This window comes from Rhinolophus sinicus, linkage group LG01 (genome assembly GCF_036562045.2).
Source record: "Rhinolophus sinicus isolate RSC01 linkage group LG01, ASM3656204v1, whole genome shotgun sequence".
Classification (NCBI taxonomy): Eukaryota; Metazoa; Chordata; class Mammalia; order Chiroptera; family Rhinolophidae; genus Rhinolophus; species Rhinolophus sinicus.
This window is the reverse complement of record NC_133751.1, coordinates 70,108,516-70,252,694: the sequence shown is the minus strand read 5'-3', so window position 1 is coordinate 70,252,694 and position 144,179 is coordinate 70,108,516. Positions and strand designations below refer to the sequence as shown.

General features: G+C 37.3%; 2 protein-coding genes and 1 pseudogene across 4 annotated transcripts; 2 read left to right on the top strand and 1 right to left on the bottom strand.

Moving 5' to 3' along the window:
- The first annotated feature begins 44,931 nt into the window (after positions 1-44,931).
- CD96 (CD96 molecule) lies at positions 44,932-135,120 on the top strand. Of its 2 annotated transcripts, XM_019715190.2 has the most exons (14): positions 44,941-45,114; positions 47,056-47,412; positions 65,073-65,197; positions 75,141-75,348; positions 77,295-77,350; positions 88,521-88,611; positions 90,512-90,700; positions 98,950-99,042; positions 113,246-113,314; positions 113,832-113,903; positions 128,540-128,602; positions 129,418-129,507; positions 132,580-132,700; positions 134,725-135,120. In XM_019715190.2, exons 1-14 carry the CDS (start codon positions 45,051-45,053, stop codon positions 134,831-134,833), a joined length of 1,707 nt encoding a protein of 568 aa, XP_019570749.2. In that variant the 5' UTR covers positions 44,941-45,050; the 3' UTR covers positions 134,834-135,120. The 2 variants fall into 2 exon arrangements, with proteins under 2 accessions (XP_074188271.1, XP_019570749.2); XM_074332170.1 differs by lacking the exons at positions 75,141-75,348; positions 77,295-77,350 and having other exon boundaries at positions 44,932-45,114; positions 134,725-134,982.
- On the bottom strand, positions 81,896-84,399 carry ZBED2 (zinc finger BED-type containing 2). 2 transcript variants are annotated; one of them, XM_074332154.1, is made up of 2 exons: positions 84,266-84,399; positions 81,896-84,029 (listed from the first exon to the last, which is right to left on the bottom strand). In XM_074332154.1, the coding sequence occupies exon 2, from the start codon at positions 83,187-83,189 to the stop codon at positions 82,536-82,538; it is 654 nt and encodes a 217-aa protein (XP_074188255.1). In that variant the 5' UTR covers positions 83,190-84,029; positions 84,266-84,399; the 3' UTR covers positions 81,896-82,535. The 2 variants fall into 2 exon arrangements, with proteins under 2 accessions (XP_074188255.1, XP_019570750.2); XM_019715191.2 differs by having other exon boundaries at positions 84,156-84,395.
- On the top strand, positions 119,863-120,967 carry LOC109436552 (cytosolic 5'-nucleotidase 3A; annotated as a pseudogene).
- Positions 135,121-144,179: the final 9,059 nt, after the last annotated feature.

Below are 144,179 nucleotides of genomic sequence, written 5' to 3'. Positions count from 1 at the left end.
GGAGAGAGTGAATGGCACGTCCAAAATCATACCTATGATAAATGGCAGAGCTAGAAATTCAAATTCAGGTCCTCTGACTCTAAATTCCATACACTGTCTTTAAAGGATGCTTCTAGATTGGGCCTTACAACACTTTTCTGTGCCTAGTAGTCATTGTAAAAGGGAAAAAAAGAAAAGATAGCCCTTGTCTTAGATAGTTATGATATAAGTGAAGGCCAACTTACAATCTAGGTATAGCATCTGATGATATTACAGAATGTGTATGGTGGTCTACAACAGACTCTCTAATGTTACCTGTCATCATGACTCTAAGAAGCAAAGATACTGATAGGCTGGTGTAAGCTGTTTATTAACTCATCTATGTCTCTTGACAATAGAGGAAATTTTGTAATTAACTGACTAATAATATGACCAAGCTGAATATTTTGCCATATGCTGTGAGCAATTTGGTAGGCTGAACTAACGGAAACTTTATTTGTAGTTAACAAGAGCACAATTTCCAAGTCTTTTAAAAGTTCCATTTATTTACAAGTCAGATTTTCATTTTATAAAAAGGAAATTTCAACTACAGTATGATTTGTACAAGTTAACAAATATCTGAAATATAAATGTATATTTAACATGAATTTTATCACTTTCAGGTACTCATAGTATCCAGTACTAGGATAATATAAACTTCATAATTAACATATTAAAGTAAAAACCAAGGACAACTTAACTTTGGTTTTATTCACTTTGAAATCAAAACATGTTTATTGGGCACTTATTCAATAAGGAGCCCTCTGGATGATATATGAGTTCCTGCTCTCAAGGCACTTAAGGTGTGGTTTCATTGTGTGAATGTGGAAATTACTATGGTGGCAGGCTTGACATGTTTATAACATCTCTCCAAACCTCCCACTAAAAGACCCAGGAAAATACAGAAATTAAAAAAAAAAAAAAAAAAAAAAGCTGGTGACATCATTGTAAACTCAAGATAAGACAAGACCATATACCAAATTTGAGTATAATCTCAACTAATTACCTCATCCATGAGATAAATTCAAGAAATACATTTTTGAACTGTACAATACATGCTCTAATCTCTGAACCAGAATAGGCCAGATGAACCTAGGTTAAAAAAGACAGATTCACCTTCTCTGTATGGGCTTAATCCTAAAACAATGGAGATGAACTGATGAGACAAACAGGTGGCCATTCTCCAACCCAGAGGAATTAATTTTCTAGCTTCCTTAATAGAGCCAAGGTCTTACCCCCTCTACATTTATCCCTATTATATTTTTTATTATCATCATTTCAAAATGGTAATTCCCAAAACACAGCACAGAAGGAAATAAATAGAGATAAACAGAGACTTGATAAAACATAGGATGTTTTGCCCCCAAACCTGGGCAGAGATAAGAAGAATGTTAAAAGTGCACACTGGAAACTGTGGTCTTTCATGTAATTCCACAGTACAAAATGTTATAAATTGCATCATACCCCATTGTTTAATGAGACAACCTGACAGAGCAAGAAAAGATCCAGGAAACTTGCACAAAATTTTGCCTTCCAACAATGATAAATTGAGATAGGACAAAACTTAAAGTTTATATTTAAGAGAAACAATTTTACAGATCCCCAGGAGATGGTGGTGGAGACCTCAAACATACTAACAATCCTTTCTGATATCAAATCCTAAAACTTCATGTATGTGTCCATTGTAGGCAACACAGAAAAAAGACCAACATTAGGCAGTAGTAAAGAGAGCACTGTTGTGAATATTCACAAGGAAATAATTCTTAATATTATTTTCTATAATAAACCAATAAAAGTTTTAGAAACCTCTACTTTAAATCCTCAAAATATTGTGAAAGGAAAGTACTTTCCATTTTAAAATGGCTGTAAAAGATAGTGGCTTCTCCTTTTACTCTTAGATGCCACACAAAGAAAATAAGCAACAAAACCAGAAAACAGCTATAACTTATCAAAATGTCTGAGAAAGAACTACTTAATATAATAAAGGTCTAACAGCATTACAGAAGAAATCTAGGACATATGCTCGTATCTGTAAATGTCAGACAAAGACGTCAGAGCATAGCTCTCCAAAGTAATTGGCACCCCTAACTAATGAGCTCTGATTTGGAATAATGAAAATCGAAATATTGTCTTCTAATAATCACTTCTCTGGCTTTACTTTGCCACAATATCTCAAGCAACAGGGAAATCAAGGTTAAGTAAGAAATCACAAAGTGAAGCCATATTTGCCGGAAGATGACTGTCAGTAAGGCAAGGTATAAAGAGACTGTGTATTTTGTGAACTACCCTCCAGGTTGATTCCAGTGGGTTAGGGAAAGAAAAATAAAATATCACACACACACACACACACACACACACACACACACACACACACACTCACACTCACATACTTCTGTGTCATAAGGAGAATTTCTACAAGTTGAACATAACCTTGGTTATTAACCCACAGGAAGCTTCAAAGTGAATAGCAGGTCCAGGACACCCTAACTTCTTTCAAATATGAATAGTAATAAAATCAAAAGAACTAACATAGGATTATTATAAAGCTATTGCATATAAACATATGAAAGGAATATGGAAAAAACTTATACATAAAATATCCTAATTCTAAAAATGTTTGATAGAACAAATAACTATGGGCAAATGTACTCCCATAAAAATGAAAAATCAGAACCATAATTGTCTTTAAATTGCCTTTAAATCATTTCTCTAAAAGAAGTGAGAAGATAGGGAAAGATAGCAACAGAAGAAAATAAAATTAGCTTTAACCAGGCAAGAAGGAAACAAAAAATATTTAAAATCATAATATTCTGCTTCTAACTGACACATTAGAAGGAGAATATTAGAAATTGCTAAAAACACAATAAAGGAGACAAATTATAGATTTGAGGAAAATGAACAAAATGAAATAAAAACAAATTTTAAAAAGTACTAGAAAAATTACATGGAAAACATATACAAAGGAAATCCAATAGTATAAGTAAAATTTGTATCTTCCTCTGTGCTCCCCACTCATAAAAAAGAGATGTGAAATAATGAGACAAAAATATTTAAAGGTATTTGTCATATTGCCAAAAAAACTTTTAAAAACGTTAATCTGTAGATTGTATGGGTACACCATGCCATGGGAAAAATGTTTACACAATCATCAAATCTAAGAAATACGAGGTCGGACAATTAAGTTTGCGAACTCATATTAGACAAAGTGCTACATACCTTATTGCTGAATGGCACTGTGGTCACCTTCGAAGTACTCCCCTTGGGAACCTGTGCACCACCGCCAGTGCCTAGTCCACCCTTCAAAGCAAGTTTTGAACTCTTTTTCTGGATTGGCCATCAGAGCTGTCGTCGTATTACACTTGATGTCCTGAATGTCATCAAAATGTCTTCCTTTCAATATTTCCTTTATCTTTGAGTAAAGAAAGAAGTCATTGACGGCCAGATTAGGTGAGTAGGGAAGGTGTTGCAATACAATTATTTGATTACTGGCTAAAACTTTCCTCGTAGACAGTGCCATGTGATCTGGTGCATTGTTGTGATGCAAGAACCATGAACTGTTGGTGAAAAGTTCAGGTCGTCTAACTTTGTCATGCAGCCTTTTCAGCACTTCCAAATAGTATATTTGGTTAACTGTTAGTCCAGTTGATACAAATTCATAATGAATAATCCCTCTGATATCAAAAAAAGTTAGCAACATCATTGAAATGAGTTCACGAACTTAATTGTCAGACCCTGTATATCCTGGTAAAATTATGATCTTAGAAGAGGGGAAGAATTTGATCACTGAAAGCTAGGAGTCTGTTATGGGGGGAAAATAAGATTCATTTTAGACTTTTTCACATTAACTTTTAACTTTAAAAGTGCTATAAAATCCTCAAGGTAAGAACGTGTAAACCAAGGATTTCATACCTAACTAATCTATCATTAAGATATAAGGGTAGAAGACAAATTATTTGGAATGTGCTAAGTCTAAGATTCCTTGAACCTGCCTTGAAGACACTTGAAGGCACAATAAAAATTTGAGCTAACCAATATATAAATGCAGACCCTACATAAAGAGGTCTGTCAGTTAGCATTTGATTCCTTTAGCTATAAATCTGAAACTAATGCAAATATGGGAATAATGCTTACAGACCATAATATAGTCATGCACCACATAACAACATTTTGAATATGCAGTGGTGGTCCCATACTATTATAATGGCATGGAAAAAATCCTATCACCTAGTGACATCATAGCAGTTGTAATGTCATAGCACAATGTATTATGTGTTTGTGATCATGCTAGTATAAACAAACCTACTGTGCTGACAAGTCATATAAAATCATAGCACATATAACTACCGTATTTCCCCCAAAATAAGACAGACTTATATTAATTTTTGCTCCAAAAGACGCATTAGGGCTTGTTTTCCAGGGATGTCTTATTTTTTCTTGTACAACAATCTACATTCATTCATTTATTCATGTACATAAATCTACATTTATTCAAATACAATCATGTCATCTTCTTCTGGAACATAGTCATAACTCTCCAAACTCCAAATTCTGGCTTGAATTTTTTGCAACTCCATTTCTTGTAGAACCATTGGCCCCAATCTCTCATGTCCAGCAATAGAGCTCTCCTTAAATGAGCATTTCTTGTCCATGTAGCCTGCTCATAGTTCATTGGCAACACATCTATCAGTTATTTTATCCCATGAATTCTTTACACAAGTAAGAATTCTTGCAGACTAGGCTTCACAAAGTTTCCATGCTGATTTCTCTCCCTTCTATTTTCAGTGTAGTCATTGATTTCCATGTGCAAATCGTCCTTGAATGGCTTGTTTATTGCAATATCAAGAGTCTGGAGATAGGCAGTCATTCCTGGGGGAATCATTATTTGATCTATTCTTCTCTCTGAAAGGACATTCTTCATATCTTTAGCACGGTGAGTGCTAGCTGAATTCCAGACTAGCAGACCTCTTTGGCCACCTCGCAAAACAAGTGGCAGCATTAAATCAACCCACTTCCTTATAATAGCTTGTGCTCACCAAGCTTTTTCAGTTTCAAGAACATAAATGCCTGAAACATGTTCAACCTTATCTTTCTTGCCCTTAGTGATGATTAGAGGTGGGGCTTTCTTTGCATCCAGACGAATTGCCAAAATACAGGTAACAGGTGCACTTTCATAATCAGTGGAGGGAATGTAGATTGACAAGGCACCCCTCTGATCAATTGCTATTTGTTATCCTTGGCCCATAAACACTAGTTTCATCCATAGCAATCATGTTGGAGAGGTGGTATTTAGAAAAGTCGATCCCATCAACAAAGGACTTGAATGCAAGTGCATGTTTAATAACTTCAATATCTTCCAGCTTGAAGAGTGTTGTCGATCTTAGAGACAGTTCATATCTCTGAAGGAAGCCATCCAGCCAGTGTTGTGATGCTTTGATTTTCTTCTAGGGTATTTCTAACTGTGGTGCCATTGCAAGGGCAAATGCTTGAATATCAGCCCTGCGCACAACCAAAGCCTTTGCTCTCCTGTCAGCAATCCATTCACAGATGATGTCTTTGAGATCATGAAATAATGGTTGCTGACCTGATCCATACTTGTGCTTCTTAGCATTTCCATCGTCCACCTATTGACTGAGGTTATTGTACTCTGCTCACCATTTTCAGACCATTCGGAGTTCCAACTTCTTCTCTTTGAAGAAAGTAAGATTCTTCCCCCAGGAGTCCTCCATGATTCCTTTCTTGTACTCGATGAAATAGCTCTTTCTTTTTGCACTCATCTGGGGATCAAAATATTATTCCCTTTAAATCTACCATTAAATCAAGTGTTAATTGAAGACTTACGAGAGAGGAGTGGCAACAAAAATGATGACAGTTAAGAGTGATGGTCCACACAAAACTGACAAAAAATTGCAGGCACCAAAATTCAGAAAACATTTCTTTATTTCACACAAGTGCATTAAGTATGTCTGTTACAACACACGATGTATTGAATTATGAAGATTCATATTAGACACAACCAAGTCCATTCATTATCAAGTGTGCACGTTATTCATGCATTTCTGTACTCCGATTGGTCATTCAGAAATAAATCTGGAGTTCATCTGTTTACAGGTGCCTCGTCCAAAGTCACCTGCTTGGGTATTTATAAATACTTAATTATTATTTACATTATCATTTATTTTAAGTATTAATGTCAATAATATTATTTATATTTAATTATATATTAATATTATTATTTTATAATTCAATATGTCTATCATGTGTTGCAACGGACGTACTAAATGCATCCATCTCTCTGACAATATTAACTGGGGCTTATTTTTGGTGTAGGGCTTATATTACAAGCATCCTGAATAATCATGCTAGGGCTTATTTTCCGGTTAGGTCTCATTTTGGGGGAAACATGGTATGTACAGCACATAATACTTGATAATAAATGACTATGTTATTGGTTTATGTATTTAGTATACTATACTTTTTATTGTTATTTTACAGTGTATTCTTTCTACATAGTAAAAAATAAAAAGAAAGAAATTGCCATGAAACAGTATTCCATGTTATGCCAGCAACAGCCTCAGACATCTGTCTCATGACTGCATCACTTTATTTTGTGCTTGATTTACCCTCATGTTGTTTTGTTCATTATGGGCCCTAAGCATACAAAATCCACTGCTAATGTTGCCAGTTAGAGGTCACATTGAGTAATCAACCTGGAAACAAAATTAAAAGTAACAAAGGACTGTAAAAGTGGAAAACCATTGATGGTTATTGCTCACAAGTCAGGTATGTTCATCCCACCATAGCTATGATCTTGAAAAACAAGAACAAAGTGATGGAAGCTATTAAAGGATCTGATTCATTGAAGACAACAAAACTAATGAAAATTCAAGAAGGGCCTATGTCAGACATGGAGAAACTTCTAATGAACTGGATGGAAGACCAGACAGAGAAGCATATCCCTCTTAGCACCATAAGAATCACAGCCAAAGCGAAAAGTTTGTTTGCAATGTTGAAAGAAAAGGCTGGACCTGCCTATGATGTTGAATTGACTGCTAGCCCTAGGTGGCTTTAATGATTCAAGAATCATTATTCATTACATAATGTAAAAGAGAGTGGTGAGTCTGTGAGGGCTGATGTGAAAGGATCTGAAGAATTTTTTTTATTAGTTTCAGGTGCACAAAACACAGTAATACTTAGACGTTTATCATTTATATCCCTCACACTGTGTCAACCCCCCTCCCCCATCCACTATCCCTCTGACATCGCACACAGCCATTACATTTCCACTGTCTCTGTTCCTAATGCTGTACTCCGCTTCTTGTAAGTACATACATACATACACACACACACACACACACACACACACACACACATATATAAACTTGTAGTTGACATTCATTATTGTTCAGCTTCAGCTTCAGGTGTACAGTGCAGTGATCAGGCATCGACATCATCCCTGAGGTGATCTCCCTAATGAGAAAAGTGTCCATCGGATACAACGCTATTGATTACATTCCCCAAATTAACTTTCGTAACCCCATGGCAATCTTGTGGTTACTGACTGTTTTCTAATCCCCTCACCTTCTCCTTTATCCCCACCCCGCCCCCCATCTAGCAACCCTCAGTTTTTCCTCTATGTCTCCAAAACTGTTTTAGATTAGTTTATTCACTTATTCTCTTCTTTAGATTCCACATATAAGTGAGATCATATGGTATTTGTCTTTCTCTGTCTGACTTATTTCACTTAACATAATGTTTTCTAGGTCCATCCACGTTGTTGCAAATGGTTAAAATTTCGTTCTTCTTTATAGCTGCGTAATACTCCATTGTATAAATGTAGCACAGTTTCTTAATCCAGTCGTCTACCAATGGGCATTTCGGTTGTTTCCATGTCTTGGCTATTGTGTATGGTGCTGCAATAAACATAGGAGTGCATAAAGGTTTTTGAATTAGAGTTTTAGATTTCTCCGGATAGATACCTAGGAGTGGAATTGCTGGATCATAAGGTAGTTCCATTTTCAGATTTTTGAGATACCTCCATACTGTTTTCCATAGTGGCTGCACCAATCTGCATTCCCACCAACAGTGCACAAGCGTTCCCTTTTCTCCACATCCGCGCCAGCACTTGTTGTTTGTTGATTTATTGATGATAGCCATTTTGACTGGGGTGAGGTAGTATCACATTGTGGTTTTTATTTGCATTTCTCTGATGGTGAGGTTGAGCTTTTTTGCATATGTCTGATTGCAATTTATATGTCCTTTTTAGAAAAATGTCTCTTCATGTCCTCTGCCCATTTGTTAATTGGGTTGTTTGTTTTTTTGGAGTTGAATTGAGTGAGTTTTTTATAAATTTGTGATATTAACCCCTTATCGGATATGTCATTGGCAAATATCTTTTCCCATTCAGTAGGATCCCTTTTTGTTTTATTGATGATTTCCTTCGCTGTGAAAAAACTTTTTAGTTTGATGTAATCCCACATGTTTATTTTTTCTCTTACTTCCCTTACGTGAGGGGATATATCAGTAAAAATCTTACTCCAGGTAATGTCTGTGAAGTTTCTTCCTATATTTTCTTCTAGGAATTTTATGGTTTCAGATCTTACACTTAAGTCTTTAAGCCATTTTGAATTTATTTTTGTATATGGTGTAAGGAGGTGGTCCAGCTTCATTTTTTTCCGTGTGTCTGTCCAGGTTTCCGAGTACCATTTATTGAATAGACTATCTTTACCCCACCATAAATTCTTGCTTCCATTGTCGCAGATTAAATGGCCATATAGGCATAGATTTATTTCTGGGCTCTCTATTCTGTTCCATTGATCTATGTGTCTGTTTTTATGCCAGTACCATGCTGTTTTGATTACTGTAGCCTTGTAATATATTTTGATATCAGGTATCGTTATACCTCCCACTTTGTTTTTATTTCTCAAGATTGCTGAGGCTATCCGGGGTCTTTTATGGTTCCATGTAAATTTTAGGATTATATGTTCTATTTCTGTGAAAACTGTCATTGGTAGTTTGATAGGAATTGTGTTGAATATGTATATTGCCTTAGGCAGTATGGACATTTTAACTATATTAATTCTTCCTATCCATGAACATGGGATGTGTTTCCATCTATTTGTATCTTCTTTCATTTCTTTCTTCAGTGTCTTATAATTTTCTGAGTACAGATCTTTTAATTCTTTGGTTAAATTTATTCCCAAGTATTTTATAGTCTTTGAAGCAATTGTAAATGGGATTTTTTTTTTAATTTCTCCTTCTGATGTTTTATTGGTATATACAAATGCAACTGATTTCTGAATATTAATTTTGTATCCTGCTACTTTACTAAATTCATCTTTCAGCTCTAATTGTTTCTTGGTGGAAACTTTAGGGTTCTCTATATATAGTATCATATCATCTGCATATAATGACAATTTTACTTCCTCTGTACCGATTTGGATGCCTTTTATTTCTTTTTCTTGTCTGATTGCTGTGGCTAGAACTTCCAGCACTATGTTGAATATAGGTGGAGAAAGTGGGCAACCTTGCCTTGTTCCTGATCTTAAGGGGAATGGTTTTATCTTTTCCCCATTGACTATGATGTTAGCTATGGCTTTATCATATATGGCCTTTATTATGTTGAGATATGATCCCTCTATTCCCACTTTCTTAAGGGTTTTTATCATAAATGGCTGCTGGATTTTGTCAAATGCTTTTTCTGCATCTATTGATATAACCGTGTGATTTTTATTTTTCATTTTGTTAATGTGATGTATCACATTAATTGATTTGCGAATGTTGAACACCCTTGCATACCATGGATGAATCCCACTTGATCATGGTGTATGATCTTTTTAATGTATTGCTGAATTCTATTCGCTAATATTTTGTTGAGGATTTTTGCATCTATGTTCATTAGCAATATCGGCCTGTAGTTTTCTTTTTTTGTGGTGTCTTTATCCGATTTTGGGATCAGGGTGATAGTGGCCTCGTAAAAAGTGTTTGGGAGCCTTCCCTCCTTCTGGGTTTTTTGGAACAGCTTGAGGAGAATAGGTGATAATTCTTTTTTTAATATTTTGTAAAATTCACTTGTAAAGCCATCTGGTCCAGGGCTTTTGTTTGTTGGGAGATTGTTGATTACTGATTCAATTTCCCTGGTGGTAATCAGTCTATTCAGGTTTTCTGTTTCTTCTTGAGTTAGCCTTGGAAGGTTGTATGCTTCTAGAAAATTGTCCATGTCTTCCAGATTGTCAAATTTGTTGGCATATAGTTGCTCATAGTAATTTCTTAAAATTTTTTTGTATTTCTGTGGTATCTGTTGTCACTTCTCTTTCATTTCTGATTTTATTGATTTGGGTCCTCTCTCTCTTTTTTTTAATGAGTCTGGCTAAAGGTGTGTCAATTTTGTTTATCTTCTCTAAAAACTATCTCTTGGATTCATTGATCTTTTGTATTGTTTTTCTGATTTCTGTTTCATTTATTTCCGCTCTGATCTTTATTATCTCCCTCCTTGTACTCCCTTTGGGCTTATTTTGCTGTTCTTTTTCCAGATCCCTTAAGTGTGAAGATAAACTGTTGATTAGTGATTTTTCTTGTTTCTTTATGTAGGTCTGCAATGCTATGAATTTCCCTCTTAGGACTGCTTTTGTGGTATCCCATAAATTTTGGGTCCTCGTGTCCTCATTTTTGTTTGTCTCGAGATATCTTTTGATTTCTTCCTTGATCTCCTGGTTGACTCATTCATTATTTAGTAACATGTTATTCAGCCTCCATGAATTATTTCTTATTTTATAGCACTGTGGTCAGAGAAGACAATGGTATGATTTCAATTTTCTTAAATTTATCAAGACTTGTTTTGTGGCCTAACATGTGGTCTATGTTGGAAAGTATTCCATGTGCGCTTGAGAAGAACAGCTTTGGGGTGAAATGCTCTGAAAATATCGATTAAATCCAAGTGGTCCGATGTGTCATTTAAGGCCGTTGTTTCCATATTGATTTTCTGTCTGGAAGACCTGTCCCTTATTGTCAGAGGTGTGTTGAAGCCCCCTATTTTGATAGTGTTACTGTTGATCTCTGTCTTTATGTCAGTCAATACCTGTTTTATGTATTAGGTGCTCCTATGTTGGGTGCATAGATATTTACTAGGGTTATGTCCTCTTGTCGGTTCGATCCCTTTATTATTATATAGTGCCCATCTTTGTCTTTTAATGTGTTCTTCATTTTAAAGTCTATTTTGTCAGAAATAAGTATTGCAACTCCAGCTTTTTTCTCATTTCCATTTGCATGAAATATTTTACTACAACCCTTCACTTTCAGCCTGTGTGTTTCTTTTGATCTGAGGTGAGTCTCTTGTATACAGCATATACAAGGGTCTTGCTTTCTTATCCACTCGTCCACACTGTCTCTTGATTGGAGCATTTAATTTGTTTACATTTAAAGTGATTATTGATAGGTACGTAGTTATTGCCATTTTTTAAATTTATAGTAAGATTGTTTTCATCTTTCTTCTGTTACAGAAGTCCTTTTAATATTTCTTGCAATGCTGGCTTGGTGGTAGTAAATTCCTTTAGCTTATTCTTTGCTGTGAAGCTCTTTATCTCTCCTTCAATTTTAAATGATAGCCTTGCTGGATAAAGCAATCTAGGCTGTAGGCCTTTGTTTTCCATCACTTTGAGTATCTCCTGCCACTCCCTCCTGGCCTTCAATGTTTCTGTAGCAAAGTCATTTGATAGTCTTACGGGAGTTCCCTTGTATGTAACCCTCTGTCTTTCTCTTGCTGCTTTTAGGATTCTCTCTTTGTCTTTATTTAACCTTTGCCATTTTAACTATAATGTGTCTTGGTGTGGGCCTGTTTGGGTTTATCCTGGTTGGAACTCTCTGCACTTCCTGGGCTTGATGTCCGTAGCCTTCACCAGGTTAGGGAAGTTTTCAGACATTATTACTTCAAATATGTTTTCAATCCCTTGCTTCCTCTCTTCACCTTCTGGTATTCCTATGATGCACATGTTGTTGCGCTTGATGTTATCCCAGAGGTCTCTTAAACCATCTTCATTGTTTTTTATTCTTTTTTCTTTCTGTTGTTCTGTTTGGGTGATCTCTGCTAACTTGTTTTCTAAGTCTCTGATTCGATCCTCTGCTTCATCTAAACTGCTGTTAATTCCTTCAAGTGAGTTCTTTATTTCAGTAATTGTGTTCTTTATTTCTAACTGGTCGTTCATTATGATTTCTCTGTCCTTCTTTATGTCGTCACTAAGCTCCTTAAACATTCTTATCATCAATGTTCTGAACTCTGTCTCTGATAGGTTGGTTACCTCTGTTTCATTTGCTTCCAATTCTGGAGGTTTCTTCTGTTCCTTTATTTGGGACTTGTTCCTTTGTTTCCCCATTCTGGCTGACTGTCTGAGTTTGCTTCAATGTATTAGGTAAATCCCCTAGGATTCTTAGTTCTTGCTGTGTTATCTTATGTAGTATGTGTCCTTTGTATTTGACTTGCACCACTTCCTTCTTCTCCTCTGCGTGTGCTCCAAAGGTGACTCTTATGTTGTGTATATTGTCCCGTTGATCTTTAATTGCTTTTCGCTTGTGAGTAGGTGGGGTTAACTCCTAGGCTGACTAGTTGTGAGACTTGGCTCTGCCCACCACAGGGTGTTCTGCTGTGTGAGAGTTGACCACTTAAATGAGGTTTGGCCTCTATGGGCTCTTGTGCCTGTAGGAATTCCCTCTGGGTGTGTCACTTGTAGATCAAACCCGGTAGTACTCTGGTTTGGTCTGGAGTTGGCCTCTCGGTGTGTTGAATCTTGTGTCTCTTAAGCTGGGCCCTGGTGTAGGCAATTTCAGAACAAAGCAAATCACCAAGCACAACAGCAACAACAACAAAGAAAAAATCAAATACTTCACATGTAAAAACAACCGATAACCCACATTCAACACAGCCCAAGATTTCAAAGACATAAAAACAAAACAAAACAGAAAAAGCAGCTCTAGTCTTGGCTTAAGCCCACCAAGTAATCTCCAGGTTGTCCTCTGCTGTACCAAAGAGTCCTCTGTGTATTGTGCAGGCAGAGACGGTCATCTGGTGCCCACAGTGACCTTGGGACTACAGATTTAGATAGTGGGGCTGAGGGGTCTGGATGGTAGTTTCTACAAAGTCAGTGCAGTTTCTGCTCTTGCCTGCACATATGCACACTGAGAGTAGCACCACGAGCCCTGTGCCCAGTTCTCCTGAGTCTTAGGGCACTTCTTCCGTGTCTGTGTGTGTGTGTGTGTGTGTGTGTGTGTGTGTGTGTGTGGCGAGCGGGAGATTTCTGAGCTGCTGAAGGCCCAGAGCTGTGTCTGCCCCTTACTGCTGATCCCTGGGAGTGCCTCTGCAGTTGTAATTGCCCTGCCCTAGTAGCAGGGTATTGGGAATGGAGGGGTCTTCTCTCTCCCAGCCCAGCCGTGTCACACTCTTTCCACAGGCCAGAAAAGGTGGGGACTGGGAGAGGAAGAGTGTCTTCTCTCCTATCTAAGCAAAAATCACACTCTTGCCAGCCTCTTCCCTGGGTCAGAGCTGCATCCCGGTCTTCCCAGAGCCTGAGCACTACAACTCCTCTGTAATCTGACACTACTCCTCAGTTCAGAGGCCAGTTTAAGTCTCTGGAAGGGTGGGGGGGGGATAGGGTTGGGAGAGTGGGGGGAGGGGCCAAGGTATGGAGTTTGTGTCCTTTGTCCAGTCTAGGGCCCAGCTGGAGGTCTCAGTTGAGGTTACTCAAATGCTGGCTATGCTGCCCCCTTGGTGGGAGAGATCAGCTGTGGGACGCAGGGAAAGAGCCCACCTTCTGGCTGTTGTGTTCTCTGTTCTGTCCTGGGATCCCCTGTGTCTCTGCAGCCGCAGATGCCAGCCACGTCTCCACAGCCGCGGATGTGGCTGTGTCTCCATTCTGCTCCCTTCCCTCTTCCTCTGTTCACCCAATTTGCCCACCTTCAAGTAATGCTTGCAGGAGTCTCTTAGCTGTTCTGTGTGATGAGCAGAGAGTCCTTTGATGGGTTGTAGATGTCCCGTTTGTGATAAGATCTAGAGGAGAACTCAAAAAGTACGTCCCGCAGCCACCATTCCTATGACATCACTCTGAAGAATTTTTAGGAACTCTAGGTAAACTGATGATAGAGGAAAATTACTTTCAAGAGCAAATATTCAATATGGATGAAACCTCCCTATTCTGGAAACAGATGCCTGGAAGGACTGTCATCCATAAGGAGGCTAAATTAATGCCAGGTTTCAAAGCTTTTAAGGATAGGATAACAATCTTGCTTGGGGCACTGTTGCAGGCTACACATTGAAACCATTTGTCATCTGGCACAGTGAGAACTCTAGGGCCTTCAAGCATATCAGTAAGCATACAATGCCCGGGTACTACAGGAGCAATAAGAAGGCATGGATGACTCAGCTCCTCTTCCAAAATGCCTTCCTGAATTGCTGAGCCAGTGAAATGGAGCAGTACTGTTTGGAGAATAGCATACCTTTCAAGACTTTGCTTATTTTTAATAATGCTCCCAGACATCCTCCTTTTATTGGTGGTCCTGTTCCCAATATCAACACGGTATTTCCCCTCCAAACACCACCTCTTTGATCCAACCAATGACTCAAGGAGTTAGAGCAAGTTTAAAGTTTACTACCTGAGGAAGACCATCGCCCTGGCTATTGCTGCAAGTGAGGAAATCACTGAGGAGACACTGATGAAATTCTGAAAGGATTACAAAATCAATAACTTGCTTGGGCCTAGGGTGATGTCACCAAAGAGTGTATAAATGATATCAAGAAGAAGACACTTAAGAGTTTCTTCCATGACTTCAAGGGATTTGCCAAGGATGAAGAGGTTGCAAAACTCAGTCAGGCTGAGGTTGCCATGGCAAACAGCTTTAACCTGGGTGTGGAGGAGGACGACATGAGGAGCTCCTAGAGATGGTTTCTGAGGAACTGACTAATGAGGAGTTGGGAACTGGAACAGGAATGCATCGCAGAAGAAGAGGCGAGAGAAAAGGGAACTGCAGGAAAAGGAAAAGAAGATAAACCCCACCCCCAAAAAGTTCTCAGTGAAGTGTTTAGCAGAAGCTTTTTCAGACTTCAACAAGCTACTTAAATAGTCTGAAAACATGGACTGCAACACCAAAAGGTTTTCATTCATGGAGAGGAATGTCAGGGTGTATTATCTGCTTACAATAAAATCTATGCTTGGAAAAAAAAAAGAAAAAGAAAAAAGAAACAAAGCAAACCACCATGGACATATTTCTGAAAAGAGTGACACCTTCTCATAAAGAGCCTCAGGCAGGTCCTGAGGAGGTCTTCCAGAAGAAGGCCCTGTGATCACAGGAGCTGACAGCTCTTTGCGTGTCATTGCCCCTGAAGACCTTCCAGAGGGACAAGATGAGAAGGTGGAGGCAGTGATGCTGATGCTCCTGACCTCGTGTCTAGGCCTAGGCTAATGTGTGTGCTTGTCTTTTAGTTTTTACAAAAATGTTTAAAAAGTAAAACTAAAAATGTTAAAAATTTTGAAAATAGAAAAAAACTCATAAAATAAAGAAATACTGAAAGATAATATTTTTGTACAGCTGTAAATGTTTTAAACTAAATGTTATTACAGAGTCATAAAGTAAAAAATAAAAAGTTTATTAAGTAAAAAGTTACTGTAAGCTAAGGTTAATTTACTATTGAAGAAAAATATTTTTTTTTAATTTAGTGTGGCCTAAGTTTACAGTTTTTATAAAGCCTACAGCAGTGTACAGTCATGTCCCGGGCCTGCACATTCACTCTCCATTCACTCACTGACTCACCCAGAGCAACTTCCAGTCCTGCAAGCTCATTCATGACAAGTGCCCTATACAGGTATACCACTTTTATCTTTTATACCATGTTTTTACTGTACCTTTTCTATGTTTAATATGTTTAAATACACAAACACCATTGTTTTACAGTTGCCTACAGTATTCAGTACTGTCACATGCTGTACAGATTTGTAGCAGTGGAGCAGCTAGCCTAGGTGTTTAGTAGGCTATACCATCTAGGTTTGTATAAGCACACTCTATAATATTAGCACAATGACAAAATCACCAAATGATGCATTTCTCAGAACATATCCTTATCATTTAGTGATGCGTGACTGAGTGGGACTTGTAAGCCCAGACAATGTAGAAATTAAGAGTCTAATTAATAAATCAGAAAAAAGAATTGCAAATAATAAAAAAAAAACTACCCTAAGTAAATGAGTAGGAATTAATGATCTAGAAATCAGAGATTGGTAGAACTAATAAACCTAAAGTCTAATTCTTTGATAACAAAAACTAAAATAATAGATAGACTGATAGAAAACTAAATTGAGTAAAATGTTGATAGCACAAATTTACAAAATAATTGTAATAAGTATAAGAATTATTTTATCAGACTATGTTTTACGAACTGGATGAAATGGGTGATTTTCCTGGCAGTCATAAATACCCAACATTGACCTAAAAAAGAGAAAATCTGAACAGATCAATTACCATAGAGGAAATAGAGAAAGATATCAAACAGCTAATCTTTTAAAAATGCTCTGGTCCCTGATGGTATCACAAGGGAATTCTATTAAAACTCTAATGAAAGGATAACTTCAATAACGCTTAAAATGTTTACTAAGATAGAATAAAAAGGAAATCTAAATTCTTTTAACAAGTGAGTATAACATTGGTAGTTAAACTCAAGGCAACAAAATGAAAACAAAAGACAAGTTAGTTACAAAGGAAAAGTACCAGACACACCTTAAACTACTTTGACACTGAACACCAGACAACCACAAAACAATGGAAAATGTTGTGACCGAACAACTTGAGTCAGAAAATGTGGTCATTATGTGTGAAGGCAACAGAAAAAAAAACAAACTTTTAGGTATGCAGTTGCTCATAAAATATACCATTATCTATTGTGCCTGAGAAATCTATTTAAATATATTTTAAATAACTGAGGTAAATGAAATAAAGAATTAAAGAATGAGGAAAATCACGGTATAAGAAGATTATCATTAACACTGAAACATAGATAGATAGATAGATAGATAGATAGATAGATAGATAGATAGATAGAATTTAAGTTTGATGTCAAATATCCATCTGTGAATTTATTTAAAACTATCTTATGGCAATAAATAAAATTTTAAATGAAGAAACACTTTCTATGAACTGGAAATGAAAAAAAACAATCTTTAAAACCACTGGATCAAAGAGGAAATCAAAGATACAATTACATACTTTTGGGTTCCTGTAGGTCAGTTGTAGTTTCCTCATCCAAATATCTCCATACATTGTCAAAAAACATACAGATCCACATGGAGAGGAAATAAATCCCCCCACTGCTAATTCTTACATCATAACTAGGAGATAGAGTGCAATGCATCAAATTATATGTGTAAATGGGGAATAAATATTCCAAAATACTCCAAAGCCAGCTCTAGTTATGCCATAATGGAGATGTATGGGAAAAACAATATAATGAGAAACTAGAATGGCAGAACACAGATGAAATCACCTCTATAAAAGAGAGACCCCATCTGAATGTGGAAATACTTAGAAGAGGGCTGAGTCCAAGTGGAGCAGAGCACAGCTACTGAGGAATCAAAAGGAAATGGCTTAAAGGGTAAAGGATAAATTTTGGCAATCTTAATAAGATGTAATTTCTAGGGGATCAGAGGCATTGTGGACAGGAGAGACATTCCTTGGAAGCTTGGAGATATAAGGTAAAAAGGAAGCAAGCAATAGAGATTAAGACTCACATAGAAATAAGAGAATCCCCAAATTAGAAAACACATCAGCCTATCGTCGACCTCCAAACTATGCCATTAATTCAAAAAAAGTTTTTCATCACTGTACCAACAGAAGAAAGCCATCTTGGAGCCAGAAAACTAGGAAAACTCCAAACACTTCAGTCCCTCACTTTATGACTGGTAAGAAAAGAAATGAAAAACATTTCACAATGAATAAAAACGTCTAACAGTATCCACACAAAACTGCTACAAGGAAAAATAAGAAGAAAAACATTTATCCTGGTGAAAATTCTCCCCCAAAAGCTATGTAAAACATTTCCCCCACCCTGAATTAAATATCTTTAAGTATTTTACAGAAAGAAAAAAAAATTAAATCAGAAAAGCAGAATTAAATAAAGTAAGATATAATGAAGAATAACTAAAACCTAGGAGAAAAATTGAAGAAAAGGGCAAAATCATCTTACATAGAAAGAATAATGTCAAAGCCATCAAGAAAAAAAAATGGATTTCCCTGAAAATATAAGGAGAATTAAGAAAATAGAAAATTTAAAGAACAGGATAAAAAATAACATAGAGAAAGTAATATGGAAACTATGCAAGAAGATTAGACATATGTATATGATGAGTAATTCAACTTCTGAAAAACAGAAACAGAAAAATTTATGAGAGAATTCACATTTAATCTGTAATTCAAGAAAATTTTTGTAAATAATAATTTGGATCTCTGATTGTAAGGACTCATTGTGTACATGGGGAAAATGATCCACAATGGTCAACTATTAAGACTAGTCTAATAAACATATTAACTACATGGAAGTAATCTGGGCATCCACACAAAAAGTCCCAAGTCACTTACAATGGAAATAAAATCACAAAGCAAGAAAACACTGGGAGAACAATTTTAAGAAACTCAAGAAAAGAAAATGTGAGCGAAGAGTTTATATATAGGCAACCTGCCTATTAAGTATTAAACCTGTATAAAAATAGTTTGATACAGAGAAAAACTCAGTAAATAATCTATTCATAAACTTTTCCTTAAAAAAAAGCTGATATACATTTAAAGCAATGATCAGAAGAAAATGCATAGTTCTACACACTTATAATACATAAATAAAAAATTTAAGCTGAAAATAAATGAATTGAGTTTCCAACTCAGGTGAACTGGAAATCAACTAAATAGGAAGCAGAAAAATGGTAAAAATAATAAGTAAATCAAATGCTGATTCTTGGGGAAAATTAACAAAATAGACATGCCGCTAGCTAATCTAACACAGAAAAAAAGAGACAACACAGATACACAAAATAAGAAATGATGTAGGCAAAATAAGTTTTGAAACAGCAAATTTTAAAAGTTATGAGAGACTGATCTGTGCATCTCTATGCAAATATATTTGAAAAATTAAATGAAATGGACAGCTTCCTATGAAAATACAATATACCAAAATTGACTTCAGCTGAGATAAAGGCTTAAGCAGAAATTTTTTCACAGGAAAAATCAATGAGCTATGATAGAATCCTCTACAAGAAGTACCAGATCCAGACATTTTCTTAAGGGTATTCTAACGTCCTTGCTTCTGAGCATAGAAAAACAAGGGGAACGTTCAAATTTCTTTAATGAAGCAAGTATAACATTGATGCCTAAGTCACAGAAAACACAAAAAGAAAATTTAAAAACTAGTTCCATTTTTGAATATTGATGCCAAAATTCTAGATAAGGCACCAGCAAACAGATTCCAATGGTATGTTAATAAAATATACCATGATTAAGTGATTTATTCCAAGATGTTTTAATATTAGGAAACCTATTAATATAATTCACTACCATTAATAACTAAGGAGAAATAATAAAGTATTATTTCTGTAGATACTAAAAAGGCTTTTGACAAAATTCAACACCCATTACTGATTTTAAAAATGTATACTCAATAAAATAAAAATAGATTCTTTTTTAACACAAATTATGTGTAACTCACTTCTAAAACCATATTTTTACTTAATAGGGAAACTAGAAGTAGTTCCACTAGGATCTGGAAAAGGTTAAAGACGCCCACCATCTCTTCTGTTGTTTAAAACCATATTATAGGTATTAACTGGTAAAATTAGACAAGAGACAATTATTTGAGACACGAAAATTGGAAAAGAAGAAACAAAACTACGTGTTTTTTGAGAGACTATGATAAAATACATATAAAATTCAAAGGAATCAATGATAAAACTAACACAAATAATAAAATAACAATGTAGGAAGACAGAAAATTAATACATACAAATAGCCTTCAGATATATAAATAATAGCCAGTTAGAAGACTGGTATAACGATAAGTAAGTGAGCTATAATAGAAAACTAAGAATTAGCTGATAGTTCTCTCCCTGTGTTCCTCCTATTCGTCCCAACTTACTTTGGTTTTACTTTAAGCGTCCTGTTAAGGACCATATATTCTGTTTAGACTTCTCTGTCTACACCCAGGCTATGATTTCAATACAGAAAAATAAAACCATGAGTTTCTTGAGGGGAAGAATCCTTTCTAACTCATTTTTTTTTCTCTCCAGCATTTAATAATCCTTAGTATATAGGAACCCCATAAATTCTTAATGTTTGGATAAATAAATAGAAAAATATATTGTGAAAAATTATGCAGCTAAATCTTTAATTTTTTATTTTTTGCTAAGGAGACATTTATGCCCCAAATCTAAATTAATACCTTCTTACTCTATTTAAACAAAGCTGAAGATGAGATGAAATAAATGAAGGATAGATGAGGGATGAAGGGATGAAGGGATGGCATTTGCAGGAAATGCCGTCATTCTGGAGAAGTTTTGTTTTTTCTATTCTCTGTCCTTTACTTTCAATGACTATTTCAACAAGTTTTCCTGCAGAGTCCCTGATGATACAGTCAGTTACAGCCTTGAGCTGTGCTAAATAAAGGAACAATTATACATTTCTTAGTGAAGGTCTCTCTGATGTACCGTTCTGTTGTGGAGCGGTAGATGAGAGAGGAAGGTGGGGAAAACATCATGATTACTTTTTCTCATTGCCTTCTTTTCCTCTTGTCCATTGTGTGCTTTACCACCATCCATCAGAGTTATGTCAAGAACAGGCTTTACCTAAAATAGCTGCAAACTACCATAGTCTATCACTTAGGCCGTCAGCGAGTCAATTTGAAACTCACTGTCTTTTACTAGGTCAAAAGGAATGGCTAATATTTTTAGAGCACATGATGGATTGCAGTTAGGAGTCTAACAAAAGATGACCAAAATAAAGCATCAACATAATTTTCATTTCTGAATTGGGTGGAAGAAGAATGGGAAAAGCATAGATGACATTTCTCATTCAACCTTATTTGCCATTTATTTTGAAAAGGAGGGTGGAGGGCAGTGGGGATGAATTCTAAGCCATCATTTAAAAATGTGGCCACAGGCACTTGTTATTGATGTGTCATTGCATCAGGTTACTCGATAAATTTTAAAATGCATTTTTCTTCCCCTGAGTCTGATGTAAAGTTGTCTGCCCAAAGCTCCTCCAGGGATGCTCCCCTCTTTGTGTCTTCATTTTTCAAGGAATGTGACGTTTACACAAAACTTTCAAAGAATTTGGCCTTGAAATCATAGAGGACAGAACATTGGTGTTTTGTGGACTCAGTTCCCTTTCCTATAGGGCTTCTGTCTGAAACTCTGATGCTCTTCCTAGATAACTCCTGAACTAGCCAGACCCACTAGCACTCAAATCTCTGGCTGCATTCAATTTGGCTTTTAATGCACCACTTCAAATGCACCTACTTTGTTTCTAGTGCTTTAGTGCCCACTTCCCTAGCGCAATGGTTTATAAATTGGTCTCTATGGAACATTTGAGGGGCCAGCATAAAGGTTGAGGAGAGTGCCAAGGAACTATAAAATCTGCCTTCCACCCACAATTCATCAACAGGACTTGTGCCTATATTTGTTTTATAGATTAAGGTTAATCCATATCCCATATTGATTAAAGACACCACTGGTTTAAAAAGTTGGAAAACCATTGCTCTGCCTAATTTAGAACAACAGAGGAAATGCAGAATCATAGAAATTTAGAGCTAAAAGGGATTTAAGCGACAATTTAATCCAATTTTCTGACTACATAAATGAGGAATTTAGGATGAGGAGAAGTGAAGGGACATGTCTGAAGTCTCATGGTGATTCTACTCCACTATTTTCCTTTATGTAGTGTCAGTGATGCTTAAAGAATGAAAAGTAAGGAAACGCCTTTTCAATGACCAAAGAAACACCATGATGTTCTTAGCTATATTATAGATCTTATAGAGTATTAAAACAAATTAGTCCCTATTTGAACATCCTGCCATCCATCCATCCATCCATCCATCCATCCATCCATCCATCCATCTATCTTTAGCCAAGGAAATGTAGGTTAATACTAGAAGCCTATTCCTGATTATACTTCTTACAATACAAACACTATAATGATTCCATCTATTTCCCAAACACTCAAAGTCTGAAGACTACAAGCATATGTTCATGGATCTACAAGTATATCAAGGGCATACATCCCAGATCATACATTTAAAAGAACAGTGAACCAGAAGTGCGCATACATGTAATATAGGGCTTCTGATCACAGATTCCTGTGGACTTCCAAAAATAATATTAAAAAGAGGAACTTCCTGCCTAGATTTTTCTTTGAAAACCTAGATAGCAGTATGTCAGTTTGAATTACATACTGTTGCCATTTTTTGTCATAGTAATCTAGGTGTCTTCAGGTCATACATCCTCACTCTTGGATTTGTGTTACTCTTTCGAAGAACATAAAACAAGGGAATTACAGTGACATTAACAGCCTGTTTTTCACCAGCTCTTGCTGCTACCAGCTATTACAGTATCATCAGCAACCATACAATCCCCCAGTTTGTAAGTGGTATCTCACATGTGCTTCAGATAAGTCCTTCATTGACTAGAAGGCATGTACCCTTTTCTTCTGCTCCAGACTCACTCAGGGATGTCTGCTGCCAACATCTCCAGTGCATGTGGACCCTTGTGAAGGTGCTCTGTATCAGCTAGGAGAGCAGTGATTCTCTCACAGGGTACTGCTGCTTTCATGAGTGTCAGCATGGCCTCCAAGGGGCCCTGGTGCTGCCACTGGGCATGGCCCTGGCCTCACCCTGGTACTGCTTCTTTTAAAGGGTGCTGTTAGATGCTACTGCCACAATATGCCACTGGCGTCTCAGTACACTGCCACCACTTCCTCTGGCTACCATCACCTGTACTGGGCCTGCTCTTGCATATGAACTGTCAAGGAATCCTGGCCTAAAGCTGTGTGGGGCTCTGTGGCAAGCTGTAAATATCCCGTCTCCCTACCTTGTGTTTTTTCCTTTATGAGCTATAAGAAAAGGGCTGTTTGGGTCACAAGCTCTACAGAGTTTTGATTGAAACAGCTGTGATGAGATAAAATTAACATGCAGATGTTCGCAGCTTTTTTCCTTTCTTTTTATTTCCACTTAACTTCTTTGCCTCCCTCCTCTCTGAAGAGATAAAGGACAAAATCTAAGTGCATTGTTTGAGCAAAGCAATCAGGAAAAAAACCATATCTCCAGGTTGAGGGTAGGGGGCCTATGGTAGAGGGATATGCCATACCAGTTGCATACTATGAATGCTGCATGCAGAGGAGAGAGGATGGACCAGGACGGAGGGGACGAGACTGTGTAGAGGGGAGAGTTCTGTTAGGATGCAAGAATGAAAGCCTTACAGGAATTTGGGGATGCTCAAAACTTTGAAGAGGATAGCTTTTCATTACAGTAGCTGTGAACTAAGTTTCTCTCCTTACATGACGCTGGAAAGATAAAAAGGTAACATATTAAATTTCAGCCTGGACTAGGTACAGCTTTATACACACTCTGTAGTTATTTCCATACGTATGAACTGCACATTACTGTATCCCCACCCTATTCCTCTCCCCTCCATAGACTAAGTTATGAGTTCATAAGGTCTAAGTAAGGAGACAAATGTGAAGTGGAGACACGAATATGTATACAGAATTCCCACTGTCTCTTGAGCCTGGTGCTTCACTGCAAAGCCAAGCCTGTCTCTCTCCTGTCCTGAGATGAATTCTCACCAAGATTACTCTTAGTCCTACAAACTACTGGTAGATCCACTTCTGAGTTGGCCAGAGTTGGCCAGCCTAGCCTGAGCCACAGCCAAAAGGAAGAGATATTAAGCTCAGCTGAAACCCCCACTATTCTTACTTTCAATAAAAAGCAGAATTGTCTCTTGGATCATGGCAAGTAACTCTTGCCCATGCACTTGAGTTCTTTGGGTGCCAGCATAAGCTGACACTTTAATTGTTTTCTCATTCCTACACTCCAACTTTATAAATCCCAAAATTAATTCAGAGCAGATGAAGATGAATTTGCTTCAGAAGACGACACGCTTCCCAAAGTATCCCCATTGATTTAAGGGCTGATTTATTGTAGACTGTGGTCTCACCAGCTTTTAACCTCATTTTGCTTCCCAGATCAGCATGTGTGTTTGTTTAAAAGCCACTGGCTGAATCACTCTTAGAATGATAGAAGCCATGTGGAAGGCCCAGGGGCCACATGGCTCATCTCCTGAAGTGACACAGTGGGTGTTTACATCACTTGTCAGGTTAGGATTTGTCTCATAGAAATTGATTTTGCTTAAGGATTGAGTCTGCTAGTTCCCTGGAAAAATAAATCACAGATTTCTCAGTGACATGAGGTTTTTCCCAAGCATGTCAACATCCTTTTTTCCTAAAGCCAAAGCTGAGATGATGCCATTTCCTGATAGCAAGGAGGTTGTATTTAATTCATGTTTTCAACATTTACTGCATCCCTACTATGTGCCAGCAGTAGCACTAGGTACACAGGTCACTGAAGGATACACATAGTGTCCATTCTCAACTCAAGGAACTCACTACTGTCTACGAAGGGAGCAGACCGATAGCCCCACAAAGCAGAGTGAAGTAGTAAGTACAAGTATATTGAAGTTTGTGCCTGGATTCTGGTGGGTGGGAGATTAGATTTGGCTGTGGAGGGAGGAGTAGTTTCTGGTAGGCAGAGTAAGTGAGGATACTTAGCCATCATCTTTTACATCACTTCAGGAAGGGAGGCACTTGCTTTAGAAACCTTCACACCTGCCTTTTATACAAGTCCCTGGTATCTCCTCCCAAATTCTCCTACCCTGAGTTTGTGTAATAGTTGCATATCAAAGCACTTAAGGCTCTTCTGAAAACTAGAGATGCCCAAGTTCTACCACAGACTGACTGTAAGTGGATCTCCAGGGTGTCTGGGGGGCTGTATTTCTTAACGCTTTCTCTCCAGAGGATTCCCTAGAATTTCAGGCAGCCAGCCTGGCACAGGTCTTTAGACTGGCCTCTGAAAACCATTGCTCTAAAAGTTCTCCACAGATGGCCTCAATCAAAATCCTGTACAGCCCACCAGGAGAGCTGGGTGGGCATGTTCTGAGGCATGCCACATTATCTGCCTTTACACATTTGGCTGTGAGCCCAATCTGAAGAAGAGATGCCTGGGGGAAAGATGGCGTAGGCTAACCTTGGAAGTCCCCAAGTCTATTTTGATGCCATCCTTCATGTCTAGACTGTCATTTGCCTCCACAGGGTAGAGCTATTTAGGACACAGGCAGCCAGACCACTGTGGGCCATGGGGTAGGTGTGAGAGGCCAGCTCTAGAGTAGCTTCCATGTTAGCTCTCAGCCCCTGCACAAATTCCTGGAAGTATTAATCTGTCAGTCAGATTGACTGCTCCTTTTTCTCTTGCGATTTGAGGACATGCCAGGTTGGACCACTTGCTAAGACCAGTGAGCTGACTGAAAACTTGCAAATATCCCTGAACCTCAGATGTCCCAGGCACCCTGACCACATGCACTTCTTCTGCCCAGTATCACAATGGTAACAGAGTCAGGAGACCTGGCTTCCAGTCCTGACTGTGCTACCAGGTACCTGTTTGACCTTGGCTGTATTACTTAACCTCTCTGGGTCAATTTCCTTGTCTATAAAAGGAGGGAATTGGACAAGAAGATTGCCAAGGTCAGACCCCTTTTCACTGGGGTAGTATAGGATTGATAGTGCTTTGAAAATGGTTATGAAGTGATTTACATAGATATTGTCCCTGCCAGTGCTCTAAGCAGTTAGAAATGTGACTGCCAGAAACAATTTCTCAAAAGCCATCCTTTATTAATTAACATGGGAAAGAAGAAAATAGCCTAATATTTATTCAGTGTCTACCATGTACCAGGCATTGTCTTTACCAGGCTGCTTTTGTGAGTTCATCTGACCCCTCCAAAAATCTAGGAAAATTCCTGTTCTAGTTAGAAGACACTGGAAAATTCTCATTCCAGATGAGAAAGCAGACTCAGAGGGCGAGATAACTTGCCTAAGTTTACAGAGTTAGTAAACGACAGAAATAAGGTCAAGTTCAGGTTTTGTGATTCTAAATCCAGTGTTGTTGATAGCTTAACGTCTGCTATAATCCTGCAGGGGGAAGAGGCTCTTGCCTGTAAATTAACCAGACCGCCTACTTCAGTGGAGAATGACTGTGGGTAACAATATGTGCCAGCCCTGCTATCTATCGGCCCTTCATTTCATGCTTTCCTTCAGAGTCCTCCATGAAGCTTACAGAGCACCTCAGTCTCTGATAGAGTTAGATGAATGTCCCTGTCCCCTTTCTGCTCTCACTAACTCATCTTTGTTAAAGAGGAAAAATAAAAATAAAGCATACCTAAGTATTAAGGCAAAATTAATGTTGTGTTTTTAATCATGTAAGTGCCAGCAAAAATTCCAAGTTTAAAATCCCAAGGCAAACATAGCTGAGCCCATTGTACTAGCAGAGAAAGAAATTACCATACACACTAATGAAAAATTTTAAGTATTTAGTGGGACATTGGATTGTAGTAGCACAGGGAGTCATGACTTTGCATTTTCTGCCTTTCTGTATGACAAAAATACTGCTTTTGAGACCGCATTAATTTTAACCATAATTCTCTCCTATTTTATGAAATATTCTTTAAAAATGAAACATCACTATAAAGACCTAAAATATTAAAAAGAAATACATAAAGGTGTTATTAACTTAATCAATATTCATAAAAGATGAGAAAACAGCTTGAAATGACTCTGAGGTCACACAGTAAGGACTTTAGGTTGTCAAACTCCAGTTCACACTTCGCACCTGCCAAATATTTAAACAAGACATCTGTGAACCACTTGACCATTCTTTTGAGGAACAGAAATGCCTCATGGGGAATTTACTCTGGCAGAGGAGCCAGCTGTGCAGATGTGCCGTTTGCCACGTTCACCACGACACTAAAGCTGAGCATTTTTATGTGTGAGGGAGGCACCAGTATTTCCAGGCTCAGCTGACTCCTGGCCCCGACATTCTATCATTTACTTAGTGTTCAATTTTCTATCATCTCCCACCCTTACCACCATTGTTTCCATTTCTTCTAGCCCAGAAAGTGTTGCTTTAATATGTATTTAATATTTAGATTGGTCAATTCCAGAAGCTAATAATCCTCACTAGTCCTGATCCGAGATAAACATCCATCTATCTATCTGTCTAGCTGTCTATTTACCTATCTTTGTTGACTGTAGTCAGAGTCCTTCCGATGTGGGGCTGTGAGATTTTTCAGATATTTTACTTCCTGTTCTGTTCTCTTAATTTCTCTGGTTTGGTTTTAGTATAGATTCAGGTATGGCCAATAGATAAAGTAGATAGAGTATCACTGGCTTGTGAGAGTAATTGCATTAATGAGAGGTCTGACAAGTTTCTGTTGGTCCCCGGGAAGCATGGCAGAGGGGACTGTGTTTATAATAGACTCTAATCCCCTCTAATCTTCCACCTTAACCTCACCAAGAATTAAGTGATTGATTTTTGATCTCTTAAAAGAAAATAAAGACCTCCTGGGATGAAACTTGGCAGGTGCCCAAAGACAGAAACAATCAAGGTCTGCCACAATTTGTTTTTGGACGTGAACAGTCTTGATCTAATCAGACAGTTTCCCTCCCCCTTCTCCACAGAATCCCAGTTTTTGGTTCCTAATTGAGCACTAGCATGATCCTGGGTCAGAGGTTAGAATTTTGTAACAATTTTTTTACCTCAATGCCAGGTACCTATAAGACATAACACGGCCAAGTGTAGGTAAAGGTTATTCTGTGGCATTCTGCTTCATCTAAGGAGCATCCTTCATTCCCTGGCCCCCAGGTCATGTGGTTCCCAGTTTGCTGGTCTTCGACTGAAGGCATAAGATCGCCTCACCCCACTCAATACAGCATGTAGTCTCCCTCTAACAAAGTTCATTTTCCCATATATACTGATGTTAGCTTGTACAATGATGAGCTGTTCACATAAGGATTAGCTAAGTTTTAAATTGGATATTATTCATTTCCTCATTTTGTTTTTTGTTGTATTTTGTTTTTTCTCTCTACTAGTGAAATGGGGCCCAAATTATAAACCAGTAGGAATGGTAAACGATATACAAGCACTGAGGGAAAATTGACCTTCTCCTTCCTTCCTTCTTTTCTCCCCTCCAACCCTCATGTTCTACCCATTCTTCAGGTAGTTTTTCAGTTTCCATTTCTGCCTATATACCCTATAGTCTGCAAATTTAATTGTCTTCCCTCTTCGTTTTATACTTGGGCCTCTGAACCTCCTGACGTCACCACCTTGCCAAGCTTCAACTGCCTGTCACACATTCTCCTCTCCTGCTCCCTGGCACAAAATATTGTTGATTCCAGTCCAAAGTCAACCTGTCACCTTGAGCCACATTCTCATTTCTTCTCAGGAATCCTTTTGACCTGTTACCATGCACTCCATTCATAACCCAAAACTTTCTGCTTCACTTTCCTCAGGGCTCCTCTCACTGATTTTCAACAAATGACCCATCTTCTATTTATATCCAAGGTTGATGGCTCAGAACTGAAGTTTTGCTTTTTTTGTTTTTGTTTGTTGTTTTTTTAGTTATCTTACTCTCCACGTACAAATTTTACAATAATTTCTTACCACAATACATTTCCACTGTCAGAACAGAATCACCTTGCTTTTCCTTTTCAGTCTATCGGTCCACCCGTGCTCTGGATCTCGGCCTTCATAATCCCAATGCTTTCCTGTAAATTTTCCCCTCTTTCTTGAATTATTAGTCTCTTCCTCTTTACTTTATGCTTCCCCCTCAGCCTCAAATAAATGCAACATTACCAAAAATCCTATCCTAAATCCTTACCTGCTTCCCTCTCCTGCTACCTCCAACTCTGTTTTTTTTCCCCTCAAAAGAATCTTCTACTCCCTCTACTTCCCACGGTGAAGTTCAGCCACTGCACACTGGTCCTCTGCCACTGCCTATTTGAACTTAATACTGAGAAACAGAGCAAGAGGGGTAGACAGAGAAGAAAAGAAGAAAGGCAACAGAACTTTAGGGAGACTAATATTATGGAACAGAAAGTTGAATGACCTGCGAAGAATGTGGAGAAGGGATGGCCACACGAATATGTATGGGAGTAGGGGATGGGAGCAGAAAAGTACTGCCCTGGACTTGCCCACAGAAGCCGGAACAAGTTTCCAGGAGCCCCACCTTCTGAGCAAGGGGAGTTGGCATAGAAAAAGCCAATGCTCCATTCCAGCCAGGTGAACCCTGGAACCAGTCAGTTCAGTGATGTGTTGCTGAGACAGCAATGGAGGTACAAGACTGACTTTGGTCTTCTTACAAGGCACTGCTGGCCAGAGAGATCAGTCAGTTGCTTGGGACAGGGAGTCCAGCACTCTTGGATGGAGCTAATAGAAGATGAAGACATCTTCTGAGTAGGTGGTGTTGTGCCCCCTCACCTCTCCCCACCTGCCTATCCACCCACACCTTCTAGCCCAGGTACTTCCATTTTAATAAAGTACTACTAATTTTCAGGTTTTGTTCTGATTTAAGTTTTTCTACTCTTTTTCTATGACTGTGTCAGGTGAGGTTCTTTTTTTTTTTTTTTTTAATTAATAGAAAATATGCTTGGTCTTCAATCTATCAGCAAACTTCAGAACCTATCATCAAACTTACATTTTTGAGAAGAAAAGCCAGATCAAGGATCAAGTGTAACTCAAAGAGAAGAGGGTGTTTTCTTATTTTGTCTCACTGAGGCCTTGAGCCAGACAGATCAAGTTTATGTCAGAAAATATTAAAGAACCAACTCTGCAACATGTGGATTTGGGGACATATGTCACATTTGATGTAGGAAAGACGACTATCCCACAATTGTGTATAAAGGCAATATCAGAGGCAAGGATAGTCAATAAAAACCTAAAAGGACAGGAAATTAGCACAAAAAGAACCCTTGAGTCTTTCTCAACCAAAAGAAAGCAAGCTTCTCATTCAGATAGACAGTTCTAAACCTGAGTAACTATCATCAATAGGAGTATTCATCTTTGTGTTCCCAGTTTTTTTTACAGTATCGTTATTCTAGGGAAGCAGCTTTCCTGTCTGGTTTCCATTGAGCCCCCAACTATTACCGACACATAGACACTAACTTGCTTAGGGAACTCCACTGGCAGCAGAGCCCAGGAAAATTGTGTCATCCATTTAAGATGTCTCACATCCTAGACATACTTTTATCCCAGGCCATTGCTGGCTCCCTTGCAAGCAATAAGAGGACAATACTGGAAGCTATCAGGAAATCCAATATCTAAACCCAATATTAGATTGTGGCCCCAATCTAATAAAAATAGATTCATTTTGCTTTATTCCCATTTTGTCACCTGCTTTGTGGGGAAAGTAAAACATGATAAATCAGAACATTATGGCCACCTCTGAGTACATATTGACTCATCATTCCCTGAACCTTTATGCCCAATGTTTTGAACCATGTAAGTTCATGGAGACTGAGTTTCTTAGCTATCTCCTCCTTTCCATCAAGGTGTTACAAACTTCCTCTGCTCAGGAAGCTTAAAAAACTTGAATAATCTGGGGCTAATTTAAACTCACAAATTAATTTGATGGAAATGTAGACATTCATCTGCTTGAGGATAAATAACCTAGAATCTATACCATTCCAGGAAGCATTTGGGGTAGGTACATTGGCTAACTTGCCTATGACTTCCATGGAATCTACAGTTTTAATAAAACTTAAATTTGATTTAAGCAAAATTACTAAGGAGGCAAAAGGATGGAGAATCTCAGATCCCAGCCTCTTCCATTTTAGTCATTTTTTTAAAAAGTAGATTTATTAATTGAATTTTAAATGTTTTTTGGGGTTTTTTAAATAGTATCTCTATACCCTAACCAGTACATCTGTATATTGGGTGGCTGTTTACTTTAGGCTTTTATGTAAGCCCTAGAAAGATCTTCCCATTAATCCAGTCACTGTAGCAGGCTATGATTAATTTACTGTAGCATTGATTTTTAAGGATCAGAGAAAAAGCTTCCTTAGTGGTGGTGGTGCGGGAGTGGGAGCATTAAAGGCTTATAGGCTACATCTGCCAGAGCTAAGGTATTCTTCCATATAATTTATTGTCATTTTCTATGTTTTATATGGCCTATCATCTTCTGTATATTTCATGAATATCTTATACTTTATAACTCTATGGCAGGCCAAGCATACTAATGTTGAGATCTCTAAAAGTCTTTTACTAATGACCATTAAACTTGTCTTGAGTCAATGAACTAGAAGACCATTTTCATTTGTGTAATCTTTAGCAGTTTACTATTTTCCTAATGAGGAAATGCAAGCCCAGAAAAGTTAAATGGCTTATCTGTTCAACCTCACTGAGTTGGGGAAAAGCTATATCTAGAAAGTCTTCCTTCTCTTGTCTCCCCTCCTTTGCATCTTCTTTTTAAGAACAGTGTTGTGGCTTCCTTAGCTGTGCTGTGATCCAGACGCCATACCAAGTGCTGTCACATGTGCTATCTCAGTGAATTCTCAGAACAGCCTTGCAGGATAGGTACTGTCTCTATCCTCATTTTACGTGTAAGAAAACTGAGGCTAAAGAAATTAAGTTACTTGGCCAAGGTCATTTAAATAATAGCTAGTGAATCCCAGATTTTAAACTAAAGTTTGTTTCAATTCTAACCCTAAGTTCCTGACTGTATCTTATCCATGAAATTGCTTAGAAAGATGACCTTGTGATGTTCTCTCTCACTTTTCTCATTTCCCCAATGTCTCTTCTTAAGGCAAAATGTGATTTTCTAAATTGTTCATGCTATGAGCTCAAACCTTGTCTGAAAAATTACTTTTTGACCACCTTCTGCTCCATACATCACTGCCTGTGTTAGGGATTCAAAACATAGCTGGGAATTTCAGTTAATGATGGATGGCATGGACCAGAGCACAGGTCACTTTTCTCCAGCTCTTTTGAATCTGTGGTTGACACAAGTACAGAAAAATAAATTCAAATTGTTTTCATCAAGGAAAGAATTAGGCAATAAATGCAAACGAATATTTTGGCAAAAGGTTATTGTTATAATTAGAAAAAAACAATAAAAAGAGTACTGTGCATTTTGTGTTAATAATAGGTAATTTTGCAGTGGGTTTATTTGGTGTCAGGCACTTTATATATCATCAATCTTCACACCAATCTGTTTTACAGATGACAGGACATAGCGGCTCAGAGAGGTTGAGCATCTTGTTTAAGGTCACAATGCCAGGAAATGGCAGAGCCAAGAACTGAAGCAGATCTAACCACAGAGCCCATGTTCTACACTCAACTGCTCCAAATTAATACAGATATTTTCTCTATAGCTGTGTGAAGTTTCCAGTGTGATTGTCAGATTCTAACCTGGCAAATCAATCCCCAGTGGAAAGATTTCTGATACATTTCTACCAAATCCTTTCACTGGGAGTGTAGATAAGAAGTTTCTGGAGGCCCGACTGGATGCTACTTCCTCTCCCCCCACAGTAGTCATTATTAACAAACCACATCCTTTGGAAGGTTGTGTGGTGGTGGTATGAACCACTTGGAGAAAGACTCTACTCTGCAGGGCTCCACTGTCACAACCGAGGACCCAAAACTTACAGCCTGTTCCAGTCCGATATTGTAATGGGCCCAGGTTACTTCTTAACTGTGAGCTCATTCTCCTTTTTCTCGTTCCATAGTTAGATTTTTTTTTAACCTCTGTTCTCAACATCCAGGACCTTTTGCTTTCATTTTCTGTTAAAAATCACATTCTCTAATCTTTTCTAATATAAGATTTTGGTTTAATTTCTCTTACTAATACTCAGTACCTGCTTAGCCTTCTAACTAAATTTTTAAAAATATTGCTTCTGCTTAAAAATTTTTTTTTATCCTTCTCATGTTTGTGTGTTAAACTTCTTACCCCATGTTTCTAATCACAGGGATTATAATAAAGTATAGAGCTCACATAGTGGAGGGTAAGGACTTCTTTCACCCAAATGCTCCTTTGATAATCCATATGGTTCTCCTAGCTCATTGGGAAAAATGGTTCTCCAAAGACTCCCTCTGAGCTACTTAGAATATCTGTGGTTTAGCTCATGTCAGAATGTATGTTGGGGCAGGGTCTCTGGGAAACACACTGTGGTGAGATTTTCCTGTAGGAGGCTTATTGGGGACTGCTCTTGGGAACAACCTTTCCAAGGGTGTGAGGGAAGCAAGATGGGAAAGAAGGAGAAGTTGACATGTTACAAATTTGCAACAGAGGCCTCAGCCCATTCCACAGGGGAGTTCTGGAGCTAGGGTGACCCTTCAGAGTTGACCAGAATTGAGGCAAGGGGCCAGGCTTTTGTAACCCCCCAACCCCCTTATTAGCCTCTCATTACATGTGGGCTATTCCCAGGAAGGAGGCATAAACATGGGAAGGCGGCTCTCTTTAGATGAAGGAAATGCTTGGAGAGTGACTCTGCTGTAGGCCATTAGCAGGTTACACCCCCAGCAGCAGGGAAAATGAGTGCTTCAGTCCTGAAGGACAGAGCTGGTCAGCATACCACAGTATCGCCTCCAAGACTCCAATTTTGTCAGTGCTGATAGCATGCTTAATTCTCCGAGATGATTTTGCTTCAAGATATTTTTAGTGGCTTGAATGGTGGCCCCCAAAAAGAGATGTGCAAATCCTAACCCCCAATACTGTAAATGTGACCTAATTTGGGGGTGGGGGGGAGGATCTTTGCAGATATAATTAAATTAAATATCTCAAGATTAATTCCTTCTGGCTTAAGGGGGTGTGTCGTAAACCAAATATGACTAATATCCTTATAAGAAACAGAATAGATGACACAGGGAGAAAAGAAGGCCATGTGAAGACTGAGCCAGAGATTGGAGTGATGCTGACAGACCCTAGAAGTTGAAGAGTCAATGAAGAGATTGTCCCCTAAAGTCTTCAGAGGAAGAACAGCCTGGCTGGCACCTTGATTTTGGACTTGTCTCCAGAACAGTGAGAGAATAAATTTCTGTTATTTTTAAGCCACCACATTTGTGGTAATTTGTTACAGCAGTAGAAACTAATACAATATGTTACACCATCTAATCCCTACATAAGAAATTATGGTTTTAAAACCCATAGTCTCCAATATCTCTGGCCAATGCATTTAGTACAAATCATGATGACCAATGTCAGGATCCACACAGATCCTACACAGACATTCACCGTTCATCACCATGTGGTGTAGTCAGTCTGGATAGACATTCATGAAAAAGTCTTCATTCATAATTTGTGATGGGGTCCTGCTACCCACCTTGAAACCAATCGGTTTCTGTTTTTTCTTATTCTCAAGTATTCTAATTCATCACAGGAGTATTTCCATCGCCTGATATGCCCATACCAGCCTTCTTTCCCACATTATAAAGGTAAAGGATGAGTTGGAGAAAACGAAGGATTTTCCCAAGTTATGGTTTCAAGCTGATGCCTGTGCTCACTCTCTTTTTTCTTTTTCTTTTTTCTTTTCTTTTCTTTTTTTGTCCAATTGCTTTGTTCTTTGATTAAATTTATTGGGGTGGCATTGGTTAATAAGATTATATAAGTTTCAAATGTACAGTATTATAATAAATCATCTGTATATTGCATTTTGTGCTCATCACCCAAAATTTAGTGATGATCTTTCCATCACCATGTATTTGACCCCTTGACCTTCTTCATCCTCCTCCCACCTCCTTTCCCCTCTGGTAACCACTATACTGTTTGCTGTGTCAATGTGATTTTTTTGTTTATTTGTTTGTTACTTTTTGTTTTATAACCCTACACATGAGTGAAATATAATTCTGTCCTTTCCCATCTGACTCATTTCACTAAGCAGATCCATCCATGTTGTCGAAAATGACAGTATTTCATCTTTTCTTAAAGGAACTGTGGTCCTACCTGGAATGTTGAGACTTAATGAAAAGAGGAGATCTATTAAGTGGTAACAGTTGGTCTCCACAGGAAATGCTCTTCACATACATGGAGATGAGGGATGTAATGGAAGTGAGGGGTGCTGATCCTTTGCCTGTCTTTAAAAGCAAGAACTAAGCACTTTTCTACAGTAGGTAGCATCTCAAAGAATGTCTTAGTCACTCCATACGCGGAACAAAATGAAACAACTCTCCTGATTTCAACTCTTTCTTCCATGAGATCTCTTATGAGAATCACTTGCAGGCATTGCCAGTAGGGGGAGCTCTTTCCCACGATAGGACATACCTCATACTGCACAAGACAGAAGAAGTGGCATCTTTTTAAACCCTTCTCCACGGACGAAAAGGGTCCTCAACTGGCTCCAACCCATTACCCTGCTGCACACTCTCTGGTAGTTTCTGATGTGCCTCCTTACCAGGAGGCTGGGCATTCAGTGGAGAGCCCTGCTCTGGTACAGGTTAGCCAGCAAAGAAAGCTTGTAGCCTTTTTGATTCCAATAACTGAGTACCACATAGCTAGTATGCTGTATATTATCTGTTCGTCCCTCCTGATTCATCATACTCATTGTCCTGGGAGGCCAGGCTGTATGGACTGTATAAATAAGGTCTCTTGACCTCTGGTTTCAGCAAATGGGTGCACATAAATATCACTCTCCTTCCTCCTTCTGAGGAAGGAAATATTTGTGTCCCCAGCTCCCTACCTGAGGAGTAGCCATGCCTTGTCTACACTTCTGTACTGGAGGCCACGTTTCTGTCAGGAAGCCTTCTCCCTACATGTTACTCTCTCTGGTGACCCTCTTCCATTTCCCCTCAGAACAGGGGAAGGCAATGGCTTCCCAGTGCTGCTAGCCCTCAGAACTATCCTGTGTTGTTCCTTCTATCCTGTACCACACCTTTATAAATAAAGTCTATGTTAAACTCTACTCAATTATCACTTCTGAGTGTGCCTTCTGTTTTCTGCTGGGATGAAATTGGCTCACCAAGTCTGGAGTAGTGCAGTTCAGAGAGCAATGACTGCAGTGAACGCTACGCTACTAGTGACAGCAAAAGTTGCACTGTGGCTTTTCTGATATTTTTAAATAGTAGGTGCCTATATGTGAGAGACTGAGATTTTATCATATTCATTTCCCCATAGTTACAGCATTATACCCTTTACCTCTCTGGCTATCAGAAAAAAAAAAAACTTATCATTAATAGAGTTACATTTGTCTCTCTTATTTCTATCTCAAGTACTATTATTGAATTCCAAGGCTCATGTGACAGGATTTCTTTATTTTCTACAGTTGATTTAAGCCTTGACAAGTCAACCATGAAATGTCTTAAACTTTATATTCACTTTGACAAAGTACATATTGTCTGCTATCTTATGAGATGCTAATTTTTTTAGTCCTACATACTTCACAGGGGATCTAAAAGTCCTAATTTGTGATGGTCCTTGAGCTACTCATGCTTAAGAGGTCACCCCCTCCCTGATAATGCTGAAGTGACATGAGGGGAGAGGAGAGTCTTTACCTTTGTCTCTGAGAACAATCCTAGTGCCTGATATGTAGATGGAGCCCAATGTTTATTGAGAAGCTCATCAGATTAAAGAATATGTCTTATATAGAGGGTGCCAAAAAATGTACACATATGACTTGTATTCATCTTTTGTTATTGGTATATATTGAGTATTACAATTTTAATACAGATTTTTCTTTTCTTAAAATGTATATACATTTTGTTGGCACCCTCTGTATTTAGAACTATTCGATTAGATTATTTCAATTTTGTAGACGTTGTGAAATGACCATGCTATATTGTTCCTTTTGATGGGAAATGGCGTTACTTAGTCAAGAGAGTGTCACCAAAAATATTCATATAGTATCTATATGTGCCCAATACCATTCTAGGGTCTGGAGATAGAGCAGTGAGTAAGGAGACAGCCTTAGCATGTATTCCACCCAAAACTAAAGCCTGTTTACAGTAAGGGCCTGCTTACAGTTACCTTGGGATAATATTCTCTGGAACAGGAATGGAAAATTGAAAAGAATAAAGCAAGCAAAGAGGGAAAGCCGTGGTTCATTACTAGGCAGCTCACACAATGGATACAAGTGCCTGGCTCCTTCTGGGCACCCACTGAGGAGCCGTGGAGAACATACCTTAGAATCACCAACTTGAGTGTCAAAAGAGAAGGGATTTAAGCAGCAGCTTCTGCTCCTCATTGGTCACGTTTTCCCCATGGGATGTTGACTCCCTGGGACTTCCAGGGTCATGCATATGTCAGAAAGGATGAAGCACTGTGTCTCTGCCCCAAAGATGCCACCACAGAAAGGGAGAAGAATTCAGGGAAGCTAAAGAGAGGTGCTTTCAGGTTGTACATGTGAGGAGCTAGTTGCCTCCATAAAAGCTGGAGCGAAAAGGCAGTTGAGAGGATGTTTGGGGAGGCATAGGAGGTGACTAATGTAAAAGTTCCAGTCCTCATGGAGCTCACATTCTAATGGAGAGTGACAATCTACCAACAAGAAATTAAGGAACCTAACTTTTCATAGTGATCTGCGCCAGGAAGGAAACACAGCTCTTACTGTGACAGAGATCCATGGTGAGGCTCCCTGAGATAGTTAGGGGTTCAAGAAACTCCTCAAAGAGGGGGGGTCACTTGAGCAACCCCAGAATGAGATAATCCAGTCATATAACAAGGCTTTGGAAGAGTATTTGAAGCAGAGAAACTGGCAAATGCCAAGACCCTGGGGTTTAATGAACACAACGAGCCTGAGGGGCAGAAAGGAAAGACGGGCAGGACTCTGGTGAGTGACTGTGAGGCTGGGGAGGGAGGAGAGAGAGCAGGAGCCACCAGATCAGGTAGCGGCAGGCAAGCTGCAGTGAAACGTTGGGTTCCGCTCAAGCCTGTGTGTGCCCTAGAGCTGTGTGAACTTGGACATTTCTCTAAACTTAAGACATTTACAGAATTGACATTTGCAGTTTGCACCTCTCACAAGTAACTGTCAGAGTGTCTGATACATTGTTCTGGGCAATTTTCTGTCACAGAGGCACACATTTGAGTAAGGTTGTGTGGGGCTGGACCACTTTGCTGGGGAGCGAGTCTACTTGACAACCCAGCACCCACGTTTCAGGCTGGTTTAGTTGTCCTTTACTCATGGTCATGTAAATAGCAACATCTGTGATATGACTAATCTTTATGGAGGGCAAAAAAAAAGTGGCCCAAGGTAAAGCCAAATCTTTGAGTTCAATATGTATGCTATAAATAACTCTAACTTCAGATTTATCCTTTCTCTCCACTTGGCCCCAGATTCTTCATTTATGAAATAAGGCGGTTGATTCTTCTGAAGTTCTGTGGTTCTATAACTAGACTGTGAAACTGATACAAATGCTGCAAATTCCAAGGAGATTCTAACTTTCTCCAAAGCAACAAGGCAGGATTTTGTTTTAGGGAAACAAGAGCTTTGAGGGTCTTCCTCTTGCTTGCTTAAGAGGACTCTCCACATACAGTGTTTTCTGTTGCTCATTTGTTTGCATCTTCATCTAGTCCTCCTAGAAACATGGCCTTCTCAGGTAGGTGTTGGGTAATTAAAGCAGCTTCCCCATTCAGACTGGGTTGTGTGTATTGAGAATAGTGAGGCCAGAAAAAGAAGAGAGAAGTGTTTGGAGATGTAAACGGGACTTCTCTGAGCCTTTTCTGAGCAAAACCAAAGGGGAAAAATATATAATAAATGGCTAAATAACTGTGAAAATAAAGTAAATTGATGCTGAGTTATGTCATACCAGGATGAGGTGAATTCAACACCTTCAATTAAAAAAATAGCGTGTGTGGTTTCACCCAGAGAATTGGTCAGTATTCCTCCAGGAAATTAGATTGAAAAGTAAGCAAGTGAGCAAACAAATACACAAACAGAAACTTCTTGAACGAATATATATATATACATAAAAATCACTCACTATTGTTTCTTCCATGACATATGAGTACAGGATAATACAGAGAAACGTCATGGAAATTAAAAAAAAAAAGTGTGGTTTCTAGTTTGTTTCTTATTTGTCAAGATATTGGAAGCAATTGACATTGTAATTTGAAGAAGGATTGGTTTCAACTATTGAATATGTTAAGCTGAATAACTTAGTAGTATAATATAAGAGTCAATATAACAAGTAGTGTAGGATTCTTTATAACCAACTCTTGAACCTTGGGCCAGACACTTCTCTCAGGGCTTACTTTCTTCATCGCAGAACAAAAATCTCTGGTCTCTTTCTTACTAGATGATCCGTACAGTTCCTTCTAGCTCCAGTGTTCTATAAGTCTTGGCAGAAAACAGACATCCTTCCTGTGTGAACATGCTCATGCCTCTGTTTTTAACTCTTCCACAAGAGACAAATCTTTCAAAAGTTAAGACTTCCGTTCTGGAGGAGGAAAGTATGTTTTTATTCACAACTATCCTCTATATTAATATAGTCACTCTGGGGTCTGAAGTTCAGAAAAATGTCCCTGATCTCTGTAGGACCCTCAATCACCAAATAAAATGAAATAATGTTCATTACATGGTGTTGAGCCAGAAATGTAAAACAATAATTTTAAAATGATATTCAGCAATGAGGACTAAGTTTCTTATTCATTTCCCTTCCCGGTTACGGTCCTCCCCCAAGAATTTGGTTTAGCTCTCAGTTACCAGGGAAACGCTATTAATCACAGTTTAAGTTGTACTGAGCTACATATACCATTGCGAAAAGTAACAAATACTGAAGAGCTCTCCCCCACCCCCCTCCAGCACGCAGGAGCGCTCTCTCTCTCTCTCTCTCTCTCTCGCTCTCTCGCTCTCTCGCTCTCTCGCTCTCTCGCTCTCTCGCTCTCTCGCTCTCTCTTTCTCCCCCCTCCCCCCTTCTCCTCCCTCCCTTTTGTTTTCACACTCAGAACTTCATTTAAAAGGAAATTATTGGGAAAAGAGCAGGGAAGGGTTGGTGGGGATGTTAAAAGGTCAGATCTAGTTCTCAGTTGAATTTACCTAGCCTATTGTTTTCACCAATATAGAAACACAGTATCTCTGTGTGAATCTACAGTTGTAAAAATACAATGTGGTTAAGAATATTTTTGCAGCTGCCTAGAAAAGGATTACAGTATGTGATTTGGCTCCTACTACCACTTTTTTAAGCTCTAAAATCAACTGCAACATTTCTCAGTTTTTCGAGGTGCTCTTCTCTGCACTGAATGTGAAGAGATTGTAAATAAATTTCAATGTTTTGAAAGTAGGTAGAATGTTGAATTTAAAATATTTCCTCTCATTCTGGCTGTGTTAACTTAACCCTAGAAATATTAATGGTTTTAAAAATGTATTTCTGTAAAAAACATTATTGACTTATTGAGTCATTAGCTTCCCAGCACTTTGGCAAAATCAAAGTCTCATTGTCTCTCTCTCTCTTTCAAGCTCTCTCTCTCTCTTTCTCTCCCCCTCTCTCTCTCTTCTTATTTCAGTTTGCCAGTGAAAAGAAATATTCAAAGATTGCTACAAATAATTATTCAATTGAATTTTATATTTGTATTTCTTAAGGTAAAACATTAGGTAGAAGTTTTATACTTATCTTACTTAAAAATTATGTTTCTATGCATCCATACAATAAAATATTAGGCAACCATTTTAAAAGAAAGAAACTGGTCTTTGTTTTGTAATGTTTATATATCTACAATATATTATGAAGTGAAAAAAACTACAGATTAGAGTACATGTGGTAAAAATAGTAAAAATCAATTTTCTTCCTATATACGTATTTTTGTAAAAGTCTAGAAACACGTAAGACAAAATATAAGTACTGGTTTCCTTTAAGTGATTAGGTTTCCAGCTGATTTTTATTTTCTTTGTTAACCTTTTAAAATGTTTTCTGGTAATGAGCAGACATTGATGTTGTCATTGGAAAAATGGATTAAATTAAAACCCATCTTTAACAGATGGATTTGAGCATGGTGGAAATGATGGTGATAAAACAGACTGGTATGCTGAAAATCGCATGAAACACTTTCTCTTTCATTAAATGGTAATTCTTAAAACTCATAAAATTTGAGTGAAAACCAAAAGAAGGAACTTGGTTTGTGTTAGGCAGAGCCTCTCTGCTGTCCCCTAACAGGTTCTCCCTCACTTCCTGCCCAAAATTCAGTGATCCTTTGATAATTGCTCCTTGGGTGAGGTGGTTCTTCCAACATGAATCCAGCTCCATTACAGTTTTTCTTTTCTACTGATGCTGATGCATAAAACTTCAAAGGAGATTTTGATTCCATGTCCAACTAGACAACAAGGCTTACTTCCCCTTTCTTGTAATGTCCATGCCCCCATCACACTTTGTCATAACCACTGCCAATCAGGTAGCTCTCATTCTCAGGGCCTAAAGAAGTATAAAATCCCTAATAGGTCTTCTGCCTCCCTTTTCTCCCCTTTTTTTTATTCAATCTATGCATGTCCACGTCATTCATCCTTCCTTCTAAAATCTTACTTTAAAATATGTTACTCTTTTATTCAAAATTCTATAATTCTTTGTGACATAAGGGAAAAAAAGTGTATCGCCTAAAATTCAAAGCCCTCCACAATCTAAGCTGACTCCTTGGACAATTTTGTCTGCCTCAAGCCCCCAATAAAATCTCTGCTCAATGATAACAGCCAAATCACTGAATTAGCCTTCAACTTAAATACTACCAAGTGTTTGTTCTTACTGGTTCCTCTGCCTTAGATGACTCACCTCATAGATTCCACTAGACTCACTTCTATAACATAAAACCAAGTTTAGATTCCACACTTCAGATGTTCCTAGCCCACTTGATCCCCAGGGGATCTCCCCTCTCCTAGAACCCTGTCCTGTCTACTCGTTTCGTTCTATGTATTATGTTACTCAGCTCTCTTGGTGCACAGGGATGTTTTCTCCCCAGCAAAACAGTTAAGTGCCTAAAGGGCAAGAGATGTGTTTTATCATTTGTGTTTTAAAATTACCTAGAACTATGGCTCTTCACAATCCTTTAAGAGTTGGCACTCAATAAATATTTTTTGATTAGCTGAAAGAGTCTTGGGTTTTAAACATCTGGGGAAAGAAACACGTGCAAAAGTATAACACGCCACAATTTTTTTTGTACAAGTAGTTAAAGAATGGAGTCCGAGACAAATCAGTAATATCTGAGTTATTAACCTCTGTGAAAATGACAAAAGTTAAGTGTACCATTTTGTTCAACTTCCTGTTTCTGAAAATGTCCCTTTCTCGTTGAGGGTGTTTAGATGGACCATATAAAGAGTTTGTCCAAAACACGCAATTATGGCTCGCCTCTAGAAATAATGTGTGTCCTGGCTTCTCTTTGTAAGTAATTGAATTTGCCTCTGAAGTTCAAGAAGTTCAAGATTTCTTTTTGTGTGTGAAACTGACTGCTTCTGTTTTCTCTTTGTATGCAGCAGACTAGAAGAAATGCTGTGCGACTGGGATTTGGTGAGCAGGCAGGATAATAGAAGAGATTGACATGACTTCCATAGAAGAGTTATTTTTAAGTATAGAGAATGTCTATCCCCATGCTGAAAGGGCCTTTAGAAAATACTGCTGGGATTGAAAAGCAGTGGAAGCAAAAATTCTCATCATCTGGGATAGCAGTGAGGTCTGCGGGGTGTTGCTGCCACCTGCTGCATGCAAACAGCCATGGAGGGGTTGTCGCCTGGGTCTTGCAGCTACAGGAGAGTTCAATTAATACTCTGTGCGTATCTGAAATTATTGCTCTCTGAGAGCCTGTATGGGTCCCAAAGGAAAACTAGTCTAATCTGATAACTCCAGGCCTCAGAGGTTGCTAGATATAAGAACCATGAACTAGGCCCTGAATAACACCCAGAGAGGGCCGGTTTGCCCAGCAGCCACTGAACGGGTGCCTTGGGCAGCCCAACCCCAGTGAGAGGCAAGGATTCCATTAAAAGTGAATCTCTAGCTCTGGAAAATAAATGACAATTTCATTTTTTTTCTGAATTTGAGGTATTTATTTATTTATTTATTTATTTATTTATTTATTTTTGAGAGTTGCTTCACTTTAAAGCAATAAGAGATAGGAGACCTCTAAATGGGTCAAGAGGGCAGGGTGTTGTTCTTAGAGAATTCAACAAATGTAGATTTTGATTCGTTTCCACTTAGGTAAATTCCTCTTACTGCGAGAAGTGGAGTGAGCTCACTAAATGTCTTCCCCAGGCTTGTAACGTGACACCAACCTACAGGTCAGCCTCTTCCCAGTATGTGTGTCTCTTGAATTGTTTTTGGCTCTATACTCCATCACTGGAATTTCTAGGAGGAACAGGAAAGAGATGAACGCATCAATAGAAGTGACGTCTCCCGCCTTTCAATCAAAGACTTTGACCTCCTCCGCCCTCTCTGCAATACCCCTATCATTCCCACCTGACCCAACACCTCCAGTGATCTGAGACTTAGTGGGGAGATGGAGGTGTGGGTGGGAATAAATGTTTGGGGAGCCCTGGACAAGCAAATAGGTAACTCCATCTTCTGGCAGGAAACATCATTAACTGAGTAGTAATGAGCAAGTCTGACAGTTGTCATGATATTTGCAGTGGTAGTGTACTGGGTAGTCTGGACATCCAGGAAGACAGTTAACCCTGTTTCACCATATGCAAATCTCTCTTCTCCCCGCTACATTCTAATCTACTCAATGACAGGGGTGGTGCCTTTTATCTTAGCATCCTTCATAGTCCCCCCAACTCCTTGCATAGGACAGATCAGTATATACTTGGTGACATAACATGATGTCATGATACATGATGACATAACACATGAAGACAACCTGGTGAAAATTATCTCCCCTTGACCTCAAAAGAATAATCATCTCAGGAACAGAGCTCAGCCTTCTCAAAGCCTTCAGGTTTGCCAGGTGCTGCTAAATCGTAATAGCGAGATTAAGGTCACAGAATATTTCACCAGTTGTTCATATGGTTGTATGTAGATGCATATATTTCCAAATTTTTATTCTTTGTTTATTAAACTTACGATGTAGTCCTCCAACTAACATTTGTTTTCTTAAGGTTGCGAGGTGAAGACGGTCTATTTTATCCCAAACTGGAAAGCCAATGCAGTCGTCTCTGGCAGGTGATAGTCATCATGTCTCAGGAGTCACTTCCTCTGTTAATGCAGTACTGGGTGGATGTAACAGGCTTGGGAGCTAGCTGCGGTGGGAGATTCTCTGCCTTTGGATTCTGATTGTTTCAGCCTTGCTCGATATGGTTTTTGGCTGAAGCAGAAGCTCATCTGCCATCAGCCAAAAAGACCTCCAGCCAACAGGGTGGGAGACTTCCCTGCCTGACTTCCAGCCTATCCCAGGCGGGAAGGGGGTGGGGGTTGAAAAGGAGCCCTCACGTCTCCACCCCAAGGAAAAGCAGGTCTCCCTGCAAAAGGGGAGACAATAAAATTTGGTCTGTTAGCTGATTCTCCCCTCTGTTAGTTTTCAGATTTTATTAAAATTAAATTGTGTTAATTCTTTGTTCTTTCACCCTGGAGCAATTCTGGAAAGAAAACATTTTAAAATTGAATAGAAAAACTATTATGAAAGACACTAAGCTCACATTTGTTAAATGACTTTGTGCTCTTGAAAAGAAATGTATAAAAAGCACATTATGAACTGCTCTGCATGATTTCCTTTGCTTGGAGTTTAGAAGCAGCTTGACTGACACAAAGATCCTGAAAGAGAGAATCTTTCGATGCTGAAAAGTTTTTGAACAAAGGTGATACACAAGATTTCAGAGAACAATTTCAACATTGTTCTGTTGAAGGTTGTACTGAGCTCTGAACCACATTACTTTCCTGTCTACGTTTCATTTCCTGGGGTCTGGCCAAGTGATAAACAGACCCAGGCATGTGGTATAATCAGAGTTCTTTAGCACGAACAGGGTGGCTGGAGTTTGCTAGTTAAAGCCATCAATTGACTTCAGTGATCATGATGGAAATGCTGGTGTAAGGCCTTCAGGAGATGATGGAGAAAAAATGGACATACTGTGCTGTCTATTCCATCATCCAGATACATTTTGTCAGGGGTAAGTCTTCCAGTTGTCCTTTCTTGTCAAATCGGCTGCTTTAGGGGGCAAGTGGGGCCTCTGTTCATTTAAAATACCTGTAACTGCTGCTGAAATTGAGCACCAAAGGCATATTGTTACTAAGATTTTCAGTTATGTATTTAAGTGGCAGCTATGGGAGGGCTGTTAGAGTCTAGAAATGATTACTAATGAACACTAAAACCAAAAAGGGAATGGGTGGTTTGTGCCACTGCTCAGAGACATTTTCACCCATTTCCTTCTTAAGAAAATCTCGAGTAATTGGGAAATTTTGCTTCTTGGAAATGAAATGCTCTCCAAATGATAGCCAAAACAACTCTGGAATACTAACAAAAAAATAAATAAATCACAAAGCCATCAGTGCTCAGAGATCCTTGCTCAATTTTTTCTCTCTTTCAAGTATCCTTTTTTTTTTTTTCCTTTTGGATATAATAAGCATTTCTCTTCCTAATACTAATGTCTTTGGGAGTTGAACATACATTGAATTTTAATGAGGCATATGTAGGTGTAGGACTGGGAGACAAACAGCGGTCCTTAAGACAGTGGGATCCAGTGCCTAAAAGGCCTATTTAAAAATAACAGAAAGAAAGATTAGTTTTGTATCCCACAGCATGAGGGCATTATAGTAACCCTGAGTGTCTTAAGAATTAACTGTGCTTTTCAGATATAGCGGCTAAGAATTTAAGGAGAATTTCTAAATCAAAGGAGACTTTGGAATATAATGCTGTAGATAGGATCAGAGGTGTATTATCAGGCAAAGCAGAGCTCGCAGGGAGCAACGTTGAACTGTTCTAAACTCTGCCTACCCAAACTTTTGCATCCATAAAAGTGTAATAATTCCTGTTTGTCAAGTACCTTTGAGAGCCTTGTTTCTTCTCAGTTGTTTGTCATCTTTTTATCTTTTCCCTTTGTGAGCTTCTGTGGAACTTGTCCCAATAATGTATCAGTCCTGTAAAAGTATTCCATGTCAATTCTAAAACAGAGGCCTACACTACTGAAGGTATGTCAAAGACTCAATGCTTGGCATAGTTTAAGTGCCTGTATCATTTGGTCGGAGAGCTAATGGGAGAGAATCTCCTTTTATAAATCAAAGCACTGATTACAGATGATGCTGACCAATGGTTTATCTTTAGTGGAATCTTTACATGAGGTATTTTCTCCCCTCCTCCCTTCATGAACCCTAAATACATGGAGATGAATGCCCTTTCAATCCTCATATATTGAATATCAAATTTCTTACCCTTCTCAACCAAATTGGGAAGCAGTTTGGAAGTTATGAGGTTATAGAAAGAGCACAGACTGTAAACAGCCAAATTCATGTTCTTTTACTGAAGTGTGACTTCGATCAAATCACTTAATCTGTGCCTCAGTTTCCTCCTTGACAGTGTTAACATCGCTCTTTAGTATGTGAGAAGGATTAAATAAGACAACATATGTAAAAGCTTCTTGTAAACATGTATTTTTAGAAACCGCTATACACAGTTTATAAATATTTTTGCAGTTTTAGACAATACCACTTGAGTATTATATGCAGCTGTTGATTCATAACGAAAAAAACCAATTGTATTAAATGTAAGAATAGTTGCCATAGTAAGTTTGCTGGTGAGTTTCAATTTTAAATAGTCTTAATTTTGTTCACAGGTTGTCAGAGATCTTAAATTATTTTTTGGATAGACCAACTGACAAAGAAATAAATATTCAGAAGTCAGTAAGTTCCTCTAGTGTACTTAAGTAAATGCCTCCTCATATGTGTTGAGTCTCCTGTTTCTCTGTATCAAACACAAGCTCTCTCCAATGCCTAAGGCAGCCACAGAGAAAAGTCTTCAGTTGCTCCCTCACCTCACCACAGTGACCGAGGTTTATAATTAAGAGTCATTCCATGTGAATCATGCATGCTGATGGCTCATGTTCTTCCTTTTTCAGGAGTATGGGAAGAAGCATTCAGTGCAGGAGAGGACATTTATGCTTTACCTGGCTCTGATGTCAACCTGACCTGCCAAACACAGAAGAAGGGCTCCTTGGTACAAATGCAATGGTCCAAGATCACCCAAAAGGTGGACCTCATTGCCCTTTATCATCCCCAGCATGGCTTCTATTGTGCCAATGGGGTTCCCTGTACGTCACATGTGGCTTTCACAGAAACTCCTGGGAATGTGTCAAGATGGACTCTGCACTTAAGAAACATGTCGCCCTCACTCAGTGGGAAGTATGAGTGCAGCTTTACTTTGTTTCCAGAGGGCATTCAGACTAAAATCTACAACCTTCTCATTCAGACAAACGGTAAGCATAACAAATATGTATTATGTGCCAACCATGTGCTCAGCATGATACTAAGTACACAAGGTTGAACAGAAAGAGCTGTTGCTTGGTAAGGGAGGCAGAAATTGATCAAATAATTCCACCAATAAATGTAAAATTGCAACAGTGATAAGTGATAAGAGTTGTAATGGTCTTGTGAGAGAGCATATAATAGAGGCCAGGGAAAGTGTCTGAGAAAGTAATACCTGAGATGAGGTCTGAAGAATTTAGAAGTGGAAGTTTCATGAGTGATCCAGACAGAGGCAGCAGCTTGTGTGAAGAGCTTTGTGGTGTTTGAGGCAATGGAAAAATGCCAGCAGGAATGTGGTGCAGAGATTAAGAGATGAAGTGGGAGATATGATAAGGAGCAGATCATGCAAGACCTTCTCAGCCATGTTGGAGGTTTTGATTTTTATCTAAACACCATGGGAAGACATTGAAGTATTTTCTTTTTTTTTTTTTTTTTTTAACAGGACTTTATTGGGGAACAGTGTGTACTTCTAGGCCTTTTTTTTTCCAAGTTGTTGTCCTTTCAATCTTAGTTGTGGAGGGTGCCATTCAGCTTCAAGTTGTTGTCCTTTCAGTCTTAGTTGTGGAGGGTGCAGCTCAGCTCCAGGTCCAGTTGCCGTTGCTAGTTGCAGGGGGCACAGCCAGCAACCTTGTGGTTGAGAGGACGCACTCCAACCAACTGAGCCATCTGGGAGCTCAGCGGCAGCTCAGCTTAAGGTGCTGTGTTCAATCTTAGTTGCAGGGGGCGGAGCCCACCATCCCTTGCGGGACTCAAGGAGTTGAACCGGCAACCTTGTGGTTGAGAGCCCACTGGCCCATGGGGAATCGAACTGGCAGCCTTCGGAATTAGGAGTACGGAGCTCTAACCACCTGAGCCACCGGGCTGGCCCAGAAGTATTTTCAATAAAATGATGGCATGACATTCATAGCCTGATAATATTTGTGTTACAAATGATCATTCTGACTTCATGAGAATGAAGTGAAGGTGGACAAGGGAAACAAAGGGTGGAGAAATCCCAGTACCGAGAGGAGACAGAGTGTTGTTTGGGTAGATATATTAATAGAAAGAAAATGATAAATTTTATTCATTGGGCATAAAACAGATATGACTGAGTAATAGAATTGATATAAGACAATTATAGTATGAGTGATAGAGAGAGAAAAATTGAAATTGATATTCAGGTGTCTCATACATACACCTGAATGGTGGTACCATTTTTGAAACAGGAGGCAAAAGAAGTACAGCATGTTTGTGGGGGATTTATGAAAGTGGCTATACATATATTTAGTATAGGATAGGTAAGGGTCCCAAAGAGGCCACTGGACATGCTGCATTCACACAAACATGCTTGGGACAAACACATTTGGAGGGAGGAATCCTAGGTGTAAGTTCTAGCTCCTTTCTGGGTAGAAATGAATTTCACCTGGGGTCTGTCATGTCAATTCTCTGAGCCCATCCAGAAAATGATGATAATAATGCTTACCCTAAATTACTTGGTCCTAAGAAAAATGATTTCCATTTCTAGTAATGAAAAAGAATGAAAACACAAGTCAACAAATGGAAAATACATAGGGAATAGAGTGAAGGCTATGCTAATCATAGAGCTGCCCAGGGCAAGCAGGTCTGGATTTATTACCTTCTCTCCGTTTCTTTTTCTTTTTTTAATTAACGTTTACTGGGGTGACAAGTGTTAGTGAAGTCACATAGATTTCAGGTGTACCATTCTGTAATACATCATATATATATATACTGCATTGTGTGTTCACCACCCAGAGTCAGTTCTCCTTCCATCACCATATATTTGATCCCTTTAACCCTCATCTACCACCCTCCTCCCACCCTGACCTTCTAGTAACCACTAAACTATTGTCTGTGTCTATGAGTTTTTGTTTCTTCATTTGTTTCTCTTGTTCCTTTGTTGTTTTCAGTTTTATATACCACATATCAGTGAAATCATATGGTTCTCGACTTTTTCTGTCTGACTTATTTCACTTAGCATTATAGTCTCAAGATCCATCCATGTTGTCGCAAATGGCACTATTTCATCTTTTCTTATGGCACAATAGTATTCCATTGTGTATATATACCACAATTTCTTTATCCAATCATCTATCAAAGGACACTTTGGTTGTTTCCATGTCTTGGCCACCATAAATAAAGCTGCAGTGAACATCGGACAACATATATCTTTACGGATGAATGTTTTCAGATTTTTTGGGTAGATACCCAGGAGAGGGATTTGGGTCATTTGGTAATACTATTTTTAATTTTTTGAGGCATGTCCACTCTGCCTTCCATAGCAGTTGCACCAATCTGCATTCCCACTGTATATGAGGGTTCCTTTTTTTCCACAGCCTCTCCAACACTTGTTTGTCTCCTTGATGACAGCCACTCTTACTGGTATGAGGTGATATCTCATTGTGGTTTTTATTTGCATTTCTCTGATGATTAGTGATGTTGAGCATCTTTTTATAAGTCTATTGGCCATCTGTATGTCCTCTTTGGAGAAATGTCTATTCAGGTCCTCTGCCCATTTTTTAATTGGATTATTTGTTTTTTTTTTGTTGTTGAGCTGTATGAGTTTCTTATATATTTTGGATATTAGTCCCTTATCGGAGGCTTTGTGTGCAAAAATCTTCTCTCATTTGGTTGGTTGCCTCTTTATTTTGTCAATGGTTTCTCTTGCTGTGCAGAAGCCTTTTAGTTTGATATAGTCCCATTCATTTATTTTAGCTTTTACTTCCCTTGCCTTTGAAGTCAAATTCATAAAATCCTCTTTGAACCCAAGGACCATAAGTTTAGTACCTATGTTTTCTTCTATGCGTTTTATTGTGTCAGGTCTTATGCTTAAGTCTTTGATCCATTTTGAGTTAATTTTGGTACACGGTGACAGATAGCAGTCTAATTTCATTCTTTGCATGTGGCTATCCAATTCTCCCAGCACCATTTATTGAAGAGGCTGTCTTTTCTCCATTGTATGTTTTGGCTTCTTTGTCGAAAATTATCTGTCCATATTTATATGGGTTTATTACTGGGTTCTCGATTCTATTCCATTCGTCTATGTATCTGTTTTTCTGCCAATAAGATACTGTTTTTAATATTGTTGCTCTGTAGTACAAGCTGAAGTTGGGGAGTGTGATACCTCCAGCATTGCTCTTTTTTCTTAGGATTGCTTTGGCTAGTCGTGGTGTTTTGTGGTTCCATACAAATCTGATGACTTTTGTTCTATTTCTTTAAAAAAAAAAAAAGTCGTAGGGATTTTGATGGGGATGCATTAAATCTGTATATTGCTTTGGGTAATATGGCCATTTTAACTATGTTGATTCTTCCAATCCATAAGCACGGAATGTCTTTTCCATTTCTTTGTGTCTTCTTCAATTTCTTTTAAAAATGTCTTACAGTTTTTAGTGTATAGGTCTTTCCCATCCTTGGTTAAGTTTATTCCTAGGTATTTTATTCTTTTTGTTGCAATTGCAAAAGTAGTTGTTGTTTTTTATTATTTGTTTTTCTGAGGTTTCATTGTTAGTATATAGGAATGCAATAGATTTTTGTACATTGATTTTGTATCCAGCAACTTTATGGTATTCGTTTATTGTTTCTAATAGCTTTTTGGTGGAGTCTTTAGGGTTTTCTACATATACCATCATGTCATCTGCAAAAAGTGACAATTTAACTTCTTTATTCTCTATTTGGATGACTTTTATTCCTTTCTCTTGCCTGATTGCTCTGGCAAGGACTTCCAATACTATGTTGAAGAGCAGAGGTGATAGGGGACAGCCCTGCTATGCTCCTGAATGTAGAGCAAAGGGCTTCAGTTTTTCACCATTAATTATAATATTAGCTGAGAGTTTGTCATATATGGCCTTTATTATGTTAAGGTATTTTCCTTCTATACCCATTTTATTAAGCGTTTTAATCACAAATGGATGTTGTGTCTTGTCAAAAGCTTTTTCTGCATCTATTGATATGATCATATGATTTTTGTCCTTTATTTTGTATATGTGGTGTATCATATTGATGGATTTGCATATGTTGAGCCATCCTTATGCCCCTGGGATGAGCCCCACTTGGTCGGGATGTATAATTTTTTTAATGCATTGTTGCATTTGATTTGCTAGAATCTTTTTAGGATTTTTGGATCTGTATTCATCAGAGATATTGTTCTGTAATTTTCTTGTTTTGTGTTATCTTTACCAGGTTTTGGTATCAGGGTAATGTTGGCCTCATAAAATGAGTTAGGGAGTATTATCTGTTCTTCAATGTTATGGAAGAGTTTGAGGAGGACAGGTATTAAATCATCTTTGAATATTTGGTAGAATTCACTCATGAAGCCATCTGGTCCTGGATTTTTGCTTTTGGGAAAGTTTCAGATGACTCAATTTCCTTGAGTCATTTTCCTTACTGTTGATCAGTCCATTTTGATTTTCCAGTTCTTTGTGATTCAGCCTAGGAAGGCTATATGTTTCTAAGAATATGTCCATTTCTTCTAGGTTATTGAATTTGGTGGTCTCCTCTCCATTTCTTATCAAGCGATAAGACCATGGTATTGGAACAGTCCACCCATAGAACAGGAACTCCTCCACAACCACCTTACAATGCCCTAGTCCCATTGCTGTTTTCTAGGAAAACAAAAACAAAAACAAAACAAAACAAAACTTGAGTTTAGTTGGGGATAGAGTAGGATGGGGTTGAATGAAGGAAAACAAGGAGAGCTGTATAAAACAATGTTTAGCTACACAACTTTGGAGTAGTAGCCCAGATTTGAATGTTGGCTTTGAATGTTGGCTTTGTCATCATATATATATATATATATGTAAAATCTTTGCCAAGTTATTTTAAGTCTCTAAGCTTTTGTATTCTTATATAACAAATATAAAAATATAGATAATATAGTACCTCCATATATACCATTATTTTGATGATTAAATGAGATAACTTGTATGAAGCACTTAGCATAGTTGCTGCCAAAGGATAAGAGTTTGGTAAATGGTAGTTTTCATTAAAAATAGTAATATAGTAATGAGTGAATTCTGTTTCTCACTTCTTATTGAAAATGAGTCCTCCTCCCTCTCTTTCTATAGTTGCCTAATTTGGAACCCAAGACATTTGCCATACAAAGCACAAGTACATATTGACCTTGACTTTAGACAGATTTTGTATCTTCTGCCTAGATGTGTAAACTATACTATGACATATCTGAGGACCTAACGTTTACTCTGTCGAGAACTGGCAACATGGGTTAATGTACCCTATAGGAAATAAGATACATATCCTATGTGAATTAGGGTATGTCTTCAACATAAAGACAGCAGTAGAGAAGAGGTAGTATGTTATCAAAAAAAAAAAAAAAAAAAAAAGTGGCTTTGCCTTTAAGGAAAGTGTGTTTCTTAAAATAAAAGGCAACCCAAAAGTCCCATGTTGTAGCCACTAAAAATTGCAAATCAATGGAGAGACAGAAGCCATGTTTGTATCCTGTGTGGTTGGAAAATTCCCAGTCTTCTGATTATAGCATTGCTTCTCCTTAGTTGCAGCAGATGAAAAGCAATAGCCTTAGTGTTACGGAAATGATTCTGGTATCGCCTATTTGGGTACAAAAGGGAGCAAAATAGAAAAGAGCAAGAAAGAATTGGACAAAAATCCTTCACCACGGAGTGACCAAAAATGTAAAGCCTGGCATAGAGCTAAAGGGTAGATACTTCACTCAGATGAGTCAGTTGCCCTTCAAAAGCCCTGTCAAGTCCCCATACAATGACACATCTTTTTCTCCTTTATTCTTTTTTTCTTTTCTCACTTCTTACTTGTGCCATTTCCCTCTTACATCCTTGTGAGATCTTCAAGTTTACAAGCTAGTTGTGTAAGCAAAAGATACATAAAGTGCAAATATTTATGATATATATAAAAATGCAAATTGAAGTGGCATATAAGAATCTAAATATGAAAATGCTGAGAAACCAGAGGCAGTTGGGACCACTTCCTGTTTCCTTTCTGTCATCATTTGATTTATTCTCCTCCCATGTCTGCTCACTCTACAGCGTCTGTCTAAATCCTCTCCCCTGTTCTCTGGGGGCCTATCTGAAGAGTTCTTTCCTCATTTCATAATATTTTGTTTCTGTGTGTGAGTTAGTGCTCCGAGGCTGTGGATGAGGGTAGAAATATAATAAACAGTTTGGTGTTTGCTTCTTATTCATTTTTCACTTGACAGTGTTTCCAGTTAGGTTACGAGCTTTTGAGTTATTGCAAGAAAGTTCTCTGAATTAAGTCTTGGGTTATTGTAATCGAGGTTTCCTTAATTTGAATGCTACTGGATTCCACAGTGCTTCAGATTGTAAGGTTTAGATGCGTTTTAAAATTTGTAGTTATTAAGATTAATTATAAGAGTACAATGTGGCTTTAATTTCCCAGATTACAACAAAAGCCTTAGGGGACTTTCACCTTTAGTCACCATGCTGTACATTAGATCCCCAGAATTATTTATCTTATAACTGTAAGTTTGTACCTTTTGGCTACCTTTACCCATTTTCCCAACCTCCCAGCTCCTATCTCTGGCAACCGCCAATCTGTCCTTTGTATCTATGAGTTCAGTTTTATTTTGTGTTTTTAGATTCCGCATATAGGTGAGATCATACAGTATTTGTCTTTTTGTATCTTACTTATTTCACTTAGCATAATGCCTTCAAGGTCTATCCATGCTGTCTTCAATGGCAGGATTTCCTTTTTTATGGCTGAAAAATCTTTCATTGAATATTAGGACATTTTCTTTATCCATTTATTCATTGATGGAAACTTAGGTTGTTTCCATATCTTGGCTATTATAAATAATGCTGCAATGAATATGGGGATGCAGATATTTTTGAGATAGTAATTTAATTTCCTTCAGATATATATCCAGACATGGAATTCCTGGATCATATGGTAGTTCTGTTTTTAAATTTTTGAGAAACTTCCATGCTGTTTTTCCATAGCAGCTGTACTAATTTATATTCCCATAACAGTGCACAAGTGCTGCATTTTCTCCACATCCTCACCAATGCATGTTATCTCTTGTCTTTTTTATACTAGCCATTCTAACAAGTATGAGGTGATATCTCATTGTGGTTTTGATTTGCATTTCCATGATAATTAGTGATGTTGAGCATCTTTTCATATATTTGTTGGCCATTTGTATGTCTTCTTTGAACTAAATCTATTCAGTTCCTTTGCACATTTTTAAATCAGATTGTTTGCTGTTTTGTTATTGAATTATATGAGTTCTTTATATATTTTGAATATTAACCCCCTATCAGATATATGATTTGCAAATATTTTCTCCCATTTAATAGGTTGCCTCTCATTTTGTTGATGATTTTCTTTGCTGTGCAGAAGTTTTATAGTTTGATGTAGTCCCACTTGTTGATTTTTCTTTTTGTTACCTTTGCTTTTGGTGTCAAATCAAAAAAAAAAAAAAATCATTGCCAAAACCAATTTTTATTCCTATATTTTCATCTAGGAGTTTTATGGTTTTCGATCTTATGTTCAAGTTTTTAATCCATCTTGTGTTGATTTTTGTGTGGGTTTCAGTTTCATTCTTTTACTATTCAGGTTTCCCAACACCATTGATTGAAAAAAAGCTGTCTTTTCCACATTGAGTATTCTTGGCTCCATTGTCATAAATTAATTGATCATAGATGTGTGGGTTTATTTCTGGGTTTACTATTCTCTTCCACTGATCGATATATCTGTTTTTATAGCATAGTATGTTCTTAAACTTAAATGCTGGCTCTTCTTACATTATTATATTTAGTCTTTATCCAAATATTTTTAAGTGTTGATAGTGCTAGGCATGAGGGATACTGTGGTATGCAATACAGACATGACTCTGCCCCCAGGTATCAGGAAGTCCAATGGGAGGAGACAGACATTAATCAAATAAGCAAACAAATGTCAAATTGCCAGCAGTGAGAAGTGGAAATCTCTTCAATAAGAGAGGGCATAATAGAAAAATCAAGAGCGGTTTCCTGGAGAAGTGATGATTGAGCAGGCATAAACCAGGTGAAAGTGGGGAACAAGCTTTAAAGAGAATAGAATGTGCAAACACTCAGTGCTAGGAGGACGATACTGTGACTGTGGGGAATTATAAAAGGTATTAAGGTTTTTATAAAAGGGAAGCAGTTAAGATGAGTCTAGAGAAATTGATTAAGCTGCTTAAGTTTTATTTTTGTCCTAAAAACTATGGAAACTAATTGAAAAGTAGTTTTTATTTATTTGTGTTTTATTTTGAATTTTAAAAAGTTTATTGTGGCTACGGTATAGAGAATAGATTGGAGGAGAACGCAGGTGATAGTGTAGATCAGTTAGAGGACAAAGGCAGAAATTAAGTGAAAGATACCTGTAAGATTGAGAAAAATGGCAGTGAGGTAGATGGAGAGGAATGTTCAGATTGTAAACATGTTTAAGAAATTCAACCAACAGAATTTAGTGGCAGATTGCATATGTGGAGTGAGGAATAAAAAGCGTGTCGATGATGATGCTTTGGTTTCAAATATGTGGAACAGAAAAAAATGGAGGAATTAATCACTGTATTAGGAAACACTAGAGATCATCAGATCATGCAGGGATTATTTTGAATTTGACTTTATGCATGTTGAGTTAGACATGAAGTTGAAACATACAGGAGATGTCAGGTGAACAGCTAGATGTACAATTCCTGATCTAGGAGAGAGGTTTATGCTGAGGATACAAATTGGTGAGCCATATGACTGTGGGTCCTAACTGAAGTTCTGGGAGTGAAAGGAATTATCTAGGGAGTGAAAAATTAAGTGAGAAAATCAGTGTGGCCCTTCAACAGAGTCTATGGTGATGGATGGTGAAAAATGAATGTTTAAAGAGTACACAACAGTAACTAAAGAGACAAGAGTAAAATCAGGAGAGGTTTAGATCACAAAAACCTAGAATGATAATAGTATTTCATAAAAGGTGTAGCCATTGATTCTGATGTTCTGAGTGGATAAAATTGTATTGGGTTGTACTTAAAAATGTGTAATTTATTGATCACCTCAAGAGCTGTTTTTGTAGATTATAGATTTGGAATTCAGATGAGGTAAAAGAGGCATGAATAGGAGTAAAAGAAATGAAGACAGCAAATGTTGACACAACTTCTAAGAAATTTGTCAGTAGTAATGTGAAGGATATGAGTGCTCAAATGGGGTTTTCATTGGTGTGGAGGTGGGGATGTGGGGGTGGGAGTGGGGGTGGGGGTTTTAATTAATGCAAGACACTTGATTATGCTTCAAAGCCATTGGGCAGGATACAGTTGAAACAAAGTAGTTAAATACACCATAAATAAGGTAAAGTAAATAAATTAAGTTTCTGAGAAGATGGGGCCAATGACATCTATAACACTAGTGGTAGGATGATACTGAAATGGAAAAAAGGACAGTTTGTTTGCTTGTTTATTTGGTTGGTTGGTTGGTTGGTTGGTTGGTTGGTTGGTTGGTTTTTACTGGAACAGAAAAGAGAGAAAATAGGGTGAGTGCATATACTGAAAGAGATGCCATCTTCTATATCTTCTCTAAAATGGGAAACAAAGTCATCTTCAGGTAAGGGACGAGGCTTCTGAAAAAAGAGATTGGAGAAGGTTTGAAATAGCTTCTATGGATAGAGGGAAATTAGTACATTAGGTAAAGGTATTTGGATTTTTGGTCAGTGTTGAACATTTATTTGGGTATGGTATGAAAGTCTAGGAAAAATAATTTGCACTGTGACTTTTTCCAGCAGTCCTTGGGTATGGGTCTGGGCATTAAAAAGTAAATAGTTGGAATCCACCACAGTTGGATTCTCTTTAGATTGGTTGAAAAAACAAACAAACAAACAAAAACAATGAACCAAAAAATTGGGGGTATTAGCAAGAATAGAAGAAAGTAGAGAAGTGGGACTAATCGAGATGGGATGGTGAGATAGGTGTAGATGCACAAACCAACTAGAAGAAAATGTGTTTGTAGGTTTGAATTAGTTATCTTTGTAGGTGGAGCAAGTATGCATGGTGATAGGTCCAAGATGTGATTGTGAGAATTAATGGCTGAAATGAAATGGACACAACAGTGGAGAGGACAGTGGGAAAAACTGAGAGACCAGGTATTGGATAGGTCATCTGTATGGCCACCGAAATCACAGGATTATATCAGAGTTTAGGCTGAATAAGGAGATTGCAATCCAGATATCAACCTCTTAAAAGAATAATGGATAATGGAGGCTTCCAGTCAAGATGACAGAGTAGGTAAACACCGTGCTTGCCTCCTCTCATGACTACAGCAAAATTACAACTAAACTACAGAACAACCATCATGGAAAACTGCCTGAAGTCTAACTGAACAGAAGTCTTATAACTAATGATATGAAAAAGAAGCCACCTCAAGACTGGTAGAAGGGCCAGAAATATAGAACAGGCTGGTCACACATCCACGTGTGACAGTTAAAAATTGGGAGGGATATCTTGGCTGTGGTGGTCCCCCCTGAAGAGCAAGGATTCCAAGCCCATACAGGGCTCCCCAGCCCAAAGTTCCAGTGCCAAGAGGAGATGTCCCTACAATTTATGGCTTTGAAAAGCAGCAGAGATTGTGGCTGAGTGAGAGGACAGCTGGAGACCACATGAATAGACTTACTGACAAACTCACTCACTCTGAGCTCCAGTGCTGGGGCAGCAGCTCAAAAGGTGCCAGGGACTTACAGGGAGGAACTGAATTGTCTGGCTTCAGGGTAAGAGCTAGAGGGGCAGCTTCCTTCCAGAGAAGTGCTGAGAGAAGCCATTGTTGCTTTGTCAAGTCCTGTCCCCTCCCAGTGTACAAAGGCAGGCAGCTGCCATATTTGGGTCTCCATCAACGTAGCTAACATCATTCATTTACACTGGTGATTCTGTGAAATCCCACTCCAAGCAATTTTTGGGCCCACCCAAGCCACTTCCAATGGCTTTTCCATATAAACTGCTTGTCTTGGCTCATGTTGCAGACTTTCCTAAAATCTCTCAAAGGTTCACAAACCCTAAACAAGCAGCATCTGGCCTCGGTGTGCCCCATACCTCTTGCTAAGCAGCCCCAAGCCTGGCAATAGCAGTAGTTACCTCAGTTTACAGCTTAGCCTCATTCAGGCACCTCCAACTCCAGCACAAGTGGCAACCATCTGCAGATCACTTTGTAGTTCATACCAAGTAACCTCAGGGTAGGGCACAGGCAGTAACTGACTCTGGCTTGCAACAGACCCCCTTCCAAGAGGTTCCAAAACCAGCACACCCAATGGCCAGCTTCAGACCATACTGGAGAACCACCCAACTACCTCCACAAATGACACATCCAAAGAGCAGATTGGGCAGGCACCAGAGCCCTGCTAAAGCAAATCCTGCTCCATAGGTTCAGCCCCTGCACAACAGCTCCTCCACTGTAATCACAGCCAGTCCTCACAACCAATCTGCCTGAGGGTCAATCTCTCCCATTGATGTGCAAACAGCAACCAAGGCTCAACTACAATAGTAGAGCATACACAACCCACACGAGGGATGCATCTGGAGTACCCAGCTCAGGTGACCTGGGAGACTGTGCCCCTGGGCCCCACAGGATGCCTGCTAGATAAGACAACCCTAGTAAGACCTGGAGACATATCAGCTCTACCAATACATAGCAATAAACATAGGGAGGCAGTGAAAAGGAGAAGATAAACATATTCCAAATGAAAGAACAGAACAAAGCTCCAGAAAAAGAACTACACAAAATGGAGACAAGCAATTTACCAGATACAGAGTTCAAAACACTGGTTATAAGGATGCTCTGTGATCTCAGGGAGAATGTCAACAAAAAGATAGGAAACATAAAAATTGAGGTAAAAAACATAAAAAAGGACCAGTCAGAAGCAAAGAATACAATAACTGAAATAAAGGATACAATAACTGAAATGAAGAATACATTAGAGGGAATCAACAGTAGATTAGATGAAGGAGAGGATCAAATCAGCAATTTGGAAGATAACGTAGCAGATAACATCCAATCAGAACAGCAAAAAGAAAAAGGAATCCCCCCCAAAAAGAATTGTTTAAGGGGACTCTGGGACAACATTAAGCATAGCAACTTTCACATCATTGGGGTACCAGAAAGAAAAGAGAGAGAGCAAAGAATTGAAAACTTATTTGAAGAAATAATGACAGAAAACTTCCCAAACCTGGCAAATAAAATAGACATACAAGCCCAGGAAGCACAGAGAGTCCCAAACAAAATGAACTCAAAGAGGCCCACACCAAGACACATCATAATTAAAATGGCAAAGTTTAAAGACAAAGAGAGAATCTTAAAAGAAGCAAGAGAAAAGCAGTTAGTTACCTACAACGGAGCTCTCATAAGATTGTCAGCTGATTTCTCAACAGAAACTTTGCAGGCCAGAAGGGATTGGCACAAAATATTCAAAGTAATTAAAATCCAGGACCTACGCCCAAGATTACTCTACCCAGCAAAGCTATCAGTTAGAATCCAAGGACAGATAAAGAGCTTCCCAGACAAGAAAAAGCTAAAGGAGTTCATCACCACCAAACATTTCAGTATTACAAGAAATGTTAAAGGGACTTCTTTAAAAAGAAGAAGAAAAAAGAAATCGAACATATGAATAATAAAATGGCAATAGCTACATACCTATTAACAATTACTTTCAATGTAAATGAATTAAGTGCTCCAATCAAAAGAGATAGTGTGGCTCAATGAAAAAGAGTACAAAAACCCTTACATATGCTGTATACAAGACACTCACTTCATATCAAAAGACACACACAGAAAGTAAAGGGATGGAAAAAGATATTTCATGAAAATGGAAATGAAAACAAAAAACTGAAGTTACATCAGACAAAATAGACTTTAAAACAAAGGCTATATAACAAGAGACAAAGAAGGACCCAGTAATCCCACTTCTGGATATTTATCCAAACAAATCCAAAACATTACTTTGAAGGGACATGTGCATTCATATGTTCATTGCAGCATTGTTTACAATAGCCAAGATATGGAGGCAACCTGGATCTCCATCAATGGTGAATGAATAAAGAGATGACGAAATATTCTCAACCATGAAAAAGAATGAACTCTTGCCATCTACAACAACATGGATGGACCTAGAGAGTATTGTGCCGAGTGGAGTAAGATAGACAGAGAAAGACAAGTTCCATATGATTTCACATATATGTGGAATCTAAAGAACAAAATAAATGAACAAACAGAACAGATACATACTCATAGATACAGAGAACATTTTGATGGTTGCCATATGGGAGGGGAGTTGAGAGGATGGGTAAAAAAGAAAAAGGGATTAAGAGTTACAAATTGGTAGTTACAAAATAGTCAAGGGAATGTAAAGAATAGCGTAAGGAATATGGTCAATAATACTGTAATAACTATGTACGGTGCCAGATGGGTACTAAATTTATTGGGGTTACCTCTTTGTAAATTATATAAAAATTTAATCATTGTGTTATACACCTGAAACTAATATAATATTATATGTTAACTGTAATTAAAAAATAGAAAAAATATTTTAAAAAGAAGAATAATGGATGATGATTGGGAGATTAGAGCTAAATCTTCAAACTTTTTCTCTGAAGGGCCAGATAGCAAATACTTTAGGTTTGTAATCCATACAGTATCTGTCACAACTATTCAACTTTGCCTTCATAGCATTTGGAAGCACCTATAGACAACATGTAAGTGAATGGGGCTGGCTGTATTCCAATAGAACTTTATTTCCAAAATCAGGCAGCAAGCCAAATTTGGCCCACAGGCCACAGTTGTACAACCTCTGGATTAGAGGGTAATAGCAATGAATTGGGGAAGACAGGAATTGTATTTCTCAAATTGTGTTTTAGGTGATTCATGAAAATAGTTTTAGATGATTCATGAAAAAACTAAAAACCTTTAACTGTGGAAATTTCAAACATATACAAAATTATATAGAATAGTATTGTGAGCTCTCATGTGCTGAACATACAACTTCAACAATTGTCAACTCATAGGCAATCTCATTTCATTTAAATCCTACCAATTCCTCCCCCCACCCAGATTATTTTGAAGAAAATCTGACATCCTATTAATTTTAGAATGAACCTTTAAAAGATAAGGATGTTGCAAAAAATATGCTGCTGTAAAACTACTCCCAGAACTAATAAAACTAGTATGTCCTTAATGTCATCGAATATCCAGTCAGTCTCGTAATTTTAATTTTTACATTTTATTTAAGTTCAGATTCAAATTAACTCAATTTTTTGTGATTGTTTGATAGCGCTCATTTAATCTGAAGGTCATTTTAGATTTCTTATTTTTCTTTTGCAATGTAATTGTTGAGTAAATTTGATTATTTGTCCTGTAGCCTGGATTTTGCTCTTGCATTCCAATGGTATTTCCATATTCCTCTTTCACCGTTTAGTTACATACAAAGATTTGATCACATTAAGGTTTTTGTTGTTATTTTTTTGTTTTTATGTCAAGAGTACTTCACAGATGATGTTGCATACTTATATCAGAAGCACAGGTCTGGCCATGTGTTGTAAACAGCTACTGCTGCATATTGGCTAGATCCATTAATTCATTATGGGTTGCCAAATACTGATGTTCTAATTCTATTATTCCTTCATTTATTAGCTGAAGTATTTCTATGAAGAGAAACTTTCTCTCATCAAAAAATTATTTATTAGATATACAGTTTGTAAAATAAAAGCAGAATTGATACTTGATGCCTTCCCTTTATTTACCCGTTTTAAAAATGAATTGGTTCACTCTCATCCTTAGGTGACAATAAGTATTTTGTGTAAAGCATCATGAATTCACATGAATTTAAACATATTAATGAGTTTCAATTCATTATGGTTATTATCCTTATCGTGCTGAAAATGCCCCATATTAAATAATATAAGCTATTAACGTTTTATGATGTAAGTTGCAAATACTTCCCAATTTGTGATCTATCCTTAGTTTCTTATGATACTGTTTTCAGTGCAGAATAATCCTTACTTTTGTGAAATAAAATGTATCACTCTTTTTCCTTGTTGGTTCTGAGTCATAGTTAGGAAAAGTTTCCTCCTTTTCTGGATTATATAGAAATCTAGTCATGTTATTTCTAATACTTGCATGTTTTTTAATTAACATTTACATTTGTGATGTTAGATTTCAAGTGTAAAAAAAAGTACCTAAATTTAGGTTTTTTAATATCCTTAATGCTTCTTTCTATATATTTCTACTTTTTTTTCTTTTCTTTGGTTCACTTGAGAAATTTCTTATTGACCTCTTTTCCAACTCATTAATATATCTTTTGTGATGTCCAATAAATTTTCAATCCCATCAGATTAGTTCTTAATTTCTGATATTACATTTTTAAGTTACTGTTTTTGATAGATTTTTCATTCTTTTATGACAACCCCAGAATCTGGACAAACTTTACAAAACTGTAATACTTACGTATTTATGTAATGTACTTTAAAATATAATTAACATACCAAGTGGAATTCATGGACTTCACAAATATTAGTGCCTAGATAAGTCTCTGTTTAAAATAAATTTATGTAGCTAAAACAATTACAATAATTTCAAGTATAAAATTAAATAGTAGTAATGGTGGTATGCAAATATAGGGAAAAAATGTGATGGTGGTAAATAAATAACTCCATTTGGAAGTACTGTTATAGTTAAATGCCTTTAACCATAAAGGTCAGTGTTGTTGTTGTTGTTGTTGTTGTTTGTTTTTATGGGGATGGAGTGATATTTGGAAGCAATACAATAGAGAACAAGGCACTGACACCACCTCCTGATCATGAGGGAATAAGGGTACAAGAAAATAAACAACCACTATTTGAGAATGATGCAGGGAAGATGTGCCCTAATAGGAAGGCCTGGTTTCAATTAAGGAAAGGAGGAGGAAAGACTTATCAGTAAAGAGGATAGCTATCTGATGAGAGATGAAAATATAATAAAGTTCTAAAGGCTAGATACAGCATTCTCAAGCTGAGGAATGCTCCACTTATATATGCATAGTAGATAATAATAGGAATGTTCATACCGCATGATCCATTAATCGTACTTCTGGGAATTTTTCTTATGGAGCTGAATGGTCAGAAGAAAGCTATTAGTATAAGGCTGATCTTTGCTATATAGATTGTAATAGTTTAAATAAAGTAAAAACCCAAACTAAAAGAGGGTAATGATTCAATAATTGGATCTGACTAAACAAATAACGATGGGTATACATGATGGAATGACATAAAATCTCTAAAAATGTCCACCATGAATAGTTTAAGAATCATACAAAACACTTTTAAGTAAAAATATAGATAACATTTGTCGGTTAATAGGATTGCAAAATATGAGGAAAAAATGCATACAAACAAGATTTTATAGATATAGAAAAGATGAAAATAAAATTTTCAGGATATTAGGATAATAGAGTTGTTTTCATTTATAAATTATTCTTTGATGTTACAGTTTAGTCACAAATGCATATATATGTATGTATGTACATATATTTATATATAAATATATATATACATACACATATAAATTTATATATACATGTATGCATATATGAATATATAAATATGTATGTATGTTGTATATGTATGTATATATTCGTATATGTATATATAAATATATATTGTATGTATATATACATACATGTATATAAATTTTATATGTATATATGTACATATATACATATATATACACATATGTACATACATGTATATATAAATTTTTCCCAAAAAAGATACTATAAAACATATTTATCTCATATCATTTTAAAAATGAAAATAATTCATTAATTCCTCAGAATTTCCTTATATATATTTTGTATCATTCCTTCTATGGAGTACTATTTATAAGCTCTATAAAGACAATTATGAAGACAGTAAAAAAATCAGTGGTCACCAAGAGTTTGGTGGGATGGAGGGATGAATAGGCAGAGCACAGATGAATTTTAGGACAGTGAATTTGTTCTGTATGATGCCACAATGATGGACACATCATTATACATTTGTCAAAACTCATAGAATGTATAGCACTAAGAGTGAACCCTAATGTAAATAAACAAAGCACTTTGGGTGCTAATGATATGTCAGTGTCGGTTCATCGATTGTAACAAATGTACCAGCGTGGTTAAGGATGTTAATTGTGGGGGAGATTGTACATGCATGGGGGAAAAGGGTATATGGGAACTCTTTGTACTTTCCACTCAATTTTTCTGTTTTAGGTTCACAGACTTAAAAAATACTAAGTGTATTGAAATTTCAAAATGGACTATTAGAGCCTAGGTCGTAAAGTTTTATATTTGATCTGATTAAGGAAGTACGATCTGAAGACTAAAGCACCAATTTGGGGATAAAGCAGAGCAACATGCCAATTTGTGAGCTGGATTCTGTTAGGATAGATTCCCTCTAATTTTTCAGTGATAATCAGCTCTGTGCTTCTCGGTGGCTCTGTTGTGCAATTTATACAATGACGACTGTACTGGAATTTTGCCTCTTTACTTCACAGGTATATCCTAAGGACAGATTAATCTTTATACTAAAACTGTTCTCATTTCTTCGATAAAAAGCACTTTATAAACCAATCACAGATCCGTGTCTTTTCTACCTTGTGTTTTGTCACAGTTATACCAGATGAATGGACAAGCAACAATACAATAGAAACAGAGGTAAATCGGACTCTGGAAATACCATGTTTTCAAAATATCTCCTCAGAAATTTCATCTGAGTTCACCTTTTCATGGTTGGTGGTAAGTGTTGCCCTTTTCAGTGAGTAACTTCAATCATCTTTAAATATTAATGCAGTAAAAATGAATAACAAATATCAACAGGGAAAGCAGCATACTGGACAAGAGGCAGGCATTATGTGGAAGGTTGGGGAAATGGTGGGGGGGGCACTAGGATTCCTTCTAACTCAGCAAGTTTCTGGGTCTACAAATGCACTAATTTAGAAATCGTTTCTAAAGGTTAGTTTCTATTTCAAGCTATTAGGTTGATGCAAAAGTAATTGTGGTTTAAAAGGTTAAAAATAATTGCAAAACCATAATTACTTTTGCACCAACCTAATATATACCAAACCATGACTACAGAAAAGAGTGTGATGGTTCCCTGGAGAGGAGCCACGTCCAGCAGAAATCCCTACTCACAAATATCTGTGTTATACACAACATCTGCCAAGGGATAGACCCCCTTTTTCCAGAACCCTTACTAATGCATCCTGGGAAATACACAACATTGCTTTAGAACAGAAAACACAAACCTTAATGCTTATAAAAGATGGGTGAAAAATTTACCTGAGAGAAGCAGGACCTTTATTACAAATAGCCACTGCTCAGCTATCTTATTGCGACAGGGAGTGGCAGGCCCATAGTTGCTACGTTTTCTGACTTTAAAAATAAATTGAAAAATTTGGATTTTTATGAGAAATTTTCCAAGACAAGCTAACCAAATGGTAGACAGGTATTAGCCAATATACTAGGGGTGCCAAAAAGTTACATACACATGACTTGTATTCATCTTTTATTTTCAGTATATATTGAGCATTACAGTTTTAATAAAGTTTTTTCCTTTCTTAAAATGTGTATACTTTTTTTTGGCACCATCTGTATATAGCAGATCTCTAATACTATTAAATCGATGATAACACAAGACTAACACAATTATAGAAATAATCATAACACAGTTTTGAAAATTATGAGGGTATCCACTTAGGTGATCCAGAATATGACTCTATTAATTTTTTAAAATCATCACCATAAAAACACAAAATTTTAAAATTCTACAGAACTCATAGATCACCATGAATGTGGCAACTGATAGTTTGCAAAATACTGTATTTGCATGATTTATCAGTCATATTACAAATTACTTATATTTTTTAGACTGTCTCGCAAACTAGATCCTTCATATAAAAATATTTCTCTGGGGATGTGGCAAATCCAAAATAACTGACTTGCAAGTAGGCCTTAGAATACAACCTACTGATAATTTTTCCCTGTCTATATAATTTTTTGTACAGTCAGTAGAATAAAAGGAAAAAATATTCTAAAATAACTTTCTCAAACTGTCATATGTTCTACAATGTCTCTTTGTCATCTGTCAGAAAACACTCTTTTCCTTTTATAGGGTTTGGCTTCTAAAACGTAAGGCTTCCTGGGCATTAAGTCTCTCATTAGTGTATTAGTTGTTCTTAGCAACTGTGACACAATGTGGTTCTTAGAAAAATAAAAAAAAGCAGTGGGGATGACCTCAGGAGGACAGAAACCCACTAAACATTACAGTAATGGAAATGCACTTTCTATACTTTCCTTACATTTTTAATATTTTTGACCAACAGGTAAAAAGTTTCCACCCTAATTATCATAAATTCAGCTATCAATGGGAATAATAAATAATAATAAAATTTAACAAAGCTTTACTGTAGAGATTTTGCAGGCTAGTAAGTTGATCTTAAGAGTGTGTAATCCGTTTTTCCAAGCAAATGTAAAGCCTTCACTTGGCCTATGTCTTTAGTGTGACTCTGAGCTTCTCCAGGACGTTATCACTCACTTCAAACCTCTCTAGCATTTTGTATAGTGCCTAGAACATAGGCACTCAATAAATGTTGAATGGGTCTGTTTCTCTTTGTCTCCTTCCTCCACAGTCCTATTCATTGACCTCATATTAAACTGATGGGCACTAAATTGATGCTGGCTGTTCGACAGGTTAATGTGTAGCAGCTCATTATCAGTGACTAGATGACTGATAAGGTATCCTTATCTAGTAGTTTTCTTTAAGAAAACTAAGAAGGATAAATAGACATCATCTCTGGATCCTGCCAGGACATTTTGGATAAATGAGGGGCAGAGAATGCACCTAAGGTCACACAAACAGAGTGAGTCCTAAACCTCTGCTAGAACCTCAAAGCATGCTGTCACTTTAAAGAATGCATCATGATACAGACAACTTCAGGAATCTTTTTGAAAGAAACCTCTCCTCAAAGGGAGTATTATATTGGCAAATGTGCTGATTAAATTCCTACTGTGCAGTCCCTTTTTAAATGTCAAAATCTATTTGCTCCTCTGATTTACATCCGTACTCCACAGTGTCTGCAGCTGTGGGATTCAGTAAGTCTGATATGAAATTATTTTATTTCCTCTTATTAAGGAATAAACTGCAGCTCTTGGTGTCATGATTGTGATAGGTCTTCAGAGGACATAAATATCCCTTGTAATTCCATTTTAGTTCCTTAATCTCGTGTTAAACTGGCAATAGTAATCACAATGATAAGTCAGTTGTTCTCACAAGCAAGATATAACGTGGCCTTTTAGAAAAAGTTTAAGAAGTAGATATGGGGAAGATGAGCTCAGGAGGGCAGAAACCCCTTATGCCAAACACAGTAACTCTGGGAAGCTACACACACTCCCACTTCAAGTGTGTGTTAAATCTTGGAAACAATTTTATGAACTAAAATTATTTTAATCTAGGTCACTGGAAAACAAAAGGCGCATCTTCTTATATGTGGAATTTTATAAAATCTAATTAATTCAGTTATGATCTTCATGGAAAAGGTTATTATTGGGGTTCTTAGTTATCATTAAAAAATTATTTGGTATGTGTATCTGATTCCATAGTAAGGCTGTGTTAAATATGTTCATGGAATGGATCCTTTGCATTTTGTGTCCAACATTGAGCTAGCATGAGAGGTAACTAAGTAAATACAAAGGGTTAAACCTTCTGTGGACACTGAGGGTCCATGTGAATGATGGGGTGATGTGTAAGAAATCATAAAATATGTGTAGGTTTAGATGGGATGTAGCTGGTAGATAAAGGACAAGTGATATTTTCCCCATTTTATGTCCTTGGAACAAATATACAATAGTCATGAGGGAAATTCATATTCTGGTCGGTTTATTCTGGGAGCTTCCGTATACACTCTAATATTCTGTTTTCATTCCCAACTATTGTCCTGATTTCCCACGGTATAAATTTCACTTCAATCCAATAAGCATATGTGAATCTGTTTTAAGTGCTAGGTCCTACAGGGATACAAACTATATTGGACATATTTCCTACCATGAAATACAATTTTGATAAAAATGCAAAAAATACAGGGAAAATAGCTTGATTCTAACTAGATGGACTGGGAAAGCTTCTTTCAGAGATAACATTTGAGCTGGATAATTAAAGAACTGTTGGCCAGCAAAGACAGACATGCACTACACCAAGACCCTGGGACCTGTGAGTACAAGTTGGTAATGGGGGGGTGAGGGGGAGAGGCAGGTATTGAGGAAATGTTTGTTCCCAAAGTTGGTAGATAAAGAGAAACCCACAATTACTCTCTTTAAAATTGTGACAAGGAAGAGAGGATATTTCAGCAAATAGTTCAATATTAGCAATAAAGGAATATAACTAAAATCTAGATGCTTATATTTCTTTAAATTTGTATCTATAAATGTATCTTTTCAATATACTCTTTAATATTTATGATATACAAAAGATACATTTACAGATAAAATTTATCTATTTTGGTTTTGGGATGCTTTCTTTTTTATTTTCATTTTTATTTATTTTTATTTTTCAATTACAGTTGACATTCTATTAGTTTCAGGTGTACAGCATAGTAGTTAGACATTACTATAACTTACAAAGTAATCCCCCTGATAAGTCTAGTACCCACCTGGCTCCATATATAGTTATTATAATATTATTGACAATATTCCCTATGCTGCACTGTTTTGTAACTGCCAATTTGTACTTCTTAATCCCTTCTCCTTTTTTGCTCAGACCCCTAACCCCCTCCCATCTGGCAATCATCATTTTGTTCTCTGTATCTATGAGTCTATTTCTGTTTTGTTTGTTTGTTTTGTTCTTTTGATTCCACATATAAGTGAGATCATATGGTATTTGTCTTTCTCTGTCTGACTTATTTCACTTAACATAATACCCTCTAGGTCCATCCATGTTGTCACAAATGGTAAGATTTCACTCATTTTATGGCCAAGTAATATTCCACTGTATATATGTATCACCTCTTCTTTATTGAATCGTCGTCTATCAGTGGGCACTTTGGTTGTTTCCATATCTTGGCTATTGTAAATAATGCTGCAGTGAACATAAGGATGCACATAAATTTTTTCAAATTAGTGTTTTGTATTTCTTTGGATAAATACCCAGAAGTGGAATTCCTGGGTCATAAGGTACTTCTATTTTTAAATTTTTGAGGAATCTCCATACTGTTTTCCATAGTGGCTGCACCAGTTTGCAATCCCACCAACAGTGCACGAGGGTTCCCTTTTCTCCATGTCCTCACCAACACTTGTTATTTGATGATTTATTGATGATAACCACTCTGACAGGTGTAAACTGATATCTCATTGTGGTTTTAATTTGCATTTCTCTGATGATTCATGACATTGAGCATTTTTTCATATGTCTCTTGGCCATCTCTATATCCTTCAAAGAAATGTCTATTCAAGTCCTCTGCCCATTTTTTAAATTGGATTGTTTGTTGTTTTGGTGTTAAGTTGTATGAGTTCTTTATCAATTTTAGCTATTAATCCCTGATGGGATTTTCTTTTTTTTTTTTTTTGGGGGGGGGGTTATATCTCCTTGAGCAAGGGAAACAAAAGAAAAAAATAAACAAATGGAACTACATCAAACTAAATGTTTTTTGCACAGCAAAGGAATCCATCAACAAAACAAAAAGACAACCTACCAAATAAAAAAAAGTATTTGCCAATGATACAGTATGGCAGTTACAAAATAGCCACAGAGATCGTGGGGCCAGAGTCCCAGAAAGCAGTTTCCAGGCTCTCAGCCTTAGTGGAAAGGTGCTTGCTCGGGTAGTAGATGGCCATCAGCTGTTACCAGTTAGCCATTAGCCACCAATGTAGCTGCCATGGCTACGCTGGCAAGGAGGTTGGTTGTTGGTTGGTTGGCAGATAAGGGATGGCAGATTGCAGTTAGCAAGTGGGGTCAGTTGGCAGAGAATCGGACCTCAGGTTGCAGATAGTGTGGCTCCTGCTTCCTGTGTCTCGCCCAGCCACCAGCGAGAATATAGTGGTATGACTCCCCTATCTATGGCTCCGTGGGTGTTCCTTTTTGGCCTCACCATATGCTGCATTCTTGTGTGGGGAGCGGGACCAGGGACCCCACATAACACCCTGCATGATAGGGATGTGAAGTGCAGCATAGGGAATATTGTCAGTAATACTGCAATAACTATATGTGGTACTAGGTGGGTACTAGACTTATCTGGGGAGTCACTTTGTAAGTTATATAAATGTCTAACCACTATGCTGTACACCTGAAAACTAATATAATATTGAATGTCAACAGTATTCGAAAAATAAAAATAAAAAAGTTAGCATTCCAAAACCAAATAAACAAATGATTAAATAAAATTTTATCTATAACTGTACCTTTTCACTATACTCTTTTTTAATATTTGTGATGTCTTATATTGAAACAAAAAGTGAAATGGTGCCACAAACAATGCTGGTTTCCCATGCCTAGAAGCCTAGCTATTCAGAAAACAAAATTGACAGCTTCTCGTTGATGGCAGCTGACTCTAATTGTCTTTACCATAATCAAAATTAGAGTGCTAGCCAATCTACAGAGTGTTGACAACCAGTTTCGATAATTAGAAAAATATTGTTCTGGTGTTCTGCAAAGTAGATGTGGCGAGCTTTGCAAGCAGCTGCTTTGACAGCACTAACTGGATAGAGAATAAATGGAAGAAATGTGAAGATAGGATACTATTTGGAAATAAAGAAGTAGCAATTGATACAGTTAACAGAATTTATTGAATGAGCCCTATACACTCAACACCTGCATGTGCTATGGGCAACACAGCCAACTCTGACATGGAGCTTGGGCCATCCAGAAATGAAATAACATCACTAAATCAAATAGTATCAAGGTCCCCTTATCTGGATTGAAAATTCTCATTCTAGTACAGAAATAGGAAAGTCTCCACAAATTATTTTCAGGTTTATCGGGTTTTTAAGGGATATACGGAAGCAGTATTTCATGATTCTATATGACCCCACCCAGCCCTCATCATGCAAATTATTTTATGGAACTCCTGTACCTAACTTAATTATGCATTTATTTCTCTTCTATGGGTCTGATTTTGTATTTGTTTTTCTTGTGAAGTTGTTCTCCTCAAATAAACTCTAAGCAGAAAAGTGAAGGATTGTTCATTCTACTGCTTTTGTGAGGCTATATATAGCAAAGCCTTTAACAGCATGAATTTTGGAGGGAAATTGTTGTTTTCAAATCCTGGCTCTGCAATCACTCGCTGTGTGACCTAAGAGCTAGGTTTAGGATGAGTAGGGCTTTAACTTGGGGGTACAATTTATGGGAGCACCAAAGGGAAAAAAATCAATAATCAAGATACAAATATGAATAAGATATTTTTATATCACAATTTAGGGAAAGTCAATGATGAACAAATATTAACATTTTTAGATAAAGGCAAGCTGTGGTTTGTTTTGAGAGCTTGCTATGCTGTTCAAGGAACAATATTTTCCAATCAACCTGTGGTCCCTGGTCCTTTGTGGCATCATGTCTCCCATGGGTACATGGATAAGAGAGTTGACAGAAGAGAATGGATTGAGTAATGACTGACTTTATGTGGTCACTCTTTACAGTTTTAATTGGAGAGTTTTTATTAACTTCCTCTACTTAGTCAAAATATGGGAGGATATTTTGATAAGTGCATATAGGGGCACACATTTTTCCTTTTGTCTCAGAACTCATGTCTTGGATATGTTTCCTAACCTGTTTTAGTTCCCTCTATAAAAAGGGACCATTATAGTACCGACCTCATGGCATTTTTGTGAGGTGTAAATAAGGTAACACAACTAAATAACTTAGTACATTCCTATACTCAGTATGTATTAAAAACTCATTTCCAAAGGGTTAGTTTTATAACTCTCCATAATTCCTCAATTTAATCGGGCAAATAATGATTACTCCTGAAATAGCTAGGCAATCATCAGTGAGGCTGGAGGACAGGGAATTTGTATTAATTGAACATCTATTGAGTATCAGGATTAGAGTACGTTGGCTAATTCAATCTACATTTCCTATTCAATCATAAGGATTCAACAAGTTGAAAGTCCCAGGAAGTTTTAGAAGTATTTACTAATATTTTAAAAAGTTGTCAAATTTTTTTCTTTGAAGAACAAGAAAAGAATAAAAAAGGCAAGAATAAAAACTCTTTTTAAACCCTCTTACCAATCTGTTTCCTACAGACCCTAAGATCATCATTCTCAGGTTGGAGTTAAAGTATACTCTATGACCCCTAGAATCAAAGGGTGCATACTCCCAAGGGCCCTTTGAATCAGCAAATTGCTAATACCTCAATAATCTACATGTTATATAAAGGCCTCTGGCCTCCTGGAATTTCTTGTAAGCTTTTCATTTCTGATAGTTCAGCACGTCTTCTTATTTGTTTTGTGATGGTTTGGTTTTCATTACTGCACATTGTCTCTGAGGCTTACTTGTCCCTGGTGCTGGTCATCTCTGTTTTTAATGATGTGACTTAAGTAACTTCTTACTTTGTGCGATGTTTGAGCAAGTTCCTTAACCTCAGTTTTTTCCCAATTGTTGTAAGGAGTAAATAAGATAAGATTTGAAAGAACTTTGCACGGTGCCTAAAACATAGTAGGTACTAAATAAATTCAAGCTATGACTAATAAGAATATAAAATTTTCGTAGCGGTCATAGCATGGTATTGGTATTCTTTCTCCCTCTCCCAGCTCTAGACATTTCACTATTTGCTTACACTAGTTTTTCCACCTCTCCTACCATGTGCTTCATCAAGGCAGTCATTCACATAGAGGTTTTTGCCTCGGCCCCCTTATAGCTGGGGCTCTAGATCTCTCAGAATCTCCAGATGTTGCAGGTGACAGGGCACACTTTGCACCTGAATCCCAGCCTTCACAACAAATGAACAAACCCTCCTCTCTACAACAGTTAACTGCCCAGAAAAACAAAAGAAACAAACAAAAACCTTTGAATAAATTTGTATGTGTGTGAGTGTGTGTGTGTGTGTGTGTGTGTGTGTGTGTGTGTGTGTGTGTTTCCTCCATCAATTAAACCACCCTGGCTAGTCATACCCAGCTACACGATAAAGGAAAAAGCAGTTTTTTTCTCCAGTCTCCGACCTCAGCCTCTGACTGCCCTTCTTCCCACAACAAAGTGACAGATGGAAATCTTCCAGATGGCGAGTCATTTACTAAATGACCAAGAAGCATTTTGAACTCCAAGATCCTTACAAATACAGTCCCTGTGCATACGCAGGAGCTGTAAAATTCCGCTTGTTGTGCTGAAGGACCTGCAGGGGGAGCCTGCCTCCTTAATTTTTGGCCTCCAGGTTAGCAGATGCTGAGTGAAATGCCTTCCACTTTTTTCTGCTGTCACCACTCAATACTTAGGGCTCTTTTGGGAGGCCCCGTCTCTGGAATTTAAGCTCTCCCCCTTTAATTTTCTGTACCTTTCTTCATTAAGAAGACAGCAGCACAGACTCGTAGGTCCTTTATGTGGGTATAAAGTTATATACATTGCTTCTGGAGTAAGTCTTAAGCAGGGTATAATTCTCTGCAGATAGTTACCAATCTTAGTTATAGTCACTTAAAATATTATGTGTTACGTAAGAGTTTTTACTAAATATATTCTGGAAATAGATATATAAACTAGTTAAGAAATCTACGTTCGTGTTTCTGCTCCTAGCCCATACCTGAATTCTCTCACTCACCTGGCTTCCAAATTTCTTCTACCCTCAATTTGTTTCATTTTTCAAACTGGAGATTCCAAGTCACAGATCTTTGTTTTCTTTATCTTATGACTTCTTCCCCATCAGATGCACTGCTATCCACTCTTTTCCACTTGAATTACCTTCATTTTTCCCGGCCCCTGCGCATTATGATTCATCTGTTGTTTAGTTAGACCTGGACCATTAAAAAAAAAGAAAATGCCCCAACCTGGGTCTCACTCCAGAACAACTGATTTCAAATCTCTAGAGAAGATGCGTATGCATCAGAATGTTTCCAAAGCAACTCAGTTGAGAATACTGAGTGATAATAATAGGAATGAGGGCATAACCATTCCTCTAGCCTTGTGCCCCTCACTTTCAGGTGCCCAACCTGTACTTATAAGACCCTGAGAGTGAGTGCCTCCTTAAACTTTGTGCCCTAGGAGTCTCCTTTCCTCATTCTAGTCCCAGCTTTCAGAGGAGCTAAAATGAGACCATCTCTAAAGTAATGCTGGAAAAAGAGGGTAACTAGTATAATCATCCAGTTCAGGTGAAGATTTAATACACAAACTGATACAGCTTCCTCAGCACTTCTTAACATTAACATTTCTGAACTTAAAATGAGAATTATGATCTGCCATTAGCCCCCAGTGCTGTGCACCCCCAAATCCCACCCCAGATATGCAGCTTATAGAGGGTTACAAAGGGGAAGTTCTAATCAGAAGAGCAGCAATTTTCTATTCATGCTAGAAGAGGGTGACAGTAGTTTTTAACTGGAAGTCAAGTGCAATGATACTTTGTCTAGTAACATACTAAATGTTTCTTAATTTCAATTCTTCATTCATAATCTCTATCTTTACAAGATGTGAAGGAATTAATATATGTGAAATACCTAGCCCAAAACTGGCACAATTGAGTACTCAATAACTAGTAACTATTTTTCTCACCAGGAAAATAATGGAACTCAGGAAACACTTATCACCCAAGATCATTCCATCAGCAATTCCACATTATTTAAAGACCGAGTCAATCTAGGTACAGACTACAGGCTCTCCCTCTCTCCAGTCCAAATCCACGATGATAATCGGAAGTTCTCTTGCCACGTTATAGTCCGTCCTGGCAAAATTTTGAGGAGTTCCACCACTGTCAAGGTTTTTGGTAAGAGTTTTTGTTCTCTGGACTCCTTCGCTCCTCCTTTCAATGTCTCCTGCTTCACTCTCCGCTAGAGAGGAAGCACCCTGTTAGCTGGAGTACAGCCATGCAAGGTAGTTAGTCTGGAGTTGTTTACCTTGATAGTTGTCATTTGTGTTGGGCATGGGGATGAGGGGAGGAAGTAAAAGAATGTTGATTTGGTTAACAGAATAAAATCACACAGACAGCCATAGACTGGTCAATTTTCTGGTGACCATTACCTTATTTATAATTATAATGTTTCCTAAGAATACTGGAAATCTCTTTAATTATAACTTCAAAGTCTAATTGCTTAGTTGTTTAATTGTCTTAGTTGTTCCTGGAGCAAGATAGAATAAGACCAGTGTGAGAAAAGGAAGATGATAAACACAGCTCTGAAAAACTCTGCACATCTCTGCTCACTCTCACCAAGGCCAAGTGGGGTGAAGACTGTCTCGCTTCTCCAGCAAAGGAGCCTGCAGGAATGGGCCTCTGACTCTGCAGGGTGCAAATTAGGGGGGAAATGTGAAAATTCTATTTTGCTCAGTGATGCAAGGAAATATTAATTAACAGAAACCCCTAGCTTTAAATATTTTTTTCATCTTTTTGACCAAGAACTGGTTTTTTTTAATGGCATTTTTAAATTAAGGCAAAAAGAATAGCAGTGATGTAGATGAGCAATTAATTGGTTTTGAAAATGAGGTAAACAAAGAGAAAATAACTTCACAAAATGTAAGGTCATGGACTGTTAGATTTTTTCCCTCAGTTCCCTGAGTGACAGAACAAGTGAAAAAAATCTTCATTTTTACTTTTTACTTAGAATCTTATTGCATTGTTATTAGAGGTCACAGAATTCAGTATTTGAGAGGTAATCCTGGGAAACATCAGAAGAGGAAGGAAAGGAACATCAGAAGAGTAGGAAGATAATACAATATACATGATCAAGCTATGGGCTTAGAGCTCGATGCCCCAGGGAACTCTGGGTGGATACACATCAGAGTTTTCCCCAATGAAGGCAAGAATGCTGGGGTATTAGCCACCAACAGATGGGAATCTGTCACTGCCATGAACCCTCTGGGACTTCCAGTTTGCCCAACTTGGGGATTCCGCTCCCATAACCCCAATAAATCCTTAGGAGAGAGTCATATAGGTGTGCCCAGCAAGAGGCCTCACTGGTAGATTTGTAGGCACTGATGGCTCCTGACACAGGCTCTTAATATTTTCTCCACTGGTTCATAAACGACTTTATCTGCTGTACTCAAGAACTTACTTCAGTTCAACATGTTGTACTCAATGTCTACTTTGTACTGGGCTCTGTAGAGTGCTAGAGATGGAGAGACAAATAAATAGTCTGGCTTTGAGGTACTAACAATCTACTAGGATAACAAAGTCACTGAAATAGTCCCTGAAATTTTCTAGTACCAAGCAACTAAACAAGTATCAATGTTTTTCTGTCCCTTCCGAGGCCTATAAATTACAGTGTTTCTGGGCCTTTGGACACATGTAATACTCCCCTCTCCTTCACATTCTCCATTTCATTTGACTCACCCATAATCATCATTCAACTATAAGTTAGATGGCTCATCTTTCAAAAGCCTCCTCTTATCCTCCAAGGTTGGGTTAGCAGCTTCTCTTAAAAGCTTTTCCTTCAAATCCTGTATGTCCTCAGTTATGAGACTTATCTCAGTGTATTCTCATTTCTAGTTTATGTATCTGTATTTTCCACAAAAATATAAATTTCTTGAGGACAGTGAAGATGGTTTGTCCACCTTTGCTTCCTAGGCATCTAACATTCTGCCAAACATAGAGTGGGTGTTTAATAAATACTTGATGAATGACAAATCTTTCACACACACACACACACATACACACACACGCACACTAGTGGCCAGGTGGCATTCAGTGATACTAACTGTGTTTTATTTGCCTTTAAGCTGAGCCAGAAATCCCCATGATTGTGGAAAATAACTCCACAGATGTCTTGGGAGAGGTGAGTCACATTAAAGCCTTTGAAAATTTATAGTATAATAGACCAAGGTGTGTCGGGTTGCCTCGTTGTCCAGAATGTTTTTTTTAAGGATATTACACGTTGGCCTTCAGCCAATTAATTTCTGGTAAGGAAAAAGGAAAGCTGAATTGATTCTAGATACTTAATGGGAATCCTTACTTTCTGATTTAGGACTCTCAGAACTGTGATCTGTGACCCTTAGTCCTTAATTTTCCTGGAACAACAGTCTCAGTAGCTTAAATTTCTCTTTAATAAAAATTGAAGTAGTTAGTAAAGGAAAAGTAGGGCAGAAAGCAGTGTGACTTCTGGTGGAAGAATGAGTGTTATGCTCAGCTGACATTTAATTTGTTCTAACCCATTTCCTGTACCAGCTTTCTCATTGTTTTTATTTTGAAGCTAACAAGAGGAAGTGTGCTCTTCTGTACTCCTTCAGAACCCCGGCTGTTTCTTAGGCAGTAGGAGAAAAGGCAGGAGAAAAGCAAAGGAAAGTAAGGCCCTCAGACTTCAGTTTCTTTAGGTGGTTCCCAGCCTCTCACCATTGGGATCTGAGCTCACTTGCCAACTCATCTTGCTGGCTGTGACCTTGGGCAATTTATTTCACATCTTTGTAGTCAATTTTCCCACTCATATGAAGGGGATAAGAAGAGTGTCTGCACATTATTGTTGTTTATAAGAATCAAATGAAAAAATGTATGAAAAATTCTTAGTATATAAAGTATGGCATATATTAAGTGCTCAATAAACATTATTTTGTTGTTTTTGTTGATATTACTATTATGTATGTTAATCAGTTGTCTTGTGGCATTATGACTTCATTCAAACTTTTCAAAACCCCAAGTAAAAGAAATATTAACTCTCAAACGTTTCCTGTTACATGGGATGAGAGAATATCAGTCATTTAATTTGACAGCTGAATACAAATTATAGCTCAGACTCACTGGGATGGTTTTAGGTGAGTGTATATATGCATTATCCAAGTAATTCAAGTATTTGTGTCTTTTGTTGATTTTATGCATTAGTCTTTTAGATAATTGCTATTGTAGTCCTGAGCATATAGAAAAAGATTTTGAAATTTTTGTCCTTCCATAATTAATTTTCAATTTTATCAGTGGACTTTATTTCAATAATTTAAATAAAATAATCTGAGAATGCAGCATTTGGTAGGTGGTTTTCATTTCTTATAAGGATTTCTTGTAGGTTCTTGGTGCCAGTGTTTACATCTAATATGGACTCAATCTAGATATATAGCCGCAAGATTTAACTGAAGAATCCCAGCTTTGTTTAAAAAGGACTTTGTCTTACATGTTATCAAATGTCCTGTTTGTACCCATGTTTGCCTAGGTGCTGAGTGGGAAAACCAGAGACTCTCCCTTATTGGGGAATTAGTGAATAATCTCTCACAAAACCTACATAACAAGCTACAGGACATGGCTTGTCTATGGATCTTTTAAGCTCTTGACAAACATTAGCGATTCTTCACTCTAATAAACTTATAATCCCCATTGTATTTTTAATAATTTATGAACACTCCAAAGCCCTTTTGCATGCTTTTATCACATGATGCTCCCAACAGGCCTCTAAAATAGGTAGAGCATCTGTCATTTTACAGATGAGAAATTGGGGCCTGGAGAGTCTGAACAACTGGCTGAGTCACTAATAAAGGACCAAGCTGGGATGAGAATTTAGCATGCCTGTATCCAGGCAGGATTGTATAATGAAAGGAGATCATGCTTCAAGGGCAGATAGAACTAATGTCAGATTCTAGTTTGACTACTCAACTACGTAGCTACCTCTCCTCACCAAGTAATTAATCCCCCATACATCTCCACCAACTCATCTTTAAAACTGGGATCATAATAAATATTTTGCAGGGTTCTTAGGTGAATTAGATTTATGCATGGTAATGAAGTACATGAGACGTAGTAAATGTCTCAGGAATATTTATTTCTTCCCCACTATTTATCATTTACTCACTCTTTCACGCATTCCTTCGTCTGCATTTATATTCATAAATCTACTTTGTGATTGATTCTAAGAGAGAGTGTGCAATAATGAAAAAAACAGAACATAGATTGTGGAATCGGATAGACCTGGGTCTGAATTTTCCTCCATCAATTATTAACTCTGGCTCCTGGAATCTCAGTTTCTTAGCTTCCTGTCAGTGGACGGGAGCAATGATCCCAACCTCACAAGGGTGATGTACGCATAAAATGAGAGAACATATGTAAAGGGTCTACCATCTGGCTACTGTAAGTGTTAGGCAGTGGTAATTTCCGACCTCCTCCCTTCATCACTTAGCACCTATTGGATGTCTACTATATGCTGCATATTCACTACACCGGTAGCCTCTATTAGAACAATAGGGATGTGGTAAGTTTTGTGCAGTGTTTTCCAGCGTTACTAGTTAGAGTTATAAAGTTTATGATTAATTTAATTTTCCTGTAAAATAGATAACCTCCCATATTATTCTAACAATAATGCCTCTCAGGCCTAGACATACCAGGATGTCCAAGGAGAGTGTCAGACCTGTGGATGTCATGTCCTTGTGTGTTGCCCAGAGTGAGGCTTCACCAGGGTTCCAGTATGGCACGCAGCCTTGCTCTGTAGCTGAGATGGAAATGGGACCTTTAACTTAAACCTCAGAGCCCCACCATGTAGCAGATTTTTACATTAGAGCAAAAGAGTCCCTCAACCCAGAGCCCATGGCTCTCTACACCCAACTCTGATGATGCAGCAAAAAAGAACACAAGAGAGATGCATGAAAACTCCAGAGCTGACTCACAGTTCAGTCTTTCCACAAGTCACGTGTCATTATGCCTGTGCTCTATACTCATCTCCATGGGCCTTGTCCTTGTAACTCTTTATTGTTATTATGCTGACAAAATTTAGGGAAAAATATGTAAAGAAAACTACCTAACGTGAAACAGGAAACAAAAGCAGTTGGGGTTAAAATACCTAAAAAGGAAGAGAGCCTAAAATAATAACATATAAAACACACCATAATCTAAATATACACATAGGCGTGTAGCAGGATAGCTCCAGTAGTTGTTGGCAGAATTTGTTTGTTTGCTTATTTAATTTTGGATTTGCAACGCCTGAATCTTTGTGTATAAAGATTCACTCTTAAGCTCCATTCTATGTGTGTGTGTACGATCAGGTATTGCAGCCTCTTTCCTTTTCTTTCTTTTTTTTGTTTTTTTTTTTTTTTTTGTTCTAGCATCCTGTGCCACATTAAGGCTCTGAGTCCAAATATCCAGACTCATGACTGCCAGCGGCCATAATCAGTGTGCTGGTGAGCGCCTGAGCTTTCACAACGGCTGGTGAGGACACCACAAAAAGGGACACCACACCCCAGTGGATAAACCACATGGGAAGTGAAATCTTTTATATCAGGCAGGTTTCAAGGGAAAAAAGAAAAGAAAAAAAAGGATTACAAGACTTCAGTGCAGCCTGGGTTTTTCATAAGCCTAGTGCCCGGACTTGTGTTTGTTCCATACACAGCTCACAGGGAAGACAACTCTGGATGCTAGAGCTTCTGCCAGAGTCTAAGAAGAAGCAGTAAGAGGGAATCACATAGGAAAGGGCTGAAAGAGGCAAGACAGCATTATTCTATCATGCCATTATTATCTTCACTTTCAGGAAGGTCAGTGTCCATAAAGTACTCGGGCTGCCTACAACAGATGGAGATACTGTGTTTATCTCGTTTTGTCTTCCTTGGTGCTCACCATCCCCTCTTCCTCACTCCCAATCCAGTTAAAAAACAAACAAACAAACAAACAAAACTAGAGACATCATCCAAAACAGTAGTCAGCTCTTGTGCAAAGGTCAAAGTAGTTCTCACTTTGATTTTATTCTATTCCTGAATTAGCATTTCAGGCACAGCTTCAGCAGCCCAGGGAATTTTTCTCTTCCTATGGAGTTCTAGGCTCCCTTTATATATAAAGCATTGCTGAATATTTAAAGATGGAAAGTTTAAAAAAAGAATCTGAGAACAATGAATGGATATGCAGTTAGCATTTTAGATACAGGAATAAAATCCAAACCTACTGCTCAAATGGACAAATGGTCTGTGTGTTCTGTGAGGACAAAACAAAATCAATTTACTTCATTAAAATTGACCTCAGAATCTAAGAAGATGTTCTCTGTCCTACCCTCCCACCAGGCATTGTTTTTTCTATCTTAACAGGTTGAATTTTTTCTAGGGACCTGTCTCTCTTCTCCTATGTTTACATTTTTATCTTTCTTTTTTACTGTTCTGCTGTTCTTTATTTCTCCTTATTTACCCCATCTCTCCATCTTTTTCTTTCTGAGTTTCTTTCATCTCTTCCTCACTAACTCCTTCTTCTTTAACAGACCTTAATATGAAATTAGATTATATTTTTAAATATTTATAAATAAACTTTCATGTCCTCAATTCTTAACGTTTAATTCAAGTGAGTTGAAAAGGCTTTCGTTCTCTTTGTGCTAAGTACGCATCAGTTACTTATGTGTTAAATTGTTGAAAAAACTTACAGGATTCAGACAGGCTATACTGATGAAACAGCTTTAATATAAGCAGGTGGTATAACACTGCAACAATGGGAGAAACATATACATTGGAAGGGATTGGAGATCTCAGGCTCTAGTTTCTTTGTCCTTCCACTGTTGGAATCCACAGAACGAGCTTTGTATTCAGTTTTCAAATCACCACCAGCAGGCATGCAAACACCTCAGTCTCGGGAAGCCTAAGCTCTGTTCCTGGCAGGGTCTCTTGGAGTGAGCTGGTCACATAAGCACATTCCAGCTACCTGGCCAGACTCAACTGTCAAGCCCTTGAGCTTCACTGAAACCAAGTGCTAGGCATAAATCCCATTATTTTCACTCATCGATGCTGACAGGCTGGTACATTCTGCCCCCAAACAACTCACAGACCCATGGTAGCAAAACAACATTTATCTTTACTCAGTACATTTTAAAGTTTTGGTCAGCACAGCTCTAGGAACCCTATAGATAAGCATTTGGTCAGTTCAGACCTGCTGAGATTAACCCATACTATGCACTCTTTCTCTTAAAAAACAAAACCTCACTAAATTGCTTTGCTATTAATATGTATTTAAGCTGGAACTAAAATGGCTCTTTGCTATGAGTCTAAAGTCAATGTTTCAGAATAGATTCCCCGAAGCCCAATTTAAACGAAATGGAAGGGATGGGCTGCTGCAGGCTGCTCTGTCTTTCTCTGGCAGGCCTCCTTCTCGGCCCTCACCTTCCATTTCATCTCCAGGATGGCCCTTTCCACCTCCTCCAGGGCTCGCTCTCTCCTTTCCACAGCCCTCTCCCGCCATTCCACTGCCCTCTCTCTCCTAAGAACTTCCTTTTCTCTTTGGCTGGCCCATAAAACCAGTGTCCCCACCTGCTCCAGGAGCCTGGCCCAGTCACCCTCGATGCCCATGGTGAACTGGGACCCTTGGGCCCTTGGGTCCTGGCGCTGCCCTGCCTGCACATGGCCACTCTTCTCCAGCTCCTCTCTGTGCATGCTCTTCAGATGCTTCCACAGAGCTGTGGTGCCCACATTAACCCCAGGGCCACGGCTCACCTGCCTGCCACACAGGCGGCAAGTGGCATATTGGTTGGGGTGGTGCCCAGCACGAGCGGGGGCCAGGTGAAAATACTCCCATGCCTCGGAAAACCGAGTCCCCTTGTTGTGGGGTATTGGGGTGGGTGTGGCACTCACAAAAGGGCCAACCAGTTCTCCCATCTCACCAATCTCCTCCTCCTCCTTCATCTCTAAGTCCCCTTTTGCCTTCATGCTGGTTCTCTCCTCTTCTTCCTCTTCCCGCCTCATCCTATCTCCTCTTCTATAGCTCTCCTTGAGCTAAAAGTTTTCGTTGCACCACAGCTAAGGCTCAACGTGTATGTGGGAAGGCACTGAGGTAACTCCTGGGAATTTGCAATAATAGTCAAAGTCTGGCCACACCTGGATGGTGTGATGTTCCTCCCTTCTGCTTCCCTGGAGAGTCAGGGTAAGTCAAAGCCAAGCAAAATGGTCTCTGAGGCTCATGTATGTTCTTCCGTGCTCTGAATGTGTACTGATCCCTCCTTGGCTGGCCCACAGAGACAAAACAAATTAGTGCAACAATTACAAAGCTTTTTAGCGAAGTCAGTGTTCTCTATGTCAGCCACCACCACGGTGTTTTTGAATATTGAAAATTTTAGGTTTTCTCTTGATTCTCCTCCTGGCTGCTTCCACTGCCTCAGTGCTCCTGGATACCTATAAAATGCGTGTGGAGGCAGGATTTGCAGCCTCAGGGTTCACGCAGTTCAGGACGTCCAGGGCTGGGGCCTTACCGGGTCTTCCTCAGGGTTGGTAGCAGCAAGCAAGGACAGATGCTGCTGTGGGAGAGACTCATGCTTCCTAAGAACTGTTGTAACAGCAGCCCAGAAGCTATAAAGCCTGCCAGGGTCTGGGTAATATGGTTCCTAATGTGAGGTCAGTTTGTCCCTTAGAGAAGTTCTTCTGGGACCAGAATCCTAAGAAATCCAAACAGCAGGCTTAGCTGTTTTCAGCAGAAGGAACGGGCATGCACAGAGGAAAAAGAGGTGGATCACATCTCCACTGTCTCGGTGTCGCCTGGTGGTCCTCGGCAAGCAGCTCACTACTCTCCACCTTCTCTGGCACCAGCACCTGCAAAGCCAATAGCTGATAAGACCTTCCTGACAGGAGCTTACTCCAGATGTTTAGCTTATTTACCCCATTTTAAGAATAAAAAACTAGATGTAAAATTATATTACATTTTTAAAGCAGCCTTACCTCTGACTCACTTCTTGGGTGATTTCTTAAGAGAATGAGAGCCTTTATTCATCAAGCTTTGCAACCCTGAACAGTTAGGAAACACTCTCCCGCCACAAGTGGGTACTTACAGGCAAGCGCCGCTCAGGTCTTGCCTCTGATGGCTCCAGTGCAGGGCGAGTGCCCCTGCGCCTTGGAGAAGGGCATCTCCAGTTCCTGCTCCCTCCCACTTCCAGGGGAGCCTTGTTTCCAAGTGGGTGTGTCCCTGCCTGTGGGTTTTTCTGCTACAGACACAAATGCAAATTTTTCCCCTCCCCCTCCAACATCAAAAAGATGTTCCTGGCTAATATCTTGTAGTAAAACAGCATATCCAGCACCTACATGCTTTAGTTCTGTTCCCAGATAACTAGATCATCCGGCTCTCAAGCAAAGGAGATTTAAGGGAATAAGGGTGGAATATGAGCAGAGAAACCACATGCTTCATAGGGCATCTTTTGTTTCAAATATTTTGTCCAATTGTCAGACCAGGAGTCTCAATTTGGCTTAGAAACTAGATGTTATAAATACAGTAATTAGAAAGCCAAAGAACTTGCAGGAAAGGCAAGATTAAATGAAAGGTAACCCTGGAATTCAAAGATACATGGCAAAGTGAGAAACAAATTTGGGGTTGTTTGTTATTAAGTAACTAGAGTTGGAAAAACTGAAACACTATTGGCTTGTTTGTTCAATTGGAGTAAAATATAGGGATAATCATAACTTTAGCCAAAAATATGTGTTTCCATACATATTATAAATAAATGAGTGTGTGTGTGTGTGTGTGTGTGTGTGAATTTAAGAAAGCAAACCTGTCAAGAGGAGACAGGAGCATTTTAAAGAAGGTATCCTTGGAAGAAAAAACCTTGAATTATAGGAGAAAAGATAAAAATGGCAGAGTGAAAGACATATAGAGGCTAAAAGTTAAATTTCAAATAGAAAGAAAAGATGGGGTGGGGAGGAAAGACCCCAAATAGGAATGAATGATTCGCTAACTGTTACCAAACTTAAGGGGTTCATTTGTCTGTGCACATCAAAGCCCAGTGAAACTTGTACAACAGTTTGCAACAGAGAAAATGGAGGTTTATTTAAGGACATGACACCAAGCCTGAGACACAGGTGAGGTAGTGCGCTTAAGACCGAGCTCCCCAGTGGCCTCTAGGGGACAGGTTACATAAGGGAAAAGTCATTAGTCATGGTAATGCAGGGGACTGAGGTTGTAGGCCCTAGTGATCGGGCAGGGCGAGCGTAGGAGGCAGTAATCATTGCATGGGGTCCTGATGTCAGTCACGGGATGGTTCTGTCTGATTTCAAAGGAATGGAGCCTATGAGGTCATTCTGCCTTCATGGGTCTGGAGCTGAAACACAACTGAGGTCAAGATGTTATCTTTAGTTTGACCGAAACTCCATTTCTGTGATCAACAGACCTGAGCTTTTATTCCCAAGACTGTGTGATGCTGACCAGAATCTGATGTCCTAAGGGCTTAATGAATAAGGGAGCAGTTGTGCCGTATGTGCAAAGGTGGAAGGATCCGGAGAGAAAAGAAGCAAGTGGGTCATGGTGCTATTAGACTAGACAAGGCCAGTCTGAATCAAGGAGAAAGACAAGAGAAAAAGTCATTTTAAAGAAGTGAAGTTTGTGCACAGTGACAAAACAAATAGAGAAACATTTTTTTAAAAAAGGTTTCTCTTTCTAGACTAAAAAGTTAAGTGTTTTCAAAACGATTCCATGAAAAGCCCTTTGAATAAGGTTCTGGCCAAATTTAGGCAAACTGCATGTGGGATAACTGACAAATGGTCACCGTTTCTGTATTTTATCTGTGGAAATAAGGAAATGATCAGTCTCACAGCCAGATTTGGATCCATTTTTCTGTCTCATCAATCTCATCATGCTCCAACCATCCACTGGCTTCCCTCTGCTTCCAGGACAACATCCCCAACTCATAACTGACCTGTGAACCCATTCCATCTGTCTGTCTTTGTAAATTCCCCTCTACTTTCCAACACAGACCACCTGTAAGGTCCAGGCCCATCTCTTCCACAAAATATAATACAACTCTGTTCTCTAAGTTATTCCCAGATTTCACCCTTCTCTGAACTCCTACAGAACTGTTCCTGTTACATAATATTTTGGCACCTATTACATAATTCTTTGTGTTATTTCTCCTTTATTCCATATGTACTTAGAATAATGTGTTGGAGAAACCATTTATTTGGTTTGTCTCACAGATGCAACAGGCACTCAATGAGTGAGTGAATGATTTTACTTCTGAGCAGAGGACCGTGTATGTGGTGTGCTTGTATATGTGTGTATATAAACTTTTGTGTATATTTACTTAATTTTTTTTTTTTACAATTTAACATGGTTTCTTTTCTTACTCATTTGAACCAAGTAAAAGTTCCCAAATAAAGACAGTTCTGCTTGCTCAGCAAAACCGCATACGCTGACTTGATGTTTCAGAAGATGTTTGACTTCAACTTGAACTAGCTTAGTCCGCAGCTTTTCAATTTTTGAGACAGCTTTTCAGGACAAGAACCATATTACTAAACAAAATCTTGGAACACAGTCTAGAGATGAGTAGAGTATTGCAAGTCTGAATCATTCCATAAAATCTGAATTCAAAGAATCCACAACAGTTCAATTTTTTTAACATTTTTATTAAGTTAACAAGAGAGTTCTTCAGTGAGCCACTTGCCTTTGTGAAATAGTGGAACCACCACTTGTTATTGATGTTACCACATCATCATCTTTTGGTGAGTTAACTGAGAATGGAGGAAATTAATCTTAAGAGTAATTAAAGATATTGACATTAATACAAACCTTTACAACTTTTTTTTTAAACATTTCATGTTCTATAACTTTTACATCCCTTCATGGACTATCTAGAAATAAACATCAGTCATTGGTTATTGAATTAAATAAATGGAATTCTTTTTTCTTCACTTAATAAGAATATTTTTTTGGGGGGTTGTTTTTTACTTTTGATATTCTAGGACAGAAAGTAACGTACTTTTATGGATCTGCATTCTTGTCACATGCATGCAGCCCCACTGTCAAGTATTGAATGAGTGGAAAAACTGAGAGCTACATTGTTTGCTACCTATAATCTTGGACACAACAGATGGCTTCCTCTGAAAGTCTCATTATTTCCTGGAGATTTTTGTAGAGACATACTGAAGGATGTTAAGTTGCACCTCAGTGGTATCCACCCAGAGAAATGTAACTTAGTATGCTTAAGTTTGGTTTCTCAGCTCCATAGGTCCAGACTCTTTGGGAATAACTAGTCTCTGGGGAAATGGATATACCAAGCATCACATATGCTTAATTGTTCTTTATTAGTTAACTAGCATATTCGTCAATTGTGGAAAATGTTTGAGAGCTAAGGACAAGGGCTGGTCATATGTAAAACATACACATCTCGATGAGAAAAACTATCTCAATAAATGGAATTATAATTTTGTAGTATCTGAGAAAAAATTATAAGGATCCAATGAGTCTTATTGGATATTTTCACTAAGCTATTGAAGAAATCACCATCTCACAAAGAGGAAACACAGTGTTGGAAATAAAACATAACCAACTCTACCTCTAAACTTTCTGGTTTCGTAACATAAGCTACCTGTTCTTCTATTTCTTTCTTATTTCAATACAATGTGTTTTACCAGGAAATATCTTGGATTGGAATTGAGGTAGCAGAGTTCCCAATTGTGCCATCAACTACATTCCTCTACCTTTAACCGTTCTGTGATTCTGTGCCTTGGTGTCCCCATCTGTCAAATGCCAATAATAAGGTGTGTCATACCCACCCTATAGGATTGTTAAGATGACAAAATGAAAAATGAATTAGGAAAACCCTTTAAAAGTCAAAACTGAGATATTTATATTAAGTGGTGTCTGTGGTTGTTGCTACAAATAGTACTTTACATAATTTGGGGAATGGAAACAACCAACATACGGTTCTCTTTTAGCTTTTAGTCTAACAGAATATTATTCTCTGGCTTCTGCCTATTACAGCTTCTTCCTTCTATCTCTTGGTTTCCATTTATTACTATTTTATTCTACCTATGTAGAGTTGTGATTTTTTTTTCAGAACCCAGAATCCAGACTTGCAATGGTATTATCCTAGATTCTTTTTAAGTTGACCTAGGATTCTAGCCATTAGTTTATAACATCTTTATAAGAGGAAGTCTATTTATAGTTCACATTTTCACACAACCTCTTAAAAGTAAACACTGCCTTGTTAAATGTGGAGAAAATAGTGACCTGCCAATTTACCTCTTGTGAGATATAAGGGGCACCAGTTTCTTCTGAATTTGCAAATAATCCTTTCTGTATCCTGTCTTTACCCCCAGAAAATATTTACCTGCTCACTGAGGAATGTATTTCCCACAGCAAATCTCACATGGTTTATAGGTGGAAGCATTCCTCAAGGTGAAAGCAAAGGTAAGGAAATCACTCAATGGAAATGGGTTTGGCAAACAAAGAAAGAAAACAAAGAACAATAGAAATTGCCATTGCCTAAGTTGATCTTGGCATTTAAGAACAATTCTCATTCCAAGAAAAACATCATCTTGCCTACCAGATGCCACTTTCTGATCTCTCATCTGACTCCAACCAATGGAATCAGGCAGGAGCAGAGGGTGGGCGGGTGAAGGGTGGAGTGGTGATAACATTTCCTTGAATGTATTAATAAGAAACAGAGTTGACTTCATCAACTCACATATACACACTAATGTTTTATTTGACTTTTAGTAAAAACAGATCTCTTATATGAGGGTAAAAAAGTTTAATTCAATATACGTTTATTAATAATTTCATTTAGTTCAATTAACTTAGTACCACTGCTTTAAGTCAGTAAACAAATGATTGCTACATTTTCTTGTAAGGATCTGGGTGGAATGATGGTGGGAGGTGCTAGCGGAAGTGTACATAATGAACTTGGCTTCATGACAAGGAACATGTTCACCAGGAGGATTAAAAGTTCCCGAATCGGGAATACACATTGAGACAAGATCAGGTGAGAATGCACAAAGCCATACTTTTCACCGGTGATAAACATGACAGCCTCTCCCAGAACAATCCCAGCCATCTCCTACCTGAGGAAAAAAAAAAAAAAAAACCCTTCCCCTTTCTCCTGAGTCATTTTTTTCCTCTAAGTGCAATATAATTTCAGTACTAACTGAACCATATAGCTTTTGTTGCATTATTATTTTTAATTGAGAAAGTGAAAAGTTTATGTTGATGAATGATTGTATTGATTCACTTTGAGGCTATTATTGGTTTTGTTATTTTCACTTTAAAAACAGTTCACCTATAACAATGACAGGATGAAATCCTGAAAATACCTGTTAAAGGTGTTTTCATACCTGTCCTTATAGATATGCCGTCCCATTAAATAAGCCCTGATTTGATGTGCCCCTTACCCTCCCAGCCATGAGGCCAGACAGTGTGGGCAGAATTCTACCAGCATACAACTGCATTTAGTTAGAACTTTAGCAGGTAATACTAACTTCAAAACTAGCAGTTAGAACCTTTAATGTAAAGAAGCTGTAAGGGATTAGAAAAACAATCGCCTATGATGACAGATGGTTTCACATTAAATTCCTACTGCCATATATGCTATTTAGAGGTTGTTCTAACTGTAGCAGTTAAACAGAGTTCTATTTCTAAAGAAGACTCACAGGGCCCAAAATGACCATAGTTATAAATCTACAGCTTATTTCAGGTAAAGGATACAATACAGCAACTCCATTAAAGGAAGGATATGTACTACATGTACTTTACAACAAGGTGTCCAGAGAAGTCAGGCATGGGCTCCTTTGTCATCCTTCTGTAAGGGGACCTGTAGAAGGAGGAACCACCAATATGGCACAGAACACCACAGGAGTGGGGAGCCCCAAATGGAGTCTTGGCTGAGGTTGTTTTATATTTTACTGGTCACTTCGGTGTATTCCTGCTGTGTACCCAGACTCAATAGCAGAGCCTTCCCTGATTCTCGCCCAGGCCAGGTACAGTTCATCAATCTCACAATTATCAATACATAATGCTGGTGAGCTGGGACACTTGCCCCCAAACCTGCTGCACTCATGGTTACAAAGCAACACTATTAATCAATACATTTCACATCTTGACCATGGATCAATGCCACACAGGAACTTGAGCAAAACAGTTCTGGTTAATTCTAGGCCTGCTGGAACATACCCTCACTGCACAGAAGCTGCGGTTTGACCCCTTTAGAGTCTACATTACCGTAAATTGAACCATTTCCAGCCATGCCTCGGCGTCACTCTATGGCTCATACAGAAAATGTTGGTGACTAACCTTGTTCTTATCTGTCTTGTAGAACTGTGCATTACTAATGCAGGGAGAAAAGACAAAAATGGATTTTTCGAACTGAAGTCTGTTTTGAAAACGGTGTATGGCAATAAACCAGCCCAGTCAAACAACCTGACCATCTGGTGTATGGCTCTGTTTCCAGTCCCCGGAAATAAAGTGTGGAATAGCTCATCCAAAAAGATCACTTTTTCCTTGGGTGAGTTGTCTGTTTAATAAGGTCAACAAGGGGTGGTCAAGAATACCATAAGTTTAGAACATCTCTAATTGGAACAAATAGAATATTTATTATTTCCATGATATTTTAATCTCAGAAAACTCTCTCTACACTATTCAAAATGATTACATTTCTAAGTAGCAAGCATTTTTTTAACAAATGGGACTCTACTGAAAAGAATTTCTTTATATAAAAAGTGGCTGATTCTTGTGCTCGCTTCGGCAGCACATATACTAAAAGTAGCTGATTCCTGTTTTCAAGAATTTCTGATGAATACAGCAAAATTTTTATTCAAATCTATTAATAATGACTCTTAAATTAACTAGCATTTTGTTAATCTTCCATATAATTAAAATTAATACTAATGTATTGATGAGCAAGAGAGATTTTCAAAATCCTAAAATTTCCTCTGAGTCACTAAGAACATAGAATTATATACAGCACGTATACTTAGGAATGGATAGACCATATGTGAGATAAAAATACCTTAAGGATAGGGATTATATCTTAATGATTTTAGTACCTGTCGTTTGAAGCACAGAATCTGGCATCTAGCAGATTTAATGCTGAAAATCGATATGTAGGATCATTCTACTTATTCCAACATTTGATTAACCAGAATATTTACTACTTTGAACCAGATCAAATAATGTAGATTTTACTACATAAAAAATGTGAACAAATGTTTCAACAAATACCATGACAATAGATTGCTTATTTAAAAAAGTAGAACTTTGTAATGACAACTGTCCAATATGCATATATAACAATAAAGTAACATTTATAAAAGTTAAACACATTTGCAAGTCATTATTAAACTCTGTAGGACTATTAACATTTTTTACCACCTTCCTATTTGCAGAGATACTGTGATCTATAACACACTCATAAAAACCATAATAACTTATGAGAGAAAGATTCCCTTTGTTTCAAAGCCACAGACTGCATACTTGGGTCCTTCCCAGCTCTGTCACTGCAGGCAGTTGGTTCCTGTGACCCTTGGATGGAGAAAGGTACACAGCTCAGTGCAAATCCATTGTCCTCTATTCAGAAGCAGGTGCCAATCTAATACTAGGACAGTGATACCATCCCTGTAACTCTGCATATACTATATATAGTATATATACAGTAGGTGCCAAAAAATGTATACACATTTTAAGAAAGGAAAACACTGTATTAAAATTGTAATACTCAATGTACACCAAAAATAAAAGATGAGTACAAGTCACATTTGACTTCTGCAATTACGAGAGGTGCTCAAAATGGTTACATTCAGCATAATTTTAATACATTAACACATTATCCTGTGTACGTAGAGTTAGTCATTCAGAAGTGGTCATGGGTTTACAATGAAACATCCATACTCAACTTTGCCTAATTCTTTAAAAAATAAATAGAAGGCTAGACATAGTTAGGGCTACAGTCTTGGAACAGTGTAAAAAGGTAACTGGTTCTCACATAGATTTTCCAATAGCTTTAGCAGAATCTAAGGACATGAGATAAAGACTGGACAACCTCAAATTCCTAAGGAGAATACTATTCCCATCATAGAGAGAATCATGTTTTAAAAAACAATATTTTCTGATGTTAAAACTGTGCTTGTTTTTTTGTTTGTTTTGTTTTGATTAAAGACTTGAGTTTTTAGAGCAGTTTTAGATTCAGAGAAAAATGAAACAGAAAGTACAGAGATTTCCCATATACTCTCCCCCCACACATGTATTTTCTCCCTCATTATCAACATCGCTCCCCAGAATGGTTCATTTGTTATAGTTGAGGAACCTACGTTGACACATCATAATTTCCGAAAGTCCATAGTTTACTTTAGGGTTTGTTCTTGGTGTTGTACGTTTGATGAGTTTGGACAAATACGTAATGACATGTACCATCATTATAGTATCATTCAGAGTTGTTTCACTGCCCTAAAACTCATCTGTGCTCTGTCCGCCTATTTATCCCTTTCCCTCCACACCCAACCCCTGGCAAACACTGAGATTTTTTTACTCTATCTTTTGCCTTTTTGGAATATTATATCAGAATTATGCAGTATGTAGCCTTCTCAGATTGGCTTCTTTCATGTAGCAATATGCACTTACGGTTTCTCCACGTCTTTTCATGGCTTGATAGTTCTTTTTTTTTCAGCACTGACAGGTATTCCATTGTATGTGTGTACCACAATTTATGAAACCATTCAACTACTGAAGGACATCATGGTTGCTTCCAAGTTTTGGCAACGATGAATAAGGCTGCTGTAAACATTCATGGGCAGGTTTTTGTGTGGGCATGAATTTTCAACTACTTTAGTACATACTAAGGAGCACAGTTGCTGGATTGTATGGTACAAGTATGTTTAGTTTTGTAAGAAGCCACCAAGCTATCTTCCAAAGTGGCTAAACCATTTTACATTCCCACCAGCGATGAATGAATGAGAGTTCTTGTTGCTTCATATCTTTGCCAACACTTTGTATTGTCAGTGTTCTGGATTTTGGCCATTCTGATAGGTGTGGGGTTTTTATTTGCATTTCTCTGATGACATATGAAGTGAAACATCTATTCATATGCTTATTTGATGTTTGTATATCTTCTTTGGTGAGGTGTCAAAGTCTTCAGTCCATTTTTTAGTCAGGTAGTTTGTTTTCTTACTGCTGAGTTTTGGGAGTTCTTTGTATGTTTTGGATAATAGTCCTCTATCAGATGCGTCTTTTTTGCAAATATTGCCCTCCCAGTCTGTGGATTGTCTTCTCATTCTCTTGAACTGCGCTTAGTTTTAACATCAGAAAATAACGAATGCTTTCAGGGTAATAAGGAAGAATACTCATTCTGATACTCAAAGCTCACCATAACTTCAATTTTACAGACAGCCCTGGACCTAGTATAATTTTAGGCTGGGAGCAGATGGTTATTTTTAAATTTTCAAATGAGTTTTTATCCTTGATTATGAAATATTAAAGACGATAAATCTTGAAGAATCCAGTTTCCCAAAATTATAGCTTATATTCTGGTCACATTCTGACATATATCGTTGTGAATGATTAGAAGATGCAGTTGGGATTCTGTAAAGCGGTGTCATCACTGTATCATATTTCCCTATGTGTTACACTTCGTAAACACTTATTTCCAAACATGCTTTCTCTGCCTGTGGTACTACCACTGGATGCTGTATAAATTCTAGAGTAAACATCTGATGACTTGTCCGAGAGTCATTGCCTTATCAAGAGCTATTGTTGACAGATATTGAGATGAAAATTCAGAAGAAAAATGTGTTGTCTGAGTGTGAAAGTAGTGACATTCTGAGAGTATTACAGAGCAGAAAGGCGATTTAGTGAGAGGAGAGTTTTTGCTCTTTTTGTTCCCAGAGAAGAGTAATAATATTGGAAGGCTGCACGATAACAGCCTTCTGAGTTGCTCCCTTCCCCACGTACCTCCAGCCTCCCCAAATGTGCAAGTACACAGTGATTCTTATTCTAGAAAACTCAGACATGGAAAGGGATTGGGGTGGAGGTGATCAGTGGCTCATCAGGCAGCTATTTGAGAACCGGGGCCTACAGATTCCTGTGATTCAAAAGTTAATTGAGAAAAAAGAAAAAGCTCTTTCCAAAAATATCCTATCCTGCGAGCCTAGCTTATCAGAATATCTAAATTATAGCACCGCAGAATCAATATTTTGGCACAAAGTGTGTCTTTTTGGTTGACTTTTTTTTTTTTTTTTTGAGGTGGAGGGGATGTTTTGTCTTATTTTAATCCAAACGCTGAGTACAAATACCCTTGAGGTGGGTAATGTCCTGGTTGTCATCAGCCTTGACAGAGATTTGCTTTTTAGAAGGGTTTCCAACTGTAACTGTCAAGATCAAGAACTTTGAGATAGAAAGAGAGTTAAGGCTTGACGAGTTATGCAAGTGTGTGTGTGAGTTTACATGTGTCTTTTGGGATGTGAATTGAGGATTAAAAAGGGATGTCTCAATAATGGGACCAGAGAACCCCCGAATATTGCGGTGGGATATGCCGGACGAATACTTCTTGTTTCATGATTTCCCTCAACCCATGACTGACCCTGAAAATATCAATAAAGGACTTTAATATGCTTATAAATCAACCAGCTATCTTGTTTCTATAGATTTGTATTCAGTAAATCAGATTGGGAGGCAGAAGAGAGACTGAGATTCTGCATTTCTAGTAAGTTCCTAAGAGAAGCCATGGGCCATACTTTGAGAAGCAAGGATGTAGCAAGTGCTGGGGTTTGGTTCATATCTAGGTGGACCAGCTAAGTGCTGATTCAATCTCCGAGGAAGCCCTCTAGTTGACTCAGCTTCCCTATGGGACAGATGCATGATCACTGCTGCCCATGAACGTGGTCCTAAGGGCCCTGCCAGGCCTGCTGCAGAGTGGATACACTCAGGAACAAATGCATTTGCTTTAGGCCAGCAGCTCAACCCCTGACACACATTATGGTAAATGTAATAGTCTGAAAATTAGCTGACACGTTTCTGCTAAATTCTACTTTTTAGTCTTGGGAAATAATTTTTCCCTGTTAGGTTTTATCCACTCCTTCCTATACCCCTTGTGTTTTATTTTGATCAAGGCAGTGTTTCTACTTTGCAGGCTAATCTGAAACCGGCAAGGTTTTTTTGGCCTCAGGTTTCATGTTGGAAGCCATGCATCACTTTTGTCAGAGAGCAGACTTCATCTCAAAATGCAAATCTTGCAGTAATAACGTTCTAATGTCTTATGAGGTTGTGTGTACCAAGAAGCCCTCAGCTTACAAAGATACGAGGTTGGACAATTAAGTTCACGAATTCATCCTAGAAAAAGTGCTACATATCTCATTGTTGAATATCACTATGGTCACCTTGAAGTACTTTCCTTGGAAATCGATGTACTGACACCAGCGCCTAGTCCACCCTTCAAAGCAATTTTGGAACTCTTTTTCTGGAACGGCCATCAGAGCTATTGTTGTACAGTATTACCTTTGATGTCCTGAATGTCATCAAAATGTCTTCCTTTCAATATTTCCTTTATCTCTGGGTAAAGAAAGAAGTCACTGGGGGCCAGATCAAGTGAATAGCGAGGGTGTTCCAATACAGTTATTTGTTTACTGGCTAAAAACTCCCTCACAAACAGTGCCATGTGAGCTGTGCATTGTCGTGATGCAAGAGCCACGAATTGTTGGTGAAAAGTTCAGGTCATCTAATTTTTTCATGCAGCCCCTCAAGCACTTCCAAATAGTAAACTTGGTTAACTGTTTGTCCAGTTGGTACAAATTCATAATGAATAATCCCTCTGATATCAACGAAAAAACATCCAGCCTAAGAGAAAGCTTATAAGAGTAAAACTGACAATAATTGCTGGGAAGCAAAGTCTCAACGGATTGAGAAAATGCTTTAGAAAATGGCAGTTTTGCAACTTATTTTATACGTTAGAATCAAAGGAGGAAGGTTACCTGAAATCCATTGGTTGTAGATTAAGCAGGTGGGGAAAAGCAAAGAGGGAAATCTCTGAGATTGGATAAAAAACAAAATGGAGAGACACGCACTTCTTTTACTTTGGTGGGTACAGGATAGTTAATAGCATTTTACAGCACATAAAGATGGTGTTTGCGGAACAAGATAACAATGAGGGATTTTGCAGTTTCCTGGTCTGGTTGGTGGGTTGTGCCCTCTGGGGTGTCTGGAAAAAGGGATTACTCTGATATTCTAAGGGTATGTCATCTTAGATGCAAAACAACGACAGACAGGCTCACTTAGGGTAAAGACTGACCTTTGTCAAAGAAGCTACAGGCCAAAGATGTGACTTCCCTCCATGGCCTACCTTAGTTAGGAATTTTTATGTTCACACCATCCTGTGTGGTTATTTTCAGTCTCCTGAGCTTGTCAGGTTTAACATGTGGTTTCTTTTCCGTCCACATATCAAAAAAGGGTTAGCAACATAGTTGCAATAAGTTCGCGAACCTAATTGTCAGACCTCGTATTTGGTGATGAAACATGGCAAAATAACATCCAAAAATAGAAATACTCAATAATTGAAAAACAAATGATTCCCATTGTGGAAATCCAGGATTGAACATAACCTATCAACATCTTCTTTTCCAAGAGTTGGCAATTTTTTGTGTTTTTATCTGCCAGATAGTAAATGTTTTATGCTTTGTAGACCATATGGTTTCTGTCGCAATTACTCAGCTCTGCCATTATAGTACAAAATCAACCATAGACAATACATAAACAAATGGGCATGGTTTTGTTCCAATAAAACTTTATTTATAAACATAGGCAATAAGTGGGATTTGACCTGTAGGCCATAGTTTGCCAACCTCTGTTCTAATCAATCTACAGAGGAAAACACCTAGGCATTATTTTTCCAGGTCCATGTTCCAACTCATTAAGTTATTACTTTGGAAGATGATGCTTGTGATGAACCAGCAGTCAGCTATGTACTTAAATTTGATCTTCTTTCTTCCAACGTTAAGAAGGAATTTGGAAGCATTCTTTCATCCACTTGCATAAAATACAAAAGTACAAACTGAGGAACAACTACTTCTCTTGAAGGGTATACCTGAGGAGTAATGAGGCCTTTGCTAGGGTAAGCACTGAGGCTTCTTTGAGTTTGAGGAGGAAAATCTCAGAAGGTTTGGGGTGGGAAAGTGTTAGAAAGCATGTGCAAAAACCAAGAAATCGTGGAGAGCATATTGTTTGGGAAACTGGGTTGAAATATCACCTGTTGGATTAAGGATGTGATTTGAAAGAAATGTAAAAACTGATAGGCAGCATCAGGAAATGCATTGGGAATGCGATAGGGAGGCAAATCGTGATCTGATGTGTCTGTCATGCCAAAGAGTTCAAACTTGTTTGGGATCGCAAGGGGGGAAGAAGTGGGTCATTCTGTGCTGGCCTGTTCATATACTGTCCATATAACTACCTTCACCCCACACTTCCTCAGAAATTAATAACAAGGAATTATTTATATGATAGCAAGTCAGAGCCACCTGTTAGTGCCACCTACAGTCAACGGTAATAACAACACTACCAACAATGAAAATAAAACACAGATGCATCTATATTGCCAGAAGAAGTTCTTGCAAAGATGCTGTGTGCTATCAAGTGACATAACTTAAATGATATGTACTTTTCCCTCAAAAGAAATTACAGAGTAGAACCAATAGTATAATTTGTAATTAAATATCCAAATAATTGGTCAGACATGTGACGCTATACCCAATGCCATTCTATGTAAAAAATCACAAAATCCCCTTGCCTCAAAATCATTTAACCATATTTCCCACATATGTTCCTAAAGCCAGTAGATCCTTTGGCATTTGTAAACTGTTTTATACTTCTAATAGGAATATTTTACAATAAAATAATGGAGGCTTTAAGGAATTAAATGTATAATATGATAAGTAGAATAACGTATTCCAGCATCTCTTTCATCCTTAGACTCCCCCACACACACTGAGAAAAGTGTAGTCAAATAAAAATTTTATGACAAAAATAGACATTTTAGAAAGAGCATCTAATAATACCATCAATCTTAGGTTCATTGGTGTTACATCCAGTTTGATAGTTGTATCATTGCTTCTACTTTTTTTTCCCCTCAAAATGGACTTTTATTGTGAAAATTAATATCCGTGATCCAATATGATTTTTAAAAGTATGGAAAATAAATTTAGTGGTTACAAAGTGATATCTACTCGTTGTTTTGATATAAAAGGAGTATAAATCTCAGTTTGAAAATGCAGGTATGCCAGCCATGAAACTTTTTTTCAACTGATAAGACTCTCAAAGCATCTCATTGTTTCTACTCTTGCTGATAAAAATAGTTTGTGGGTTTACAGGTTTGTAAACGGTATCGTTACTTTTCAAATACTTAAAAATAGTAGCCACTATAATTGTTTTACCAGGTCTCGGTTAAATGTCACTTCCTCCAGGAAGACGTCCTGGACCTCCTATTTTGGTTGGTACCTCTTCTTTACATTCCCGTGGTACCCTGCACTTCCACTCACAGCACACAACACAGTGCTGGCCTACCTATTATCTAAGCTGTATGCTCCTTAAAGATAGCCTCATGTCTTTGTCATTCACCATTACATTCCATGGCTTTGCCTGTTAAAGGCCTTCAGTGATTTGTTAGCTGAATAAATAAAGTTGTTTTTCTTTGGGGGGGTCGGGAGGGGACTCAATCAACACTTTCTCTTTCTATTACAATATTTTTGTTCATCCTAAATGTGTGTTTCATCCTTTCAGGCTCAGTGAACCCTCCAACAGACCCTGCACTAAGTGTTACAGAATCTACCTTTGACACCCAACCTTCTCCAGCCAACAGCATATCTCCCACAAGTAAGAACATTTCTGCACTGTTCTAATTTCCAGGGGCTATTAATCCTTTAATGAAGCAGACTGATAGAGAAAAAAATTCAGAAAATTTGTAATTTTTAATCTATGACATTTTAGATAAACGTATTAAGTCTATTTTCATGGTTTCTATGAATTAAGAGTTAGCACAGCATCCACACAGATCTTCACTTGAAACCTTGGCAAAATCAGGGTCAGTAAATATTCAGGGAGGAATTTAATTTTGTGTTTATTATTAAGTAGGTTAATGAATTGGCAGTCCTCTTCCATTGCTATATTCTTAGTGGGGTGTTGAAGAAATTGGTTGTAAATGGAGATCCTGTGAACCAGAGATAGGTAGATAGGTAGTTTTAAATTTAAATTTGTTCTGGTTCAAGTTAATTTTGACCAAGTTGACTGGTAAGGAGTATGAATTCAACCTCCCAGTGACATTGGGAATAATGGAGGTCAGGCTGGGTCAGTGTTTCTATGGCAAAGGGATATCAGTTATCTTTCAGAAGCTGGTATTGATGAAAACAAATCATAAATTCCCATGCTTCTATGTTTAATAAAGAACCATGATGACTCTCTAATACAAAAAAAAAGTATATTCTATGTAGAGTAGAAGTAAAGTTTTCATTCTTATTTAATTGAAACTATTAATTTAAGCTCAAGATGAGAACTGAAAATGAAATAAAACAAAAGCAGTCAATAGAGATAAACAACTTCTTTAGCCTGTAGCCTATAACAAAAGATGAATACAAGTCACATGTATATATTTTTTTGGCACCGCACTGTATTGTCTCACATGGTTTCTAAGGGTCAGAAATCCAGGAGTGGCTCAGCTAGTGGTATTGCTCAGGTTCTTTCCTGAGGTTATAGTCCAGCTGTTGGCTGGGGCTTCAGTCAGCTGAGGGCTTGACCAGGGCTGGGGGTTCTCTTTCCAAGCTGGAGCATGTTGGCAGTAAGTCTAAGGCTTTGAGCAAAGAAGGGTCTCTATGGGTTCATGGAGTCAGAAGTTACCTGAGAGAGATGAAATAAGCTGATTCTCGAAGTGTGTATTGTATTGATTTGACTCAGTTGAGAGCTTGATAAGCATTCTAAACAAAGAGAATAAACTTGCTCTTTGGCAACGATGTTCATGGGAATTTGAGAAAATGTGAGTTTCTAAGCTTGGGTCAGAGGGGTGGGACTGTGTAGCAGGAAAATGTGAAATAAAGAGAGCTTTAAGGTCCACACTAAGAATTCTAAATGTTATCCCTTAGGATAAGGGGCAGGGACACCATTAAATATAGTTTTAGAAAGGAAATGACATAATTCATTAACCACATATTTGTTGAGTACTTACAAGGTGCTGGAAACACAACAGTGAACAAAAGAGAAAAAAAAAATCATGCCATAACAATATTTACATTCTGCCAGTTGAAAGAAGAAATGAATTTCTTCTAATTGAGTTTTCTGTGCAGTTAGTTGACCTACATTACATGCTTTCATCAGACCAAACAGCATTCTTATTTCTGTGAAGAAACTCAAGAAAAGGTAAAGGGGCAATTGTTACCCTTAAGGAACCTACAATCTGTTATAGCTCTAGTATTAGAAAGGGAAAGAGAGCACAAATAAATATACTTGTTAAAAAAAAAAAAAAAAAAAACAGGAAAAAAATGCTATCTGATCTACTGTCACACTAAGGTGATATCATTGGAAAATTTCTGGGGAATCAAAAGACCTCCTTAACATAAGGTCCCACCGTGTTGGACCTCAGAATTGCTTTAGATCAGTGGTTCTCACCATGGCAATTTTGTCCCCTACTTACCCCCCACCACCTCCCAGGGATGTTTGGCAGCATCTCAGAACATCTTTGATTGCCACAATGGGAAGATGGGTGAAAGTGTGCTACTAGCATCTAGAATGTAGAGGCCTAAGTTGCTACTAAACATTGTATAACACAGAACAGGACAGCCTCCGCAACAAAGAATTAATTATCTGATCCAAAATGTCAATAGTGCTAAGGTTGAGAAACCCTGTTTTAAACCAGGCTCAGGTGTAAGAGTACCTATTTCTTGCTTTACAAAATCTTGACCACTGTCAAGATAGTAGCAATAGATTATGTTTGGAACAATATTCAGTCTGGTTTTTGCATGTCAAAAAATGGTTACTCAATGGCCAATTATATCTAAATAAATTTTTTCTTCTTAAAATAGTCACTGAATTACAACTGAAAAATACAAATTTTGTCTTGGCAAGCTGGAGGGTAATTGTGAAATCACAGGATGACTGGCTACCTCAGAAGCTGGTAGGATTACCTTTGCATGTTCTTTTAAGAAAGGAAGCAAGCGAGATGGAACATGTCATGGAAACCAACTTCAAAAGGCTATAGTTTCATTCCAAATTCTAAGAACTGTATAATTCAGTCATAATTATTAAGCTTCATACCGTGTTTCCCAGAAAATAAGACCTAGCCAGACAATCAGCTCTAATGTGTCTTTTGGAGCAGAAATTAACATAAGTCCCAGTTTTATGTTATAGTAAAATAAGACCCAGAATCATGTTAATTTCTGCTCTAAAAGACACATTAGAGTTGATTGTCCGGCTAGGTCTTATTTTTGGGGAAACGGTATTTCACTGCAAACATCCAATTCATAGTTTTTTTCCCCTCAATGAAAGGATAATTTTTTAAATAAATGCTGATGAAAATGGAAACAATATTCTTTAACTAGAGAATATAACTCATAACAAACTGCAAGAGTTACCCAGGGAAACCCACCAACTTGAACTGATTGGTGTTTGCTGAGTCCCAGCTACGTTTCCTGTCCTCGGAAAAGGCATGAGGCTGACAAGCTAAGTGGCGAGATGAAACAAGCCCATATGGCACAATGAGAGACACCTGACAAATCTAGGGTGCAATAATAGTGGCATAACTCAGGGGTTTCTCTTGCCCTGAGGAGAGCCATGTGCTGTGGCTATGAATTGCCTGCAGGTTATTTATTTAATAAATATACACTGAATGCCTACAATGTGCCAGGAGTTTTTGAGGTGCTGGGATACAGCGATAAACAAGACTGGCAGGGCCCCAGTTGCACAGAGCTTACGATCAAGCATGATCCACCACTTGCCTAGCCTCGCATTTCACTACCAACTAGACCACAGCCGTCCTCCTGTTCTTATGTCTGCACATGACCCTTGTCCTGATGACATTGATGTTGATATGAAGCCCTCTCTAAAAACTTAGCTGGTCCCCACAGTCTGAATATTTCTATTCCTGGACACTTTCAGTAACCATTGGCCAGCTCCTCCTCACACCTGATCCTTGGCAAGTGGGAGAATCAGACACTGAGGGTACAGACTGAAAGAAGCAGCTGCCCAGGAGATACAATGAAACTACTGATTTATGAGAAAGCATATTAAAAAGAAGTGGAGGATTAAAGTGGAAACTATGCCTTTGGATCTTTGGATGAGATTAGGTGAATACAAATCATTGGGGAAGGAGATCAGAAAATCAGTTGTAGGTCTCAATGTTGGGTTCTAAAGTTTAGAGGGGGTGGGTTCCCAGAGAGTAACAACTATCAGAAAGAAAAATTAAGAAAACAATCCCATTTACAGTTTCATCCCAAAAAATAAAATACATAGGAATAAGTTTAACCAAGGAGTAAAAGACCTGTACTTGGAAAATTATAAGACATTGAAGAAAGAAACTGAAGAAGTTACAAATAAATGGAAGTAAATACCATGCTCATGGATAGGAAGAATCATCATTAAAATTTCCATACTACCCAAAGCAATCTATAGATTCAATGCAATCCCTATCAAAATACCAATGGCATTTTTCACAGAACTAGAACAAATAATCCTAAAATTTATATGGAACAACAAATGACCCCGAATAACCATAGCAATCTTGAAAAAGAACAAAGTTGGAGTTATCCCATTACCTAATATCAAACTATACCACAAAGTAATAGTAATAAAAACAGCATGATATTGGCATAAAAACAGACATATAAATCAATGGAACAGAGAGCCCAGAAATAAACCTAAATCTATATGGTCAATTAATCTATGACAATGGAGGCAAGAATATACAATGAAGTAAAGACAGTCTTTTCAATAAATGGTGTTGGGGAAACTGGTAAGATCCATGCAAAAAAATGAAACTAGACCACTTTTTTATACCATATACAAAAATAAACTCAAAATGCATTGAAGACTTAAATGTGAGACTTGAAACCATAAAACTCCTGGAAGAAAATATAGGCAGTAAACTCTTTGACATTGCTCTTAGTAATATATTTTTGAATATATCTCCTTGGACAAGGGAAACAAAAATTAAATAAATAAACAAATGGGACTACTTAAAACTAAAAAGTTTTGCACAGCAAAGGAAACCATCAACAAACGAAAAAACAACCTGCCAAATAGGGGACGATACTTGCCAATGATACATCTGATAATGGGTAAATATCCAAAATTTATAAAGAATTTATATAATTTAACATCAAAAAACCCCCAAACAATCCCATTTAAAGATGGGCAGAGAACTTGAATAGACATTTCTCCAAAGAGGACATATACATGGCCAATAAATAAGAAAAGGTGCTCAACATTGCTTATCATCAGAGAAATGCAAATTAAAACCACAGTGAGATATCACCTCACACCTATCAGCATGGCTATCATAAAAAAAAAAAAATCAACAAACAAGTGTTGGCAAGGATGTGGAGAAAAGGGAGCCCTCGTGCACTGTTGGTAGGATTGCAAATTGGTGCAACCACTATGGAAAACAATATGGTGGGTCCTCAAAAAATTAAAAATAGAACTACCTTATGACCCAGCAATTCCACTTCTGGGTGTTTATCCAAAGAAATCCAAAACACTAGTTTGAAAAGATAATATGTACTCCTGTGTTCACTGCAGCACTATTTACAATAGCCAAGATATGGAAGCCACCTAAGTGCCCATCAATAGATGATTGGATAATGAACAATGAGGTACATTTATATAATAGAGTATTACTCTGCCATCAAAAAGAATGAAATCTTACTGTTTGCAACAACATGGATGGACCTAGAAGGTATTATACTAAGTGAAATAAGTCAGACAGAGAAAGACAAATATCATATGCTCTCACTTATATGTGAAATCTAAAGAACAGAATAAATGAAAACAAAACAGAAACAGACTCATAGATTCAGAGAACAAACTGACGGTTGCCAAATGGGAGCAGGCTTGGGGGACTGCGTGAAAAAATGAAGAGATTAAGAAGTACAGATTGGTAATTACAAAATAATAACAGAGATGTGAAGTACAGTGTACGGGATATAGTTAATAACATTGTAATACTATGTATGATTCTGGGGGATACTAGACTTAGCAGGGAATCACTTCATAAATTACATAAATGTCTAACCATTATGTTGCACACCTGAAACTAATATAATGTTGAATGACAATTGTACTTGAAAAAAAAAATTAAAATAAAAAAAGAAACAAAACAAAGGTGAGGATGCTTGAAGGAAATTGGGAAGACAAGAGGAAGAAGTAAAGGTGTGCTATTGACCATGATTGAGCTCTTCCATGGATAAGCCCTGGTTCTGATGATGCAATAAGGCTCTATAAGGCTATCAGAGTGGAATGGATGTAGTCTTTGGTGTCAGACATGCTGGAGTTCAGTTCCTGTCTTCACCACGTACTGGCTCTGTAACCTGGGGCAAGCCAGCTTATCTTTCTAATACTGTTCCTTATCTTTTAAAAAAAGGAGTAATATTATCTAGTTTATATACCGTGTTTCCCCGAAAATAAAACCTAGCTGGACCATCAACTATAATGTGTCTTTTGGAGCAAAAATTAATATAAGATCCAGTCTTATTTTAATATAATATAAAACCAGGTCTTATATAATATAATGTAATATAAGACAGGGTATAATATAATATAATATAATATAATATAATACCCGGTCATATAATATAATTAATATAATATAATATAATATAATATAATATAATACTGGGTCTTATATTAATTTTTCTCCAAAAGACGCATTAGAGCTGATGGTCTGGCTAGGTCTTATTTTCGGAGAAATACGGTAGTTATCATGAGGATCAAATGTGAAAATGCATAAAGAACAACTATAAAGCAAAGACCCACATGGTGCTCTGAGAAGGCATATGCTGATCAAAAGAAGAGTCTGGTAAACAGAATGTATTTCAAAATAAATCAAGACCTTTATTTGTGTTTTTTAATTCCTTGAAGGAGGAAACAATGACTAAACCAGTATTTCCTTTTTTTAATTACCATTTTATTCTTTATCCTCCAGCTGCTCACCTGTTTCTTCTGTTTGGTACATAGTATGTCCATATTAAATGATCCTTAAATTTTAAATCATTTCAAATATATTTCAATATTTCCTCAAAATAACCCACCAGGGAAAGGCATTTTACTGCCTTTCCCTTCTCCAGCAGTGAAAGGAACAGTCACTGGGAAAATGGAAGGAGACTGGGTTAAGAGATTCTGTTCTGCTTCATAATGTCAGGAGGAGAATTACAATTAGTTCTTATAGATGTTTCTATCTTCTCCACTCAACTCAGAACTGACTAGAGCTGTCTTCTGACTTAACTGAATTTCTAGTGATAATATAAAGGTGTAATTTTTCATTTTAGTTGAGAAATGTTTTAAAGAATTGAAATAGAAATGGGTTAGGGAGGTTTTAAGCCTTCTCATCTAACCTCATGGTAGTTTTTGAATTAATATAAATGACATTTTGGACAAAGTAATGTTTTTCCTAAGCTCCTTATTTCCTGGAAACAATTCATTGTAATGTATCTCTGGACACTCTCGAGATTTAACAAGAACAAACATTTAAACTGAAGAAGAAATAAACAAAGCAAACAACGCTCTATCACTGAGTTTGGCACATAACTTGCATACATAGTATGTCATACTACCGAACCAACTATTGAACATTGAAGAGGCTTTGCTATGTTATGAAGAATAAACTTAACCTTGAAACAGAAAAAGCAAAGAACAAGCTGTCTTATTCACATAATGAAATATGTGATTGATATGATTTTTTAACCTATTTCAGTATTTATTGCTGATCTCTTTATTATCATTACATTCCTGAGGTTTTTATTTTGATTGGAGTATTTAATTAGTTTTCAACAAAAGTATATTTTTAGTTCTTGTTCATATGAGAATGTTATTGTGTTCCCTTTACGTATAAATGACTTTTTCCTTTGTATAAAATGGTTAACATTTTTAATTTATGTAAATTGGTAAGTCATCACTGTTTTCTTCTATTATGTCTTCAGATTTTGCTTCTGAAATTCTTCAGTTGCACTTTTTAATCATATCTTTGTTCTCCAGCTTTCATTATTATCTCTTTTCATTTTAATCAATATGAGTCTTTTAAAGACTTGGCTAGAAGAAACACAAATACAATTCTTTTGAAACGCTCTACTTACTGTAAAAGACAGATATGTCCTCTTATACTTACAGAAAGTCCAAGTCGGGTTCTAGGAAAGGATTTCTTTTAAAAACAAAACAAAAACTACTCTGAGGAATAAGTAATTTTGCTGCCACCAGCGTGCTGCAGTTAGATCACAATACTGCTGCTACCGAGGCTGTAGCATGCACTGAGACAGGCAACTCCCACAGTCTCACGTGCAAGTCAGTTCAACACAAAAAACAAACACTCCTTGAGGGCTTGTAAAGTCCCAGCCTGGAAAAGAGAGGTACCACACATTGCTATTACTAAACCACGAATTGCTATTACTAAACCACTCATGTGAGCACCACACATTGCTATTACTAAACCACAAATTGCTATTACTAAACCATACATGTGAGTACCACACATCACTATTACTAAGCCAGGCATGTGAGTACCACACATTGCTATTACTAAGCCAGGCATGTGAGTACCACTCATTGCTATTACTAAGCCATACATGTGAGCACCACACATTGCTATTACTAAGCCATACATGTGAGCACCACACATTGCTATTACTAAGCCATACATGTGAGTACCACACATTGCTATTACTAAGCCAGGCATGTGAGTACTATACATTGTTATTACTAAACCATCCACAGGGCCTGTGGCTTGCCCTGTCCTCTGCCTGCAAGCTCTCACTGGCCCCCCTCTCCCCCACCACCACCACCTATCCTTTTCCAGTTCTCCTGCTACATTCCTCTGGGGAGCTTTCCTGGGACTCTTGCATCCCAGTTTCACTCCTAAGAGTCAAATTCACATGGTAACTCCTGCTGGAATTCAGTGTCTCATTTGCACTCAAAATCAATCTTTCCAAAATTTAATTCATCTTCGTTCCTCTGGCCACATCCAAAATTGCCTTCTCCTATGTTTATTTTCTCAGTTAATAGTACCGTGATCTAAAAAGTTGCCCAAGCCAGAAAACTGGGAATTGTTTTGGCTTTCTCTCTCTTCCTTACTTCCCTTATCCAATCATTCACCAAGCCCTGCTGAGTCCACATTTTAGATCTGTCATGTGTTCTCATATTTGGATTGGTCTATGTGATCCTCTGCTTGATGTCCATATCGTCCATGAACTTAAACTCCAGGAGGGTTGATCATTGTACCCCCAGTGCCAAGCACAATGCTTAGACGATAGAAGCTCCCAAATGCTGTGTGAATAAATGAAAGAATGTATGCAGGGAGTAGCATGAGAGAACAATATGAAGACTGTTAGAGGTCAGCTCATGGGGCATCAACCTTGAACCGTGGTGTAAAGCCAAGAGCAGTGGGTGGGATTTAATTTATCTAGTTCCCTAGATAGTTCTCTCAATGGCTTCATCTCTGACTTCTACATGATGAAAAGGGTCCCATAGTAAAGGGATCTTCAATAACCTGTGCAACCTGATACACACCCTCAGGTCAAGATCCAAACAAAATGCAGCTGGAGACCAATGAGGCTGAAATGACCTTCGGCTCTCTCAAGATACTAACAGGGTGTCATCGATGCTTTTGTTCCCAGAACCTTATTGGCACGTACCAGCCCTCAGCAAACTCCACAGGCCTGCCTGTGAGAGGAAGCATAGAGCAGTCAGGCAAGAGACACAGTAACACAAAGATCAAGGCAGCATGCATGTGTCACTGCTCTCACATGGTCTACAGACAACGCATCTTAGATGGAAATGAATTCTCCTTCCTTTGCAGTAAACCCGCAGTAAGCAAGGATTCTTGTCACATTATTTTCTGACCTCCAGAAAAGAACTTTTAGTCAGTCATTGTAATACAAATGAAATTCCCAGCTTGTTATCATACTGCATCAGGGTTCCAGTTACACTGCCAGAACTAAATCACATGGAGCCGATCAGTGCCACCCAGTGTGGGCGATCAGACTGGGTAGGGAAAATGTTGTTTTTAAGTAAAAGGTATTTTGAAAGGTGGCTGGCAATTGCTGAGCAGACTGAGATTTCCAGGTAATAGTAGTGTAGCTTACAGATAAATTCAAAGCTCTCTGATGATTACTTCCTAGTTATTGTTCTTCATCATTGTTATCACCATTGTTATCGTATCACCACTGTTAAAATAATTCCTTTCTGTTTTCACTTACTAAGTCAGTCAATGAATTCTGTGGAGGTCAGTTCTCAGAGCAAGAGAGAGGAAGGAAGAGAGGGAGGAAGAATGAACGAACGAACGAACGAACGAATGAATGAATGAATGAATGAATGAATAATGCTAGTTCATGGGAGGGGAGATAAGAGGCTGCAGACTGACAGTGAAAACCTCATAGGAGGAAAAGGGTCCCAAATAAAGGGATCATTTTTTTCATCCTGACAGTGATTTAAGAAAGTGGATAGTCTTTCTTCTTTTTCTCCTCCCCTCTCTCCTTCCTCTTTCACCTTTTCTTCCTCTATTAATTAGGAGGAGCACATCATATCTCTCAGTATCTCACAGTATCCAATGATTACTTATGCCTAGTCATTTATTTTCTTTTATGCATTTTTCTTTTACCTTGCCTTATTCCAAAAAGAATATGAGGTAACTTTAAAAATACATAACATTGCAAAATTTTAAAAATAGGTAACTGAAGAAATTGTTGCAGAAGGGACAAAGATAAAGCCACTTCAATGAAAAAATAAATGAAATTCAAATTCATTCTGTGATCCATAGGTTCATAAAATTATAACCAACCAGTTGCCAAAGAGAAGCATAGCTGCTCTTGAGACAGAGACTGCCTGGGCCCTCCTCTTAGATGAGCGATGGGAAGCAGTGAGTTAGAAGTTTCAGTCACTGCACAAGAATCTGAACTACTGGTGGCTCAGTGAAGTGAAAGACAAGAAGATGTAGGTGACTTGACTACTAGAAATTATTTCCCCATCATAAAGCTAATGCCCCAGAAAGTTGCCATTTTCTTCACCCCTGACAATTAGCCCTTTCTGGTGCAGCCTTTGGAATGTGGTTCTTGACTTGGGTCAGCCTGGAGAGACTGGTTGCCTAGAAAAGACCAAGGGAAATGGGGCAATTGTGAAACTCATCAGGAGATTCAAGTCTTCTGTTGCTAGGATATGCTTATGTTTTCAACACCTGAATTAAACTGCAGATGCCCTATTTTATACCTGCCAAGAGTAGTTTTTAATACTTACCTCATGCCAGGCACTCTTCTAAGTAATCGATAGGTATGACACTAAATCTCTGTGACCACCCCACTAGAAAAGTACTATTTTACTCACTCACTAGAAAAGTGAAGAATTTGAGGAAGAGAGAAAAGTCAGTAGACTCTCCCAAGATCATATATCCAATTCAGAATTAAGCCAGGATTCAACCCAGGGAGTCTGGCTCTGGAATTCAAGTTTTTAATAGCTAATCTACAATGCTTTTGCAAATCTTCAAGTGCTTTGCAAATCTGTATCTTAGACTCTGTATACAGATTGATGGGTGTAATGCAATGGCATCTTAGCAGTCAGGAGCTATATGGAAATATGCCTTCTTGGCAGCATTTGATACCACTGGCCCACAGTGCTCACCAACAAATATTTGCTGAATGGGGTGGACTTGCCTTTCTTCTGGAAACCCGCAGTCACCTTGGCTCCTCTGATACCATATGCTTTCTCTGGCTCCTCCTTTTCAATCTTCTTTTCTCCTGCCAGTCAGTCCCTTATGAAAGCATTCTTTATTGTTGCTTCCTAGGCTTACTTCTCTTCTCCCCACAAGTTGGTACTTTCAGCTACTCCAATTATCGTCTACATGCAGATGTCTCACAAATATATGCTATTTGCATCCCAGTTTCACTCCTAAGGGTTAAATTCACATGGTCAACTCCTGCTGGAATTCAGTGTCTCATTTGCACTCAAAATCAATCTTTCCAAAATTTAATTCATCTTTGTTCCTCTGGCCACATCCAAAATTGCCTTCTCCTATGTTTATTTTCTCAGTTAATAATACCATGATCTAAAAAGTTGCCCAAGCCAAAAAACTGGGAATTGTTTTTGCTTTCTCTCTCTTCCTTACTTCTCATATCCAGTCATTCACCAAGCCCTGTTGAGTCCACATTTTAAATCTGTGCACATCTCTTCATCCCCACAGCCATAGTCCAGGCCACCACTGACTTACCCTGGGTTAAAGCATCTCATAAGGACCAGTTGAATATAATTTCCTCCACTGGGTCTTTGGAATATAGCTCCTTCTCATTTCTTTATCCTCATCCCTTTATTTTGCACACAATGCCACCAACATTTTGAACTGACTTCAGTTTTCTCCCACCTTTTCTGTTCACACTGCTCGAGGCAGTCTTCTCCTTGATTCTCTTCTTTCTTTACTCAACTCCCAACTTGTCTTACTAATTCCTGTCATTTTTCAGGACTAGTTGATATGTCACTACTTCCTAAAAGTCATCCTTGAGCTCCCTTGGTTAGGTTTCTCGCCTCTGGAATCCCACAGTACACTGTATATTATGTTCTACCATAGATGACACTTACTACTTTGAACGGCAATTCTGTATTTACTGTTTGCAAGGGGAGGCAAACAAACTGCAGTAACAACAAATTCCAAAATTTTATTTTATTCATTTGTACTTGATGTAGTATAAGTCCATTTTTCCTTAAGGAAAGAGCCCATGACAGGCCAAGCCAGTGACTGGATGCTCTGTTCCATAGTCATTCAAGAACCCAGGCTGCCAGCAGCTCTGTCACCTTTAAATTGTGTTTTCTAAGTCTCCCTGCATCATAATATCTGGATAGTACATGAGGAAAGAATATGGAGGTTCATACATGGGAGATTTTATAGGCCAGGTCTTGGAATGACAACCATCACTCCCATTCACATGCCATGGGAGTCAGTTCAAAATGTTGAAGGCACTGTGTGCAAAGTAAAGGGATGAGGATAAAGAAGTAAGAAGGAGCTATAGCCCAACGACCCCATGGAGGAAATGACATTCAAGTGGTCCTTATAAGATGCTTTAACCCAGGGTAAGTCAGTGGTGGCCTGGACTATATACAGTGCAGGCTGTGGGGATGAAGAGATGTGCACAGATTTAATGTGTAGACTCGGTACATGACCACACCTAACCACACAGGAAACTAGAAAAAGTACTTCACTTTATCTGTGCCAGAAAGAAGAGGAAGGGCTTTGGTGATCAGCTGGCAGTCTGCCACACTGACCTTTATTCTCACTAAATTGTATAATCCATGAGGGCACAGGCAAAATATCTCTTTCTCTTCACTTCCTTCCTACTCTGGTATACACTGGGCATTCAATAAGTGTTTGCTGGATAAATGGAGCTATTCATATCCAGTCTTTAAAACATTTTCTCTCCCCATCCTGGTGCTGGCTTCCTATTTTACTTCCTCACAGCATCATGTGAGGCAGGTTCTAATACATCTCTCCGTGTCTGACTGTATTCATAGAGCTGGGGTGTAGTATATATTTGGTGTTCATTCGTAGGCTGTGTTGCAAACAATTGTTATTGATCATCTCTATATGTGATCAATCTATATGTACTTACAGAGTCATAAACCACAACACCAATTTATTTATTTATCCTACACATATATTTTTTCAGAAATTTGATTACCCATGTTTTTTATTGAAGGCATGCCCTTTCCCAGAATCAAGGTACCTGGGAAGCTGGGATGCCGTTCACTACTATTTAAAGCTTGAGTGTGAATGAGCATACTGGCTGTTGTAATATAAAGATATTGTTGAGAATATTGTACATATTATGCAGTATTCTTTTAGAAAGACTGGGGAGAAATTTCTTTTTTATCACAATAAAAGGAATAGCTGTGTTTCTCTTGAAAATTGACTCTTTTTTTTTATCTTATGATGTTCATCAATTGCAAAACATATACTCTTAATTTCTTAGCATTATTACTAGAAACTTCTGATCAAAATGCATCCCATATATACTAAAAGTACATAACATCAAGAAATGCATTTCTTGTACTATCCCGACTCAGGTTTCAATGGGACTCAACATACTTTTTCTAACTGTATGTTTTGCCCATAGTTTCCTTTCTATCTACTTCTTTTATCTTCTTACATTGCATATTTATATAAGCTACCTTAAATATGTTTTAGAACAAAGAAGAAATACACATCAATAAAATATATTAAAAATCCGTCTGCCCAAGAGACATTAGCATGTTTTCAGTGGAGTGTGGTTTGGTATTTTTCTTCTTCAATCTACCTTGCTTCATCCCCAGAGATATTTTTAAATGAATATGAAATAGTTTTTCATTGTGGAAGAAAGAGACAAAGGAGGAAAATGAAAAATTATGCATTATAAAGATGGAGATGACTCTAAAAGCTAGGGATTGACATAAATACAAAACCATATTTATTATGTGAAAATATTATATACAGTTGTGAAAACTCACTATAAGGTAAGTTCCATGAGGGTGAGGACCTTGTCTTTATTGTTCTTTGTATGTAGAATAGAGTTGGGCACACAGTAGACACTGAAACAATATATATTGAAAATGTGAATGTAGCACACTTTGCATTAGGAGAACTGGGTTAACAGCAAATCAATGATGTTAAATATTGGATATGGAACCACACGCATATACCTTTTGGACTCAGTTTCATAATTTATAAAAAATGAAGCCATTAGATTATGTATTCACTAAGATTCTTTCCAACTCTAAAATCCCATGCTCTGCATGCCACCCTTTTAATTGTGGTGGCAGAGTTAAACATGTGAAAGTTAGCACCTATAACAATTTGCAAATTTTGTTTTCAAAATAGGATATCCAGCTACATCTTCAGTAACCCTTGTAAATACGAGTACATCGACTCCAAACACCGCCGCTCAAAGTGAGTATAGCAGAGCTTTCCATGTATTATTCAAAAGAGCAAACACACTCCAAAGTTTTACAATAGCCACAATAATGTTGAGGTTTGGGCAAATGGCTATATTTTTTCATTTGATGTTGAAATTTTGCTTTTGAGTTACTCTGTTGTAACTTGTAATCTGGTTACTATATATTGATATGACAATCACTATAATCTTAAAAATAAGGGTTGGTGATTTGTTATTATACTGTACCTTTTATTTGACATGGAATACTAAGGTAATATTTAAGTAATCATGACAATACTCTCAGCGACCTGAGTTGGTGACAAGAACAGAAAACAGAAACAAATCAGTGACAAGTTGGCATTAAACATAAACTACATGCCAGCTTAATATGCCAGCTAGTGTTCCTGCCTAGGGAAGCACATTTTCAAATTCAGATTTCCCCGAAGTCCCATAGATTAAAAATTCAGCACATCAAAGCTAACTTAAATTACAGCTTTATAAAGGTTGGATTCTGGAAATTTTGTCTTACAGCCAGCAATTCTAATGTGACTACCCAAGGCTTCAACTACTCCTGGACCTCCAGTGGGAAAGACACCAAAAACTGTAAGAATAATTGTGAATCCCTTAGAGTTCTGTGGGCATCATTCATTCATTCAACCCATATGTTGAATAATTCCTATGTGTTTTGTTCATAATAATATTAACAAATATTTACAAAGCATCTACCATGTTTAAAGCATTGATGTTGGAGCTGAGCATATATCTGGGAATAAACAGATCTAAGTTCCAAATTCTGGTGGAAGAGAGACAGACAAATGGTGATAAGTGAGATGGAAAAAATAAAGCAGTGAAGGAAGACAGTGAGAATCAGTGGTAAGAATGGGTTGCCATTTTAAATACAGTGGTCTTAAACGTCGTTACTGAGGAAGGTGACATCTTAGTAAAGATATAACTAAGGGAGGTGAAAGAGCAAGCTCTGAGTGTATCTGGGGAAAGAGCAACCTAGCAGAATAGTCATATCCCTAATGAAATGAAAGCAGGAGCCCAATATGGGACACAGAAATGGTTTATTACTTTTAATCTGGCCAACTAGCAGCAGCAGCGTCTGCTGATGCTGCCTTAGCAGGTACTGACAGGGGCTGAAGAGGAAATATATTATCTCTTAGTGGTTTTAAGACAAAGGTCAATGTTGTAGTGACATAGCAAGGGATGTGGCTGAAGCAAAGGGAAGTGAAAACCCTGGATGCCCCAGGGGCAATACTCGGAATTTAACTACTAGGCCCTTTGCCATGATAAGTTAAATGCATATGTTTTCTTTCGGAAAGCATTTAAGTTGTACATTTAAAACCTCTCCAAATCTTTTGTACCCACTGGCTTAGTCATCTCACTGCTGGAAACTTGTCCTCAGGAAATAAATCAAAGAGAGGCAAGGAACATGTATAATATTGCTCTATGTAGCATTATTTATTTCATCTTTTTTATGGACATCACGTTCTCAGATTTGGGTTAATCATGATCTTTAATACATGACACAGTTTCATTCTCAGTCAGTGCATGACCCACTATAATTTAATGTAACATTTCTTTTAATAAAGTTGACCCTTGATCAACACGGGTTTGAACTGTGTGGATCTACTTATATGTGGATTTTTTTTCAATAAATACATAAAGAACTATAAATGTATTTATCTTCCTTATGATTTTCTTAATAACATTTTCTTTTCTCTAGCTTACTTGATTACAAAAATGTAGTATACAATACATATAGCATACAACATATGTGTTAATTAACTATGTTATCAATAAGGCTTCTGGTCAACAATAGGCTATTAGAAGTTGTTTTTGAGGAGTCAAATGTTATATGTGGATTTTCAACTGCATGGGGGTTCAGTGCCCTAAACCCCGTGTTGTTCAATTGTCAACTCCAGTAGACACCTGTGTACTCAGTGTCCAAATACAAGACTGAAAAGGCAGTATCAGAAGAGAGAATACACAGAGATCCATAAATAAGTGAGACTTAGATGTCAAAGAAGGTATGGCTGATTACTGTGAAAAGAAGAAACTGTTCAGCAAATAGACCTAGAAGCATTGATTATTTATAAGAAAAATAAACAAGAAAAAGTACCCCTACCATGCACATTACACAAAAATTAATTCCATATATTTAAGTTCTTTGTGTCAAAAGCAAAACATTAAAATATGTAATAAAATAGAAAGTATCCTTACTGGTGTTAATGCTGAACTTGCTGAGCTTCTATTATTATAATCACTGATTTCGCCTCATATCCTTTTTTTTTATTAGTTTCAGGTGTACAAAACAATGTAATAGTTAGACACAAACACTGCCTCAATGCCTCTTGCCCCAATTCTATATGTTATGGCAAATTGTTTTGTTTGTTTTTTCTAATAAGCAAGAAATATTGCCATAACATTATTTTTAATTGTACTTCCATATATATAGATGATATATTACAGAATTGTACACCTGAAATCTATGTCACTTTACTAACAATTGTCACCCCAATAAACTTTAATTAAAAATAAACAAACAAATAAATAAATAAATAAATTATGTAATAAAATAAATATGGATTTCTTCCTGGCTTTGGGATAGGGAGGGCTCAAAGAAGAGACATAAAGCACAAACCTTAAAAAAGATTGAGAAAAGATAGACTAAAATAAAATTAAGAAAAATATTTTTAATCGAAAAGCACCTTAAAGAAGGTAAAAGAGGAAGGCTATAATCTGGGAGAAGACATTTGCCATACGGGTAGTTGGAAAAGGATCGGGAATATGTAACTGACAAAGGATCAAACTTTATATCAAGAGTATAGAAAGAATGCTTACAAATCAATAAAATAAAGACAAAAGGCCATAAAAAATGAGCAAACAGGCATATCACAAATCATGAAACAAGTGGCTAGAAAACATCTAAAGAGATGCTCAGCCTCTCTAGTAATCAGGAAATGCAAATGAAGACTAAAATCATATAACTATTTTACCCCTAATCAATTGGCAAAAATTATGAAGTCTGGAATTGCCAAATGTTATATAGAATGTAGCGCAATTTAAGTTTTTATATGTTGCTAGTGAGAGTATACATTGGTACCATCACTTTCCATCACTTTGGCATTAGTTTTAAAGCTACACATTTTCATATCCTGCAATCCAACAGTTGTACTCCTAGATATATACCCAGCTTATGCACACAAAAATACTAGTATGTGTGTCCAGGAGATATGTACACAAATGTCAGAGAGAAAACACTATTCATAATAACAAAAATTATAAATAATCTAAATGGCCATAAGCAGGAGAATCAATAAATAAATTATAGCATTGTCATATGATAAAATATTATAAAACAATGAAAAACGAGCCACATATAACACCATTAAGGAATCTTAAAAACATTGTGTTCAGTCAAAAAAGTAAATTACAGGTGACAATACGTGGAATGACATTTTTTAATAAAAAGTTAAAAGCAAATATAACCAAACACCATATTGTTTAGGCATAATATATGATAAAAATTTAAAAGCTATCTAAGTAAGTGTATAATAGACACAACATTCAGACCAGCATTTGCTTTTGAATGGGCATATCAGAGATGGGACAGGGTTAGACATTTATAATGTTATTAATATTTATAATAACAAAAAAAATCTGTGTGTATGAGTGAGGCTGAGGAGGTGTTTAGGAAGACTATGTCCAATAGTAAGAAATTGTGAAATAAGATGAGATACTAACTCAATGAAATATTATTAAGCCCTTAAAACAATAGCCATAATGTACTAAGCTAGCCAGTATGTCTCATTATATAGACAAGGCTGTGAGCTAGAAAATTTTTACCAATCAGCTATAAATCGAGAATAAAAGTATTAGTTAGACTGAGGATGAAAGTCCGTACTTAACAGATTAACATTTATCCTATATGGTGTTAACATAAAATTGAGTTGTTTGCAATAAACTGTGCTGAAACTCTACCTACACTAATTTGTCATCCTTTATTAGTGATACTATATGCAAGTAAGTTCCATGACATTTTTTTGTTTGTTTGTTTGCTTACCTGTGTCCCCAGTGCCTAAGATAATGCTTGGCATATAATTAGCGTTAACAAATATTGTTTAACAGATAAATGAAATAATACTTGTTGGTTGTACAGAGAAAATTATGTAGCACTGGGGATAAAAGTTTATTGGACAACGTTATAGGAAAAAACTGAACTCCAACTTTAAATATATATATATATATATATATATATATATATTCCTATATTTTAATTCTCAGCATAACACTTGTGTGATGTTTTTCTTTATTTTATTTATTTGATTGTCAATTGAAATTATACTAGAATGTAAGATACACAAGAAAAGGGATTTAACCCTTCTTCTGTCTTGTTCACTATAATATTCTAATGTCTGTAGCAATGGCAGGCATACAGTAGGTGCTCAGCAAATATTTATTGCATAATTGAAAGGATATGTATACATACGGGCAAGGACAAGATAGAAAACACGCACACAGTGAAAAGAAATGATCTGCTTAATTAGAATTTTTGAACTTTCTATTTGTTTGCTTTATTTAAATTGTTGTTAAAATACTATGTGTGTGCCAAGAATAAAAAAGAAATTTTTTTTCATCCCATGTATTACATCAATATGAAGCATACAGGCCATCTAAGGTAGCTTTTGTCTCAGAAACTAAAAGGGTCTTGTTGAAAGTGCTTTATAATTTGCACAAGCATATTCTTGGTCTTTTTAATAGATTCCATAATGAAATGAACTACTGTAATCCTTCACATTTTCTGTCTTTCCCCAGATGAAAACTTCATTTATCCTCATACATCTTTTTATCATTCTTACCATAAAAATAGCCTTAGAAATTGTGAAATCTAGAAAAGGACTTCAAAACCTAACCAATAATTTGTTTCCTGGCAGTGAAAAGCCACATTCTTACTTACGCAAAAATAAGATCTTGTTAACTAATTGCCATTTTTTTAATCTGTAAACTTAAAGAAAAATTCCCTGCAGTAAGTTGTTATATTTGTAATCATTGACAAAAACACATTAGGCTCCAACAAGTGAATATTGATTGCTCACTCCCAAATTGTTTTTGAAACATGTTTCTACTAGTTGAATTGGACTGTAATGCGACATCCAGTATTAGATGATGCATTTGGCAAGACTTGTGACAGGCATTGGTAATAGGATTTTTTTCCTTCCAGTATATTTAATTTATGAAATGTTCAGAGGCAGGAAAAGAATGATAATGGATAGATTTCTGGTGAAATAAGCCCACTAGCAGTGTTTCTAGCGCCCTTGCTATTTGTGAATAGGTTCTATGGGGTATTTGCTTATACATTATTTTGTGTAGCTCACATACATTGGGATGTCACTAGAAGGTGACATTCTGAGTGCATTGCATTTACACTAAATCTATAAGTGTATGTTTTAATATATTCTTTATTTTCATTTTGTTTATCAACTTAAAGAGATCTAGGTTGCATTCAAGAATATTGGAATCTAATCATAGTTCAGCTTTTAAGTTTCCTACAATCTAGAACAGAAATGTTTATTTTACTTTAACCACTTTGAAATGGGGATGCCAAAACTGACCACATAAATGCTCAAAATTTGTAAGGTTGGTAACATCCTGGGACATATTTTCATCCTGACACTCAGTTGATCAGGCCATGTAGCAGAAAATTGAAGCTTAATTACTTATTTCTTTCTAGTTTTCCCTGTCATTCATTTGATCCACTGGAGCCTAATGCTACATTTAAATTAGTCGGTCTAAGTTGGGCAAGTAGAAAAATAGTATGAATCTCCATGGGCCCCTATGCCTCCAACCTACCCCATTACCAAAATCAACAAACACATGCACACATACACACACACACACACACACACACACACACACACACAGGCGCGGGCCTCACAGTACCTCTTTTTCACCTCACATGGGGTCTTTCTTCTGTTCTTTGACCATGCATTCCTTATCCTTCAAAATTTAAGTACTCTTCCTAAATCTTAAAGATGCATTGCTTATCCTGCCCCTGGCCCTGCCTAGTTCTTCTCAGGCTTTTGGTAGCTGTACCTAATAATTTCATAATATCTCTTTCTACTTTCCATAGGGAGAGGGTAACGAAGAGGCTAAAGTTGAAGGGTTGAGGGTCAATGGCAGGGACATAGCAATGAGAGAACCTACAGCTTCCATTTCAGTCTACCTGATAATCTTCAGCCCCTCTGTTCTCTGTCAACTGAGATACTGTTTCTCTAAAGTCACCACTCTTGTCCTCAAAAGCTAAAATCTTATATGTCTCGGATCACATCTCATTCCATCTTCCTCTTCTCTAAAATGTTGTTCTCCTCCCATTCTGTCACCTAGTTTCTGATTTGGTCAGTCTCAAATTAAAGATTTCCCTGATTTAAAATTCTACCTTTTGTGGAAATACCAATTTCTAGGAGCTTCTCCATAGCTAACACACAAGCCTCACACTTCAAAAGCTCATGAGTGTCATTTTCTTTTTATGGTTGGGAAGAGAGTAAGGGTCCCATCTATGGACGAAGTGATCATGGCAAGAGTGGACACTGTAACTAGTGCCAGCAGTATGTCCTGGTGGGAGGGGTGTTGCTGGCCCATTACATATTCACCATGAAGAAGAAGATGAGGCCAAGGTCATTGAGATCTCTGTAGCCAAGCCCTGTATCTCTAGATATTGCCTGCCACCGATGCAGCCATCATAGGACAAAATCACAGACAGAAGAACTCAGAATACCCCAAGGAAGATTAGAAAACCAAGAAAAAGTCTGGATGTGAAAAAGCGATGTCAGAATTCCAGAGAAGTTCAGTTTGCAACAAAAACCCTATAATGGTAACATAAATGATCTGTGGTTTCATCAAAAGAGGTGCTGCAGAACTTCAAATAATCACAAACTTTGATATGACATTAAGTAGATTTTTCCTACAAGGGAAAAAGATGCCCAACATGTCATAATATTATTAGCAACTGTAAACTTGTTACAGATGGATGTCTTAAAAAGTTATTGCAACTAAATGAAAAATACTATGTTATTGAAGTTGATCCTGTTTTTATCATAGAAGAGAAGTATCCTTTTAAGGTAGAATGGTAGGCTAAGTCACATAGTTTCCTTATTGAACAAGTTTACCAGAAGTTAAATGTAAAGAAATTGTGGAAGAAACCAAGGTTATGCTCAAGAGAAGATATAAAAATTTATTTGAGAAACTTTAGCAACACAGTATCCCTGTGTTCATATTTTCAGATGATAGTGGTGATGAACTAGAAGGGGGATTATCCATCAAGCTGATATTTATCATCCAAATGTCAAAGTCATGTTCATTCGTGGATTTTGATGAAAATGAGTGCTCAAAGGATTTAAAGGATGATTAACTCCTGTATTTAACAAACTTTATGGTACCTTGAAGAATGCAAAATATTTCAATCAATTAAAAGACAATAGCAACACAATTCTGCTGAAGACTCTCAAGAAGACTAAAAATGGTAGATGGAGTTGTCAATGTGGAATACATTCTAAAAATTGGATATCTAAATGATAGAGTGTAGGAGCTTTTAGAAAAATATTGTATTGGTGAAAGTTGAATCATTGGAGGTAGCCAACTCTGTCTTATTGAGGATTCTATAAATAAGCATTCTTCACGAAGACCTCTCTCCTGTGGGAGCAATTGATGCAAGAATTGTTCATCTCTTTGTCTTGCTGACTCTATAATACATTTTCGCTCTTGAAGTTTTTCCTTTGCATTACGTAAGGTTATTTTCAGACACATTGAATCTGTCAACTGGAAGCTCCTTTCTCTTCACCTCTCTCAATACACTCTCCACTGTATTTTTAATACAAAGTTGCAGAAAACAAGTCTTAAAGCCAAAATTAGAAAAATAACTCCCTACTTTTCCGAAGTAGATTTTATAGTTTAATTGTATCATACATTATCGAAGTGTTTTTCACCCTTAAAATGTTCCCAACAGTCTCAACAGAACTTTTATGAAATGGTCAAATAATTTGCATGATTTTTGTAATTAGAATGGATCATGCTGATGGTACCACCATCTCTTGAAATTGTGTTATGCTTGGTTATTTCATTTGGAGAGAATCCGTATTGACCAGAAGAGACCGACATTCTGTATTTGGCAAACAAATAAAGCTGTTGGTGTCCAAATGAACTGATCATTACAAAATGTTCTCTGTTGACCTGCTGATAAACATCAAATGGAAAATCTTTTTTTTTTAAATACCCATTTTGTTCAAAGGGATAGCACTTGTTCAACCATTAATATCTTAGCATAAATTAATTTATCACATTCTTTCTTACAAACAGAATTTGAAGGATAAGATATAAAGTTATCAAGCCCTAAAAATAGGAAGTAAGTGAGATATGATATTGGGGGAAAAAACAAACCTGTAAGGTTATCCAGAACAAACTGCCTTCATAATTTTACCTAAATCTAGGCCTGGTCCCAATTATTTTTATATTTTAAAAGATTTTTTATTAGTTTCATGTGTACAAAACAATGTAATAGTTAGACATTTATCATTTATACCCCTCCCCTCACAAAGTGATAACCTCCCTACCCCAATCTGCTGCCCCTCTGACATTGCATATAGCCATTACAGTTCCAATGTCTCTATTCCTTATGCTATACTCCACTTCTTGTGACTATATATATATATTAAATGAGAGTTGACATTCATTATTATTCAACTTCAGCTTCAGGTGTACAGCGCAGTAATCAGGCATCTACACTGTCCCTGAAGTGGCCTCCCTAATAAGACAAGTGTCCATTGGATACCCTACAAAATCTTTACAACATTATTGATTATATTTCCCAAATTGACTTTCGTATCCTCGTGACAATCTTGTGGTTACCGATGATGCTTTCTAATCTCCTCACCTTCCCCCTTATCCCCACTCCCCTCCCATCTAGTAACCGTCGGTTTTTCCTCTATGTCTCTGAGATTCTTTCAGATTAGTTCGTTAATTTATTCTATTCTTTGGATTCTACATATAAGTGAGAGCATATGGTATTTGTCTTTCTCTGTCTGACTTATTTCATTTAGCATAATGTTCTCTAGGTCCATCCATATCATTGCAAACGGTAAGATTCCGTTCTTCTTTATGGCTGCGTAATACTCCATTATATAAATGTACCACAGTTTCTTAATCCAGTCGTCTACCGATGAGCATTTCAGTTGTTTCCATGTCGTGGCTATTGTGTTTAGTGCTGCAATAAACATAACGGTGCATAGATTTTTTTTGAATTAGCATTTTGGAATTCTTGGATAGATACCCAAGAGTGGAATTGCTGGGTCATAAGGTAGTTCCATTTTCAATTTTTTGTGATACCTCCATACTGTTTTCCATAGCGGCCACACCAATCTGCAATCCCACCAACAGTGCACAAGGGTTCCCTTTTCTCCACATCCTTGCCAGCACTTGTTGTTTGTTGATTTATTGATGATAGCCATTCTGACCAGAGTGAGGTGGTATCTCATTGTGGTTTTTATTTGCATTTCTCTAATAATTAGTGAGGTTGAGCATTTTTTCGTATGTCTGTTTGCCATCTGTATATCCTCTTTAGAAAAATGTCTCTTTATGTCCTCTGCCCATTTTTTAATTGGGTTTTTGTTTTTGTTTTTGTTTTTCGGTGTTGAGTTGACTGAGATTTTTATAGATTTTGGATATGAACCACTTATCAGATATGTCATTGACAGGTATCTTCTCCCATTCAGTAGGATCCCTTTTCATTTTATTGATGGTATCCTAGCTGTGAAAAAACTTTTTAGTTTGACGTAATCCCATGTTTATTTTTCCTCTTACTTCGCTTGCCCAAGGGGATATATCAGTAAAAATCTTACTCTGAGTAATATTTGTAAACTTTCTTCCTATATTTTCTTCTAGGAGTTTTGTGGTTTCAGAGCTTACATTTAAGTCTTTAATACATTTTGAATTTATTCTTATATATGGTGTAAGAAGGTGGTCCATTTCACTTTTTTGCATGTGTCTGTCCAGGTTTCCCAGCACCATCTATTGAATAGACTGTCTTTACCCCACTGTAAATTCTTGCTTCCATTGTCGTTGATTAATGACCTTATAGGCATGGATTTATTTCTGGGCTCTCTATTCTGTTCCATTGATCTATGTGTCTGTTTTTATGCCAGTACCATGCTGTTTTGATTACTATAGCCTTGTAGTATAATTTGATGTCAGGTATCGTTATACCTCCCACTTTGTTCTTATTTCTCAAGATTGCTGAGGCTATCCGGGGTCTTTTATGGTTCTATGTAAATTTTAGGATTATATGTTCTATTTCTGTGAAAAACGTCCTTGGTAGTTTGATAGGAATTGTGTTGAATCTGCATGTTGTCTTAGGCAGTATGGACATTTTAACTATATTAATTATTTCTATCCATGAGCATGGTTTGTATTTCCATCTATTGTATCTTCTTTAATTTCTCTCTGCAGTGTCTTATAATTTTCCGAGTACAGGTCTTTCACTTCCTTGCTTAAATTTATTCCTAGGTATTTTATAGTCTTTAAAGCAATTATAAATGGGACTGTTTTCTTAATTTCTCCTTCTGATATTTTATTATTGGTGTATACAAATGTAACTGATTTCTGAATATTAATTTTGTATCCTGCTACTTTACTAAATTCATTTATCAGTTCTAATAGTTTTTTGGTGGAGTCTTTGGGGTTCTCTATGTATAGTATCATGTCATCTGCATATAATGACAATTTTACTTCCTCCTTACAATTTAGAGGCCTTTTATTTCGTTTTCTTGTCTAATTGTTGTGGCTAGAACTTCCAGAACTATGTTGAATAGAAGTGGAGAAAGTGGGCAACTTTGCCTTGTGTCTGATCTTAAGGGGAATGGTTTTAGCTTTTCCCCACTGAGTATGATGTTAGCTATGGGTTTATCATATATGGCCATTATTACATTGAGATATTGTCCCTCTGTTCCCACTTTCTTAAGAATTTTTATCATAAATGGCTGCTGGATTTTGTCAAATGCTTTCCTGCATCAATTGATATGATCATATGATTTTTATTTTTCATTTTGTTAATGTGATGTATCACATTAATTGATTTGTGGATGTAGAACCAACCTTGCATACCAGGAATGAATCCCACTTGATCATGGTGTATGATCTTTTTAATGTATTGCTGAATTCTCTTTTCTAATATTCTGTTGAGAATTTTTGCATCTGTGCTCATTAGGGATATCAGCCTACAGTTTTCTTTTTTTGTAACGTCTTTGTTTAATTTGGGGATCAGGGGATAGTGGCCTCATAAAAAGTGTTTAGGAGGCTTCCCTCCTTCTGGATTTTTTGGAATAGTTTGAGGTGAATAGGTGATAATTCTTTTTTGACTCTTTTGTAAAATTCCGCTGTAAAACCATCCGGCTCAGGGTTTTTATTTGTTGGGAGCTTGTTGATTACTGATTCAATTTCCCTGGTGGTAATCAGTCTATTCAGGTTTTCCGTTTCTTCTTGAGTTAGCCTTGGAAGGTTGTATGCTTCTAGAAAATTGTCCATTTCTTCCAGATTGTCTAATTTGTTGACATATAGTTGCTGATAGTAATTTCTTAAAATTTTTTTGTATTTCTGTGGTGTCTGTTGTCACTTCTCCTCTTTCCTTTCTGATTTTATTAATTTGGGTCCTCTTTTTTTTTTTTTTTTTTTATGAGTTTGGCTAAAGGTTTGTCAATTTTGCTTATCTTCTTGAAAAACCAGCTCTTGGATTCATTGATCTTTTGTATTGTTTTTGTTTTTTTCTTCTTTTTTTATCTCTATTTCATTTATTTCCACTCTGATCTTTGTTATCTCCTTCCTTGTACTCCCTTTGGGCTTATTTTGCTATTCTTTTTCCAGATCCCTTAAGTGCAAGGATAACCTGTTGATTTGTGACTTTTCTTGTTTCTTTGGGTAGGTTTCATTGCTATGAATTTCCCTCTTAGGACTGCTTTCGCTGCATCTGATAGATTTTGGGTCGTCATGTTTTCATTTTCGTTTGTCTCAAGATATCTTTTGATTTCTTCCTTGATCTCATGGTTGACCCATTCATTATTTAGTAACATGTTATTCAGCCTCCATGTATTTGTGTGTCTTCCAATATTTTTCCTGAAGTTTATTTCTAATTTCACAGCACTGTGATCAGAGAAGACACTTGGTATGATTTCAATTTTCTTAGATTTATTGAGACTTGTTTTGTGACTTAACATGTGGTTTATCGTGGAATATGTTCCATGTGTATTCTGCAGCTTTGAGGTGAAATGCTCTGAAAATATCGATTAATTCCAAGGGGTCCAATGTGTCATTTAAGGCCACTGTTTCCATATTTATTTTTTGTCTGGAGGACCTGTCCCTTGTTGTCAGTGGTGTGTTGAAGACCCCTCCTATAATAGCGTTACTGTTGATCTCTCTCTTTATGTCAGTCAATATCCTGTTTATATATTTAGGTGCTCCTATTTTGGCTGCATAGATATTGGCTAGGGTTATGTCCTCTTGTCAGATCGAGCCCTTTATTATTATGTAGTGCCCATCTTTGTCTTTTAATATATTCTTCATTTTAAAGTCTATTTGGTCAGATATAAGTATTGCAACTCCAGCTTTTTTCTCATTTCCATTTGCATGAAATATCTTACTCTAACTCCTCACTTTCAGCCTGTGTGTGTCTTTTGATCTGAGGTGAGTCTCTTGTATACAGTATATGCAAGGGTCTTGTTTTCTTATCCACTCAGTCTTCTCTACCCTATGTCTTTTGATGGGAGCATTTAATCCATTTATATTTAAGGATTATTGATAGGTATACAGTTATTGCCATTTTGTTATTTGTATTTCTGGTGTTCATTAGTTAGATTGTTTTCATCTTTCTTCTGTTTACAGAAGCCCTTTTAAGATTTCCTTCATTGCTGGCTTGGTGGTAATGAATTTCTTTAGCTTATTCTTTTCTGTGAAGCTCTTTATCTCTCCTTCAATTTTAAATGATAGCCTTGCTGGATAAAGCAGTCTACATTATAGGCCTTTGTTTTTCATCACTTTGAATACCTCCTGCCACTCCCTTCTGGCCTGCAAAGTTTCTGTAGAAAAGTCATTTGATAGTATGATAGGAGTTCCCTTGTATGTAACCCACTGTCTTTCTCTTGCTACTTGTAGGATTCTCTCTTTGTCTTTAACCTTGTCATTTTTATTATAATGTGTCTTGGTGTGGGCCTGTTTGGGTTCATCTTGGTTGGAACTCTCTGCACTTCCTGGGCTTGTATGTCAGTTTCCTTCACCAGGGTAGGGAAGTTTTTGGTCATTATTACTTCAAATATGTTCTCGATCCTTTGCTACCCCTCTTCACCTTCTGGTATTCCTCTGATGTGCATTTTGTTGCACTTGATGTTATCGCACAGGTCTCTTAAAAAGCATTTTCATTGTTTTTTATTCTTTTTTCTTTTTGTTGTTCCACTTGGATGATCTACACTAACTTGTCTTCTAAATTGCTGTTTGATCCTCTGCCTCATTTAACCTGCTGGTAATTCCTTCAAGTGTGTTCTGTATTTCAGTTATTGTATTCTTTAGTTCTAACTGGTTGTTCTTTATGATTTCTCTATCCTTCTTTATGTCGTCACTAAGCTCCTTAAACATTCTTATTATCAGTGTTCTGAACTCTGTCTCTAATAGCTTGGTTACTTCTATTCATTTGGTTCCAATTCTGGATGTTTCTTCTGTTCTTTTATTTGGGACATGTTTCTTTGTTTCCCCATTCTGGCTGACTCTCTGTTTGCTTCAATGTATTAGGTAGATCCCCTAGAGTTCTCAGTCTTTTCTGGGTGATCTTATGTAGTATGTGTCCTTTATATTTGATTTGCACCACTTCCCTATTCTCCTGTGCATGTGCTCCAAAGGTGACCCCTGTGTTGTGCCCCAATTTATTTTCATAGTTGTTGCTCTTTGTCAGTCAAATTCCTGACTTAATGGATTAACCATTAAAAATCGGCATTAAAAAATTTATCAGTCCATCATCATCTATAGACCTTTGTATTTTGTCTAGAACAAAAAAATAGTCAAGATCACAGGTGGAGGGTCAGAGAATTATATTGAAGACAAAAAACATCTCCCTGGCCTAGTCAAATTCAAAATAGCTATGTACAAAACCATGCTTAACTGTGGGGTGACTCCACGTGGAAGTAGCTATGACAGACTGTCCTGTGAGCAATCCCTGGAAAGCACTGAAGTATACCTCTTTTGAAGGATCTGATAACATACCTTTGTCTACAGCTGCAACTGCCACTGGCGTTCAGGGAGAAACCAAGAAAGGGGAGGGCTAAGGGGTTTTTTAAATGTTTATTTTATTTTTGTTTTGCTTGTTTGTTTTGGTTTGAGCACACAAGAAAGCACTTGACTTGGAAAATCATGTATGCTAATGTATTAAATAAATGAGCATACTACTCATGTACTACTATAGTTATTTTACTTGACATCACATTATAGGCCTGTTATCAAATACAGATATGTGGAGCTGGCCAAGAAGTAGATTTTTCTTGCCAGAGATGAGAAACTAAACAAAATGAGTTGATAGATCTATTTCAAAAGCCATATGTGCTGCCTGAGTTTTCTGCCATGCACTTAAAGGGAAGGTTTGCCTCTGAAGGCATCAGAAGGGCTCACTCAGCAGCTAACAGCCTGTGACCATAGGTGTCTGATAATTCAGTATTAACACAGTACAGTTTTCACAATTAAACAAGAATGTCAGTTTACCCATAAATACAAACAATTTTGTTCTCTTGTGCATGTTCCACCAAAGTCTTCAAAAGTCCTATTTCCACCTGTTAGTGATCAAAGTCCACCATGACACACCTGGGCTTTCGTTCTCTCCTATTCTTTTAGCTCATTTATGGGATGGAAAGGAGAACAGCCACAACACATTCTCTATGGTTGTAAGAACCTCTCCTAGTGTTTTCCCTCCATCCCTTCTTCCTTCTCCTAAGTGGCTATGATCAAAACCTTCCCTGTTAGAGACATCTAGACACAGCATGCCCTGAACTCCCACTTTATTTTCAGACATTCTATGCATGTAGAGTTCAATGATCTTGCTTTAAATGTTCATTAATATCCCTTTTTCGTAATTATTAGATTCAATTAAAAGTCAAGAAGAGAAAATAACTGGTCTTACACAAATCAATTCTTTCAATATGTTTTTCCTTTATCAGCGTCATCGATACCTAGTGAAACATCCAGTTCATCCCCCTCAAGTGCAGGCGCGACACTTTATGGTGAGTAATTGGGGAAGACGTAGGATCAAGGAAGATAGTGATCTGCTTTATCTGGGCAAAGATGGAAAAACAAGGACTGATAAGAAGCCAATATCAGATAAGTATTTAAACGTGCTTCTTGATAATGAAAATGACAGTGATGATGAAAATGACTGAATGAAACCAAAATTCTTCTGAACCTCTCAAAGATGATAGAGACCAAGTTTTTTTATTTGTCTCTACTTCATTTAAAAATGAAATCTATATAATATTTTTCTTTGGTCAATTAAATCCATTAAAATGCATTTTAAGTTTTATTTTTCCATTGGAAAATGGAGCGATTCATCAGCATGGATTTGTCTACTTGAACATTGCAAAGAAAATTTATTTTGGTTTTTTCAAACACGTTAGAGTGAGGAGAATCAGTATTTTGATTGGCTGGATCTCTGATACCCTGTTATCAAATACAGATATGTGGAATAGGGATAGGCCTCATCTTTCCATAACCCTCACTTAAGGCATTTTACCATAACCACTTAAATTTCTTATGGAGATTCTCTAACAGATATCATTTCGTTGTGTGTGCAGAATAGCATCTCTTTTATTCAATAAACTAATAGGAAATTTCACTCTTTTGGTAGCTGTTCGACCCTAGGATCCTAACCTTGCTGTAGATTGGTCCTTACTAAATTTTACGCATGATATTTTAAGAGCATTTGAGCCATTCCAATTAAGCTCTTTCTAATAACAAGTGAAATCCAATCATGATTTTCCACCATTTAATCAGGTTGAGATAACTGTTATGATCAGTTCAGATATCCCCTTTGTATCCCTAGGTGATGTCTTCACCAACACAACCAAAGCATTTTCAGAAGTTCCTACAACTGCCAATGGATCTACTAAAAATAATTACATCCATATCACTGGTGAGTCATTTGCCATTTATTTTTTGGATTTTGGATTTTATTCACTTAACAAATATTTATTGTCTACCATTTGTTAGGCACTGTGCCAGTTATTTGGTAGACAGTGAAAACACTGGCCTCCTGAAGATTGTAATCTATTTGAGATGATATATAGTAAATAAGTAACCATACAATTAAATTTATTTTGTGACAAATGCTGTGATATAATACAAGGTGTTGTTAGAGTCTAACAGAAAGATCTGATTTTAATTGGGGAACAGGAAAGAACTTTCTGAGAATATATTTAAATTAAAATCTGAAAAATGAATAAGAATTAGCCAAGTGAAAAGTAGTGAGAAACATTTAAGTGTTGTGAAAATATAGTCTGAGGCAAGAAAGAGATCGTTGGAACAGAGTATTCCTGTAATTCAACTAACAAAATTTTGTCAATGCTAAATATAATCCCTTGTTTTATATCCTAAGAGAGCAGCGGATTCAATAAAGTTAGGACCCTCCCAGTGTTTAAAAACCCTCCGAGGTTTTTATTGTAAATTCAGAGGCATAATCAACTCTTTTATTTCAAGGTGTGTTCACCTGACTAATGAACTCTTCATCTGGGTACTCAGCTTATTTTATTAAATTGAAGGTGGTGCAGTCCTCAGATAATTAGAGCATCATCCTGCATACAACACTACAACAGAGCTCCAAACTGAGGGCCTACCAATATCTCCTTAAGTCATTGGTGTCTTCAAGAACTTCCTCCTTTAGAAAGGGGGCAAGATGGGAGCTCTGCTTCTCCACTAAGACATTACTGAAGTCAACAGTCTCATTTTCTAGATTTGGTTGGGAGAAAATGTGTAAACATTGGTATAACACCCATTTAAAACCTTTTGTCCTTTCATCTCTCTAAAACTTGGCGAGCAAAATGTTATATCCCACAGTATTACTAGTGTAGAGCCTAGTAAATTTTAACTTGACTAAAATGGAATTTTGTGTAGTCCTGAGTTGGCCGTCTGTATGATTGTTTTTTCTGTGATCGTGATACTCTAATGGTTTGAATCACTGTGAACTGTCTAGCCACCTGTACATACACAGTAGCACATGGTTATATGACATATTATAGAACTAGGTGAGATTCCAGAGTGCCATCAGTGTCTACTGTGACAGGGCCGAAGTAGGGTGAGCATCAGGGAGACCACAAATCCCTGGATGTATATGTAAGAGAAAAAGTCTTCCATACTGATAACTAATGTTCACATGACAGCATCACGTAGCTGCAGTTCAAACTATGCAAAACATAGAAAAGATTTGGTAACTAACATTTTAAATCCAGTTTTTCAGCCGATCTCTCTCTTTTATTTATTTATTTTTCAGACTTTGCTGTATGAAAAGCAGTGTGATAAACCTAGGCAACAAAAGAAATTAAAAACCTTAGTCTCCACCTACAAGCAGTTTATAATCTAGTTAAAACAATAAAAGAAAATCAATCCAGATAATTCTGATATAAAAATGCACTTTTTTGCCCTAATGATCTATGTACTCTAACAAGCTAAAGGTCTATGTGTAACGTATAAGGAATTTCGCTGGAATGTTGTTAGAAATAGCAAAAGCCTGGAAACAATTTAACCACTAAAAGTAAGAGACCAATTAAATAAATTATGGTAGATTCATACAATGGGAAACTAGCCAGTCATTTAATCGAATGAGGTAAATCCCTATATGTATTTTTGGGAAAGTATTCCAAGAAAGATTTTTAAGAGAAAGAAACCAGGGGACAGAACAGTGTGTATAGTGTACTCGATTTGTAATAAAAGGGATATATAATCATGATACATATATATGTTTACATACGCATGGAAAATTTCTGGTGGGATACATAATTAACAATTGAAAGTCACTGCCTCCCTCTAGTATGGATAACTGGCACCTGAAGTAGTAAGGACACTTCCTTTTCATCATAGTTTTATATTTCTGTGCTCTTTGAATTTTTAATATGATCATAAAATATAGTTGAAAAGGAAAAAATTAAGTAACTATGTAATTATAAATAGTCCCTTTTATTTTCTGCCAAGTAGAACCAGAGAATCTTATTTCTCAAGAGAGTTAATTTTCTTAATTCTTTCTTCATGTTAGAGAAAAAGTAAAACCATTCAGAATATGATATTATATTGCTTCTGGTCTAGAATCCACAATATTTGAAAGTCTTTGATTCATGCAGTTTGATTTAGTGCTCAAATGTTAGAAATTTAATGAGTGAGCTGAGTATGGGTATAGTCGGCATGGATAAGAAAAATCAGTCTATTGATTACTCACCAATATAATTTTAGCCAGCCCTTTATTTTCAACTTCCTCCTCTCAGACCACAGAAACAGCAAAACTGACGGATTTCAGTTTTACCCTTTTGCACCTTCTCCCCTTTCTATTGCTGAAATGGCTAGGGGGAGGGAGAAAGAAAGAAAAAGGAGAAGTATAGAAAAGGATTAGAAAGCCTCTACCCTGGATATGATTCCTTGAGTGACATTAAAATGAGAAGCCTTGGATGGTGGTCCTTTCAGCACTACAATTCCATAGGTCTTAGCTAGGCCTTCTCAGCTTTGACCTTTCAGAGCTTTGGGAAGTTATACTCTTTCTTGCCCTTCCTAACAACTAATAGTCCATAAAGCACTTAATGACTCATTCAAGAATAAGAAAATCCAAAACTAGACCACTGCTTCACGCATAAAGTTTTCTTTACTAGAGTAAATTTGGAATACAAAATTTACAGATTATTATTTTTTATTTATTTATTCTTACAAATAACATTTCATTGTGTACCATGTGACAGGAATTATCCCGGGCCTTGGGAAAATGAAAGGAAAGATCAGTTGTAGTGCATTCTAACAAGAAAGACGTTCATGTTAAAAAAGTAATTGTGTAAATGCTAAGCCAGAAACAAGAACAAGGCATAAACATGATCCCAGAGCCTGACTGGTTAATGAACATCTCCTGGGCCTTAGAGAAAACATGTTCAGTAGATGAAATAGTTCAATTAATCCTGGTTTCCAGTTGCCAGAGTTTGGCATTAAACCTCATCTCTCTTCCTCCCCTTTTCAGGTATTGTTACTAAGACCAAAGATGGAATGTCCTGGCCAGTTATTGTAGCAGCTTTGCTCTTTTTCTGCCTGTCATTGTTTGGTCTTGGAGTGAGAAAATGGTGTCAATACCAAAAAGAAATGTGAGTATAATTCTGACAAATGCAGAACCAGTTACTTTTTCAGTACGCAATATTCACTCAGCACTTTAAATATCATTCCTATATAGAATACCTCTTATATTTAACTGAGGAAATGTGGCCCAGAGAAGCTCAGAGAGGCTATGTAGTTTTCTCAGCACCACACAGTTGGGATTAGATGCACAACTTCTGACTTGGTATCTGCTCTGCCTGCCTACACTGTAACACTCATCAGATGAAACAAGCCAGTGGGCATGAAATAAAAACTGAACCTCACCTCAGAATTGAAAATAATTTTTCTTTTAATCTTAAATTATTTTTTTTCATTTTCATGCATCTCTGAACTGCCTGGGCCTACCTGGGCCTAGATACTCAAGTGTGAAATTGAGTGAGAAAGGTAATTTTAAGAAATCTCCAGCTGCTTTTCAGCAGAATGAGCTTTTACTACCCTTTTCTTTTTTCCCCAAGGGAAAAAGAAAGTAAGCAGTTGGTTACCCCTTTTTTTGTCTTACTGAAACATTTTCCAGAACTTTTCTCTCTCCACTCAGCAGTCTGAAATGACATGTAAGGTCAAGCTTCACTTCTCTGACTTGGCTATTTTGGGATCACTCCAGATTAGACCATAATTAGAGGAGACTCATAATGCATAGAGCTGATCTTCCATATGTCTTACGACTACTAAGATAACATTGACCACTGTGCAATGCTTTCTTCTGCTTTCCTTAGAGTATCCTTGAAGACTCTATAAATCTGTGCAGGAAATGCTTCATGGTGAATAAAACACTAAAGCAGTAGTCAGAAATTCTGGTTTCTTGTCCAGTGCTACACTCTGGCCATGATACGACCTTGAGAAATGTATAATTTCCCTGAAAAAAAAATGGAAGCACAAATTTCTTAGAACTTTATCTACCTTTGATATATATTGTCTCCACTAAACATCAGAAAGCCAGGTAATAGGCATCAGGGAATTTTATATTAAAATGAGAAAATGGGGATCTGAAAATCTGAATTGATGTGGGTTTGTTTTGTTCTGTATTCAAATATCTGCTATACAGAGATGAGAGATCAGATAGATACATAGATACATAGACAGATAGATATATTAATAGATACATCTGGAGAAGTTAAGGTGCTGTAAATTGACAGACAAGGGATGGAGGCGTTTGAGTCACAGACATAAATATACTCACAGATATATTTCTGTTTCTTAATATCAAGAGGGCTGGAGCATTTGTATAGCTAAATCCCACACTCACCTATGCTTGATGCATTTCAGACAAGAGATGAGTAGTGCTAATAGAGAACAGCACTTTATACAGAGATGACATTCAGAATGTTCACAGACTAAAAGAGAAGGGCTTCTAGCACTCTCCATCCAGCACCAACCACCTCAGGGATTCAGAAGAGCTGTACTTCCCACTGTCACCGTATCCTCACAGTACACAATGAGTGAACTGGGGGTACGGTTGGCAAAGGACTATTTGAAAAACTTCCGTCTTCTTTGGTCCCTGAATTTTAAAATGTTGTGTCTGAAGGGATGTTTTAATTCGCATAAGAGACACACTTCTTCTGTTAGGAAGCAGTTGCAATGCAGAGTATAGGTTCTGGTTAAAAGACCTATTGCTGGTCTGTTTCTCTTGAGTAAGTTGCTTAAAACCTCTGAGCCTCATTTTTATCTATGAAATGGTGACAGTAATATCCAATTTCTTGGTACAAGTTAAATAATGTTGTAATAAAAATGCTTTGCAAACTATAAAATGCTATTAAATATTAATTAGTGATATTATCATGTTAAGACTAATAAGCAGAAAGTTATGCCAGGAAAATTCTGAGAGAACTAATAGGACATGTCCCTCTCTCTGTTTCCTACTTCAAAGGAATAATATATATATATATATATATATATATATATATATATATATATGTAAATATAAATATATATACACATATATGCATATATGTATGTTTATGTCCTTCAGTCACCCCCTCACATTCTTAGCATTGAAAGAGCAATGTTTTATTTGTAGCATGGAAAGACCCCCACCTTTCAAGCCACCTCCACCTCCCATCAAGTACACTTGCATTCAAGAGTCCATTGGAAATGATCTGCCTTTTCATGAGATGGAGACACTCTAGTCCTTTTTGAAATTTGCTATGCAATGAAATCCTGCTAGAATCCTATTGAAAAGATAGATATTGTGCATTATTAAATATTCACCTTCTAGCCAAGCCTCTACTGCTGCTGAAATGAACATCAGAAGAGAATGACCTGTTTCCCGGCAACTCACCCCCTTTCATCTGCATATGCCTTTAAACAAGAATGAGAGGGTGTTGTGCTGACACCCCATGCAATCCGAGAAATGTTCTTGCTTATGTAAGAAGTGCAAATTAGGCTGCTGTCATTAAAAAATACTTGCAGTGTTTATAGTTTTCATTTTAATTCTCTGATTGAGGTGATGACAACGGTTTCAAACATATATTGGTGCCAGATTCCCTTCTCTGGGCTTCTGCCAACATTCTAAACTGTTAGTCAAAATCATGATAATCTCTGAGGTTTGCTGCATTCCCAAGGAAAATTACAAGAAGAAAATGTGAAAGTTCTAGCAAGAGCTGCAAATAATGGGAAAGTACAGTTAGTCTTTTTACTGAAATTCTGTTGTTTATTTTTACTGGAGGAAAACAGAATATCTTGCACAAAAACCCAGTTCGAATCTTCTTTCACCCTTGCTCTCATCATGTTCAGCCCAGGATCCTGCCCCATGGGATGAGGAGGGATCAATATGAGCTAAGTGTGAGCTCATTTTCAGCTTTACGTGTGTGTGTCCATAGCGCATGCGTGGCTATCAAACAACTGGCAAACTGTTATATAAGTACGTGAGATACTCTAACCCAGTTGAACTCATTTAATTCCCACTATTCTCTTTTTCATCTGGGATCTTTCCTGGTCAACCAATCTGCCTGTTTTGATATATCTTGAAACAAATAAAGAGCCTCAAGTCAAACTAGCATGGATGAATTAACCCTGCTCATCTCAATCTTTTATAAAACAATTCAAAGTGAACATATAGGTGATGAGGAAAAAACCTAGTCAGCCTGACCTGCTCTGTATTCAGCAACAGTTTGTGAGTGAATAAATTACTGATGTCCCTTGTCCTTCTAAACCTCACACACCTGTTTCAGAAGGAAAGAGCAGGTGTTACTGATATATACGAGAGCAAATTCTGTGTGGACTTTAGTCTCAAAAAGAACCTTTAGTTCATTTGCAGTGTACTTATCCCTGACTGCATATGAGAATAACTTGGAGAACTTTTTTTAATATCATGGCTATCCCTCCAGAACAATTAAATCAGAATCTCTGTGGAGGGAGATCCAGGCATCAGCACTCCCAGATGACTCAAGTGTTCAGCCAAAGCTGAGAACTGATTAACTAGTGGAAGTCCCTTCTCGCTGATTAGAATCTTGGTTAAGTCCTTAACTTTTGTCATAGCCAGCCTCCAAGATGTTCCCCCATGATTCTTGCCTCTTATATATTCCCCTCTGACACTGAATACTGATGGCTTGTATAGCTGATCAGGACTAGAGTAAGGCAAGCAAGATACCAAGTGTGTAAAATATAAGGAGATATTGACGTTCAGGGTCATGCGCTTACAGAATCTTGTTAGTTAGTACCAGTCCCAGGCCTGGTATGACCAATAAAATACTGCAGAAATGACCAGAGTGTGACTTCCTAGGCTAGGTCATAAAAGACATTGTAGCTTCTGCCTTGATCTCTCTTTGATCACTCACTCTGGAAGAAGCCAGTTGCCATGTTGTGAGGACACTCAAGCAACCCTGTTGAGAAGTCCACCTGTCAAGGAACTGAGGCCTCCTCCTATGAACAAGAATCAGCTAGCTGGCCATGCGAGTAAGCCATCTTGGAAGCATCTCCTCCAGCTCCCACTCAAGTCTTCAGATAACTGCAGCTTCAGTTGATCTTTTGATTGGAATCTTATAAATGCCAGAAACACCCAATTAAGACTTCTCTGAATTCCTGACCCACGGACACTATGTGAGGTAATAAATGCTTACTATTTAACACCACTAAGTTTAGGTATGCTGTTTTACACAGTAATAGATAGCTAATACAGCCCAGTAAATGGAAAAATAAACTAATGTTTTCCTGCCCTAATGACCCTCAATTACTCATTAACTCTCAAGAAAGAAATAAGACTAACTTCATACATATGACTATTTCTTCATGTGTAGTTATTTTTATTTAATACAACTTAATCATCGGTAACTTGTGTAAAGGTCATTGTGCTTTTACTTTACTATTTCATTAGGAGATGTGAATACAAGTGGAGGTATTGGGGTAAAAAGTGGAAGAGTTTGAGTATGTGTAGATTGTTTTAGCCAGTTTACATACATAAATACAACGTAAGTCATGGGGTTTTTCAATCTATCATATAACAAGTGTCTCAATCTATCATATAACAGTGTTTTTGTACCTATTAGCTCCTCTTTGAAGCACCACTTTTGATTTTATAAATAAGTCCTGCTGAGTATTTGCAAAATCATCTCCAACTTGAATAGAATGAGCAGGTGCTTACTTGAGGAGGGATACTTGGTCCACTAGTGGTTGAGAGGAATTTTTCACAAACCTGCAAAATAGAGGGGTTCTAGATCCTTTTCAGGCAGTGCTACCATCTTGACCTCCCTCATTTGACTAAAATAACTTACCTGCATAAAATTGTATGCAGGTAAGTTCATCAAGGCTGTCTCAAACCAGCAACTCGTCTCTCACAAAGTACATTCAGTTACATCTCATAGGAGGAAAAGTAGCACACTAGACCCTAACCCCTAAGGTCTCCATATGTCTTCATCACAGTCTTTATTTTCACTGAGAAGAAGCCATACATAAGCCTTTTAATTACTCATTCCCAAAGAGCTGTGTGTTAGAATGTCGTTCAAAACTATTCACTTGCTATCCACCTGCATCATGAGCCCTCCTCGATTTGGGGCTTGGCCGTGTAATTTGCTTTAGACAATGGAATATCATGGATATGCGTCACCCAAGCTTGAAAGGTGCAAATATTAGTAGATTCCCTCTCTTTTTCTCTGTCATTACTATAAGAAGAACATTTTCAGACTAGTCTACTAGCTCCAAGAAGAAGATGAGAGACTCATGGAGAGGAGTAGGACCACCCAAGCCAAGCCCAATTTAGATCAACCAACCTCCAGACTCTCTCAAAGGTACATAAATTAAACATTGTTGAATGCCACGGAAAATGTGGCATACAACACAGCATTATTGTAGCCATCTTTAACCTATACGTGTAAGTCCATAGGTAGGCATATTTTTTGCTCATATTCAGGTGCCTAGGGTAAGAGATAAAATGTGTGCCTCAGTCAAAAATAGTCTTTCCTTTGATTCAGCATGTTTTGTTTTAGCGGAAGAACATATGGTTGGTTTGACCAAATTAACTTTGCAGTATAGATCTTTAAAATCTTAAAATATTTGACCAAGATGTGCATTAGAGGTCACATTACAAATAAGGAATTAGAGGCTCTGTGAAATTGATTTACCCAAGGTCACATAATTAGAAGTGATAGAACCAAAATGATGGCCCAGCTCCCTGATTTCCATTCCAGAGTGTGATGAATCTTCATTAGATCATGATATTTAATTACTTTTCTATCTCCTTTTACTATAGATGAGAGCTGGTTTGTGTGCATTTAAGCAACTATTGATTTTTTAATGCCCAGGATGCATATTCCAAAAATCATGGGCAGAAAACAAAAGTAGAAATAATTGAGCCCTGGGGGTGGGATGGCCAAGAAAAAATTACTAGGAAATGAAAAATAAAAAGAAAGTAGTCAAGATCAGAAGCTGGAAAGAAAGTTTAAAGAAACTAACCAAGTCCAGAGATAATGAAAAGCACATTGTCTCCGAGGCTCTGAGCAGGGGAAGACATATTGGAAGGCAGCCCTCTTGGCACTCTGATTTAGGAGAGTGGCTTTGGCTTGAACCTGAAGGTTGAATCTCTGGAAAGAGACTTTGTTCCCTGAGGGCTGACATACACATACATGGCTTGAGTTTTTGACAGCAGTAGTCATGGCTGTGTCAACCAGCTGAAGCTTAAGTGTCCAACAGAGAGAGCTGAAGTGGTGAGTGAAACTTACCACCATTGAAGAAAAAGACATTAACTGGCAGAAATGGGCTGATATTCCATCCAGAAACACATGGTGAAATGATGGCAACTGGCATTTTATTTCCCAGCTCCTGCAAAGGGTCCTTTTTCCTGGATTTTGTGATTACTACTAAGGCTCCATGGTGCAGCCGGGAAGATATGACTAGGGAGCAGGAAAAACATGGCCGGAAGCAAGATCAGAGCCAGGGAGCACTTGAAATTACTCTTAAACCCTGTCAACTGCTTCTGCAATGGGTCTGGGTCTCTACTGGGTGCAGATTAACATAGGAATGAGAACAATGGAATCTTATGTTTTCTCCCCACCCAGCATCTTTGTACCCTTCTAACCTCTGTTATATTCTTTGCCTGGTCTGCTCACTCTGATTCCCCATGTTTGCTCAAAGGCTCTCTGAGATTATGATTATAGGGAGGAACACAAGAGAATGAAGGAGAAGAGTAACAAACACGAGAGCACAACATAAAGAAGAGAACATGGATGGGGTCACATCCAGCTACCCTTGATAAATATCAGAAACGTGTGCACATTTGCCCTTATTTGTGTCAGACATTTCCCTATTTACTGTCCAAAGAAATCATATCACCACATAAAACTGATTACAGTATTTAGCTATCACCAGCAAATACTCAAAAATGCTGGGAAGACAGAATGGATGGGATGAAACAAAATTTGCATGAACTATGAAGAGAAATTTGATAGTGGAACTGAGAACCATATATGAGAGTTAACCTCTATTCTGCACTTTCTCTCTTCAAGACATATATATCTGTTGATGCTGAATGGGAAGAGGAATGGAGATTTGAGAATTCTGTCTATGGCAGGACCAGTAGTTTGGGTTCAGTGTAATTCCACTCTTCTAGATAATTGGGTTGCATTGGATTTTTCTTATATATAAAGCTTTTGCACTGATTCAAAGATCTGAATCTGACATAATTATAAATAGGAATTGATTTTAATTTCTGTGGCTAGTTAACAGAAATGTATGACAAGCACTGCTCCTGAGTACCTCTTTTGGATTGCCAGTCTGGGGCTTTTACATTTCACACTCAAGGAACTGATATAAAAAACATGTAAGGATCACTCCAGGCCTTCAATGAGTATAGAGTTTAATGGGAGAGACAAATATTTAAACAAATAAATACAGTACAGTATGATATCTATGAAATTAAAGTATGCACAACAAAGAGAAAAAAATAAAGAACAGACTATCATTTCAAGAACAGAGTGTGATAAATGTTGTTTTAAGGCTTCAGAAAGGAGGCTATGAATAGAGGCAAAGACACTGCAGTGGAGAACCAGAACTGATATCTGAGACACAGATATGGGACTTGAAAACCTTACCTGAGAATTATGCCAGGAATGCAAGGAGGGCTCAATAATAGAAAATCTCTTAATATACTTCACTATATAAATGGTGTTTAGGAGGAAAACCATAAGATTAATCTTCATAGATGATTTAAAAAACTTTGGCAAAATTCAATGCCCATTCCTACTAAAAACTTTTGAGAAAATGGAACATTTATATATATATATATATATATATATATATATATATATATATATATATATATAATATGTGTGCACATATCTGTTTCTATAAGTATATATAGCTATATCTATACACATACATACGTACACTATTGTTATGGTGTATATATATTATAACTACAGAGTTATATATACACATATATATTCTAGAATATAGAATAGTATATGTATTCTAGAATATACTATACTTTGGTTATAGTATATACATACATACACATATATAATATGTACAGAGAGTGCCCAAAAAAGTATACACATTTTAAGAAAGGAAAAAACTGTATTAAAATTGTAATACTATATACAGATAACAAAAGATGAATATAAGTTACATTTGACTTCTGCAATTACAAATGATGCTCAAAGTGGTTACCATCAGCATAATTTTAATACAGTTTTTTCCTTTCTTAAAATGTGTATACATTTTTTTGACACCCTCTCTATACAGTATATACATATTATAACTTATTGTAACTATATATATAATTACAGTAATATAACTTACTGTATATAGTTACAGTAAGTTATAGATATAGATATAGATATAGATATAGATATAGATATAGATATAGATATAGATATAGATATCCAGATGCAATGAAAGGAAAGATGGATAAGATTGACTACTAAAAAACAATTTGTATGAAAAACAGCAAAGTCAAAAGGCAAATGATAAACTAGGTGAAAATATTCACAACATACATCACAGGAAGAAGGTGATAAAAAAAAACGTATAAACACTGAGGATAAGCTATAAACTCCTATGAAAAAATGGGACAAATATATGAACCAATGATTTACAAAGAGATATAAAAATAACTTTTAAAAACTTGAAAAAATGTAAAATTCATCCATATTAATAAATGCAAATTAAAACTTGACTGAGACATCATTTCTTCCCCATTCACTTGACAAGAATTTCCAAAGTTTGACCATGTGCTCTGTTGTCAGGGATGGGGGGAAACAGGCAGTTTCATGTTGCTGAAGGGAATGTAAAATGACACAACCACTATGGAGCGGAATTTGACAGTATTGAACAAAACTGCATATTAATTTATCCTTTGACTTAGCAATTCCTCTTCAAGAATTTACCCAGAAGCTCTACCTCTAACGACATTAAACTATGTGTGCACAAGATTATTCTTGGCGGTGTTATTTGTAGTTGCCAAATATTGAAAATGATCTAAATGTCCAAACATAGGAGATTGGTTGAATAAACGATGGTAAATACACAAAATGGAGTACTATACAGCTGTAAACACAAGAATGAAAAATATCTCTATTGATTGATATGGAGTGGTTTCCAGAATATACTATTAAGAAAAAAAAGCAAGGCAAAGAATAATAATATGCTACTTTAGTGTAAGAAAGAAGGAATGATGGGGGGGGAAAATATATGCCTATCTTTACAAAGGAAACAGGAAAGATAAACCAAGAAACACTGGAGTTGGTTGGCTACAAGGAATGGGGACTGAAATGAATGGAAGGGATATGGGAGGGAGTGACAATTCTCTGAGTATACTTTTTTGTATAATTTTGACTGATGAAAGTATGTTAATGTTCTACATATTAAAAATAAAATTAATTAAATGAGAACAGGAAGAAAACAAATCCTAAAGCTGAAAGCAAACTGAGATAGGTGAGCTCAGTTGTATTTCAAGTAAATATCTTAAATCACATTGAAACAGAAAAAAGAAAGAAAGAAAATTATAGTCCAAGTAGCTACAAACATTGTGTTTGACTATACATTCCCAGTCTTATGGTGGGAGGTGGGAGAGAACAAGAATTGCAAACAAAGCTGAAAGGCTTATATTAGGGTTTATTTTTTAAAGATCTTTATTAAAAATACAGTTAGCATACAATATTATATTAGTTTCAGGTGTACACAATAGTTATTCAACATTTATATACCTAAAGAAGTGATCACCATGGTAAGTTCAGCAACCACCTGACACATGATCATGATATTATTGATATAATCCCTATGCTGTATGTTATACCCCATGACGTGTTTGTTTTATACCTGGAAATTTGGACCACGTATTGACCTTCACCTTTTCCTTCTTTTCTAGAATTTTTCAGTTACAGTTGACATTTAATATTATTTTATATTAGTTTCAGGTGTACAACACAGTGGTTAGACATTTATATAATTTAAGAAGTAATCCCACTGACTAGTCTAGTACCCACCTGGCGCTATACATAGTTATTACTATATTATTGACTATATTCCCTATGCTTTACTTTACATCCCCATGATTATTTTGTAACTATCAACTTGTACTTATTAATGCCTTCACCTTTTTCAGCCTTCCCCCCAACCCTCTCCCATCTATCACCCTGATAACTCTAGTAACTATCTAACACCATACGTAGTTATTATAATATTATTGACTATAATCCTTATGCTATATCTTACATCCCCATGACTACTCTGTTGCAACCAATTTGTACTTCTTAATTCCTTCCCCTTTTTCACCCACCACCCCAACCCTCCTCACATCTGGCAACCACCAAAATGTTCTCTGTATCTATGAGTCTGTTTCTGTTTTGTTTATTTTGTTCTTTAGATTCCACATATAAGCAAAATCATATTGCATCTGTCTTTCACTGTCTAACATACTCCACTCAGCACAATACTCGGCAGGTCCATCCAGGCTGCTGCAGATGGCAAGACCCCATCCCCTTCCCTGGCCAAGCGATATTTCGCTGTATATATGTATACTTTATCCATTTTTCACAGATACCCAAGCTGCCTCCACATCTTGGCCATTGTAAACAATGCTGCAATGAACATATGGATGCACATGTCCCCTTAAAGTAGCATTTTGGGTTTCTTTGGATAAATACCAGGAAGTGGGATTACTGGGTCCTTCCTAATCTCTTGCTATAGCCTTTGTTTTAATGTCTGTATTGTCTTATGTAAGTATTGTTACCTCAGTTTTGTTTTTTTGTTTTTTTGTCTTTCATTTCCATCTTCATGAAATAACTTTTTCCATCCCTCTACTTTCTGTTTGTGTCTTCCTATCTGAAATGTGTTTTTTGTAGGCAGAATATGTAAGGGTCTTGTTTTCTTATCTATTCAGCCCTCCTTTGTCTTTTGATTGGAGCATTTAATCCATTTACATTGAAAGTAATTGCTGAAAGATATGTAACTATTATCATTTTATTCATAATTTTGATTTTTTTGTCTGTCTCAAAGGAGTTCCTTGAACATTCCTTGTAATACTGGTTTGGTGGTGATGAACTCTTTTAGCTTTTTCTTGACTGAAAAACTCTTTATCTGTCCTTCCATTCTACACAATAACCTTGCTACATGATAACAATCAAGTAACCTTGATTGTAAGTCCTTGCTTTTTATCATGTTGAATATTTTGTGCCAATCCCATCTGGCCTGCAGTTTATGTTGAGAAATCGGCTGACAATCTTACGAGACCTCCCTTATAAGTTACTAGTTGCCTTTCTCTTTCTGCTTTTAGAATTCTGTCTTTGTCTTTAACCTTTGCCATTTTAGTTATAATGTGTCTTGGTGTGGGCTTTTTTTGATTCCTCTTTTTGGGGACTCTCTACACTTCCTGGGCATGTGTGTCTATTTCCTTCACCAGGTTAGGAAAGTCTTCAGTCATTATTTTTTCACAAAGATTCTCAATCCCTTGCTTTTTCTCTTCTCCTTCTGGTACCCCATGATGCAAATATTGTTATGCTTGATGTTGTCCCAGAGATCTGTTAACCTATCCTCATTTTTGGG

What these genes read in the sequence shown, in the direction of transcription:
- CD96 (XM_019715190.2), top strand. Translation starts at nt 45,051, where the DNA reads ATGATGGAGAAAAAATGGACATACTGTGCTGTCTATTCCATCATCCAG. An exon ending in CCACAGATGTCTTGGGAGAG is followed by an intron (nt 77,351 to 88,520) that starts GTGAGTCACATT and finishes CTTTACCCCCAG; the next exon opens with AAAATATTTACCTGCTCACT. An exon ending in TGGGAAAGACACCAAAAACT is followed by an intron (nt 113,904 to 128,539) that starts GTAAGAATAATT and finishes TTCCTTTATCAG; the next exon opens with CGTCATCGATACCTAGTGAA.
- ZBED2 (XM_074332154.1), bottom strand. Translation starts at nt 83,189, where the DNA reads ATGAGGCGGGAAGAGGAAGAAGAGGAGAGAACCAGCATGAAGGCAAAA.